Below are 144,179 nucleotides of genomic sequence, written 5' to 3' on the forward strand. Positions count from 1 at the left end.
TTGTTCAAAGAGAAGATATAAAACAAAGTTCTAAGCTAATCGACCTTAGTGTTCTCCTTTTTACAAAGAATCGATAAAGAATCGAATCATTAAACAGAATCAAAAATGGAATCGGAATCGCGAAAATCTTATCAGTACCCATCCCTAGTCTCAGCTGACTCCAAACTTATTAACACATATCACCTGGTTGTAATACTTCGGCAGCCGGAGTGTGAAATGACTGCAAGCAGCCTTCCTTCAGCTTTGAAGCCATGCACAATGGAGATTTGCTGATTCAATCATTTTTATCCAGCCTGCCCAATTTGTAAACATTAGACTTTGAAATGTTTCTTTCATTTTAATTTATGTTCTCTCATGATAAAAACCTGTGGTTGAAATGTACTATTTTTTTCATGAAGGCCAATGTGAAAAGTTACCGCTGGCTCTGCCTGTCTAACTTTAGATAACAAGAAGTTTTCTACAGAGGCGTGAAAACTGCATTCAGTACATCTCCAATTTTATCTTTTAAAGTACACTAGTGTTAATTGGCCAGAAGTTAAGTTAGGCAACATTTGCCTTGTGCTGCTTCAGTCTCCACTGGTGATGCAAACAGCCTGTGCAGCAGCCACATACTTACTGAAACTACAAATTTAAGGACAGCACTCCCATATTTAACTCACAGAGGTACAGAGTCATTAACGTTGTGGTAATTGCAGACAGCTGCAGAAGGGGAGCTTTGAGAATACAAAACAACAGACAACAGCAGAAGAATCTGACTACATCGACGGGAAAGCATTTATCATACAAGGCGGGGGGTGGAGGGTGGGGTTGGAGGGAGTTTTATCTCCAATGCAGCTCCCTTCTTTTCAATTAGATTGTTCCTGCATTTCCATTGGTAAATAATTCACAGGCAGAACCATCAGCAGATGGGCACGGCTGTATAAATGTTTTAGTGTGTGCGTGGGGTGGGCAGTGAGTGATGTTGGAGATGGTTGGTGTGAGTTCCAACGATGGAAATAGTTTTTAGGCGTTTCCTGTGCTTTCAAACATTTCCTGCTCCGCCTGTCTTCCTGTCCGTCTCGCTCGCTCTCTCTCCCTCTGATGGACTAGATGAGGTTCTCTTTCCATGTTGTCCTGAATGTAAATGGAAGAAGTCAGCTCCAATGCATGTCAACTAAAGAGAGCAGAAAAAAGGCACTCACAAACAGTGGGAATGTGGGTCGGACATCTGTAATATGAGAAACAACCTGGAAGACAGAGTATTGCTGTGTGTGTTCGTGTGTGTTTTTTATGTTGTCGCTCATGGCAAGTGCATTTATTTATTCATATTTTGTGTGTCAGAGACGAATTAGTGTACAAGATAATTGGTGAGATAAGTTGGGGAGCTCATTAAATTAATTAAAGTTTTTTGAAGTGTTTAGTTTGTTACTGTGTTAAGCTTCTCTTGGGAGTCTGAAAGCAAAAAAAGAAACAAATGCTTATTTAATTGTTAATTCGTGCATATTCAGAATTTGAATGTGGAGGTTGTTGGCAAAATGAATGTGACATTATGGAGTCATAAAAAAGATAATATGATAATATTTTGTATTTTACATCATGTATGTACTGATGTGATTAGATATCTCTTCATAATAAGGAAGTTGGACAAATAATCAATGATGAGTTTTGGAGAAGTGGTGGGATTAAATAAGTAGCACTTCTTCCCCCTCTTTGTCACATATGTAAACTCAACTAGAAATCTACTTTGCTTTACTTTTCATACCATGTTTTTCTACATGACATCCTGAACTAAATGACAAAAACAAAACAAGTCTTCCATCGTGTCTGTCTTTGTCTGTATGAATCTGGAGGAGTGAAATGTTTGTGCCTAAAGAATTCATACCTTGGGTGAGTAATGTTTATATATATTTTATTCATAGAGTACTTTTCTAGGTACTCAAAGATGCTTCATCTCTGTATATACAATCAACCTCATACAAAGAGCAAATCAATATTTGATGTGACCACCGTTTGTCTTTGAAACAACACCAATTTATCTACAGACACTTGTGCCCATTTTTTAGGTACTTGGTCGGCAGGTAGGTAAAAGGATCTTGGGGTATTTTCCATATTTATTCTTCATTCCTCTAGGTGTCTCCTTTCCCTTCAGTCAATCTTGAGACTGGGTCTCTGCGAAGGCCGTACCATCTATTTTTTGTTTCAAACTAAATTCATGACTCATCAGATGCATCAGGATTGTGATATGGATCTAATCCAAAGCTTTATAAACTCTTGCTTAAAAAGCACAAACATATTCCTTTCTGGGTTACAGTGTCACCAGGCTGTCCAGCTGTCCCTCTCCCCAGTAACATTTCCTGCACCTAATGTGATATCCTGAGGTCCTCTCGGGCCAGATGACATATGTAATCTCTTCAGCATGTTCTTCATATACAGCAGGTTCTCGTCCCAGTTGGACATGCCAGAAAAACCTCAAACTTGAGCTTCACTCTCAGCTGCAAACGGCCCCAGTGCACACTGAAGGTCATTCTCTGATGAAGCCACAGAAGCCCATCGTCTGTAGAGAAATGAGGCAATTTTGAGGTTCCAAAATAAGACACGTTCATGAGCCCCCCTGTCGTGCCTTGAAATTCTGTGCAATAAAACTACAAACTGAGTCAAGGCAACCAGGCGGTTAATGTTGAGAATACAGACCCAGCTCTCAATCTGCTTGTAGGACCAGATGGCACAAACGACCTTAATATTTCCTAGTCCTGCGTCATCTTCCTGAGGGACCTTTTTACATTTGAAAAACACATGTAGACTGATTTTAATAAAGGCACCATGATTTCACCCAGTGGTTTCAACTTCATATTCTGAAGATTTCATATTACTATTTTTGCTGCCATTGTGTTTATTTTCACTAAACGTGGATGACAGGGTGGTCTGCTAAGTTAGCAGCTATTGCTAGCCAGCTCTGGTGATGTGTTATATTCATTAACCGCAGCAAATGAACACACACACCTGATAACTAGCGCTAAATAAAACAGTTGAATTTCAGTCAGCAAACCTGAAGCACAAAGTGTTGTACAATACAGAAGGCTATATCATTTGCCAGATAACTCTAAAAGGCACCAACAACACAAGCATAGCAGACATAGCAGATAAGTGTCGTTCTATGAGTCTAATTAGTGGAGGTGAGGCCTAGCAGAGAATTGGCTCCAGCTCCCTGTGTTGGGATACTGGTGAATCTAAAACATCCTCATTTCAGTTGTTATGAAGGGCAAAGTTATTCACAGAGGAATAAAACCATTTTGTTTTGTACCAGGATTTAAATGTTGGGTTTTTTTTTTTAATGCTGTTGATGATTTTAATATGGAAGTCTGTGGGGAGTGAAGTGCTTTTGGAGCCAGCCTCAAGTAGCCACTAAAGCAACTGTTTGCTCTAGAGATTACTGATTGATGCAGACTGGTCAAACTTGCACGTTCCCTCCAGTAACTTTGCTAGGCCAAAGTGATGGTCCACCGAGCAAGGCTTCCCCTGAGTCTTCAGAGTTTTTCTTCTAAACAACACAGATTGGTTTGCATCATTCACCGCCGGATGATGTTAGTAGTACTTTCTTACTGCTGAACACAGCCTGGGCCAAGACCTTCCATCCCTTTTGGATTTGTCAGATGGTTCAGCTGAACTTCCTTCAGGCTCTAGGGCCAGACTAAAGTCCTTTTCTATAGCCTCTCTGGCTCCAGCACTTTAGCTGCTATTGTTTTCCAACTTTGCTAGCGTAGAGTTTTACCTTCCAGCCTTTAGTTAAGTCATTGACATACTGTCACTTCCTGTACGGACACAGGTTTCCTGAACCAAACACCATTTAGAGGGCGTTACAAATACTATTACTTTTGGCCTTAAAATTGATTCAATATTAAAACTATTGAATTTAAGAAAGAAATGATGACGACAAATAGAAAAGAAGTTTGATTGGAACTTTAAAATCCCCGTTTTTAAGTCACTGTCATGCATTAATGTTAAACATGGGCCTTTTTTTATTATTTTAATGTATATCAAAGACATGTCCCAGAGCAATCTTTAGTATTGATCTGGGCCTTCTTTGCTTTTCTTTTTTTATGATATGTTATTTACTGTATCCTGTGTGCCGACGACCTCTTAACCAGCTGGTGTTCATTCGCTGCATCCCTTGAAGGGAACCAAAAGCTATGATTTTTTTGTAGCAGAACTTTTCTTTTGTCTTCCACCAAAAATATAAAAACTATAAATAAATAAATAAATAAAATCAGGAAGCAGCTTCTGTTTTTAGCCAGAGATGACAAATGTCTCATCTAGTAGATCATTTTAGCTAATGCTAATTAACAGTATTCCCATGAGTAACTTAAAGACATCCAAAAATAAAACTCCCCCCAAAAAGTCCAACCCCCCCAGATTTTGGCATCCGAAAATGGGAGCTTTGTGCTCTCTGTACTCTGCCAAAGATTGTTTACGAGGCAAAAGAAGCATTCATTTGCAGAACTGTATTTTCTCTCTGTGATTCATTGTTTCACATCACTTTCAGGACTCCCAGTTTCTTGGATAAATTCAAGTCAAATGTCTCAGTTTAGATTTTTTTGTTTCTAAGTTTATAAATGCAACAGCTTTAAGACCCACAAACCTGTAGCTTGTGAAAAATAAAGTGTGTTACTTCAGTGGTACATATTTCATCACCATTTAGGTAATTTATCAAACAAGTGTATGTGTAAGCCTGGGAGCGTCATCCCCCAGTCAATGTTTTTTTCTGCAGGCTGTGCAAACTGTTTTATTTCTTATTCTGCAAAAATGCTCTTTCACATGGCGAAAATAGATTAAAATAATACTGATAACTTATCTACAAGTTAAAAACTAATTAAAACGATCACAAGTCAAAGCCCTAGGTTGAAGGAAGACAAAATATCTCCTTTTCAGTGCTGTATTCTTCAGTGAAAGGGGACTATGAGGTGCTGAGAACTGAAACTGTGAAGCCAAGATGGCTGACTGAATGCTGCTCTAGTTATTAGGCCAGAAGGCAGAGCAAGTCAGACGGGGCTTGGCTGTAAACGGGGTCCGATTCACGCATTGACAGGAACAACGTTCACCGACACCATTCTTGTCTGATCAGCTGTAGCTATAGGAACCTCACAAGTAGAAGTTTTCTGAAGTTTGCAAGTGAGCGAGTGGACTATCTAATCCAACAAGTAGTTATCTGCATAGTCATAATATACAGCTTTATCTCATTTAAATGTATCTGTACATTTATTCCTGCAGGATATTTCATTAAATGACTAATACAAATAATGATTTATACTTCCTTGCTTTTCCTTTCCACTACCTCAGATAAATAATTTGCTTTATCGCTTAGTACCGGTAAATATATAGAGAGGCCAGCGATGTTCTTCCTTTTAGTAACCCACAGCTAGCAAAACCTTCATTAAAAATCTTCACTGCTAAACCATCACAAAGAATAAACTGCACAAATACAGCAAAAGTAATTCCATATTCAGTGGACAGGGTGAAGGGTTGAGAGATATACAGAACCCCGAATAACTGAATTCATACTGGATGAATAAACCAAGAAATAAAAGATTGTTCAGTCAATTTACTGCATGAACACTGCATGCATGTTAAAAAAAGAAGAAGAAAAATAAAGAGTGTATTATTTTGATTTGTATTAACTTTGTGCCCGAGCATGATCAATTTTTGCGCTCCGAAGACTGAGTGACACCGGCCCTGTGCTCTAGTTGTTTGAGACAAGGCTATTTGTTTCAGCTGACAGGAGCTCAGGGCAGCAGAGACACGGAGAAAAAAAATAAAGGAAATAGAACAGAAAGTGAGAGGACAGAGAGAGAGAGAGAGAGAGAGATGAGTTCGCTAACGTCAGACACAAAATTCACACATTTGTCGGTAATTCGTGCAACGGGAGGCTGACCGAAAAATTAGAAATCAAATTTCATCAGCTGGCACCTTAAAAATAAATAACAGTGTGCACCAGCAGTGAAGAACTGCTGTTTTCTCCAAACTGAGCACAGGGAGCCCCTCAGACTGGCAGATAGTAAAGTCAGTCTGTGTATTGATGCAGTGTAATTAGAACAGGCAGTTAACAGGCTGCAGTTTGATTAGGCAGAGGTGTAAGATGGAGGCACAAATGGCTGTAATTTTCCAATTCTCCTTGTGAAATCTACATCTTAATGTCTGCTAATAAAAGAATAATACTAAAACAGACTATGAAAAAAAGATTGTGGGCCTTCTTAATTGCGTTGTCATTTATCATTACCTACCATAGCTTTTGGAGAATTAGAAGGGCTTTTAGATTGAATCCTCCGATCATTTATCGTGACAGACGGTCCTTTAAGACAGAGACAATGTGAGTTAGAGTCACACTTTTTTCATGTTAAAAAAACATCAGTCGTGACAGATGCGTCCGTGAGTGTGTTAGTAACTGTCAGTGTGTGCAGATCGAAGGCATTGATCGGAGCTGCTATCTGGCCTCGCTCCACGTCGGCTGCCTGTCAAACAGAGATGGAGGGTAGCTGATACAGTGCTGAATGAATGAGAGTCTAACACAGACAAAGTATACACACACACACACACACGATCATTTGCAGGAACACAAACAGTCATGAACATGAGTACGTCACTCACGCTGTAACACACCTGTCCCTTTAAAATCAGCCTCACTCATTTGTAAATGTCTCCTGCAGAGGACACAGAGAGCGCCGCTGTTTACCTCCAGCATATTTAAATTCACGCGGTACTACATGTGTGTTGCTGCCTATATCTTTGTTCCACGCTGGCCTCATTCTTATCTTGTTGACATCTCATTTTCACCCATCAGTTTGTCCCTCACTGATTGAACGTAGCTGTCTGACGGCCTGACATGCCTCCCAACACCTCACAAAAATTTGTCCTTCACGTGTTCTCCGTGTGACTGCAGCAACCTCGACATTTGAGGTGAGCTGGATTTTTTTTCCTACTGACGTCCTCTCACACTGACATTCACATATAAACTGTCAAAACACACAAACACACACACGCACACTTAAACTCACAAGCCTGCTAAAGCCCTGGGGGTGGTAGGTGAGGTGTCAGCAGTGATCTGATAGCGCTGAGGTGGTCCAAATGCATGATTCCTCTTAACCCTGATCCTCTCACTGCATCCACCTTGAAAATGCTTCCTTGTGTTGTCCCTGTCCCTGTTGTCTCCAGGCCAGGGACTTAAACATGTTGTGTATGCGTGTGTGTGCTTAATTTGTAATTCACAGCTAACATGCATACTTAAAACTTCAACTACAGACTGAACTACAGGACCTTGCTGAAATAAGTTTTAAAAACTTCAATTAATTCTAATTATTATTCTAGCTGAGAAATTATTGCCCAGGTCGGCCAGAGCCTGCAGGCACGGTCTGTTAGGTCTGAAAAATGCTTTGGATGTTAGAGTTGGGAACAGAGAGGTAGCCTGTCAGGTGAACTCTGAGATGTCGCCGCTGCAAGTTTTAATGAAGAGGTAATCATGCGGAAATTACAGATGAGCAATCATTGATTAATAACTACATGTTTTACAAGGAGGTCAGGGATTGGTGAAGCTACAGTGGATCTCTCAGATTAACCGCTTTGATTGGTTCGGTAAAAACCCAGCCGGCCGAGTGTGCAATGACTAGAGTTGGATAAATGGGCTCATAACTTCCCTAAAGTTCCCTTTTTCTCCACCCTCCCCCCATCCCCTTTTCTTCATTTGTATGCAAAGTCCAATCCCTTAGGCTCCCTTTCCTTCTCTTTAATTTTCAGCCATCTTTTTTTAATCAATTTTCTTTTATCTCGGGGAAGTTATTTTAATACTCCTACATCTTATTTCATTCTCAGCAAGACTGTGTGGGGATATCAATTATTCAATGGAGAGGGAGCTGAGGAATATGTTAATATTGATTAAGCTTTCGCCACACCTAAGAAGATTACACCCTCTTATCACTGTGCTAGAGTGCTGCATTAGCCAGGCAAATTATGGGACACTGTGTTAGATATACAGTGATGTAAGAGCATTTGTGTATCTTCCATGTTTGGATCAGAGATTAAAAGCCTATTTAGGTTATATGACGAGCAGTGAAAAGGAGACATGCTCTGCATTCAGAACAATTTCTGCTTTTCTTTGAAGCTTAACCCCTTAATTGCACCAAAGTAATACAACATAAACTCAAAGATTAGCCTTGAGGGCAGGGGAAGTTAAGCACGTTGTACCAGGCTAAATGAGAGAATTACAATCAAGGCGGTCATGTCTGACTCCTAGTTCTGCAGCATGTCGAGAATCTTTTTTTTCAATGTATTGTCTTGTTTTATCTCGACAGTTGTAGCGTTTGTGTCCTAGCAGCTGTTTTATTGCCACGGGCTATGGCAATGGTTTTGGGCAGTGATACCACAGATACTCAGGCATTTGTATCTCATTTCCCCAGAGCCCTGCAGGGCAGCCAGGAGCTGTATATTTGTCAGGGTACAAAGCAGGCAGTCACAGGGCTGAGGGAAAAGGCACTTGAACAGAGGTGGGCGTTAAGGGGACAAGATGTCATTGTTTGTTTCAACAGGTTTTGGAGAAACGCACGACACTGCCGAATGCAGCTTTGGAAGCCAAATAGCTGCTTCTGATTCAGGAATGCATGCCGTAGTATTTTAGAATATGTGCACATATTGTGGCACAGCGCACAGCCACACATGCAACAATCGATGCAAATAAGGTTATAATCGTGCTTTGCATCAACCCCCTCTGCTGAACCCAAACTCCAAATTAATCCCTCTTCATTCTGAACAGATTTCAGCCAGCAGCATTTTATTTATTACTGTGCACACCTCTGTGGACCCTTAGGTTCATAAATACACACACACACCTAAAGCCTAACACTACTGCTGCAGTGCAGTCTTTCCTCCAGCATGTTCATCGGGACTTTAGTCTGCTTATACAGTCAATAAATCTGTGTACAGTGTGCATATTAACGAAAGTTCTGAATAAAGGAGCCCCCGTGTCCTCGCAGTTGCTTGTGTAGATATAGAAAAGCTGTGCTAATTGATAAAAGTTCAGCAGAAATCAAAGGATTGTCACTGAGCCAGTCTGTCGGCCGTGATTCATCAGCTTGCTTGTAGACCTTGTGCTTGTGTTGTTTTGTTGTTGCCCACAGAAGAAGAAACAAGGGAGAAAAGGACAGAGAGGAGATGAGAGGAGAGGAGAAGGACATGAGAGAGACAGATAAGTAAAGATTGAGACAGGAGGAGGGAGAGGGGAGGAGAGTCTCCTGCTCTGCATTAATTCTCTGTTTGCCAGTCAGAGCATGCTCTTTCCTATGAGATTAGACTGATACAATGCATGTGTGTGTGTATAAGCTTGCGCATGTCCGCACGCTCACACTCTTCTTGCTTTGTGCACACCTATGTGTCTCTCCATGTGTGTGTGTGTGTGTGTGTAGTGGTGTGGGTGAATGTGCTTGTGTGAATCCACTCACGCCCTTCCCTGTGAGATTAGGCTAATTTGTCAGTGATGCAGGAGTTCATCCATGATTAATAGGCCAGCATGTTGGAAACAATGTTATTCTGCATTATCTACCTGTGGGACACGTTGTACAGCTGGATGTGTGTTTCAGTGCACGTGTGCGATGCACCATGAATATCGAGCCCCAAATCTTCTTCCAGACGCACTGATGTTGTATGTCTGTTGGTACATCAGTAAACTATGTGTCGATACCACAGTGTGTTGTGTACAGACGTGCATGTGTGTATTATTCATGAGTAAGTCCGTTCAGATATGTGACTCTGACAGACCCGACAAACCTCTTAGAAAATGGCATCAAAGGTTTTCACTGGTGTGCCTTTCCCCTCTGGCCTCAGTGGGTAGTAGGGGTTAAGTGATTTGGAATATATAAGACAGAAGCTCCACTCAATTCTTTTTAGGGATGTGAACACAGTCTTTCAGAGAATAGTTGTCAGGTTCTTAGGTTAGCATATCTTTTCTATATCTCTGCAAGAAAAAACGGGGGAGGCTAGACATGGCCAGTAACAATATTCAGGCAGGCTCTGGCATTTAAATGATGCTCAGCAGGTACTAAGAGGCCCAAAGTATTCCAAAAAATATCCCCCACACCATCAAATCACCACCATCAGCTGGAACAGTTGATACAAGGCAGTATGCATCCATGCTTTTGTTTACACCCAATTCTGACCCTGTCAGCTGAATGTTTCAGCAGGAATCGGGACGTATCAGACCAAGCAACATCCTGTTGTCATAGTGATCTGTTGCTGCTGTCACCCACCTGCTTGAAAGTTTAAAGTGCTGTGCATTCACAGATGCTTTTTTGCATACCTTGGCGGTAAAAAGTTACCATTGTCTTCCTATCAGCTCAGAGCAGTCTAGCCATTCTCTTCTGATCTCTGATCTCTGGCATAAACAGAGAACTTGCTGGATCTGTTCGGACCATTATCTGTAAACCCTAGAGACGGCCGTGTGGGAAAATCCCAACAGATCACCAGTTTGTGAAATACTGAGATCAGCCCATCAGGTAATAACAACAATGCCGTGTTCAGTGACACTTAAGTCACCTTTCTTTGACTTTCTTCCGTGCAGTTTGAACTTCAGCAGGTTGTGCTATATACCTAAATGTACTGAGTGCAAAGCCATGTGATTGGCTGATTAGATTTTTTGTATTAACAAGCAGTTGAACAGGTGTATATTACAAAGTGGCTGGTGAGTTTATTACTTTACCTTACCTGCTGAGAGGTTGAGCTTTGATAAGGAAACAATATTTTTTACATTACATTTTCCAAACTGTAATTTTATTTCAAATGTTTGTTTAAAAGTGCCAGTTTGTTTTTTGTATTTAATATGATTTCATTATTCCCGAGTCGTCACTTCATGAAAGAACAGCTTGTAGTTTTTTTTCCTATAACATGCATTAGTCATACTCATGTTTTATCCTAAATATTGGAATAGTGACTTTTAGATTTGACATCATTGCCTGCTGTCAAAATTATACTGTGGAATTACATTTATGGAGGTTTTATAAAATATAAAGGATTTTCTTTGCGATTCTCATAAAGTAATGAGTGTGATTTTTTTTCACAGTAAAGTCACACCAAAGCTAATTGCAAAGCAGAGTGATTAGGAAAAACTAAAGACTAAGATAAACAGACCTACAGAATTGTCTGTGACAAATTCTGTCCAATTTAATTTCCCATGGCTTTGCATAAGACTTCATAAAGAGGCACTCTTTAAGCGTTTGTGTTCTCCAGGGTGCATGTGTGCGTGTGTGCGAGCACGCATAGGGGTGCGTGTGATGGCAAATGATAGAGACACAAGCAGTAGATGGGATAACTATGGGAAGCAGAGTCTGTGAAGCCAAGGAAAGAGGATCAATACAAAATGTACTTTGTGGAGACTGAGAGCCGAGAAACTCTGCAACCAATTAAATACAAAGATCAGACAGAGAGAGTGAGAGAGAGAGATTGAGAGAGAGTGTGTAATAGTAGAGACCCTCTGATGAAGGTCCATTATTTTCACTATGTACAGTGCATTGATTCAAGCACGCCCACTGTCATCCTGTTACTGCTGTTTGTGTGTGCTGCGTGTACTGAACCTGTCAGGAGCATCAACCTGTAGAAATCCGAGGTCAAATATTGCAGAACACGTCTCTCAATTATTTATGTAGTTTTAATACACTTGCACATTCACTCAGAAAGCGACTGACGAACCGCATCAAGTTTAATGTTCTTGGAGCCTGCTTCACTTAAATGGCATACATCATGATGAAAAAAATGACACGTATAAGCATCCCATGTATATGTTTGCTGTACACATGCCACACGTAATGTGACACCTCTGCCACGGCAAGCCGTCACGTCATCCACGTTTCCCCGAGCAAGGCTTGACTCAAAGCCCTCTGTCACTTTCATCATGAGAGAATATGTATCAAAACGACTAACTTCTCTCTTTTCAACTTCTGCTCCTTTCGGCAGATGCATTCATTTTTCAGAGCCGGCATGAATATTTCAGGGCTGAGTGACAGATCCAGTGAAGAATGAAAAGAGAGACGAAGTAGGGAGGATGGGAAGGGAGGTCCAGGGAGGTACGAGTAATCACATTTGGTTGTGCAGATCTCATAAATGACTTAAGCCCTGCAGATTTCAATCAGACTACCACTACTCTTCATCATCATCATCATCATCATCATTGATTTCTATTTCTGATTGCTCTCTCTCTGCCTTTACCTCTCATCTCTTGTCGGGGAAACTTTACGTAGTATAGTGGGTGTGTTGCTGCAGGACTGCCAAGTACTGTCTGAGCGGTTTGGGACATTTCACCCCACAGCTTCCATACTATCAGCCAGCAGAGATCCACTGTGCAAAACTTTCTGTGACAAATGAAGGCATGTAAAATTGAGCCAATGGGCTGATCTGTATTTCCCGCAGAAATTTATCTGACTGAATGCAGATTATATATTGCTTTAATTTAGTGCTGGGTGGCGGGTTCAAAGAGACTGATAACTAATCAGGACAGATCTGTGAACAAGGCTGACAACATTTTTATTTTCATCAGTGTCAGGAAGCAGGACATGTTCATGTTTCTTTTTTCAGTTTCTTTGCACTCTAATTGATTTATTCCACTGGAGATATACCAGGTCTAACAGGAAACGTATGTTCCCAAGGCAGCCAGGTAGGAAATCTGAGCAGCTGTAATCTATATAGTCGTGCTTTTACAAATACAGTCAAGGAGATAATACCTCCTACTTTCTTGGAAATGGAGGTCTGATTCACAAACACACAACTGATATAAAATTCATTTCCCTGGAAATAGAGGGAATAATCTCTCATCCTTTAATGCTGCAACGAAGGAGGCTGCGTCTGGGGGAAAGAAAATAGAATCGTTTGTTGGCTGTTGTGATGCTTGGGTGAACGTGTAGGTGTGTTTGTGGATGAAATGGTGGGGCTCCAGAGGGTTTTACAGATATTTTGCCCTGGAGATTCTCACACCAGAAGTTGGCTGGACGATTGGTGTATACTTAAATTAAAACACACAAATAATTCTTTGTGTTCATTATGGGGCAATGGTACACTTTATTGGTTGTAAAACACTTAGAGGATTCATTCTTTGGATTTATGCAGACGGTATCTTTCATTAATGGCTGTAAGGAGCCTCAGCCTGCAGAGTGGTTAGTTTACAACTTTGATCCAAGCTAAAATATCTCAACAGATGAACTGCCCAAAAATTCTGCAAAAGCATTTATGGTCCCAGGTGGATGATGTCTACTGACTTTGGCAGTTCTCTATTTTTTTTTTTTTTTTTTTTTACCTACAATTAAAAAGCTATTTCAATTTTGTGTAGCACTTTGGGTTTTTCACCAAATCATTACAAAGCTAATGGCATTTCTGATAGCTTTAACCACACTACTGTGCAAAAGTTTTAAACCATACCTAATTTCTTTATATTTTCTAGGAAAGTGGAAAATAGATTCTGCAATTTATTTAAACATGTGCAAACATACATGGAAATACAGTACATAAGGCAAAAACAAGCTTGGAAGACAATATTTGGTACGAACACCAGACGCCTTAATGCCAGGTTTCACAATGAGCTCACCCGAAACCCTGGCTGATCAGGACCCACACCCAGTTTCACACCTTGGCTCAGGCGATTAGAGGATCATCAGGGGGTCCTTTGTCCCTCTTTGGGGGGTCACTCCCACTAGGTTTAAATCTGGGACTCTCCACCATTTGACCTTAGAACTGAAGAAGCTTCTCGGATGAGAGGTGAAACGTCTTCAACTTAAAGAAGTCCAGACGCTTTTCTTTGCAAGCTCCTTTGACTACGATGACCTGGATGACTGAGAACCTTCACAGACATATGAACACCTTTATTCTTTAGCACAGCCTTTATTTGACAAGATTTCTTATAATTTCATTCCTTGCTTGATTTCTTGGGGTCAGTTAGGGTTTGTCTGTTGTGTTTGAGACCTGCCACATCTGCTTTTTCCTCCACTTGTAAAGTTTTTCAAGGACACACTGCACACCATGCTGAGATATGCTGAGTTTTTGGCTAACAGCTCTTTGGGAATCACCTTGTTGGTGCAAAAATATTATTTTAATCCTGTCAAACCGTGTCATTTTTTTCATACAGTCAGCTAAGGAAATGTGAACAAATAATGTGACTGCTAGAAACAAAGTGGCCAAAGATGCACTTTAAACCTGGTTCTTTGGTTATTCAGTCCCATGAATAAGGTGCTTTTTCATGCTTGATTGATTCATTGTTCAGCATTGAGAGGTTTAACAGACAAAAAATAATTCCTCTAAAAATGCTCAGGTACAAGGACTGGACTGAAAAAGAATGAAATTATAGAAAATGTGTTAAGAAAAACTTTGAGAAACCTCCAGAAATCATGGAAAACTATTATTCAAGAATACTTTTAAAAAATACAAGAAAGTATGTCACCTTGAAAATAAAATATAAAGAAATGAGGGGTGGCTCATGAGTTTTGAACAGTACTTTTGTTTTGTAGTTAGTAGTAGAATACTAACTTACTTATTTTGACCCATAGCACACAACGTGTACATAACAGAAGCAGTTACAATGCATACAAGCTTACTGTAAGATGTACATCACAAAATGTTGGATACTCCAATCGGATTACCATCCACTTATAATTTAGCAACTTGCTACCAAAAAAACCCCAAACTGGATTTGCAATTCAATGTGATCTGACAAGGCAATTTTACAAAGAGCACAAAGCCCGCAGAACACTCCAAAGATCTTATTTTCTCTACAGAAGCGATCTCATGTCCTCAAAGCATCAGAATTATCACTTTCATTCAGTTCTTTGATAGGAATGAAAGATCTGAGTGAAAAACAGCTAACAAATCAAATTAAATATCAGATGAAAGGTCCCGAGTTTGTCATTTCACAGTTCAGTCTTGCTGAGCTTTGAGTACTTCAATTTAGATAAGAAAATATTTTGGTGGGTTTGAGAGATTTTTCATTCCCTTCAATTTAAAAGACTGCTACTTTCACCGTCCACTTTTAATGAGTTTCTTGTCTAATAACTGTAGGAATCTCAGTACTTCTGGTAACAGAGAAAGAGAATCAAAAATGTGAGCTGTTGGCCCTATCCTTTCTTTTTAAACTATCAAATGTGCATGAATAGTTTATCTGTAAAACTTTTTCATAATGCTATTGGATCCCTCATGTCATGTGTCAGGGCATGTAAGAATGCTGCTGTGCAGTGAACGCACTACTAATAAAGGTCGAAGACAGCAGATTGCCTTTGATGTCTTTAGTTGAAGCAACTGTTAAACTGTATGACTCAAGTGCTCAAGTGCTATGAGTGCCTAAAATAACAGTGAAAAATGGGGATGGAAAAAACACTCTTAAAAATAGTTGCACAAAATGTACAGTACCCAAAAGAAATAAGAAAACCAGGTTTATAAATGTATGGACTTATTGTGCAATCAGGTAAAACAAAACAACTTTCAGTGGCAGAACAATTATATATACAGACTGATGCGGTTGAAAGTGGTTTAGCCTCCAATAAACATTCTGCACACATGCCAGGGCTTATGCACCAATAAGCCAAGGCTAAAATTCACTTTTTGTACCTGCCAAAACACACTGTAACTGTCAAATCAGTGTTTATCTCCCTCAAAGGAAAAAAAAAGTATATTCTTCCTAAAACAACAAGCTTAAGATTTCACAGGAAGTCGAGATGGCAAGAAAATATATGCTCAAATACTAATCGATAATAAAATATATGATCGGATACTCATTTACAACACTATTGCCTAGGGATGTGTGGCTAGACATCTAAACATTGCTGCCCTTGCCAGTCAATGCCATAAATACTAATCAGTTTAATGTATTATTCTTACTAATGCCACTCTTACTAGCCTGCTCTGCTTGTTCGCTTCACTCTTGCTCAGACATGTATGTTTAATTGATGACTCTCTGTGTAGGGTTTGGATTATGAACAGTTTTAATAACATTTTAAATTACTACAAAGGTCGAACTATTAGAAATGCAATAGGAACCTGTAACTTATAGGAAAAGGCAGAATGGCAGTAGATCCATTCTGTATGTGGTACCGTGCAAATCATCGTCTGCTGCTTATGTTTCTGTTATTTGCAGTGTTGGGCAAGTAACTAGTAAAACAGTTAAAAAGTTACAATTAGTAATGAGTTACAGTTACTAGTTACTTCTTCAAAAAAGCAAATTAGTAACTGAGTTACAATATTGTAAAGTAACTAATTACTAGGAAAAGTAACTATAGCATTTTCTTGTTAGTAATGGTAATGGCATTGTAATGATAGAAATAGCAATTCGTTAGATTACTGAAAAAAGTAATACCGTTAACGCCATTATTTCCATCGATGGTTATTTTAAATGTTGATCTACCTATAAATCAAAAGTCTAAATAGCCTAATTACTAGATTACTGCGAAATATGATTTAAACTGTGTTTAAAATTACAAGTGTGCACTGTCACTAAAAGTGGAATGGGCTCAACATTCAGCTCTCTAACCCTCACATCAATTTTACTTGTAAACAAAAAATAAATAAAGTGACTAAAAAGCCTAGACAATGATTTACCTCAAAGGAAGGAACAGACACACCTGCCATTTGCAGCCACTACAGCCCTCTGTCAGTCATGGTTCTTGCTAATGTCTGGAAAGACTCCCCTCTCACTGCCATCTGGTGACCATATTTCACCCTCACTTTGTGGTGCGCAATGGTAAAGACATAAGGTAGTAAAAAAAGTACCAATTAAAACTTAAAACCTCTGGTGTCCGTTAAACAATCAGGTGCAGCCCTGATGCTAACACTCCTCCAGTTGACCCATAATTTCACAGAGCACCGTTGCAGACTGAAGAGGTGAGTTCACAACAATAAACAAAACTTTACGAGGAATTTCAAGAAGTCAGAAAAACTCCTATTTTACTAGTAAGTATTAAACATTTGTCTTCCTCCCCTCACCCCAATCAGTCATGGCAGTTGTGCTGGAGGTTTCCTCCTGTTAAAAGGGAGTTTTTCCTTCCCACTTTCGCCAAGCACTTGCTTATAGGGGGTCATTGTTGGAATTTTTCTCAATTTTCTTTGTATTTTTGTAACATTTTCACCTTACAATATAAAGCATCTCGAGGCAACCAGTGTTGTGATTTGGCGCTAATCGAATTACCATGAATCTTACCTTGGCTGGTGCATACATTAACGTTAGCCGTTTAAGTATTAGCAATTATCCACCAGCCACATTAGCCATCTGTGAAGTTATCATTAGGGTAGCTGCTAGCAGCTGCGGCTAATGATAAACCATGACATTAATGTTGGAGCTATGCGGCAAACATTATCAGTCCTGCCAATCTGTAAAAACTGTTGTTCTTAAAGTCAAAGACTGAAGCTGAGAAATGTCTTTGAGCAACGAGCTCACATTGCCAGGTTGATTTGATCTGCAACAAAAACACAGTCACTGAATGTTTAGCACTAGCTGAGACAATCTAAAAACTTTTTTTTCCACTAGCGAAATAAATTGTATACTTACACTTATGTTTTACAACATGTCAGACAGAACATGTGACAACCTTAACAGTAAGTACAGCACAGAAATTTACCAAGAAAACATGGATATAAACTCTCTTTATGGGCAGAAGTGTGTTTGTGCTCAGCTTAGCTCTCCACTTTCCCTCCTTTCTGTACGTTTATGAAGCAGATTCATCATGCTCAGTGATAAGATATTTTCAGCTCCTGTGGACATGTCCCTGTGGCTTTGTCTGACTTCATCCTTGCACCAAAATGTTAAAATTCACATTCTCTGAAACACAGTCAGAGCATAAACACCAGACTTTCTGTGAGTAAACCATTCAAATCAATCATAAATAAAAAGATGCATAGTAATGCCAACTACAACAATCCAACTGCCCTAGGAGTACAGGGTGAAAGAATAAAGTTACGTTGAAACCAAGCACACCATTGTTTTTCTTGTGACATTACCAATAAGTTTGATGTGTCACATGGCCCTCTTCCTATTGAAAAAACAAAAGTAGCATCCAAGATGGCCGACTTCTAAATGGCCACCATGGTCACCGCCCATCTTGAGGAGTTTGCCCCCTCACATATACTAATGTGCCACAAACAGGACTTTAACATCCCCAATCATTCCCATGTTATTACGGTGTATCCACATAAATGGCCCACCCTGTACTTAATTTTAGGATTTTTTAGAAACATTTTATTTTAAAGGCTAATAGCCCAAACTCTGAAATATGTTGGATTATCGGATTCCCTGTATAACATTAAAAGTTAGTTGTCAACAAGAAAGATTTTTGATTTTTGCGCAGCAACACTTTAGTGTAAGGCCTGAAATGGGCTATCTTGTGAATCCTGCAGCTAAAACTAGTAAAAATACCCAAGACTAGACAATTTTAACGAGATTACATAAGTTTCAACCTCTCTTCATCGGCTCCTTAGCCACATCACATGCCTGTAATGACATACAAATTTCTACATGAGCATTCCTGTTCACACCAGTCTGATTTCAAATCTCAAACCTTGATTTCCATCTCACACTCTGTGGGTCCTGTCTATCCCCACAGTTTTCCTACTGCAACCCTTTCTCTGAAATAGCCTCCTCAGATATTTTTGAATCAATTTTATTTATAGCTTAAAACTGACTTTAAAATTGACTTGTTGAATAATAGTCTTTAAATTTAAAATGCCTTTCACTTGAATGGTAATTTGCAGCAGGGACCAAATCAATGTAGATAACACTGATAACAGAGGCAGAGCTGTCAAGAATTAGCAGCGCTGTCTCCATGGTAACTGCTGAGTGAATTCGACAGTGTTTTCACCGACCAAAGACCTGCCTTTGACATCATGCCCTGTGTAGTTAACCCTTGATCTAAGAAACACACAGAGCCACATTCAGATGTATAATCACACACACACCCACACAGGTGCACAGACAGTCCACGCACATCCGCAAAGTGAAAGCTGGGTTGACTGTGAGCCATCATTAAGCCTCTGACATGTAGCACACAACACTCTAGTATCCCCGAAGGCCCAGAGTAAGGTTAACCAGGCTTTTCACACTCAGCTTTCCACTCACACAAAGGGGTAAAAGAAAAGAATAGTGGTGCAAGAACAAATGCTTTGGTGAGTATCAAGAATTGCAAGTGCTTTGGAAAAAGACCTTTTCTGGGTGTTTTTCAACTGAGAAAGAATGAAGATTGTCTCGTTAGCTCAAGCGCCATCATAATGCGCACAGATATGAAAGTGGATTTTACTCACTTTTTGCCTGCTTTGAAATCTCACTGAGGATTTTCTTACTTTTATACATTTAGTGGGTATGCAGGAAAAATCAAGTGTGCACAGCGGGATCTGTTTTGAAGGCTGGCTGTGTGTCTCTGCACATCATCTTCTCTGAAAAGATTTTGTCAGGGAGTGATGAGAGTAAAGTTACCTCCAGTTTTGTTTTGTTTTTGTTCTACCTGAGCACACTGGTTTAAAGGGGGTGTGTATAAGCATATATTAGCATGGGATTTAACTAGCAATTGACAGAAGGGGGAGGGTGTTTTGTGGTAGGTAATACTCCATATTTGTGTTATTTAACTACAGTGGGGCAAAAAAGTATTTAGTCAGCCACTGATTGTGCAAGTTCCCCCACCTAAAATGATGACAGAGGTCAGTAATTTGCACCAGAGGTACACTTCAACTGTGAGAGACAGAATGTGAAAAAAAAATCCATGAATCCACATGGTAGGATTTGTAAAGAATTTATTCGTAAATCAGGGTGGAAAATAAGTATTTGGTCAATAACAAAAATACAACTCAATACTTTGTAACATAACCTTTGTTGGCAATAACAGAGATCAAACGTTTACTATAGGTCTTTACCAGGTTTGCACACACAGTAGCTGGTATTTTGGCCCATTCCTCCATGCAGATCTTCTCGAGAGCAGTGATGTTTTGGGGCTGTCGCCGAGCAACACGGACTTTCAACTCCCGCCACAGATTTTCTATGGGGTTGAGGTCTGGAGACTGGCTAGGCCACTCCAGGACTTTCAAATGCTTCTTACGGAGCCACTCCTTTGTTGCCCGGGCGGTGTGTTTTGGATCATTGTCATGTTGGAAGACCCAGCCTCGTTTCATCTTCAAAGTTCTCACTGATGGAAGGAGGTTTTGGCTCAAAATCTCACGATACATGGCCCCATTCATTCTGTCCTTAACACGGATCAGTCGTCCTGTCCCCTTGGCAGAAAAACAGCCCCATAGCATGATGTTTCCACCCCCATGCTTCACAGTAGGTATGGTGTTCTTGGGATGCAACTCAGTATTCTTCCTCCTCCAAACACGACGAGTTGAGTTTATACCAAAAAGTTCTACTTTGGTTTCATCTGACCACATGACATTCTCCCAATCCTCTGCTGTATCATCCATGTGCTCTCTGGCAAACTTCAGACGGGCCTGGACATGCACTGGCTTCAGCAGCGGAACACGTCTGGCACTGCGGGATTTGATTCCCTGCCGTTGTAGTGTGTTACTGATGGTGATCTTTGTTACTTTGGTCCCAGCTCTCTGCAGGTCATTCACCAGGTCCCCCCGTGTGGTTCTGGGATCTTTGCTCACCGTTCTCATGATCATTTTGACCCCACGGGATGAGATCTTGCGTGGAGCCCCAGATCGAGGGAGATTATCAGTGGTCTTGTATGTCTTCCATTTTCTGATGATTGCTCCCACAGTTGATTTTTTCACACCAAGCTGCTTGCCTATTGTAGATTCACTCTTCCCAGTCTGGTGCAGGTCTACAATACTTTTCCTGGTGTCCTTCGAAAGCTCTTTGGTCTTGGCCATGGCGGAGTTTGGAGTCTGACTGTTTGAGGCTGTGGACAGGTGTCTTTTATACAGATGATGAGTTCAAACAGGTGCCATTCATACAGGTAACGAGTGGGGGACAGAAAAGCTTCTTACAGAAGACGTTACAGGTCTGTGAGAGCCAGAGATTTTCCTTGTTTGAGGTGACCAAATACTTATTTTCCACCCTGATTTACGAATAAATTCTTTACAAATCCTACCATGTGGATTCATGGATTTTTTTTTCACATTCTGTCTCTCACAGTTGAAGTGTACCTCTGGTGCAAATTACTGACCTCTGTCATCATTTTAAGTGGGGGAACTTGCATAATCGGTGGCTGACTAAATACTTTTTTGCCCCACTGTAAGTAATGAAGACCCATTGATTTTACATGTAATGTGATAAATTCTAAGGAGGTTGGTTGTCCTTTTACAATTGTACTGGCTTATCTAGTTGATTACCATGTGTACATGTTCCTCAACATGTTCTCCACTCTGTGTGAGAAGATCTTCACCTACCCATATATTAATCTGAACTAAGCACAGGAGAGAAATACAGTGCTCAGCATAAATGAGTACACCCCCTTTAAAAAGTATGAATTTAATCAGTAGCTCAACGAACAAAACAACAATTTCCAAAATTGTCACCAGGCTAAGTTTTATCGAACACTTGTTTAACTGCATAACATGAAAATAAAGTTAATAATATAACTTGGATCACAAAATTTCAGTTTTACTCAAAATGATTGAAGCAAAAATGAATACACCCTGCAACAAAAACTACTGCATCTAGTATTTTGTATCACCACCATGATTTTCAAGGACAGCACCAAGTCTTCTAGGCATGGAATGCACACGTTGGCAACATATTGCAACATCTATCGTTTTCCATTCTTCAAGAACAACCTCTTTTAGAGCCTGGATGCTGGATGCAGAGTGATGCTCAACTCGTCGCTTCAGAATTGCCCACAGGTGTTCGATTGGGTTCATATCAAGAGACATACTTGGCCGTTCAATCCCCTTCACCCTGTTCTTCTTCAGGAATGCAGCAGTAGCTTTAGATGTGTGTTTTGGATCATTGTCGTATTGGAAAAATTGCACGCCGACCAAGTGCACGGAGTGATGGCAGCATCTTCTCCTTCAGTATAGAGCAGTACATTGTTGAGTTCATGATACCATCAATGAAATGCAGCTCCCCAACACCAGCAGCACTCTTGCAGCCCCACATATGGACACTGCCACTAGTGGTGTGCGGATCGAAATTGAAATATCGATTCTTCCGATACCAGTAATTTATGTTCTAGAATTGATTCTCATATTAAAATATCAATATTTTAGTACTTTGGGGTAAATTTGTAGTTTTTCATTAACAGGAAAACAGTGGATAGAAACTACATCATTCGGATCGTCTAAATTGGAAGGAACTACTTCCTCTTACGCCTTTCATAGTTATATGCGATATATGGCTGTATAAAAGTGCGGCAGCCCCTGGTGTACGCACTCACAACAATGGCTGAGCGCAAATGTGTGGACGCATTTTACCTCCAACAAACAGCCAAGACGCGGTTTGCGATACATGTGTCAAGACAGTGAGGTGTTGTGGCAACAGCACTAACCTCATCAAACACCTCAGAGTAAATCATATCACAGAATATGATGAGCTTATGTTGAGGCAAACTGAAGAGGAGGAGAGGGACAGGCGCTGCTAGGGCGAGACAGACGTCTCTAATGGAGTCCTTTAGTGCTGCAGGCAGGCAACGTGTTCACATAGCGCACAACTTCAGGTTTTTTATTTCTATATGATGAACTCTGCATTATTAAGCAATAAGAACAAGTAGTCTGATGTCCTGTAATCATTATGAAGCTATATTATTATATTATCATTACAATTACATAATACAATTATATATTGTATTATGAAATACAATGAAACATGAAGTTTTTGTACAGAGTATCAGTATCAGATCGATACCACCCTGAATTTTACTTGGTATCGGATCGGAAAGGAAATCAGTGGTATCGCACATCACTAACTGCCACCACCACGTTTCACTGTAGGCACCATGCGTTTCTCGTTGAAATCCTCACCTTTACAACGCCATACAGTTTTGAAACCATTAATTCCAAAAACAGTGATCTTCGTCTCATCACTCCAGAGTATAGAGTCCCAGTAGTCTTCATCTTTTTCAGCATGGGCCCTAGCAAATTCTAGATGTGCTTTTTTGTGCACGGGCTTCAGGAACGGCTTCCTTCGTGGACGATACCCACGCATGCCATTCCTCTGCAGTGTGCGCCATATGGTGTCACGGGAAACGGTCACTCCAGTTTGGCTTTCTACTGCTTTAGCTAACTGCAGTGAACTTGCATGGCAATTTTCTTCAACCCTTCTCATCAGAAGACGCTCCTGTCGAGATCTTAACTTCACAGCCTGGACGTCTCTGTAAGATGGTTGCACTTACATTTTACAGTATTTTGACTGATATGTAAAGCTTTGCTAAGCTTCTTGTAATCCTCACCTTTTTTGTGTAACAAAATGGTGTCCTTTCTCAGATTTTGTCACATTTCTCTTCCACATGGAGCCCTTGCTGGCAGCATGAAATGGGAAGGGCTTTTCTTTGTTAAGCCTGCTGGCCACCTCTTAAATGAATCATTAGACTCACCTCTGGTTGAATGCCTGTTAATTCGAATTTTGTAGTCTTAAGTATGGCTTTTCTCCTAAGACCATAATTAGGGTGTACTCATTTTTGCGACATGGGCTTGAATGAATTTGTTAGGAAAATCACTTTTTTTCTGCAAATTAACAAATCTTGTTTGCAATCAATGGCCCACATTTGTGGGAGTATTTTGTAGTAAAGTATCTCATAGAAAATGTTGATTCTGAAAGGAAACTAAAGGTTTTCTGACATGTAGTGGGGCGTACTCATTTATGCTGAGCACTGTAAGGATAGTATTTGTGTTAAAAATGACAAGCTAGTTTTCTGTAAGGCCAGTAAAAACTTATACTGTGATGAATGACTAAATTTGTATTTTGAACTAAAAAAAGAAAGAAAGAAAGAAAGAACAGGTATGCATTTGAATAATAAAGCAACCACAGACAAATAATCTAAAAAAGTTAACTATAATGAATCCAGAAAGATGATAAATCAAGGCCACAGTCAAGCAAGATTAGAGACCGGTTAGCAACCATCTGACAACCATCAATTGTGAGGAGAAAATGTGTATTCCCAGACCAGTTGGCAACTGGTTGCTTGAGGCGGTTGATCTGAAACTGATTGCTAAAGCTCCATTCACACAGCCTTAGAGACTTGTCACTAACTCTCTAGCAGCTACAAACTGGTAAAAATTAGTTTTCCTTAACAGGTTAACAAATGGTTCCTGGAGGTTGCTGAAGGATATCGTGTAAAATTGATTGCAAGGAGCGTGTTGCATTGCAAACCTCAATTCTTGTGGTTGCCATTAGATTGCTGGGCTCATCCTTCGTGGATAGCACCGACTAGTCTGCAAAGGCAAGAACTGCAACACAAACTGGAAACCAAAACCAGCTGCGCCTTTTGAAATATAATAGCTTCAGCAATAAGGCCCAACCTTTGTTCGAAGGCAAAAATTGTTATGTTTTCTGTTTTTCAAGTTTTACTGTACTGCCACCTGACTAGTAGTCATTGAGTGTGCGAGAAGACAGCTTGAAGGTTCCCAGAGGGATGAAACAAAAGTTTTTTCCTCATTTGGTGTGCATGAATGAATGAGAAAAAGACAGGTCTAACAGTAAAGATTCAAGTTTGGGCATAGTGAGGGTGTCTGAGGTGATTTGTGACAAAGTTATAGAGACAAGGCTGACATGGTTGGAATATGTGCTGAGGAGGGATAGTGGATATACCGGACAGAGGATGCTGAATATGGAGACGAAAAGGAGGAAAAGAAGAAGACCACAGGGAAGTTTCCTGAATGTTGTGAAAGTGGACATGCAGAGGGTTGGTGTGACAGAGGAGGATGCTGGAGATAGGATGAGATGAAGGTTGATGATCTATTGTGGCTACTCCTAAAGGGAACAGCTACAAGAAGAAGAAGAAGAAGAGGTGTTTTGATGATAAGTGTTCAAGTGGGACGAGATCCAGTAGCCATAGAGGCCATAGCGTATGATTCACAAAATTTTTAAGATCATCAATGCTTTCATTGGCCCTTCATCAGCCGTCAATAGGTCCACTGACAACCAGAGACCACTCCTATTAGGATAGAAATGCTGTATGACAGGATAAAGGTGATCACTGATTTACAGTGACTTTCCTTCTAAGGTGCTAAACAGGCGAAATTCCTACAAGCAAAGCGCTTCCCACAGTACAACTGACAACCCCCACAAGCTGTTAATGCTTTGTCCTAAAATTTGCACCTGTCTGTACGATTAAAATTTACTACAACTGGACAAATATTAGTCTGATGACGATGCAGTTGTGACAATACAGGTTTGTTTTTGCTTCGGTTATCTTCTAATTAATAACAAAAAAACAGCGTAGGCACACGACACTGAACAGATTGTGTATCATGGTAATCTGATTTCACTGTTGTCTTCCAGCTGTCACATTGCTCACGTATTGTAAAAAATATGGTTAGAGCCACACTGGAGTTCTGCGTGTTATCCATCATCAACTACAGAGTATTAAATGCAGGTTAAAAGTTTCAGACTTCAGCATCATGAGCAGCTTCTGTCATGCAAGAACTGAGTTACGAGTGGTGCTCTGAATATTTTTGATAAAAATGGCATATGCATGTTTATTTAAGTGCTGTGAATCCACTACTTTAAAGTGGCTAAGAGCCAGTCATACAGATAATGATATTTCATCCTCTCCGTGATGCATCAAATTGCACACTCTGGGAAGCAAAGCCTGTGAGCTCCTCTAAAAGTCAGCCTACCTTCTACCTTTTCTTTTAGTGAAAAAGCCTCCCTCATCTTTCCATATTTCTCACATATTTAGACATGCTGTCAGGGAAAATCTTAGTCAAAGTCCATCTTCATGTCAACGTTATTACGTGTTAGAAGGCTGATGGCCCATTAATAATGTCTCGCTGATTCTGAGCAAGCTGTGGTGGACTCTACTGAATTATACTCTGTGCAAGTGATGTGACAGCGAGTGGCTATTACGAGCTGCCTGCTGTTTTTTGCTGATCAACAGGGAATTCAGCTAGATCTCAGCTTAGCTAAAGAACTGCAGTCAAGCGCCTCAAGTGCCTCCAACTTCTAGCATTTCCCAAGACATCTGGTGGGGTATACTGCTTCTCAGGGGAAGATGAGAAAGACTTCTGCCTCGCTTTGCCCGTCTCATCATTTTTCGTTGGTAATCTGCATTTAGCGAAGAGTCAGGCAGACAGACCATAACACTAGTCAGCTGTTCAGTAGCTGTGTGCAAACCTGTGTGAAAGTGCAAAACCTAACGTGATCATTCCTCCTTTCTTTATTTCAGTTTGGATTACACCCCCCCCCAAAAAAAAACTGAAACTGAAATGGCTTTTTGTACTAACCAAATTTTGCAGTGAGAGAGGGGAAGCCTGATAAACGCTTGGAATAATTACTAAAAGTCAGCACTAAATGTATCTATACTAGCGTACTAGCCTTAAAATACTACATCTGTGAGACCATGCACACACACACACACACACACACACACACACACACACACACACACACACACACACACACACACACACACACACACACACACACACAGATTTTATATAGTGAGCATCCATCACTGGTGGTTTTACTCTCATGAAGGGGGTTAAACCTGGAACTTGCCCACTGAGAAAGCGAGTCTCAGGGGCAAGGTGGTGGAAATATGGGGTAAGAATGTGGGCCATGCATTTTGCCTGTTCAAATGTGTCTGCATCAACAAAGGAACTCCTGAGTATTAGCAGGGCACAGTGATCTCTCAAAAGCTGTGAGTCACAAAAAAAAGAAAAAAAAGTGCAATTAATGTCTGTCAGTCAGCAGCTCTCAGCGTGGCAATAATACCCAACGTAAATGTCATGACCAAACCACGGGGCTGAGCAAACACACACACGCACACACTTATAAAAGGGAGTAAATTCTCTCTGGGTGGGCAATATTCAGCTGACAACTTTATTGCTGAGCAACCTCAGAGGATGAACTTATAATTCTGGAGAAGAGCCAAAAATTCCCATAATGCCTTCTTATTAAAGGTCATAACTCAAAAGCCTCATAAAAGTAATGGACATCGGACGCGCACATATAAACAAACAGAGATCCAGTACATTGTAGATCATTTGGAGTTTTTAAGGATAACTTCAGAAAAGAAAACTCAACACTTTTGGTTTCACATAATGGTTCTTTGACCCACGCTCGACAAACACACAGCTTCTAGTGTTAATCTCAAGTGAGTCATGGTACAGTCGGAGGGATCGCTAAATGCACAAAGAATAAAATGTTAATGTGCTTTGAGAACTTTTTCCCCCAGAGTGCAAACACATCTTTTTAGGCCTGTGTGTGTGTGTCTGTGTGTAAGTGCACGTGTGTTGCAAGTGCGCACACATGCGTAGTTGTTTTGCTCAATCATCAGCATTGTTTCTGCAAGTCATCTGTTGGCCTTAGATAACTCATTCGTTATTAGGCCAGTCTTTTACCATGCCGGTTATCTGCCACAGCTCTGAAAGGATTTTTAAAAAGGTCTGTTTCACCATTAGAGAGATTTATTTAAACTAATGCATCAGGTTCCCTTCTGGAACTGTTAAAACAAGGAAACATCTTAAACTTTAAGGAGCTGAACTCTGCCGACCTGTGAGAATATGTTTAGCTGTTAAGGTAAACAAACTAAATGTCATACTCTGTGAAAATGCTATTTTCATGAAGAGACAGCGCAGCTTAACCACTTTGTTTACTCTTTTAAAAGAGTTTGAAATGAATGTGAATCCACATGGATGAGAAAATAGGTGAATGAATGACTGAAGCTCCTGGTACAATGTAAATGTCAGTGTCATGCTGAACTCTCCCATTGTTCAGAGCCTGGTTATGCACTTCTGAGTCTCAGCTCAGGGTCACGTTTATACTACATTGGAAGGAAGCATTTTTTACTTTATGTGCACCGACTATGTCAGGCCACAGATTCAATAATATGAAATACTTCAACTACATATGAAGCTGCGAGAGAGGTGACAAAACCGCACTCTTCCTTCACCCTGAACACCAGCTGTATGTGGATGCATTGACCTTTGCCGCTTTCCTCCATCTGTTCATTTCAAGAAATGGGCAGCACATAATGCACTCTCCCACTGAAGATATGTGCACACACAAACAGAGACAGACAAAAAAAAATCCTACAAAGTCGTAATTATCCAAGGACCAAATACATTTGCTTTTAAAATAGTCTCAGTTGTTGGACTATCTTCGAAAACATAGTCAAATAAAATATCTCATATTATTTCAGAGTAGTCCTACATCTCTTAGAAAGCTAAAAATATGAAAATGCCCTCATCTGGGACTCTCCTCAGCTCTTTCCGGGACAGTGGCGCGGCTGCCCCTCTGTTGGTCTTCCTTGGTCTCTTGTGTTCTGGGGGCCTCTGGATGTCTGGAGTTTTGATCTCCTCCACACCTGCTTCACGCCCTGGAGGACGGGGCTGTGGCCCCCCCACACCCTCTAGCAGATCATTACATGAAGGAACCTTTTAAAAACAAGCGCGTCCATGCTCACAGGTGTACACACGGGTGATCACACCCACAAACTACACCCTTTTTGGCTCCTACCTCAAAGCACACTGTGTTCTGTTGATCTTATGTGCTGCACAATAATGTTTAATATTTAGTATTTACTGTCATATTCCCATATATCATTGTGATGTTGTTTATTCTATTACTCTTGTTCTCTTCTGCTTGTTTTCTTTTTTCTTTCTCAGCAGGTGATCCAGGTGATTGATATATGCATTTTTTTTCTCTGCCCGTTCTGTTGGTTTTTGTCTTTTGCCCTTCTCCCCCGTCCCTCTTCTCAGCTGTTTCTCTTTCCCTCTTTCTTTCTCCCCTTCTTTCCCCCAGTCAAGTCTGTCCCGTATTCAGTAAGTGAAAATAAAATAAACAATAAAAGGTGAATCAAATGGACCATTACGGCAAGGCTGGGATGGTCAGTTTGGTAAAGTAAATCCGTTGGGCATCTTTCTTTGCCTTTAGACAACAATTCTGATGGCAAAAGAGCCAAACGGGACAGGCCAAAAAAAATAAATAAATAAAAAAAATGAAAATGCTTCTAAGACTTTTGGTCAAAAAGGGATTTTGTCTTTTCAACTTTTCAATTTTATATTGACTTGTTAAGCTAAATGTTACAGTATTTCCCAAAAAGATGACAAACAGAAGTCTTCTTTAATAGAAGATGATCTTTTTTCCATATGGAGGAAACCAGCATGAGTTGCTAACATATTGTGTTGGAAGCTAACATAATGGGCATCTATTGAGATTCATTCCACCCACTGATTGCTCTGTGTTCAGAACAAAAGACACAGAATGTGAGACAAATAAACAGAAACAGAGACTTGCTGAAGGGAAACATCGTTATATAATGTGTAGAACATATGCAGTTCTATACACATCCAGTTGGTTGTAAAGTCATATGTCTTAGGTTTGGATTTAGGATGGGTGTTCTTGTAAATGTAAACTTACTGGTTTCATTGCCCTGGTATATAAATTTTTCTTCTTTTTTTTTTGGTTTTTCCTTTTTTTAATATCTGAGAGAGAAATGCCACCTGAAATACATTTTGCTTTAGCAAGCAGGTTGCAACAAACAGCTCTTGAAGTCACTCCACCCATTCACCAGTGACTGATTTTACAGTGGGACAAACTCCAGCTCCAATGTTTGGAGTGCAGTAGGTGACAAAAACCCTTCTTCTACTCTGAGATCTGCTGCAAGCGTTGAAAGCAGGGCTACTCTGACCAAAATGTCCAGCAAAAGCAGAGTTGGTTCATGTCAGCTGCAGTCAAAGGACCAGAAACTTGCCTGAGAGGCAAACGATTACATTGCCTGGTTATTTGTCACAAGATCCCCACCCCAGAATTTCTAATGATCATGACATAAGCTGTACGATGAAATAACACATTTGCAGGAATGAACTTAATGATATCATCGCCTTTGTTATATGCAGACTTAAATTTGTGCTGGCATGTGCTGATGTCTCCCGAGCACTCCAAACAATCGATGATGTTCTTTATGAACTCAGCTTCTCTCCATGTCACGCTGTTTATGCTTTCCTTATCAATCAAATTTTGCTCCCGGCATGCACCGAGAAGAGGGTGATGAAAGGCAACGAAAGATGAGAGTGCGAAGAGGAGAGGATTATCACCCTTCTGCCCTTAATGCATCTACCTGATTACTTTTTACACCTCAGGAATGAATACATACATCCTCTGTCTATTAATGGCAATCTGGCGAGAGGAAGTCAAAGTACTGTGGCATTATGATGGATCTGAGCAGGATGCAGGCTATTGCACCGATAGGTAAATGAAATCGCAATGTCAGTCTGGCTACGGGAGAAAGAGAACATTTACATATACCAGATGGAAAAATGTGTACATAATAATGATGTTCCAGCACTCTTATGCATAGAAGGCTGGAGTGCAGAGATTTGACCACCCACTGAAGCAAGAGAAGAGACAAGAATGACCTTTTTTATAACAAGAGAAATGGAATGGCTTGGCAGATACTATGTGTGTGCATCTGTGTGTGTTTGTGTGACTGGTTTGTTTTGTGAGTAAGGCCTTTTACCATCAGTTAGCCGCCTGATGCTGACAGTGCTCTGCAGCTGAACCACAGCAGAGCGATCCGGGACCTGCTTTGACATTTTCAACTTGATTCATTAATTCATGGTTGGCAGTCTTGGTGACAAGCGCACTTAAACGAGCTGCACACCCCGGCTGCACATCTACTTGAAATGTATGGTTTATATTTCATGAAGTCATTCACAAAGGATGGAAATGTGAACAGATTCAGTCCACGATATAAAGCTTTACCATAAACTAATGGCTGTAAATATGTTTGCTTTTTTTTTTTTAATCCTTCCTCGAAGGATGTTAGCCATGTAGAAACTGTGCTGGTGAGATCCTCAGACAATCTTTTAAATTTTAAATGAAAAATAAATCCTCCCGCATATGAAAGTGACTGAGACAAGCATGCGCTTCCTGTGCTTGTAATATTCTTGGGGCGGCTGCCTTGGTGTTAAATCCAGATATGTCCCAGGGGCACCTCCTCTAAGCCCCAGAGAGTGAAGCTGGTCGGGTGGTGAGGTCCTTGAGGATAATGCCTAATGATGCTGTGCTTTCAATTGTATTATCTGAATCTTTATGAAGGCAAGAATCATTGTGGGGGATTAACAGATGCATAGATGCTCATCGAAGCTGTTGACATATATGAGTAAAGCTACACTGCATTCCTTTTTCAACCCTGTCTATTTCATATTTATGTAAAAGTAATTAGCTACAGGAAATAAATGTTGTAAATGAAAAGTATCCTTTTCCATGAACAGGATGCTGTCAGCTATCAACAGGAAACTGACGCTACAATTTGCACACACTCACCAAAAGTGTACAACAGCAGATTTGAAAAATCCTGCCTGGTTGGATGACTTTTGGTATTTGTTCTGCAATTTTTTGATGGTAGTTTTCTGGTGGCTGCATCCTGCAGGCGCTCCATGTACTCAAATGACCTCCACAACCACCAGATGTTAATCTAATACAGCACCTTTGGGATGTGGTGGAAGGGAAAATTCTCATCTGTAGCAACTGTGTGATGCTACATGTGAAAATGGACCAGAATCTCTTCTGATTATTTTCAGCATCTCATTGAATCTATGCCATGAAGGCAAACGTGGGTCCAACCTAGCACGGTGTACCGTTATTTATCTTATATTACACAGAAGCGACCTTTTTGCAGGATGTCCAGGAAATTTCCACAAAGAACTAGATGTGATTAAATATGACTTTTCAAATGAAATCAAAAAAAGGGACATGACTTAAAAGGAAGGAACGCTGTAAAGACCAATAAATGTCAATATACGTGTGAAGTCATGCTGGTATGATTTGAAAAATCAGCCAGCTTGTACATTTCAACCACTTTGCAATACAGTAAGCAAAATTACACAAGTTGCGGTTACACTGACCTGAATGCAATAGAGCACCTTTAAGATGTTGTGCCACAGGAGACACCTATATGGATGTAAAGGGGATCTAATCAAGTACTAGAAAGGTGTAACGAATGACTGTATGTATCATTTTAAATTTTTTTATTATTTTATGATTTTTTTCAAGAAAGTATGCTTTATATTTATTTCAAGCAAAAATATTAATGAGAATTATAACAATACTGAACAATACTGTGAAGGAAGTTTCACGAGTAAACCATATGAGACGTGTAGGTCTTATAAGACTAAGGTTAAAAAGCCTTTTAGTGCAATGTTAGGGAAAATATTTCACTATTCAGTCATTTTGTACTGAACAATACTGTATTACAATAGTGTACAATAAGCTAGAAACTCCCAACATAAACATACTAATGTAAAATCATTTCAGGAAAACCACAATATTCTTTATTGAGTTTGAATTTATTGCAAGATTATTTGTATTAGAAAACACCCGTTTCAGCCAGCTGTACCTCATTTAATAAACTGAAGTATAAAATAATCCAATCGTACAACATAAACAGTGTGTTCAAATATCTCTGGGTACTCACTGGTAAATCCATTACTTCATATTCAGTTTTCTTGAGTCTGTCTAAATGAGGCTGCATTATGTGCAGCTCAATACATCGTGTGCATTTATCATTCTGATGTGCTGATATGAGGACACATAAAGCCTCTCTGCTTGCTGTGCAACATGCATGCACACGCCTTTGTGTTGTGGTGCTTTTTTGTGTGTTGTGGTGAGATTTGAATCCAAAAGTGATTGTAAAGACAAGAGTCATAAATCTCTGTCCCTCTGGGTCCGCATCAAGAAGGGATATATAACCACGGGCCATTTCATTATTTGAGTTTTTCTGTGTGTGTATCTGCGTGTGTATTTGTATCCTTTGTACATGTATCGCGTAAGCGCGTAAATATGCATCACGTGCCTGTGTGCTAGCAGAATTAAATATATACAGCTTGGTTTTTAAAACAAGCTCCACAAATGCAATTTTAGCCACAGAAGACGACTCATATGACTTTTGAAACGACAGGCTGTGATTAGAGATGGACCGATCCGATATTATGTATCGGTATCGGTCCGATACTGACCTAAATTACTGGATCGGATATCGGAGAAAAATAAAAAATGTAATCCGATCCATTAAATATCATGAAAGCACCTCACAAAACTTGCAACACGCCGTAACTCACCTCAGAACGTCGGAGCAGTATGCATCACGTGATAGAGCGGCTGTGGCATGCCGGACCTGTCGGTGGTCTGGATAGCATTTGGAGCTTCGCTAGCAACCTGGCATTTCATCTCCGACAAAGTTATCCCCGAGAGAAGTAAAGCAAGTGTGTAAGTCCATCTCTGAATGTTTGTAAAGCATTCCCACGTTAAGCTTAACAAGCGACTGCCTCTCGCTCTCCGGCTGCTACTTCAATCGTGAAACTGCTAATGATCAGCTGATCGGCTTTTCTGTCGTGAGTCTCTCTTGTTTGTTTTTGGTCCACTTTGCGCCAGAAAGAGGAAACCAGCGGCTGAACAACAGCAGCACGTTTAAGCTTGATAAGCTGTTGTTAGAATTTATTGAATATTACTTTCTACACCAGGATCTTTTTCTACGTAGCTGACGGCTGGTAACTGTGCAGGGGCGGATCTAACAAAGTTTAGCCAGGGGGGCCGATAGGGCATTAACTGGGAAAAGGGGGCACAAAGACATACTTTTCTTTCTTATTCTCATTTAAAATGTCGAGCTTTTAATAAATAATTATCTGACACCCAAAGTTTTAATTTGATGTAAAATGAATAGAAGTCAATTACTGTATATAGTGACTATTAAGTCTAATATATATACCCTAGTAAGCTATAGTACTTTTTCCTTTGGGAAGGTACCATCTGTGCAGTCTGCAATTTTGTTGAAGAAAGATGTTGAATCTATTTAATATTTCTTGAAAAATAATTGATTTCTGTGTATTTTTTTTCACACTGCATCAAATTAAGGTTGATTACGTTGATTAAGCATCATGAGGTGGAGCGTGAGGGGTGGTTCCCTATTTTTTATTTATTTATTTTTGTTGTTGCTGGGAGTTGGAACCCTATTAGTTAGGTTGCTTAATATTTACGCTAAGTACTCTTTAAAATACCAGAATAGGGAGGATGGTGTAGGTCTAAGTTTATTAGATTGATCAGTATTGCTGAACTATGAAATATTTTTTTTGTATACAGGTATAACAGAATAGCTTTAGTGTAGTTGTTGTTTTAAACTTGAGTATGAACTTGCAGACTTGCAAAATGCAGCAAGATATTTAAAAAACAGTTTTGTTGATTAAAAAACACTATATCGGATTCATATCGGTATCGGCAGATATCCAAATTTATGATATCGGTATCGGTATCGGACATAAAAAAGTGGTATCGTGCCATCTCTAGCTGTGATCACTATATTAATTAAAGCTGGGTGTGTAAAGAGAGTGGACACCTTCAGGAAGAAAGAGGAAACTTCACAAATGCAGAGATATGGAGAATTAAACTCATCTTCTTGTCAGGTAGAAAGATGTTTACCATCAGTCTAGACACTAATGCATGCCCCCCATTTAGCCTTAATTCTCTTTCACTTGGCTTGCAAACTGACTAAGAGAGTGGGCATGCCGTAGCCAAATGTCACCTTGAATGAATAAAGTAATTAAGCAATGCTCTTGCCATGATTAGCCGATTACCTCACTGGTCATCCGTCATCTGAATTTTACCATCCAGCAGTACATACTCTATAAATACCATAATGGACATGTGCAGGGCTTTCTGAAGTAAAGTGATTACAACACTAATAACAGCTTTCAGCTTTATATAAGACAATATACCTGTGAGTGTCTGAGCACTTGTGTGTGTGTGTGTGGGGGGGGGGCAGGTAGAGGGTGGATCCGGCAGCACTTGTGTCATAGAGTTAAATAGATATACAGAACTTCTTCAGTCTCTTATAGCGCAGATAATTACTAAGAAGAGATGCTGTTGCAAAGCAGAAACAGTTTAGGTCCCCAGATGAATATCCATTATCAGGTCCTGGGTAGAACTCTTTTCTTGCAATATATGCGATAGAACATTTCGTAGTTTTCCTGTGCTGTCACTTCCTTATTGAAATGCTCACCTGGAGACTAAAAAGAGGCTTTTCATCCACTCCCCATCAAAGATTTTATGCAAGTTTATCCAACCATTCACTCTCACATTTCTGGCTACCCTACAGATAGCTGGGATAGGCTCCAGCCTTCCCCTCAACCCTAAATTGGACCAGCGGAAAGAAGTGGATGGTTAGATATTTAGCCAAAATGCAGTATAGTAGTTCAACTCGATTCAAAAAGTACTTGCTGCTTCGTTCACAGCTGCTGACATTTGAGCCATGGTTTACCTGAAAAGAAAACCATTTTAAACAGATATCATGGGGCAGCACAGTGGTGCAGTGGTTAGCATTGTTGCTTCACAGCAAGAAGAACCTCATGGAGTTAATGACGTTAGGTTAATTGGAGACTAATTTGGTGACCCTGATCGTAGCGACCCATGGATCAACTTTGCAGCAACTTTAAGCTAGCTAACCTTACCTATTAGCATTCACCTTTGCACTGACAATGAAGGATTGCTTGTGCTTCACCTTCCAGATGGCAGAATCATTGACCCGTCCAAATCAATAACACATATAACCTCCAATACTTTACTGTACTTTGTGAAAAACTACCTGTGAAAAAATTGGCTGATTTATTGATCTCCTATAATATTTTTTAAAGTCTGATAATTTATAATTTTATAATTACAATTTTGATAAACACACACACACACACACACACACACACACACACACACACACACTAGGGGCAAAGTAATAATTTAATTCTATGCCAGGCCAACCTGTAAACCGCCAAGCTAACTTTGTATGCTAACCCTTTGTGTTGTAACACAAACCAGACTAGTTATACAATTGGCTGCTTTATTAAAAAGTCAAAAGATTCTATTCAATAGATTGAAAACATTCAAATACAAAAAAGGCCACACAGATACTCATTAATTCTCAGAGAACAGATGCTACAACAATTAAAGTACACACGTCTCCCTGTGGTGAGGTCTTTTCTGGTTTTTATTTATACCTTCTCCCTTTCTATTTCATCATTCCTTATACTCTTCCCATTGATTTCACAGTTAATGTATCTCTTAATGTGTACATGGTATATGCAACTTTTTGTGTGGGACATTACAGCAAGCATAACAAATGTTAAATGCATGGATACTGAAAGGTCCATTAACTCCTGCTTGCTACATTATTGCTGGTCAAGTTGACTGTTCACAGCAGGGAAAAACAGCCCTCAGGCCACCAGGAAACGCTTCGGTGGGCGGTCTGCTCCCGGGGAGTTTCACATTTACTGAGTTTTGTAAAAAAAAACACTCTTTTTTTGTTTGTTTTGTTTTGCTTTTTACATTTATTTGTGCCCTGTACATGTATTTTTGTCCACAAAATATTTACTTTTATTTTGTTTTGGTGTACCAAGTTATTTCTTTGGTAGGACTAATTTATATTTGGCTTTTCTTCTCATGCCTGCTCACTTTGAGTAAAACACCAGAATTATGCTAAGCTTTGACTGAAATAAATACATCTAGAACTATTCATATTTTCCTTCACGCTACTCCAAGTCAAGGTCAAAACACCATGTTTTATGTGAAAATGAACATAGATTCAATTGGATTATATTAAAGTTAATGTCTTGGCACTCAACAAGCACCAGTACCATTTAATGTGTTTTCCAGATAGAAAAACATGTCAGAAAAGCTGAACGAATGGTTTTGATGTTGTATGCCAAAAGATAATTGCAGTCACAGAACAAAATAAAGCAGAATTGAACTTTATGGGAGATTTTATTGAAATGTCACTTACATTTTCTAATGTACAACAAACTGACAGGAATGAGAATTTCTGAAACTATATAATTGCATCTAACCACCCAGTTCTAATTTCAATGTGTTTGCCTTCTCCATCTCTAGTTCAAACCAGACCTCAAAGCCACTCGCAGAGTCATTGAGGGAAACTGAGAAATCAAAGCCCTCCCATTTGCTCTTGATATGTTTCATGGCAGCGGGAGAGAGTCATTTTAATAATCTGAGCCTTTATCATTACCGTTCAAGACAGAGGTAAATGAAAACTTCTGAACCTTGGATCACATAATCAGTCGGATGATGGCTGGAAAATAAAATCTGAAAAGCACCATGCTGATAGAGACACAGATAAACAGGCGTGCAGAAATGTTTGCACAAAGACGCACTTCATAAAACCTTATTAAGTGTTCTGTTAGGCTCATGCACAAACCTGGTAGACACACATATTACAGATAATCTTAACTAAAATGATATTAAAAAACCAGACGATAAAACACATAAGGACAATAGTTTATAATCAAAAACTAGAGAGACGCCAACATCACACAAACAAAGGTGACCACGTCCCTGTTCCCTGTGTCCCCAACCAGAGATCTTCCCACATTTACTGTAACTATGACAAAAACAGTGTTTTCTATGATCCATACAAACACATGAAAGCTATAAAGTAATTGTAAAACTCAATGGTCATAACATGACTTCCCTATAAGTTTAAAAGAGCTGCATTGAAAAGATAACACAGTTGGGCACAGTGATTATGTTAGGGTAGCGTGGATGACTAAAATCTTGCTGTAGGCTATGACTTAAGACATTAAGAAGGACTCAGATGGATAACTAAGAAACTGGGTATGCTCAGCATTGTAAAAATAGATAAAAATAGTGGTCTTGGTTTTTTTTTATGCTCTATCTGCAGTTTCTGCTACCTTTGTTTCACCACACTGCTTTGCTCACTGATCGGAGAAGCAGCCTCTGCCTGTTTTTGACACTGAACAGTGGTCTCCAATGTTGATAGACTGCTCAGTAAGACTACCAAGTGTAGCATACTGCAGTATTCAACTTGGTACATTCTGAAACTTTTTGTTTTTCAACAGAAAGCAAATGTCTTACCTCATTTCGATTTTGCAAATCTCCCCTTCTAGGCTGCACAGATGCATCTGCAGGATCTCCTCTACTGTGTAGTAACAACAAGCCTTCACTTTGAATTAAATTTGGGAGAACTAAAGTCAAATTTTCTCTTATGTTGGAATAGTTTGTGTCCACTTATCTACTTATTGAGAAAAGTCAATGTAAATCAATATTAAGCTGTTCTCATTGATCACCCTCACCAGACGTCTTTTCCAGAATCCCTCCTTATATGTGGCACTGGGGTCACTGAATGGTTCAATTAATAAATATGAAAGTGCTGTGAATCACATGCTATGACTTTCACACTTGGCAGATTTTAACTGAAAACATATGGGAGCCTTTTGGACACATCAGGCCGTCTCCACAACCATCTTCAAAAAAACAAATAAAGAAATATTCTACAGGATATAGTGTGCTTTTTAGGTACCATGATACCAGGCAACAGATCAGTTTCTTCACTTGTGTGATTTAAATGAGGCCTTTAACATAAAAAGGTAAACAGTAATACTGGATACTTTCTGCAACCCTCTGATAACTTGTTTTCCACGTGACCATTCCTGCAGCAGGTCTTCTAAATCTCTCTGGTCCACTCGTACCTGTGTGTTCAGAAATAATGGTCTTTCACTAGTCTGACCGCTCTCCTGTCTGAGCTCTCTGTCACAAGTGCAGCAAACCGAAAGCCTGCTTACGACTGCAAAAACAAGTTTAGTCAGCAACAGCAACGGACTTTAACAGTACAACGAGGATCAAAGCATTTAGCAATGAGCACCAACTCTCCAGGGGAGCAGCTGTGTTTCCCTATCAGCAACAATGCGAAGTCAATAGCAGTAGCCACATGCTTCTGAACTGCTTGGTCGAACAGCAGCACCTCGGGACCAACAGTACTGGTAACTGGACAACACTAAACTGGGCAAAGCACAGAAAGTGTGTCTATGGCCAAGTGAAAGACTATTTAATGTTAACCCATTTACTTCAGCTCATATATTTAATTTATGTTAATGTGATCTGTATTGTTTCTCAAACTTTTTCTGGAATGCCCAACTTCAGAAGAGAAAAAAAGCTGCATACTTTACAATTTTTCATCAATTATTAACAACAAAAATGACTCAAAGTTCCGTTTTAGTAAAATAAAGGTCTAGGATAGGGGTGTCAGACAAAAGGCCCCAGGAGCCACAAGCACATTAGCCAAGACCCCAATCTGGCCCATTGGTTGGCTTTGGAAAATGAAATAGATGGCATCAATTTTAGACTTTTACCAGTGTTTTCAAAAGTGGTAACACTTTTCCTCCAGATAAAGACCTCCTCTATGACCACTCATACTCCACCAAAGTAATGAAGTAATTGATAAATAATTAAATGACAAAAGAAGATCCTGGTTTTTAGTACTATAGAGATTTCTGTGTTTTACATTGGGTACACAGTGAAAGTAAAGCAGTACAGTAAAAGGACTGAAACTAAAAGGACAAAAACTGTTTCATAATTACTGTCTGGGAAACAAGTTTCCAGAAATGTTTCTGTAATTTTACACTAATTTCTTATAAATAGAGAGTTGTGTTGATAGATTGCTTCACTTTACAACAGAAGCATTTTGTTTTAATCATTTAGAGAAACTGAGACGTACAGTTGAAATTGCACTTCATTTTCTTATATTAAGATTAAATGTGTTGTTAAACATCGTAACAGTGACAGAAAGGGGTGCCTAACTGGTCCTGACCAATTAACATCAAAGTGGTTTCCGATATAAAATGAGTTTGAAACACCTGGTCTAAATAATAGCATCAACAACTATTGATTACTCTTATCTATTTTGCTTAAAAAAATACCATAATTTTCCTTGCTATTTATTTCATACATCTATCCATCCTCTTTCACCAGAGGTGGCCGGTCTGGTGTCATGGTGTGAGGACAACAACCTCACCCTCACCACTGATAAAACAAAGGAGATGATGGTGGACATAAGGAGAAGAAGAGGCCTCACCAGCTGCTGTTTATCCGAGAGAGTGAAGTGGAGAGGGTGAGCAGCTTTAGGTACCTGGGCGTTCACATCAGTGAGGACCTCACCTGGACACTGAACACCACACAGCTGGTCAAGAAGGCTCAGCAGCAGCTGTATTTCCTGAGGAGGCTGAGGAAATTTGGGATGTCAGCCAAGATCCTCAGCAGCTTCTACAGCTGCACTGTGGAGAGCACACTGACCAGCTGCATCACTGCATGATACGGCAGCACTAGTGCTATGGACCAAATGCCTGCAGAGAGGGGTAAGAACTGTGGAGAAGATCACCAGGACCCTGCTGCCCTCTCTGCAGAGCATCTACCATTGTCCAGAGTCCAGAGCTGCCTCCATCCGTAGAGACCCCACACACCCTCACAGACTGTTCACACTTCTGCCCTCGAGACGAAGGTTTAGAAGTGTGAAGTCCAGGACATCTAGACTCAACAACTCCTTCTTCCCCACTGCTATCAGACTCCTGAACAGCACCTACCTCAACTGCAGTTTGCACATTAGCACAATTTGCACACTAAGTTCATTTTGCACATTAATCCTTTGTACTTCCTTGACAACTGTACTTCCATTGACAACTGTATACCTCTTTTACTATTTTTATCCCTATTTTTACCTTATTTATCTTAACATCGTGTCTTCATTTTATCCTTTATTCTTGTTCCTTCAACCCTACCTAACTTGGCATTTGTGTATGGACAGCAAAGGAAGAATTTCATTGCACAGAGAAATGCTATTTCTTCTGTACACATGACAACAAACACTTCGAATCTTGAATCTTTGAAATGTTTTAATTTTTATTTGATTTTAAGAGGTTGGCAAGAATACAACAGGTCACCTGCTGCACGGCTGTATATCATAGTATTATTGTATATTATCAAATTTACTATTATAAATGATAATTATACAATGAATAAGAATAAAACACATGAAACAATAATTAGCTCCTTCTTTATTCAGCCAGTCTTAACTAGATCTGTCCCTTGTTTTCATTTTATAACTAACTACAAGTGTGCATAGGAAGGAAACTTAATCCACACAGAGAGCCTTTCTATTCAAAGAAAAAAGATCTAGGAGAAAATCCTGGTTTAGACGGTAATAGCCGATATCTTCCTCACAGTAGCAATGCGAGATCTAGATTTGATGTGTAAGGTTACAGGTAACTGCACCTTCTTTTGACATGCGTTAAAAAAAAGGTGGAAAGTTTGATAAGGAAAAGAGCAGACAGTGAGAGTGGAAAGAGGAAAGTTCTTTTCAGGTCAGCTCACGCTTGCCAGAAGGTTCCTGCATTAATTAGACAGAAACGTGTATGTGTGAAAGACAAAAACGAAAAAGGAAGAAAGAGACAGTGTGATACTGCATGTGTGGATATTGTGTGAAATTGTGTATGTGAGCATGCTTAAGTGTGTCGTAATTGGCACGAAGGCAACGCGGAGGGCAGGATGAGGCCCTCTTCTTCTCACATATTCCCCCTCTGCCTGAGCATTGTCATAAATCCAGATAAGGGTTTACTTGACAACAGCAATTGACCTTTTCCTTCATTTAGTCCGCACCACATCACAGCTGAATACTGAAAGAAATGTACAGGCAATCAGATGAAAATACAAAGAAAAGCAAGATAGACAGAAAGATAGTGGAGTACACAGATAGATAAATGACATTTAATCATTAAAACTAACAAGAACTTACTGTTTTAAATGGTTCACTTTATGAACACGTTTTCCTAACAACATTTTAGCTTGAATTGGAGTAATTAAGCCAAATCTGAAGAAAGCCCTGGCTGGCCTGGATGTTCTTCAGATTCCCTCTTTTAATTGGCCTGCTAACATGAAAGCCTTGCCAAGAACACAGGTCCTCTGTTAACATGGTTCGTATTTTTACTCGATACATATACTGTGGCTGTAACACGCCTTCAGAAACTTTAATGTTATAACGGTGGAAGGAAAGTGGAATCAAATTGCTACCCTTACCACCTTCATTCAAATAACAAACCTTAATTTATGTGTACCTATGTGTTGCCCAGATATTTACAAAGGTGAGCATTTTGACATGGGCGACAGCGCCAGTCCTCAACACAAATCTCGCAACCATGTGCTTTCATTTCTTTGAAACACAAAAACAAGCTCCGGCGTTCAGAATGTAATGACTGAAAAAGACATTATAAAACAAAACCACATATAAGATGACAGGAAATGAAATGTATTTCATTATACAACTTTTCATCACAAAGACTCAGTCATTCAGACATAGGTGGCTGTGTTCTTTCTCCCCTGCTCTTCTCCCTGTATACTAACTGCTGCACCTCCACCCACCAGTCTGTCAAGCTAATCAAGTTCGCAGATGACACCACCGTTATTGGGCTCATCTCTGACGGGGATGAGTCTGCCTACAGGAGGGAGGTTGAACGTCTGGTGTCCTGGTGCAGCCACAACAACCTGGTGCTGAATGCCCAGAAGACAGTGGAGATTATTGTGGACTTCAGGAAGCACACAGCTCCACTCCCCCCATCATCCTGACTGACACCCCCATCACCTCTGTGGACTCATTCCGCTTCCTGGGTACCACCATCACCCAGGACCTGAAGTGGGAGCCCACCATCACCTCCGTCATCAAGAAAGCCCAGCAGAGGATGTACTTCCTGAGGCAACTGAAGAAATTCAACCTGCCAACACGGACGATGATGCAATTCTACACTGCAATCATCGAGTCCATCCTCACCTCCTCCATCACCGTGTGGTACGCTGGAGCCACTATCAGGGACAAACAGAGACTGCAGCGTGTTGTGCGCTCTGCTGAGAAGGTGATTGGCTGCAGACTCCCATCTCTGCAGGACCTGTACACCTCCAGGACACTGGGGCGTGCAGCTCGGATCTCAGCTGACCCTTCTCACCCTGGACACAGTCTGTTTGACCTGCTCCCCTCAGGCAGGAGGCTCCGGTCCATTCGCACCAGAACCTCTCGCCATAAGAACAGTTTCTTCCCCTCTGCTGTTGGACACATGAACAATAACCATATGACTGTTCCCACCACTAACACATGACCCTACGCTGTGTTCACTGCATCATTCCATGTTTGGCACTGATCACCACCTGCACTCATGTATATATCATGTATATATCTATCTACTTAGCACTTTTAATTCTTATTCTCATTTTTATTTTCATGTCTATTTAAGCTTAATTTATAACAGTATGTTTGCACTGAAGCACCGCAGCAATTTCCTAATGTTGTAAACCCGCTCAACATTTGGCAATAAAACCCTTTCTGATTCTGATTCTGATTAATAATGTAGTTCTGGAGCATATAATGATGAAATACTGTGATTTGCAATTCATTTACATTTTTATTTGTTATTGACTGCCAGAACTGGAAAAAGCTACATTCATGCACCGTTACAGAAACATTTTCTTCTTTATGTTTTGCTCTATAACATTTTGTATGCCTGCAAAATGCCTGTTAGCACCACAACAGAAGCTTTTATATGCTAGTGGTGCTGCCGGTGTTATTAATATTTTTTAGGATTTCTTGGAAAGGTTCAGAGAGCCATTTCTACTTTATTTGGAAGGTAGAAGAGTGGGGGGGGGGGGGGTGACATGCAGCAATAGCCCCACAAAATTTCTTTTTAATCATCAATATTCATAGTTTGATGATTATTTCACTACGTTGTGTTTATTTATTTATTTGGAGCTCTCCATACAAATGAGAGTGAGGGGAAAACGGAACACGTAGAAAAAATTCCAACACAATACATCAACCAAAAAGATGTTTTTCTTTTAGCTCATCACTCCTGAGCTGACCATGCTACAATAGCAGCAGTTGGAAAATCATGGTAGAGCATTCATGCATCTACCTGCGCCTACTACTATCTACTGCAGCAGGCTCACAGAAAGCACCTGGACAGTGGTCTCTGTTTAAGTCACAAGTATACAACAGTTATAGTAAAGATTACAAGTTTTACCACTTTTTAATTTCACTGCTGCCATTGTGGATCCAAAAGGCAAGGCTTTGTAGGACTTCTCTGACTTCCCAAGTTGAAAAGAGAACTTGAGGGGACTTTCCAGTTGACAATTCTGGCACAGAATTACCTAGTTTCCAGTTTAAGTGGAATAATTTTCAATCAACTCAAAGTTTTTCATTTAACTTCCACTTATCCTATCTTAGGGCGAGAGGTGAGGTACACCCTGGACAGTTCGCCAGTCTGTCTTTGGGAGGAAGCCAGAGCACCCAGGGAGAACCCACACAAACATGGGTGAACATGCAAGCTCCACGCAGAAAGACCCTGGCCTGATGGTGGAATTGAACTCAGGATCTTCTTGCTGTGAGGCAACAGTGCTAACCACCGTGCCACCCCCAAGCTTCCAGCACCTGGTAGTCCCAGGAGATCTCCCATCCAAATACTAACCAAGCCCAACCCTGCTTAGCTTCCGAGATCAGACGCGATTGGGCGTGCTAAGGGTGTAATGGCTATAAGCTAAACCTAATCAATGTTTTTTTTCTTTCCATTGGTTTTTACCTCATTCACACAAACAAAGATTGAATGTGAATTAGTGCAGACAGAGAATGAGAGTAAGTATTGATCTAGTAACAGAGATGGAGTTGCATTAACTCTCACAAGAGCTGACGCAGATATGTATATACAATGGACCACCCTGTGTGTGTGTGTGTGTGTGTGTGTGTGTGTGTGTGTGTGTGTGTGTGTGTGTGTGTGTGTGTGTGTGTGAGAGAGAGAGAGAGAGAGAGAGCAAAAAGGGAGAATGGGAGCGAGAAGCTGGCAGGGAGCATCTGGCACCAGTTTCTCGTCCAGCTTCAAATTAATCAGATTTTATGGCACCTCATTACACTGCCTATCATTGATAATCAAAACCAATGTGATAGGTTCCGCATACATGTGTGCACACATACGATCACACACGTACGCTGTAGTAAAGGCGTATGGAGACGGATTGTGAAATGAAAACACAGAGTTTGAAGAAATTGAACCACCTGTATTCCTCAACGTTTGCAACATCATTAATCTAAGTCATTTATGCGTGTCAGCTTCTCATAAGAAGTGTGTGCGTCCAGTCCCAGACAGTGCTGCCATTACCGAGTCCCATCAGTGCTTGAATGCGTCCCAATATTCCATCCAGATACTGCATAGTAATAATATTCAAAACATGCATTATTCCATCTATCTGCTTTCCCCGAGGATCACCCCTCTCTCTTTCTGACACAAACACACACACACATTTGCATTTGCATCTACCTCATAGCTCTAAATAGGATGGCATTGAAACATTACTTAGAGTTATGGGAAGCACCTGGCCACCGCAGCAGCATGTGAAATGTTATAAGGCCCAAAGGCTGCAGATACCACTCTCTCCCTATATGTGTTACAGTCCTGGACATGTACGCATACTCGTACACGCACACACAAAATAGGACCATTAGCCCTTGCTGCATCACCTCACTAAGCAAAGAGCGGAAACGAATAGCAGGCCATTAGAGTTTCATTACGGGGAGTTGGCTCGAGTTATGGCAGAACAGAGTGAGAAGGGAGGGAAAAAGAGAGACAGACGGAAAGAAAGCCGAGTCATATATAAAGGGAAACATGATGAGAAGACAGGAAGAGGGGGATACTCTGGTTGTGTGCGTATGTGTGTGCATGTGTTTGTGAAACAAGAGAGAAAACAAAGGCAGAGAGATAGGGACGGTGAGGAGCTGCAGAGCTATTTAGTATGGCATTGGGTCTGTGAATATGAGAGTTGTTGTCCATGACCTCCCCTCCTTATTTGCAGAGCAACAGTCAATTCCATTGCCTACGGCTGTTTTAATATGTCCCACCTGTTTACAAAGATACACACACTCAACCAGTGGAAAAACACAACCATATGCAAAAGCATACCTTCAAGAAAGTGGTCTCACTCTCTTGTTTTACCCATCTGTCTCTCCCTCTCACGTGCACAAAGGAACCTATGCATGTCTACACGGCTACAAATTAACACGGTCTCAGTCTTGCTTGCACTGCCGCACTCTCAGACACGCAAACTCTGAGAAAAAACACGTGCGCACGCACACACACCTCCAAGGTTAATAGTAGCTGTCATGGGCAGGGTGAGCAGTAATGGAACACACAAATGCCCCGGGGAGAAAAGCAGCCTGTGGATAGACAGAATGTGGGAATGATGAGGAGAAGGGAGGCTAAGAGGAGGAAGAAAGACTGAAGATGTAAGGGAGAAGAGAGAAGGGAGGTGGAGGGGCAAACCATTCCTGTTAATCAATTACCCCCAGCGCAGATGAGGAGATTATTTATGTCTTCATTAGCACTAAATTATTCACATGCTCCTTCATTTATGTGTGAGCGGCTGCATTCATGTCCTTTTGGGCAGTTGATTGCGGTGGGATGAGTGGGAAAAACCTGCAGTCAGTAAAAGCATGTTGGCAAATTGAACAACAAGCTATTTGCAGTACATCTTTCATCAGCCATGCCTGTTTCTCATTAGTTAACACTTTTAAATCAATATGCCACCCTCTCTCTCACTCCTCTCACGGTGATCTTCACTTAGTCTCACACCTCTATTTTTACATGCCATCACCATCAGTGTCGACTGCTGCATTGAGGCACTAAATGAGTCTGTACATCACAGAATAGAGCTTGGTGAGCAAAGAAAGCCATTTCAGAGTGCCTTAAACAATGCCGATGACAGTGCAATGCATGTACGGCAATAATGCAATCATACAGATCTTTTTTAAGTCAAATTTATTACTGTAATGATGGCATGTTAGAGCTTCACTTTGGTTTAAAGTCTGTTGCAAAACCAAAACAACCTATTACTTTAAATGCAAGGATTGTAGTGTGTCACGTCTGTCAATTTGATTCCTTTTTAGAAAGAAGCTGTTATATTGCTGCAAAATAAAAGAACTGCAGACAGAACAGTTGGGAAATATCCTTAAAAAGGGTTATTTGGTCTACTTACTGGACATAAAGCTCCTCATATTCCCAGCAGTATCTAGCCCTTGCCTCTGATCTCATTTACACCTGTCTGACTGTGAGATATTAGTATCAGTCTTACTTTTCTCTGAATGCACTCTACAACAAAAAGTCAGACCTCACTATTACATACACTGCTGTTAAGGCTGATTTTTAAATGACTGTGTTTTGAAGTTTTTATAAGTGGTTTTCTACTGAAAACTACGTTTCTCAGTTTAAAAAGCTCCCACTGTGCAATATTGTAAATTGGAGTGTTTGTAGGAGAACAAGAAAGACATAAAAAAAAAATGATAAGCTAGTAACAGTTAATGTATATAAGAGACTATGAAAGGGTTATTCTGATATTTTCAGACACTTTCTGTATACAGTATTTTCATGCATATAATTTTAACTCTAGCTGGAGAAAGGTTGACTTGGATATGTGTGTTAACTGTGACAGTCATGGACTGTACGTAAAGATGGACACAACTACCATGCTTCACAAAGTGATTAGTGAAGTCTCGTCTTGAAGCTTCAAGTCGATTTTAGGGCTGTTGGTGTTAAAAATTCAGGATTTTTTTTTTATTTCTGTCAAATTGGTTCTGTGGTTTATTTGGTTGATTGTGTTTTCTTTGAAATTGTTTGCAAATGTGTAAAGGTTTGAGATTTACTTGTTTTGTGAGTGCAGTGCGTTGAATCAGCACTTAAGTCTTTAATATACTGTCTTTAGTAATCTGCAGCAAACTAGATGCACCTCAAGCATGAGTATAAATTAGAGACCCACTGATTGACCAGCCAGGGACCACAATTGGCTGAATTTTAGCATTCTCGGTCTGGACCAGTGGTTGGCCGGTCAGCCTCAAATACATACAATACAATAGCTTTCATGCAAACACTAAATACACTCACTGTTGTGTGACTGTTAGCAGGTTTGTCATTGTGAGTGAGCAAGACACAGTTCGGCAAAAGTTGTGGAAATATTTGCCAACAAACCTAATCACACCCTTAAATCACCTTCATCCAGGTCAATAGGTTATAGAAGCTAGGGTTGCCAACTCCCTGAAAAATAAATAAGGGACACCTCGTGGCCAGGGCTGGGCAACCCAGTTGTCTTCACCCTTCCCAGTGTGGTAGCTCTTTTTTTTGTGTGTGAAATTATTTTTTAACCATTTGACTTGAATTTGATTTAAGCAGATGCATATTCTTTGTGATATGACCATATGGGAAACAAATGATCATTTAGCCATTTATTTTTAGCTCAAAATGACAACATTAACACAGTAAAACAGGTCTCCTTCTTAAACAGAAGCCTGTCATGCTTAACTTTTGAGAATATAAGTAAATCTTTCTTTAAAAGAACTCTGTCCTGCTTAACTTAAAATTATATAAATTAATAGAAAGCAATAGAACAAAAATATTCTTGTAACAGTGCACATTTAGTGCATTTAGTACAATTAGCTTCAGTTGAGGTATTATTTCAGCTTTTCTAATGCTAATCAGCTGCTCCTGTTTGTAAACCCGCTTGTTCCCATGATTACGCATCATAACTCATCATCATTATTCATCTATGTATTACTTTTATGTATTATTCATCTATTTGTTGTAATCATCCATCCTTGCAGTTGTTTATTACACAAAATAAATTATATTATCACACTTCTGGCCACATAGCCCTGATATTCACTGCACATGCCCATATTAACCTTAACCAGAGGGTTTAAAAAACAAACCAGTGTTTACATACCATATCTGCTTCTGCCGTGGCCTGGTGGACAAAAAATTGGTTAAGGGTTCCCCGAGCTTTCACGCCCCTCATGTTCTTCATGTGCCCACCACTAGAAGCATGCCTATGGAAAAAGTGCTCCGGCACACAGTGCAGTGCGCTTTAAAGGTGTTATCGTGCACTTTTCCAGCCAGGTGTTTTCCTTTTCCCATTCCTCCCTGTACTTTTGCAGCCTTTTTTTTTTTTCTCTGAGGGGAACAAACATTGCTGCTCTAATGCTGGGCTCACACTGTGCGATTTGTGGCCCATTTTGAGACGATTTTTGAGTCATGCGACCGATTTGGTGATCGGCCTGATTTTGGCCTTCATCGTGCATCGTGTAGTACACGTGGGGTAACGAGAAGTGATTAACACCTCGAGCAGCTCCCGATCATCAATCGCTCGTGAGCCGCCCACACTGCTCACGCACAAACACGTAAACATCGGTGAAAAAGACGGAGCAGCACGGCTGCGCAGCGTGTGATCTGGACACAAGCGATGGAGGCACAACTTGTAGAACTTTGGAAAGCTCATCCGAGCCTTTTCGATGTGGCATCACAAAATTATCACGACCACAACAACCGTGAAAATAGTTGGATCTACACTGCTGCTCAATCAGAGCTGCCTGATCAATGTTTTTCATTAGCAATTTAGCAAAGTTGATGGTGGTGGTGTGTCTGTGTGAGTGAAAGACAGAGAGGGAGAGCGAGCGACAGAATTTCTGTTATAACCTTAATTTTATGGAGGCACAGTGTGCGCACTCAGGTCGCATCAGAGCATCGGGCCGTATAGTGTGAGACCTGCATCGTGACCTACCAACTTCTAACCCCTGCGAGTCAATCGTGCAGTTTGAAAATCGCACAGTGTCTGCCCAGCTTTAGGTGTACTGTCGTCCGAGACTTGCACCGCAGTGTCGGCGTTTGTTTCCCTGTTGGCCATGCTTGTTGTTGTGGTCATCTGTTGTCTTCCGGTATTTTCTCCGCAAGCAACCTTTCCTCGACCAATGAGATGAGCGGTAATCTGAATTGTCATACTCGAATTGTCATAAGTGTGCTGTCAGCTCATTGGTCACAAAGCAGGAGAGGGGCTGGGAATTATGTTTTCAAACAAAGTGTTAATTCCATTAAAAGTTATAGACTACTTTTGATTCTCACTGTATTACGGGACAAAGTGCGTCCCTTATTAGCTCAATACGGGACGTGTGCTTTTGTTTCGAAATACGGGACGATTCTGTATTTTAAGGGACAGTTGGCAACCCTAATAGAAGCTAACAAGGGCAAAGTTGCTAAAGCTAAAGCTAGCCACAAGCCAGAAGCCTTGGTATAAGCAAAAAATCAAAGCAGTTATGAGGAACATTACGGAGGCGAGTAAAAAATGGTCAGTGTGCTGTTATGTGGTGAAGTTATAAACTAATGTAAGTAGCTGACATTTGTTTTACTGTTTTATTGCAGGTACAGCAACGTACGGTTACATTGTAACCTCGGTTCTCTGAGCCAGAGAGTCTCGATATGATAGAGAGCTTATTTTCATTTAAAAAGTTTACCTCATTCCAGGCGCAGACCACTTCATTTTCAGAGTTTTTTATTGACAGAAGATCCTGTGACTGTAGTTTAGCAGAAACTGTGACGTTTAACAGAAAAAAGAGCTACTTTTGACCTCCATTCTAATTTATTGTCCTTTTTGCCTCTAATTTGTGATGTGACGTTCTGTATCGAGGCTTCGAAGCTTGTGTCGAGTAATTGAGGGAGCGTTTCCGCGATGCGCGTATCGAGGCTTGCTTCATTTATGGGAGGAGCTGAAAATGATGACGTCCGAAGCCTCGCTGCCCGGCTGTACCACATGACTGGTTCATGAAGTGGTTCGAACTTTGCCGCGAGCTATGACAGCGATATAAACCCCTCAGACTTCATTCAAAATGTGGGTGTTTGATGGAGAGTTGTTAGTGAGAGTTTGTAGACAGTTTGGAGGTTAATGAGAGTGAGGAGAGAAAGTCAGGAGAGAATGGAGCCAGCTAAGAAGAGGAGGATGTCCTCCCCTGTGTGGGAACATTTTGATTTCATTCCTCCCAACAAGGTATGTAAATTTCTACAGAAGATGTATTTTCATAATACTGATGGTGCAATAAAACTTATGTTTGTCTGTACTTTTGTACAAGGTGAAGTGTTTGCTATGTGCCAGGGAGCTGGGATATAACAACAACACCTCATCCATGCTTAGGCACTACAGAGCTTTGCATGAGAATAAGGGGAACACCGATTGTGGAGCAAGACCAGGTGAGCCATCAAATGCCATGATAATATAGCATGCAGTAATGTTACTAAATGATATAACAATATTATACAACTGTTATAAGTTACGTGTGTGATATTTATATTTGTGCTTTATCTTTATTGTCTTTCCTCAGGAGAACAATCTCAAATAGATGAAGACCTGGTTACCATGGTGATTGAGGACTCCCAGCCATTTAGCATTGTGGAGGACAAAGGATTTAAAAGATTTGTTAAATCATTAGATCCTAGCTATGTTCTCCCCACTAAAAAGGCCATAAAAGCAGTGAAAATTTAGTTTTTACAGAATAAAATGTGAACGGGCAGGACTGAGCCTCAAAGCCTCAGTGTGTAGCTGTCCATACCTCAACGTTACAAAAGCACAACCACTGTCCACACCCCAACCACACCTCACCTCACAGTAAATGATCATTTCCATTTTAAGCATTTCCAAATAATCATTTTCCATACTGCCAGTATAAATATACACAGTATACTGCATCACTACAATATACATGTTTTACACACTCCTTTTGTTGTTGACATTTACAGGCTGTGTGCAAAAGGCCACACTCTTCAAACTGATGCCAACTAATATTTTTACGTCCAGTAGGTGTCCTACTACAGCAAATGAAGCTTCAAGAAGCTTTGCGCTGGGATGAACCAATTGGATGAAAAGCTTCAGTGCTTCATGAAGCTTCATCTGCCCATCACTACCTCTAATGGTAACAACACAAAATAATGAAGCATTTAATTAGTTGTGAAAATAGCAATCAGAAAAAACGGTTACTGAGGTCGGAGATCAAGCAAGCATTGTTTTTACGCCCTGGTTCATAAGCTGCAAGCTTCAGAGTTTTTAGAAACACTGATTTTATTTTAAATCACTATGTAATCTGAGCTAAAAACTACAGCCAAGAGAGCATGTCGAGAGCCAGCCTCAGGCATGCCTTTATCCACACCTTGTCAGGTGTAGAGAATTAGCAATTAATCCTAATCAGTACCCAAAGACTCTTGCACTGTCACTGCCAGGCCAGTAGGAGTTGCTTAAAAACAGTCATGTTTCCATGGATTTCTATCAGGCAGAGCAGATACCCTCTGAGGGACGTTACAAGTTTAAAGCACTCTGCTCTTTTCATTCCTGGAAGCTATTTATATCTTTCATGTATAGAGTCTATGCAGACAACAAAGCAGGTTTTATTATGCATTACTGCTGATATTCATGCCTCATCTCCATGGCAACAGTAGTGTGGCTCATGGGTAATGTAGTATTGTAATATTAAAATAACAGATGAAACATGATGATCTAGAAGCAAGGCGAAAATAATTAAAACATATTATGAGAACATCATAAAATATCCCTTTCTACGAAAAAGAGCTGAGTGCATGTGGAGTGAGAAAGAAGAAGAAAGACAGACAGAGAGATCAAAACGCGTTGAGGAAAGGCCAGAGCGTAGCTGAAGCAAGAAGCTCTGTCTTCCAGGCATCACAGGTAAATATTTCACTATATCCTGAACATCAGACACCGTGGCTTTGATATGCAAAATAAAAAAGTATGCCTCTCAACCCAAATAAAAAAAAGAAGAGCACTGATTGGAGCAAGCAACAACTGTGCCTAAAATCAGCTGAGATCAAAACTTTTCATCACAAATATTGTACTAGGTTTTTTTTTTTTTTTTTTACTGTATCTCTTCTGCCAGGTTGTGGTATAATAATGACATTCCTTACAATTACATCAAAAGGTGGTCAAAGTCTGCCCAGTACACTGGAGCGTGTGCAGGTTCGTCTTATGCCGACCTTTATTTTATTTGCAAGAGGTCTTACAAAGTGAAACATGCCAACTTCCAGGTATCACACACAGCCAGCAATAACAATAATCACATAGGAAATTTGTGCAGTTAAATATGTTTGTGAAAATAAACACGATATGTGTTAAGTATTGGCCAGGGCTCTCAGGTTAATTGTATAATGTGTTATGGGAAATTTCATGCAAAACACAATGGGACAGTTAAGGAAAAAACAGGCTACACAAGCAGCATTGCTTCTTTATCTTATCACTGGCTACTTCTCACAGATGCCTGCTTGCAGTAAATAATAAAGCTGTTGTAAAATAAGCACAATGTAGCTTTCCTGCTTGCGATAGTACAGCCCATTTTGTCAGCAACCCAAATAGCCTGTAATCTATATCCTGGGCACTTTTATTCGTGCTGTTTTCTTTTTCTGGAGTGTTCTCAGCCTATTGGGGGATGTCTATGAAGTTTACAGTATCTGCAGAACAAACACCTGCCTGCATGTGTCTTACAATAAGTAAACCTATCCAAGTTTAAATGTCCCTAAGGCACAAACTTGGTGCCAGCCAAAAAAATAAAAAATGTGGTTAGCACTCTCAGCAAGAAGGTTCTTGGTTAGAACCTTTCGGTCAGCCGGGGCCTTTCTGTGGGGCATCTGCATGCCGGCCCTGTGCCTGCTCGAGTTTCCTCCCACAGTCCAAACACATGGATGTTGGGTTTATTGGTGCTCGAATCAACAGAATCGACCCCTGTGAAGTAGATAAAGTGCTGTATAAATGTATGTCAAATGTGGCTTGCATGCTAAAGTGCTTTAAGTGGTCAGTAAGGCTGATGCATTTTTCTATATAAATGAAAGTCCATTTCCAATGCTAATTACTTATGGAGTAGTGGTTAACACATTTGCTTTACTTGCAAATGATCACTAGTTTGAGACCACAAGCTCATGTACTGCTATTAAAATAACTGCTTTTAGGTACGGCCACTTCTGTGCTGAGTACCTGTAGCAACAAAAGGAAAACAGGTGAGGCAGATTTTCCATTTTGAACTTTTCTAAATAAAATTCGCAGGACTTGAAAGGCCAGGTGTAGCCTGAAACAGTCTGTCCTATATACGAATATATTTTAGGATTTCAGTCCAAGTGTCTGGTCAGCAGCTGTAATATTTCCCCACATGGATTGTATTACATCCCAAACCTGCTCCGCATCTTTTTGTAAAGTATTACCTCAGTGGAGAGCAAAGGTTATACGTTAACCTCCCTGCACAGGCACACAGACACGTATAAGCAAAATTATTCTTATGCTGTATAACAGCCAGCCTCTTTTGACTGCTCCTCTGTCAAATGAACTCCAACTTCCCTCTGTTGTTGCCAGTTCTGTTTGTAATACTTACTAAGGGAACTGCATAAAAGTAGTTCTGTTAATTTAAAACATCCATTACTATTTTACTAAGTTATCCCAGTAGGACATGAATATTCTCTGGCTGTTTAATTTCCACGAAACAAATCCAGAAATATTTTTGTAATCGAACCACATTTTATTTTATTGTTGGTGCTTGTTTGTTTTTTTTTTGTTTGAGTTGAATTATTAGAAAGCTGAGCTTTCAATGACCCCCCAGGCAACAGCAAAGGTATCCATGGAGTAACCTGAATCAGTGCTCTAAGAGTCTGAACAGATTCCAAAGGATGATTTAAACCAGCACAACTTAGTTGTCTACAAAACATTCAGCCAGCTCTGATCGCACAGTGAAACCCACTCAAACTGCAGTTTTTTGCCCTTTTTTCACTAGTATCAGCATTGGAGTAGTGATGTTGTTCTCCTCTGTAGGAAACTGAATATTAGGAAAAACAGCATGGAAGAGCATTCATGCTTTTTGTTATGGCCCCACTACTCCAGAAGTCATGTACCAATTTCTTGCTTTTCAGAAGATATTTAGTCAGTGAAGTTGGGCAATAAATGGCACGTCATTATTGCTGTATAGGCAGAACACTGACATTTTCATGTAAGAATAGCAAAGTACTATCAAATCCTTTTCTGTGCGTTGTCATGTTTGTGCAAAAAGTGAACCCAAAAAGCAGACTCAGAGAACTCAGACGTTTTGCTGTGTTTTTGAGAAAGACTGATATGTTAATGGTTTGAAGGCAGTTTTCTGGGAAATCCAGTGACACTATAAACTGGGCTTGAGTGGAGCCTTGGAGAGAGTGTTAAGGCAACTGGTGAGTATCAGAGAGTTGTTGGAGAAAGTGTGTGGAGAGGGTGTAGGAAGGTGAGCAGGTAAGCCCTTCCTTTGAAAGACTACAAAGAGCTGGTGGGTAGTGCTGAAGGTTGAACAGGTTTCAGAGGAGGTTCAGAGCTGGTAACACACTGGCAACAATGACCCGGCATAGAACTGTTGCAGTCTCAGACCTGATATACTGCACACAGCTAATACAATGTAATGGAGAAACCCCACCCAAGGGCGGAGCAAGGAAAAGGAACAAACCCAGCAATTCCACCCGAGGGTTCAAAACAAAGAAAAAATTATTAACAAAAGCAAATTCCTAGCCAGACAACTGCCCCGTGACACACATAAGAAGAGAGAAAACTGGCTTGAGCAGGGCAAAAAGATATTTACATTATTTTCACTCCTAAATCATCATCTCAGTCATTTTGCTCACTTGTTTTTTAATGTTAACATAAATCCCAGAGTAACTTGTGAGCTAACAGCAATGTAATCAGTCCTGTTGCATTTAATGGACTTGCACGTGTTACAAAGACACACAGAGTCCCCCACACATTTCTGACAGCAGTAAGTAAACAGACTTAATGGGGAACCAGGGACCTGATCTAAACAGAGGATAAACTGAGGAAGTGTTTGCTTCTGCAGCAGGAGAGCTGCTGGTCTGCACTCATCCTTTTAGCTCACTATACTCTGCAAACCCACAGTGGAACTACACTGCTCTTCCTCCTGCATTGTTACGGGAGAACAGGAGAACTCCATTGGTCGCCTGGGCACAGTGAGGTGACTGCATTAGTCACACACTAAAGAACACTAAATGGAAACAATTTCTAAAGTTATGTGACACCAAGCATTCGCTCTGACTAGGACAGTGTTTGTCAAAAGTCCTTCCGGCGTGCCCATATTCCATTAGATTCAGCAATACTTTATATAAAGCTAATATAGGTACAAAACTAATAGCTTACATACTGGAACAAAACCTCAGGTCAAACCTAAAATAAAACGCACCCAGGTATTGTTACACTGTATGGCTCAGTCAGAGAGTATAGAAATATAAGCCTCAGTGTAAAATAGAAATAACACTGTAATGTACTATTAGGTGCAGACATAACCAGTGGAAGGATTCCTTTGTTTACTAGTATATCAATTTTTGAATATGAAGCGCAAAGCACCATAAGAAATGAAAGGTTTAGGGTGCCTTGCAGAGTAACAGTTTCTCAGGGTTTCACTGGAAGGAGCTGTAGGGTCAGAGGAAGGCCAAGCACACAGATTACTATGCAGTCCTGTTGTGAAGCAGTGGAAGTCTATAGCAAACACAGCTCTTTTTCCACATGGCTGCTCAGCCTGTCAGGCATGCTGGAAAGGATTCTTCTACTTTTCTCTCTTTCGCTGTAGCCAGCTTGAAGACGCACAGCTATCCCAGCCGGAGAGAAAGCACGCTGTTCGCTCAGCCGGAGGTATTCAAAGTCACAGGCAGGGCCCTCCAAGGGGTCTGGGGAATTGTTTAATTTCACGCTTTTTCACTAGCTGGAGGTCAGCACAAAGAGGGAATGAATAAGAACAAGATCTAGGAATTACAGGGTAACTCACTACATGAAACTATCATGATATGTTTCCTACAAAGCAAACACACTTAAATTATCACAAGTTTGCAAATGAGCATAACGTCTAATACAGACTTTGACAATATCATGATATGAGAGACAGTCCTCCGAAGGAAAAAAAACATCATAGTATTTAAAAGTAAAGAAGGAATATTAACATACAGCCAAACAGTCCACAAGAGACTACTCTTTGCTTCCTCACTAACACGCAAAGTCAAACAGTCCTTTGGCGTGACCGCTGTTATTCCTCAACCTTGATCAAGTTGTAGTTTTAGCTCCGCCTTCCCTAAAGAAAAACATTTTTCAGCTTAAAGTGTTTGGTTTGGTGTAAATGTGTGTGTACAGTATGTATCTATATGTATTTAAAGGAGCTGTTTCTGATACACACACTTTTGTCATCTCTAGCTGAAGATGAAATAAATTATTATTCTCACTGGCCACTTTATTAGGTACACATTGCTAATACTGGGTTGGTGACCCTTTCGCCTTCAAAATTGCCTTTATTCTTTGAAGCATTGATACAACAAGATGCTGGCAACATTCCTCAGAGATTTGGGTCCATTTTGGCACAATAGTGTCACACAGTTGCAGCAGATTTGTGTACAGTTTATAGAAGAGTATGTGGATAAAGGGATGGACATGGCCAGCAACAATTCTCAGGAAGGCTGTGATGTTTAAATAAAACTTAGTTGGTATTAAGGGGGCCAAAGCGTGCCAAAACAATATCCCCCACTGAGTGAATTGTAGCCTCAGTTTCCTGTGCGGTCTTCTGCTGCTGTAGCTCATCTGTTTCAATGTTTTAATATGTTGTGCATTCAAAGACTTTTTTAAGCACAGTTGTAATGGTTGTAACGTGTAGTTACTGGAGTTGTTGTTTCCTATCATCTTGTGGCAGTCTGGCAATTCTTCTTCTTCTTTTTTTAACAGCAGGTAAAAATTAGACAATGTCTAATTGCAGTTGCTGCCACGTGATTGGCTGATTAGATATTTGTGTTAATGAGTAGCTGAATAAGTCTGTCTAGTGAGTGTATGTATTTTCAATGGAGCTGATGAATTTCTGTGTTCACCACAGGCTGGCTCTCGATCATTCATTGAGGGTTACACCCACATTTGTATTGGAAACTAAGAGAAAATACCCCACCAGAAACATGTTCTTTCTGCTGCCATTTACCATTTGACAACAGCATGTATGTAACTGTGAGTACTGATATTCTCATTAACATTTTTTGATGCTCAAACCTGTCGCAACATGAACCTTAAAGTCATCTGAACCATAAAATACTATCTTTCTGATGGCCTGCATCTTCCACTCAGCACCTTGGGGTTTCTTTTCTGTACCTTGGCGTCTGCCACTGATTTGTTTATCCGGTAGGTAATTTCCTTCTTTCTCTCCTGATTCCCTCCAGTATTCTAAGGTGTGAACTACTGGAAGCCACCATTGCTAAGTCCTATTCTTCCCTCCCTAATACTGCCATAACCCTACATAACCCTGCAGCTTGACAGAGAGAGCAGGAAATCCTCCCTCTTCTTACCATGGGCTCACAGACTTTCACCCTCCCCTAAACCGGCTCAGACAGAGGTCTTTATTACAGAGGAGTAGTGGGCTCAGAAGAAAGTAATAAAATGATTGAAGAATTTACAAATTACAGCTCTTTGCCCTGTTAACTGTACACTTATTGAGAAGCATATTAGCTATACTAATTAAGTATCTAAAAATCTTTGAAAAAATCAACACAATCTTTGGTATTGATGAGCTTTCATGATATTTTGATGTAATCAATTTCCAGTGATCCTTTTAAGTGTTGTTTATTTATATTCCCATCTGCCAAAAAAGGTGAGTAGAGATGTTTACATAGACCGGACACATTGGATTTGCACCACAGCATATAAAGTGGATGGGGAAGCAACTTTGATGTGGGGCATTTGGCTCAACACTTTGCTGTTTATAAAAAAAGAAAAGGAAAGATGAAGACAGAGGTAGATTTAAAACAAAACAAAACTTAAATAAATATATTAAATATGTAATTTTCCACACACTTGAACAGTTGGAGTCCTCGGTGCAGAGCACAGAATATTCTCAGCACATTTCGTTTGTTTTGCCATTTTCAAATGAGGTCATGCTTTAAAACTAGCTGCACAGGCTGATGAATCATCTGTTTGTAGTTCAAAAGACACGTGAGGGATATTTCCCAAACTCTGACTTGCAGGAGTGTATGTGCTCCTCAGTTATGCTACTGTGATTGTTGCAGATATACTTGCTGCTACTAACTGCATTATTAATATCAGATTCATTGTTACTATAACTTTGTGTTACTAAACACTATGGTTAGTCTTAGAGCTGTAGCTTTGGCATAAAAGTGTGCCACTAAAATTCAGCTGAAGGGGCACAGTGACCTCAGACATGTCTGGTCCCCTGGGGCCATACGTAATGGTGGCTGCTTTGTACACAGGATAAAATACTATTCGGCCTAACAAAAAGAAAAGAAAACTATAGCTCATGCCAGGAGCACCGTTGTTTGTAACTGTGGAAAAGCTGTTAATATCATAAACTAACAGAATGATCATTGAGGCTAGAAGCACTGTAGAAGTTCAACAGGCTTATTGACAAGGTTTTTCAAGGTAAAAACAGTGGTGGGGCATCTGAGTTCGAACAGCAGCACTCAGGCATTGCAGCTTCCCAGAGCACACACACAGAAAAGGGCTCAGAGAAGTCAGACTTCATGGCAGGGTCGACACAGAAAGAAGGGTTATCCCAGCCAAAGAAACCCCCCCCACAGAGAACCCAAACAAGACAGAGGCCAAGAGCACACTTTAGCTGACACAATGATCTGGCAATCATTGAGTGTTTCTTTCAGCCTTCAGTAGTGAGCCTAATCACTGATGAGCAGCAGGTGTGTGCCCAGAGGAAGGTGGAGAGACAGGAGGAGCTACACTGAGGAAGGTAACCACAACCACGCCTACACAAACACACATCCAAGAAGAGAAAAAAGAAGCTGGGCAAACAAAGCAGACAGCCAGGTTAGCACAGTTAAAAAACCAACTGGTCTGAACATATTGCACGTAATACCGTCTAATCTTAGATAGTTTCTACAAAGCCCTTTATAGTGTTTCTGATTCTCATACATATGCAGCAGAGCCGACAAAAACTCTGGAATCATAAACTTGAACATGTTTATTTAAATTTTCTACTTTGCAGCATGTAAACAAATCACATTTGACACAAAATAATTTTTACTAGTTGAACAGTCTGGCTTCATGAAGCATACCTCAAAGCTATTTCAGATGTTTTCACGTATAGGAAGAAATACTGTTTGATTGAGGTTGAAACCTATGGGTGAAAATTGGCACTAACAGGTATAAAGTGTTTCACCAAACCTGCTTGCCAATACTTTGGTCACTTTCAGATTGATGTAGCCACAATAGCGTGCATGAAACATCCCAACTTATCTGGTAACACAAAGTAAAACTTGCACCTTTTGAAAGGTATTGAGTCACAACTTTTACTTTGAAAGGGAATGTTCTTCTGTGCTACTACTTGCAAGTGTTTGCACATAAAATGGCATCCCCAATGCAAACTATGGACAACTGCAGCAATCTGTAGAGACCGAACGAGTTCAACTAGTGACCACCATAGCGACTGCAGGTTCCCAGGGGGACAAAGGCCAATCTCTAGGCCCATGTGACATAAGCCTTGATAATACTTTCCGTGTCTAGAAATCTGCTTGGGTATACACAGGTGACATAAATTTCATCATCAGACAGTAAACCCAACAGTTTACTCATTAAATTAGCATGATGTAAAACTCCCACCCCAGGAAATGCTATAAAGAAAGTAAGGTTAAAATGCCTGGCAGATTATATATGTTAGTATACGGTTTTAACATAGATGACAATTTGATTTATAAAGCACCAATCACAACTACAGTCATCTCAAGGTGATTTAAAGTGTTAAAGTAAAGACCCTGCAATAATAAGCATACTAACATACTAGTGTTTCACAGCGTACCCATGTCTCTGCTATTTTTTTAGGCCAGCAAAAACAAGGTTCAGTTTTTCATAAGACAGCAGATGATTTCTCTCATGACAAATTCCAACAATTTTTCAGAGAGAGGTACACGAATGAGGCAAGAATAGCAAAAAGTGAGAAGCGAGTGAGCTCATGCAATCACTGTTTTTATTGTAGCAGCGCTGGGCGACTTCTCAATTACAGTACAAGTCTCCCAGCCAACACTAACTGCAGACAGCCTGCGCTGGCTGACGATCCAATAGTGCAAAGGTACAATCTGAGGTATTATGACTGATTGCCTCTGCCTAAGAGTCTCACCTAGATGTGGCAATGCCGTTGGTGAGGATAGCCATTGGTGATAGGGCAGGATTGTGGCCAGATGACTGTTTTCCCTTTCCCATCTCACATCCCAAATTTGTAGTGAACCTGGTTTCTCACTTGCAGAAAATCACATTTCTCAGTTTAATTATATTTAAAGCTTAAGAAAATTCTTGTGTTAAAAGTTCAAAGTACGATGTTTCTATTGGCAGTAAGTAAACTGTAATACTTGAAATCTCAATAGCTACCAAAATCATTTGGATTATGATTTTTGCCATAATTAAGCAGCACTATTTTGTCCAACTTCTCTTATGCCTCTGCTGGATTCTTCTGCACGGATGTGATCAGTAGGGAGATAAAAGGTAATCTCAGCAGGCATTCCTGCACATGCACGCACTCGAGTAAGTACACACACGCAACCTCATGCATACACATACACACAAACAGAATCACAGTTTGATGATAATCCTGAATGGATATGAAAGGGCACACCAGCAGTGGTGTGGAAAATAGGTATGGGGGCAGAGAGGGGGACAGTGGAGAATGTTAAAAAAAGAGAGAGACAGAGAAAGAGAGAAAAGTAGGGATAGTGATTGAGTGAGAGGGAGAGGAAGGAACCAGGCTTTATTTAATCTCAGCAGAAGTGTCGATAGAGCAGAAAGTTCAGCAAGCTGGATCGGTGGTTAAGCCTTGAGTTTTACTTCAACTGTTCAGCTCCTCTGGGTGTGTGTGTGTGTGTGTGTGTGTGTGTGTGTGTGTGTGTGTGTGTGTGTGTGTGTGTGTGTGTGTGTGTGTGTTTGAAAAACTGTGAAGACATTAAACATATTGCAAAGAAGCAAGAACAGGGTGCTGCTGGAAGAAATGTATTTAATCCAATCAGAACAAAGGAGTTGTGTAATTTTCTCCTGAGGGTAGTGTGAACACTGGCTTTCTCTGAAAGAGAACAGCCAAGTTTTTTTCAAAGGAAAAGTACAGTGGTGTTTCACAGGATAATGGAGACGTTTTCCCAGCCACTAGATGGGAATTTTCCTTTTTTTAAACTTTTGTTTTATTTTGGGCTCATTTTGAGAATTCAACAAAGCCACGATGATTCTGATGAATAAACCCTGTAGTCCAGTTTTTACAAGACAACTATTGTGAAGAAATTCCAGACAGCATAGGTGGATTGACTACATGAAGCATGAGACAGATTTAAGGCTTGGTTAGTCTTTCCAAAATATAGTTTGGTACAACGATTAGGTCCTTCGCTCAACTGTGAAATATGCTGTTTATCTGTGCTCCGGTCCAAATGACTCTTACATAATTAATTACTTATAGTTTATTTTATGGTTAAAGTAACTTTTTGGCATAAAAAAGCCTCCTACAGTACAATCAATGAGGGAAGATTGACTGCCCTTAACCTAGTGGATCTGGAAGCCAGTGCTGTGTTTGTGTACAGTAATTAATATTTATGCTTGACAGAGCTAACAGACTCTCTGGGTAAAAGGTGGTGGGGGTGCAGTGGTCCCAGGGGGAAATGTTTTTTCTGCCCTACAGCTCGATGGTGAGGCATTTGTTAAGGGAATATTGGTATTCTTGCTAGGCAACATGCAGTTGTGTGGTGACAAGCTGCACATGATAACTATCAACAGATTCTATGTTCAGGTACGAAACGTACTAACAGAGAAACAAATCATTAATCTTTCAAATCGCACAGTTTCAGATGCAACACAAGCTATTTGTCTGACAACTCAAGGTACACGTATCACTTATGACTGGATTCAACTGTGAGACGGGCATTTCTATAAATGATGCTGCCTAAGTGCAGAACTCAGAGGAAGTTTCTTTCAACAGTCCTCTATCTGCTACTGTGAACGAGGCTGAACAACATTTTGTCACGGTTTGTGCTTTTCTACATATTTAAGAAGAAATATTTTACACAGCTGGACACTGTGTTTTTTATATTAAAGTCTATCAAATGCATATGGTCCGTTATGAATAATTACTATAATCTGTCCTCTCCAGACCATAATAGCAGCATGCCTTTGATTTTATTTGCATTGGGGTCCAATTTAAAGTTAATGAAAGCATTTGAAGTGTTTTAAAGAACAGTTGAAATGTATCAATTACTAACTCAGTAGAATCAGAAATGTAATCACTATACAGATGCCACACCTGTCCCCATTGAGACATTCATGGAAAATGAACAATACAGCTCGCATATTACATAATGAAATTAGAGATTAGGAGACACATTTTCTGCCTAATTAGATAAACAAAAATGGGGACGGATAGACAGAAGGATGGCAGCGAGCGTGAAAGGGAAGGTTTACAAGCTGGTAGTGAGACCAGCTCTTATGTATGCTTTGAAGACTGTGGTACAAACAAGAAGGCAGGAGGCAGAGCTGCCACTCCAAAGATTTTCTTTGGGAGTGACCAGGATTCAGAAGAAATATATCAAAGGGACAGCTCAGGTTGAGCGCCCCCAAACTCAAAGGTCTAAGGCACTCAACAAAGTTTGCAACAAACCATATTTCTTTTGTCAGTTGTTATCAAATGTACACTGGTAGCTTTGTTTTATGCATTTTGTTGACATCCTTGGTCTCCTGCAGGAGCTGGCCTAGTGTTCAACTGACTGTGTCAAACAATTCAATATTTCAAGCTTTATGAACTTTGCAAATATGTACAAACAAATGTGACTGACAACGATAGGTCCTTTAAGCAGTAGCAAGCTACCATCTGGTGTGTGTCTTTCTGGTTTCAGGTTGAGCAGAGACTGTGAGGAGGAAACTCAATAATGTGAATCATATTTTCTTTACAGAAAGCTTTTTTTTTTTTTTATGGTGATGCAAACTCAATAGACTGATAAAAAGTACTATTTCTTCCCCCCGTGTCAGCCTGATGACTCCTTGCAACATAAGGTATCATAAGATATGATGTGTTTGGAGTTCTATGGAAGAAAGAATGAATCATAGAAGATGAGTAAAGCTGTTCTTACATTAGTTTTTTCTTGCATGCTTTCCAAGCACTCTCTTTTATCTGATTTTATTGCGGTGAGTTTTAGCAGGACAGTATAGAATGTGAGTCATTATTGGCTGACAGCTAACATATGGCAGTGGCTTGTTTTTGTTTTTTGTTTTTCTTTAAGGGATTGGTACAGAGGGAAACAAGAACTTGTAAGGAGGACCCAGGGGAAATCAGACATAAGTGAACACAAAGTAAATAAATACTTGAAAAGTAGTTGGAAATTCAGCGAGGTGTAATGATTTTAATAGACTGACCTGTGAATGAATGTGGGGATGACATATTAAATCGATAATGTTTTATGGATGAAAAGAACAAAGTCTCTTTTGTTCATTTTAAAGAATTTTTAGTGTTTTGTTTTGCACATAAGCTTTAGGTGCACATTATTAGTGTTACACTACTTCCAAATAATACTACTAATGATTTAAAAAGCAACAGAAAGAGCCAATAAAATTTCAGAAGGGGTGGTTCCACCCCCATGGTGACTTTTTTAGCTCCGCCCCCACTACTATGGTTCATCGTGGTCTGTTAGGATTATTAACTTCTCTCTAATGACTTAGTTACACTAGAGTGAAAATAGGTTGTTGCTCAGTAATTGCACAGGTGGTCTGGAGGGAGGCAACCCGTCTCCAAACAATTGGCAACACATTGCAAACAATGTGAGTCAGTCGGTGTTAATGGGTTCAACTTGTCTGCAATGCATCTCTTTGCAATATTCTGGTTATATAACAGTAAGGTGCATGCTTCAATGGTCCGGTTCTTATATAGCGCTTTTCTTCTCTGAGCACTTTACACATTTTGCTTCATTCACCCATTTTCACTCATTCATACAAGCAGTTTTTTTCTACCTCACACACACGATCCAATGGAGAGCTTCTTGGGGTTAGTATCTTAGCCAAGATTTTTGGCATGCAGATTGGAGGGATCGATCCAACTTCTGCCTGGTAGGTGAGCAGCTCTACCACCTGAGCTACAGCCACCTCTTTCTACGAGCTTCTGGCTGGAATGAGTGTGGAGATTCTCAGTGATCCAGGTCATTGTAGTTGCTCAGTGATGCTGGAACGTAAGTAGTTAATGTGAATTCCAGATTGATTCAATCTTGTTGCTGTTTTATTTCCATATTGACACTACTGACAAATCAAAGTCACTTTAGAGATGGCGATTGACTGTGAGCGGTCACAGACCAGGTTCCCATCTTTGAAACAACTATTATAAAGGCAATGAGATTCCAAGTTTCATTGCATATGGCAATAATTTTGGTTGTGTCGTGGTCTGTAACCACACTCTAAAAAGTGTATTTCAGCAGTAGTTGAAGTTATGTAAAGTTCAGAGTCAGTTTCATTAAGATTTCTGCTTTAGTGGAGCCAGTCTAAATTTGTGGAGTATATCAACTTGTTATTACGTGTTGTTCCCTCAGTACACATGTAACCTGCTATTCTCATTAGAGTCAACCTGCATCAATTAGGTTTCTCCTGACGCAGTGCATCTGATGTCATGACGTCTCCGCCTTCTCCAGAATTTTCTACTTGCGGTTGAGAACAACAATTTGAGAGGCACTTGGCTGCAGGCAGGACCTCGTGAACAATTTGGTCAATAAGGTAACGAAGATATTACTTTTTCCATAGTCCTTGAAGGTAAGTCAAATGTAGAACACATATTTTAATATATTAGATATAAAAATATTCCAACTGTATTGTTAAGTTTGTTAAGTGTTTAGTAAACTGACCTGACCAAACCGCTATCATTCAGCCCTGCTAACATTAGCGAAATGTCAGACCTGTTGGTAGTTTGTGCTTGGACATGTAGGTTAAGTTAGTAGTTTTCCGGCGGTACTCTCTTGTTTTAATATCGTAACGCTAGCTTAAAGTTGTGTATTCATGCAGTGTGTCGGTGTTGGCTTACTGTTAGTTATTCATTAGCATTAGCACATTATAGCGGCAAGCTGGGCCGCGGTTCTCTTCAGACTACGTTACTTCGGGCGCGCGCATTTATACACGAGTGGTTGTTCGCAGTATGCCTGTCGGCGCGAATAGTTCACGCGGTCACGGCCACAGGTGATGTAGGAGGTAAAGTTTAGCTGTGGTGGCTCCAGGAAGCATGCATTTACTGCCGCTTGCATTGCTTTCAATGTACATAACGTTAAGAAGGCGAGGAGAAAGGGTGCGTGCAGCGCTCGTACACGCACGGATCAGCCGTGTGAGAGGGAGATGGTGTGCGGCAGAAAATCAAAATTAGAAATCATAGAAGAAAGTATTACGCTATTGAACACAGAAAATACAGCCATCAGATTTCTTGTAGACCTAGCACACTTCTGGTCTGTGTCTGAATACATATATAAGTACATAGATGCAGATGAACACTGTAAACATGATGAAAGATCGACAGACTAACTCGAACATATCTTTAATCTTTAGGACTTTGGGTAGTGCTTCCTTTCCTTCCTGTCAACCTCTCCAGAGGGGTGTCTGCTGATGGCAGAAAGATTACATCACCTCTGGTTGGAACCCTGGACAGTGCCACAACCTTTGGCTTGGTGTCCAATGTGATGCCCCATCGCCACCTTCTGACCTAACTTCTTCTCAGCTCTGTGACTACTTCAAGAGGGGCATTCCTGTGTGGAGGCGTGCCAGGCAGCTCGTTTTACCTGTGAACTTGCGTACTTTCAGTTTATCAACAACAAAGGTATGCAAGTTCAAAATAGTAATGTCTCATTTAAACTTAATTCAGTTTTACACTGAACAGGAATCGGCTTTATATATAAAACAATTGCCAAAAAAAAAAAAGTACCTATGGGCATTTGGGTTTTGTTTTTAAACTTTTGTTTTGAACTTATCCCTTTAAAATCTATTTAGAGAGGGCTGGCTACATTTGATGAATACATTTTGTGTTTAAATGATTCGCTTTGTGTTGGGCAATGTGGCAAAAAGCTGAGATGAGATCTAGTCTCATATCACCATATTGATATATTGTAATATTGCCCAACTCTCCCTCTGTGTTTTCTCAAATTATTTATATACACCCAGTAAAGCGTGTCTCTTTGTTCCTCCAGTGCTATGCTTCATGTGGAGATGCAAGGACTGTGGGACAACATTAACAAAAAGATCTGAATTGCTCAAACACTACAAACTGATTCATAGGCATTACGGACGAGGCCACTCATATCCATGCACTTATTTAAATTGTGCATGTAGGTTCAAGACTTGGAACGCCCTACTGAGCCATCTATCAAGAAATCACCCTGCCCAACAAGCAGTCTCCAAAGCTGCGTCCACATTCACTTGCCATATTTGTGGCCATAATCAACTCTCCACAGAAAGAGAATATTTTCAACATATCTATCAGCATCTTAAAAATAAGGAGACTGTAACATGTGTGTTCCAAAACTGTGAATATAAAACCAATGTCTATGAGAACTTCAAAAGTCATAAATACAGAAAACACTCTGGTACAGTGAACACATTTAAGCCTGGAATAAGTTCTGTTGATGAATCTTTTGCCAGTGTTGCCAGTGATATTTCAGATGTGGAAATTATAGAGAGTGATGTAAATTTAAATTCTGCTTTTGACAATGGGTATTCTGAAAACTTAGAGAAGGATATTGAGCTTAAAATTGCTTCAGTGCTCCTTAAGTTGGAACACATCTTTCTTGTGTCTAATGCAGCTGTAGATGAGCTTTTGCAGGAGTTAAACTATTTGATTGGTTCTGTTTCTGTGGCGATTACCCAAAAGACTATTAGCCAAGTATTACAAGACAACGGATGCCAATTTGACCAGTCAGTTGTTGAAAAGCTAGCCAGTGTACTCTGTGAGACAAACCCTGTAAAAAAAGCAATTGGAGATAAAGGTCCACTTTCCAGTCCTTGGAGACGAAAAGCATACTATAAGAGCCACTTTAAAGTAGTGGAACCAGTGGAATATATACTTGACCGAAAAAATAACAAGTCATTCCAATATATTTCAATTTTAAAGTCTTTGCAGCATATTCTTGACTGCCAGACAATCTTGGATCAGGCTGTTAATTTGAATACTGTAGATAATCAGCCTCAAAAAACTTCTGTGCACTACAAAACTATCTTCAATGGTGACTTCTTCCATGAAAATGGACTGTTGTCCAAGCAGGAAAGCATTTCATTGATATTATACATTGATGAATTCGAAATATGTAATCCCCTTGGTACATCACGTAGGAAGCATAAAATTTGTGGATTGTACTGGGTTTTGGGTAATTTGCCACCAGGCTGTAATTCTGCTTTAACCTCAATCTATTTGGCTGCTTTAATCAAAAGTAATGATCTGAAGTGCTATGGGTATGAGAAAGTGTTAAAACCTGTAATTAATGATCTTGTAATTTTGGAACAGAGTGGGATATTTCTGTCAAAGTTGGGCAGAACAGTAAAAGGCACTGTTCAGTGTGTTGTTGCCGACAACCTTGGTGCACACAGTATTGCTGGATTCTTTGAAAATTTCTCAGGGACATACGTATGTAGATTTTGCACTGCAGAAACATCAGAGTTCCAGACTATTGAAGTCAGAAGTGAAGTCTTTACTTTAAGAACAAAAGACATTCATGCAGATCATTTACGAATTATCGAGGAAAACAAATGGCCCAGTTATTATGGTGTGAAATCAAAGTGTATTTTGTCAAAGCACCTCTCACATTTTGATGTTACCACTGGGTTTCCACCTGATGTTGTACATGATCTTTTTGAGGGAATTGTTCCTTTTGAACTTGCGCTTTGCCTCAATTTGTTAATCAAAAAAAAGTATTTCACATTATGTACATTGAATGAAGCAATATCATCTTTCAACTTTAAGTGGGCTGACAAAACAAATCGACCTCATCCTGTGGCTCTCAGTTTTGCATCCAAAAAAAGTGTAGGAGGGAATGCACACGAGAACTGGAGTCTTATCAGATTTTTGCCTTTGTTCGTTGGGCAGAGTGTACCCTGTGAGGAGCCTGCTTGGCACATCTTAACAGACTTGAAGGACATTGTTGATCTTGTTGTCAGTCCTGTTCATACTGAGGACTCCATTGCATATCTTGGTTTTAAGATCTCCGAGCACAGAATCAAGTTTCAAGAGGTTTTCCCAGATGTTAATCTTAAACCAAAGCACCACTACTTGGAACATTATCCATACTTGATCCGTAAGTTTGGGCCACTGGTTGCACTATGGACTATGCGATTCGAAGCAAAGCATAGTTTTTTTAAAAGAGTTGCAAGGAACATCAGATGCTTCAAAAATGTACTTCTTTCCCTTTCACAGAGACATCAGTATCAGATTGCATATCATTTGCATGCAATTAGCTTTGCCAAACCCCCACTGGAAGTAACAGATGTTTCCACTGTTCACATTGATGTTCTTAACAAGGACATCTCAAATGCACTGAGACAGAAGTCTCCAGATATGGACAATGTGTGCTTGGCTAAAAGTGTAGCATATAATGGAATAATCTACAAGTGTGGGATGATCTTGATCCACGGCTCACTGGGAGGACTGCCAGAGTTTGGTGAAATCATCCAAATGGTGATACTGCAGGACAAACTAATCTTCATTCTGAAAAAGCTTAGCGGATGGTATATGGAACACTACAGAGCTTATGATCTCAAAACATCACCAAGCAAAGAAGTGGAACTTGTTGAGCCACAAGAACTGCATGATACCTACCCACTGGCAGACTACAATATTAGAGGGATGCGTCTTGTCACCTTGAAAAGATATGTCCATGTTTAAATGGTGAGGCCTCAAAATATGATAAAGTATTTTCTTAAGTGGGAAAACAAAACCCAGACCCATACAATACTAATGTGTTCTCAGAACATATTTATTTTATACTGCAAGCCAAAGTGGTGTGATGATGTCATTGGCAATTCATCAGTTATGTCATTTTTTTTAATGCAGGTCGCTGGATTCCAGTCAGTGAATGCTAATCCTATGCTCTCCCCCCTTCTGCTTCTCTTCTCTTTTTCTTCTTTCCTCTCCTTATTGTCTCCTATATTCTCCTCACCTCCTCTCCTTCTCTCTTCTCTTCAATGTCTCCCATATTCTCGCCATCTCTCTTCTCCTCCCTTCTCCTCTTCGGTTTGCCTTCTCTCCTCGCTGCCTCAGCTGATCTCCACCTCTCCTCTTCATTTTCTCCTCCCCTTTCCTCCTCTCTTTGCCTTCTCTCTTTTCCTCTAGTTTGACATTAAATTCTCCTAATTGGAAATGTCAGTGGTTTACATGTTGATCCTCACTAACTGTGCTTGTGCTTTGTTCTCAGACCACCATGGCTGGTTCAACACCTGCAAGACTGAAGGTGATTTTAGGAGAGAACAACATTGAAAAGCTGACTCTTCCAAATGGCATCCCAGAGTCACTTGAAGACCTTCTCAGCACGATAAAGACTACCTTTGGGTTAAAAGGTAACTTCAGACTGCAATACATGGACCAAGACTTTGGCAACGACTTCTTTAATCTGAATTCTACCACCGAACTTCGGAATTTGGGGACAATCAAAGTGATCCACCAGCAAACAAATCCACCTTTGATCAGTGCCGATCAGTCCACTTCATCTCTGTCTCTTTCATTTGAGTCTGATGACGGTATTTCGGTGGCATCAAATGACACAATTATCCTCTCATCCCCTGAATCTATGTCATCTCGAATACAACAGTGGCCAGAAGACTTTGCAATTCCCCAATTTTCATATGACACAGAGCTACAGCTAGAGAGGGGGAATACTGAGTACCGTGTGAGCCAAAAAATGTTGACTTTAAGCGCCCGAATGCTGTCTGATATCCTGAAAAGAGTTGCAGAAGAAATTTACCGTTACAAGGCCTATCCAGAGGATGCACATTTCTGCGCAGCTGCAGAGGCCCTTATCAAAAAGCACCCATGTTTGAAAGAACCTGGATCATTCAATGGCTGCTACGGTTGGAAACAACGACTGAAGTACAAAATGGCAAACTACAGGACCCAGCTCAAATTACAGGGGTGTCCAGAGCTGTGTGTAAACTCACTGAAATCTAAAGCTACTACAGATGCTTTCCCTGCTAAAAAAGTGAAGAAGCCAAAACGTTCTGAAGCTAACTTTTATCCATCCTTTCCTACTGGTGAGACTCTGGACAGCATGGAAAAAGTGAGACTAGAACTTCTGACAGAGATTGGGATAAGGGACAATGAAAGGGTCATCGCAGACAAAATGGCTAACACGTTTGCCTACAGACGACATGAGGTGGTAAACCAAGAACCAAGCATTCAGGAACTGAAGGACAGATGGCCTGCACTCTTCACACAGAAAGAGGTAAGAATGGAACTGAAGTGATCGAAGTCTGTATGCTTCGGGATTTATTGCAGTTAACTTTCATGAATCGGTCATAACTTGATGTGGTTGAGATTTTATAACACTGAACTTAATGAAAGAATTTACATTTTGAATTCCCATATATGTTATACTTTTTGGGATATAGACATTTTGGCATACAATCAGTTTCAGCATTTTGTTCCATAATACAATATCTACTGTCATTTGTGTTTTGTTTTTAGATAAATACAGAGTTCCAGAGGCTCATGGCTGTTCCTCTTGAGTGGAAGTTCATGGCCCAGTTAGACATGCACTCAAGTCAGCTGATCAAAGTCATACGTGCCAAAGGAGGAGCAACACGCCAAAAGATTGCGAACATCTTGGACACATTGGACCAGGTAAATCTGTACCATCAAACAAGATGCTTCGTAACTAAGAGGGCTGTCAAAATATATCTGAATCCAAAAAAATATATATATATTTAACTGAATCTTTCATAAAGACAATATGGGCAGGCCAATGCTAATCATGGCTTTCATATGCATGAATGTTTTTAGCGACTCCACTGAACTCATCCCCTTTTCTTTCTGTAATGAATCTCTGGGCTTGTGAATTACTGTTTTTAAATAAAGTACATGTAAGTTAAGCAATAAGAGTAAGGATGTCTGTCTTATGAAATTTAGAGTTTAAAATTACTCAACATTTGTTGTTCTAGACTGTGGACATTAATCATCGGAGGGAATGTGTGCTGAAAGCCCTCACCATCTTCCTGGGAGAAGATGCAGATGGCCTGATCAAGGAATACCTTGTAAGTTTCAACAGTTTGTCAGCACATCTTGTCAAAGGGACACAAAAAAGTTAACTGTTAGAACAAACATAACACGTGAACCCTAGTTGGATTGCTGACATGTATTTATTATCATGACCATATTGGACATTATGTAATTCCCAGCAACAACACATTACATATCGGATTGACTTTGTTTTAAGTAAGACGGGCTTACTTGATTATTTAAGTTCAAAGGAATAGTTTGACATGTTGGGAAATCTTATCTTTCTTGCTTACAATTTGATTAGAGTCAGATTGATACACCTCTCTCTGCTGTTTCTGGTGTGTGATGACACCCAGCCAAGAAATAGCCCAGCACATAACACATATTGGTACATCACCCAAACACTTAATCACAGTAAGAAGTGAGGCTAATGATGATTTGTGTTTGTGTCTTGTACCCCTCTGTAGGACTGTGGAGCAGATGATGTTCAGAGGGACCTGGAGGAGGTCACCATGGCAGTGTATGTGATTCGGAAGGAGGGGGAGGGACTGCAGGAGCCACCTGAAGACATTGGCATTGTCATTGAGGGTGTGGAAGTGTTGCATGAACTAACTTCAGTTGCCTCAGCTTGTGCCCTGCTTCTAGGTTTGATCTATGCACTCAACCTAGCTTATCCAAAACCCTTTCGCTTCACTTTTGAAGTGCTCCAAAAAATCTTCATGCAGCTTGATCAGCACAAGATGTCCCCCAAAGTCCAAAATCTGTATATCAAACTTCAAAGCTCCCAGTAATGGCACAGAACAATGACCAACAAATGGCCCTGTGCCATAATGCGAAGGAACAACTGTGTTTGGACATATAGCATGTAAAATATGTAGTCTCTTTTGGATGTTGGGCCTTTTTTATGCTCCAAGAGACCTCAAACCCCAATTTAATGTGCTTTTATGGTATTTTTATTTATTTTTTAATTTTTTTTCAGACATATTTGCCTTCGTTTCAAGGGAAAGGTTGCATTTCAGGTTTGATGTGCTCAGTTATACAACAAACTGTTGTGACATTCTAAAACTCTAGAGGAGTGTTTATATTTTTTCATCCCCATTGGTCAGCTACACTGTTCAGATATTTATTTATTGGCTATAGCTGAAGAGAAGTTTCTGTATACTCTTGGGGCACTTTTTCATAGTTGACACTGTATGTGTTAAGATTGATATTTGTGTAATACTGTGTTGCACTTTACACTTTGTTGACAACTTTGTGGTCCTACTAAGCATTACTTGCATTTTGTGCATATGTGTTTCAAAAAGGACAAATGTGTAATGTATTTGACCAAAAGCTGTGTTGGTTGCCATAAAGGTAATACTTTATTACATTTATACAATAAAGCATTTTAAAAAAAAAACATTGGATTTTGAATTTTTGAAAAATATTTTCAGGCAACTTAAAATTTTGATTTAAGCTTTATTATACAAACTAAAATTTCATTTTAGAGTCACTACAAAAAGTAATTTACACTAAACCACATTATTAGGTTAGCAAAGAGCAATATTTTACTTTTGGGTTATGCAAATTATTGGGTTGGAAAAACTGAAAACTTTAAGTTGAAATGTCTTAATTTTAAGTTGGATTAATGCAAAATGTTTATTTGACAGCAATTAATTTATTAAGTACATGTAACTTAAATCAGTTGTGTTAATTTAATGTATTAACTTAATTTCAAAGAACTTAATTAAATTTGGTGTTACCAATTGAAATAATTCAATTAAGTTGGTTCAACTATTTTCTTTTTTCAGTGCATATTTTTTTTCTAATAAATCACAAATCCATTTTTTCTTGAAAATGACCACATTTAAATTCCATTGAATAATTTCAGTTATTTCACTTCTACTAATAATTCATGTATTTATTTAATGTCTTACATTCAATATTAACAAGATGTCATATCATGCTTTAAGTATATATGTTTTAAAATATATTAGGCAATGTAAAAACTGCTTGTGGATGGATTTTAATGTCATTTCTGTAAAAATAATGAGGGACTTCATCATTCCTCAGGGAAATGGAAGCAATAAGAGTTTCATGCTGCTGCATTTGAAAAGATTCTGATATTTTGTTTACACATTCCAGCCAATGTTTCTCACAGGAGCACAGACTGACCTTTTCTAAACTCCACTATACAAGGTGAGTGTGCGCATGCCCACATGAACAGCTGTGTGTGTGAGTGCATAAATTTAAATATGAGTGGAGTGAAAGTCAGAGACACAAAAAAGCAAAAAACAAAAAACAGAAGCTGAAGTGACAACTTGTCTTAGTGCCTCACAATAGTCTGTATGGATTCGATTGCTATCTGGAACAGAGGATGCTGGAAAAAATATACAGTCAAGGCTGATTTTGACACCACATCAAAACTCCTCTGGGTCCCAATGTCTGAGAGGAAAAACAATGTGAGAGACAAGTTAGTATTATTGGGTTTTAGATGACACCTGAACTCTTATGAGAGTTTCAGAGGTAAATGTAAAAGAGGATAAATGTCCAAAGAATGGCACAAGAGCTCACCAGGATCCACTCTTGTCTGCTTCGAACAGCTGCAGCTCATGTGCTCTCACTGAAATTGGACAAGAATATACAATTTTGAAATTAAGCAATTAATTAAAGGATTGGCCAATTTACCATATCGGTACTCAACAAAAATTTTGATAACTCTTTATTTGTGTGTTTTTCAGAAAAAACACTAAAAACTTCCCTGGTGGGGAAACTACTGAATGGTAAAACTTTTTACAATGTTTGGTATTTAGGCACAGTGGTGGGTCATCTATTGACTGGAAAATCCTCCTGCACTGACATATCTGCTACAAGTTAATAACAGCTGAAAGAAAAAGGTCAGGCTCTGGTTGACACCTGCATTTTGATCTTCACTGAATATCTTTGGTTTATGGTTAGTTGGGGGAAAAAACATTTGAAAACACAACTTTGGACTTAAAGAAGAGTGGATGATAATTTTATTTAATTTTTTGTTTTATAGATGAATAAATGGATTCACTATCAGTTAAATAAAAATAACTGTGAACTGCAGTAGCTGTAAAACCCAATATTGTAAAATCCTCTACAAAAGCATTTTCTCCAAGAAGGGAAAGAAGAGGCAGAGAAAGATAAATAAAGAAGGCAGGAGTGAAACCAGACCAGTGTCGGAGTCTTAGAGGAGTACTTTAGCCATGGGGGAGACGGATATTGACTCAACAAGCTTTTTCTATTTACTCAACTGTCTCTGCCTTTGTCTGCTTCTCCATTGTGTTCCTCTTTGTGTTACCTCTCATATTGCATCATTTTCTACTGTCATTCATCCATCACCAAACCACCAAATCTATCAAATTTCCAGTGAGACTGGTCACTGGCCACCTTCACTGAAAACATTTTTGGTCCAACTTGTGTCACTTAAGGACTCAATTTGTGAATATATAAAAAAATATTTTAAAGATTAAAGTCTAAACTTTCACTTTCAGGTGACTCCCCACACGTTTATATACCACTGCAGCATGTCATTACATTTTTGTCTTTTCTCTCCCAGAGTCTGTATTTTGTCCTGTCTCCCTAAGATCTCTTTTTTTTCTCTTCCTTTCTCCTCTCATTCCCCCAATTAATCACGGCAGATGGCTGGCCCTCCTTGAGTCTGGTTCTGTTGGTGGTTTCTTCCTGTTAAGAGGGAGTTTTTCCTTCCTACCTTCAAAAAGTGCTGCCTCACAGGGGGTCATTTGGTAGCTGCGGTTTGCAGATGATATAAATAAAACTGAATTCATGGTAATCTATTTGTCAAAGTTTTTAGTACTGACACACACAAACACCTACCTTCATGCACAAAAATTCATATAGGCTTACTTCATTTTACGTGCACCATAAACAGCAATAGCAAACACCCATAACACCACCAGCTCCCTTGCTTACTTTCACTCAAAAGAAGCATCAGGCCCTGACACCACCTTTGAAGATGTTTCTAAGCCACTTTTATAATATTCAGCCTCTCACTACCTCTTCATTTTCCACCAGAGTCCTTCATATATACTCTGTATATCTTTCATTAGAACAGCTTGTGTTGCATCATTGAATGACTGCCCTGGTCACTGATTCCTGTTGGTGAAAGTCAAATGCTGCAGAATACAAAAGAGATAACAAATACAGAACATTTCTTTCCTAATTAACAGGCTCCTTAGGGCCCTCTATTGTTTTGTACTGAGTATTAGATACATTGATTCATAAAAAACAGCAATGTTAGAAGGAATAAAACCACATCTCTCTGGGCCCAAAGACTTTTGTAAATAAAACAGCACAGTAACATCTTTAACAACACAGAACCCCACTGATGGCCACCCGGGTAGAACTGAGTCTACCCTGGAGTCATGCCTGTCGAATGCTTGGAGTGATCTGTTTAACAGAGGTAAAAAAAAAAAAAAAAGCCTCTTTTACCCTCTAGACGTACATATAAATATGTTTTTCTAGTTTCAACACAGAATAGTCAGTTTTGATGGAACTAAAGAAATGCACGACTTTTATTCATTCAACTTCCCTCTTGTGTTTTTATTATTTTGTTTTTACTAATTGTATAAATTCTTCAACACACCCTTTATGACAGACACAGGTCAAGCAACTAATTACTACTTATAAACACATTAATAGAATCACATGTGATTACCTGCTCATTAATGCAAATATTTAATCAGCTAATCACATTGTAGCAACTTATTTAGGCCTGTATAGATGTCAAGTCAACCTCCTGAAGTTTAAACTGAGTATCAAAATGGGAAGAAAGGTGATTCCAGTGATTTAAATGTGCCATAGTTAAACTGCTGATCTACTGTGAGTTTTCCACAAAACCATCTCTAGGGTTTCAGAGAAAATACCCAGCGAGCAGAACGTCTCTGGGTGAAAATACATTTTTTATTCAATTGGAGAATGAATATACCAGAGGTGTGGACTCGAGTCACATGACTTGGACTCGAGTCAGACTTGAGTCATTAATTTTATGACTTTAGACTTGACTTGAAAAAATGTTCTAAGACTTGTGACTTGACTTGGACTTTTACACCAATGACTTGGGACTTGAATTGGACTTGAACCGGTTTACTTGAAAAGACTTGATATTTTACCCCAAATATAAAATTTAAAATGCATATTATATAGAGATTGAAAATGTGACGTCATTAACGGGTAGAACCGCAAAGGATTCTGGGAACTCGTGGCAAGCGGTACTAGCGCACGCAGGCTTTCAATTAAAATCAGTTATACAGCGATAAAAAGAAACACAAAAATGTCAAGAAGCTGTTGTATTATTAACTGCAATAGCCGGTCGCATGACAGCCACGGGAAGCCGACGGGTAAAGAGATCGGTTGTTATCGGATTACGTCGTTGAAGAGAAATTGTTCATGTTTCCGAAGTAACAAAGACGCGACGGATGGCCTGGATTGCAGCCATTCAAAGATCAAATATAACGTCCCAGAACCCTCCAGCTCACAGGTTAGTCTGCTCCAAGCATTTACACGAAGGTCAGTGTTTTTTAGTAGTTAATACGTCATTTTCATAACATAATTGGTGATATAGGTTACAAGCAAGAACAGAAATTGTCGCGCTATGCTCCTTTGTTTATTGTGCATAAATAGTGAATTGTCCTGACACAATATTGCGTTTCGCTTCTGTTATTATGGTACATTGACAAAAACATATACTTTTATTCACAGGATAAAAAGTTTTTTTGTATCACTAATTGCCCAGTACGATTACAGCATACAGTATTATTGTCACTGCTACATTTCTGTGATGCTACCAGAAATTATTTCCACTACTAATTAATTACCGTTGAGCTCAAAGGTCCTATTAATAAACGGTTAAGGAATGTGTATTTATGAAGACGATTTGTGAGACTGGTAAACTTATGATACGTACGATGGTCTTTCGTTCTACACGGTGCATTTCAAGGTCCTGTACCCATCCGTCGGTAAACTGTACCTGGGCTTGTTGCAGTGACCTGAAGTTACTAAACTTCATGAGTGTATGCACTCACTCCAAGAACCGTATAATTATAAATATGCATATAAATATGCTACGATGAGATAGCTGACTTCATCTAACTAGCAAATGTTGTCCAGGCTACGTTGGTGATACAGTTTTTTTTAAATGTGTATGATATTTTTGTCATGCGATTTTAAAGCTGGTCCTACAACCGCATCCAAGAATAACATGCAGCTTATCTCAGAACTGTCGGTGAAAATTATTCTTGGAGCTAGGTTTAATTGAGATGCATTTTAAAGAGGTGCAATTTCACAATTTGTGTATATTTTCTAAGTTCACTATTTTGTCATGTGTTGAGAAAAACACAGATTTAAAAATTACATGGTCTAATATTTACATTTAGCATATAACTGCAACATTATTTTTTCGTTTGTTTTTTTTAAAGACTCGAAAGGACTTGAAATTCAAAGTTTCAGACTTGTGACTTGACTCGGACTTTTACACCAGTGACTTGAGACTCGACTCTGACTTGCCTGACATTACTTGAGACTTGACTTGAGACTTGAGGATAAAGACTTGAGACTTACTTGAGACTTGCAAAACAATGACTTGGTCCCACCTCTGGAATATACTTTGAGGAATTTAAATAACTACTTGTTACAACCAAGGTATGCAGAAGACCATCTCTGAATGTTCAACACACCAAACCGTGAAACAGATGGGTTACAGCAGCAGAAGACATGGCTCAAGAGTTGGGAGTTCGCCTTGTAATCGGAAAGTTGCTGGTTCGAGCCCCGGCTTGGACAGTCTCGGTCGTTGTGTCCTTGGGCAAGACACTTCATCCATTGGTGGTCAGAGGGCCCGGTGTCGCCAGTGTTCGGCAGCCTCGCCTCTGTCAGTGCACCTGTACCTGTGGCTGTGGCTACAATGTAGCTGCCATCACCAGTGTGTGAATGGGTGGATGACTGAATGTGTAAAGCGCTTTGGGGTCCTTAGGGACTAGTAAAGCGCTATATAAATACAGGCCATTTACCATTTACACCAAGTGCTACTCCTGTGAGCTAAGAACAGGAAATTAAGGCTACAGTTCACACAGGCTCACCAAAAATGGACAACAAAAACTGAAACATGCTAGCTGTTTTAATGAGTCTACAATTTCTACTGTAACAAGCTGGTGGTGGGGCCAGAAAACAATAAGAAAGCATGGAGCCCTCCTGCCTTTCATCAGTGATTCAGGCAGGTGGTGGTATGTGGGTGATGTTTTCATGTATCACTTCAGGCTCCTTAGTACCAGCTGAGCACATTTAAATGTTACAGCCTACCTGAACCTTCCTTGATGCTGGACAGGTCCATTTCTTTATAACCACTGTGTACCGTCATCTGATGGAATACCATGTCAAGCTTAAACTGTCTTAAACTGATTTTTCGATCATTACGGTGAGTTCAATGTACTCAGACGGCCTCCACTGTCTCCAGATCTCAGTCAAATAGATGTGGTGGAACAGGAGATTGACATGACATGTACAGCTGCAGCAACTTTTAAAAAGGGGTCCAACCCATTAATAGCAAGGTGTACCTAATGAAGTGGCTTGTGAATATGCATTATATCATAACCCTTTTTAGTTTAGTGTAGCCTTTGTTACCCCTACTTCAGATCTTATTTTTCAAACCACAGTTGGATAAAGATGAACATTTGTTTCAGGAGTCTAAAATCTAAAGTTCAAGTGGTTATTAGTACTTGTTACTTTCTTCGCCTCTTAATAAAACAAATATATTCTAAGTTTGTACTTGGTTCAGGCATTTGCCGAAGGCCAAACAAAATAAGCACCTCAAAAAAACCCATGTACCTTTTCGTTCAAAGCAATCAGTGTTCAAACTGCTGCTTTAACCTTCACAATCATGGCCTACACCTTTTCTGCTAAATCATTTAGATGCCCCATTCACTGTACATCTTCTCCTCAGTCGTTATGCCTCCCAGTTGCTGATGTGAATGAGAGTTTTATGTAAACAAACTCCACATGTATACAGGGTGAAATATGGTATAGATTCAAGAGTGAATAAAAAACATACATGGGTAGAAAGAAAGAAACAAAGAAACAAAGAAAGAGAAAAATGGAGCGGATAACAAATATATAGTAATTATAGTTCATTAAAATGCACAGTAGTGCACTGGGAGTGGGTTTGTGCTCAAAAGAACAAGAGTAGAAGTACATTTTCAGATGGTTTTATGGGAGATATTCAAGCACAGCTGAGTGGAGTCCATAACACCAAGAGGTACTTCAAAGACTTTGCACTTGAAGCATGTTTCATAGTTGAATTAAGGCTGGTAAATGCACAGCACAGAGCAGGGAATAGGAAGACTAAATGAATTTCAGAGCAATTCATAAAATTACGGTACCATCTTTACCAAAAAAAAAATGGTTGGAGAAGAATACATAATGAACATGAAATTACAGAGCAATTGCTCTTCAAAGAGCAACTGACTTGACTTCATGCAGTGCTGTGAAAAAGTATTTGCTCCTTCCTGATTCCTTATTTTGTTGCATATTTGTTACACTTACAAGATTTAGATCATCAAACAAGTTTTAATGTTTGAAAAAATGCAGTTTTTAAATGCTGACTTTCATATACTGGAGGGAAAATGTTGTCCAAACCTACCTGTGGCCCTATGTGAAAAACTAATTCCCGGCCTGAGTACTTTCCAACCTGTTGAATCAAGACATCACTTAAACAGAACCTGTCTGACAAAGTGAAGTAGACCAAAAGATATCAGAAATAAATGAATCATGCACTGGTCTAAAGAAACAGCTGAGAAACAAAGTCATTGGCATCTATCAGTCTGAAAGGGTTACAAAAGCTATTTTTAAGATTTTGGGACTCCAGCAATGAGAGCCTTTTACCACAAACGGAAAAAACTTGGAAAAGTGGTGAATCTCACAGGAATGACAAGCCTACCAAAATAAAGTGCACTGATGCTGACTCTTCTAGGAGGTTGCAAAAGAACACAGAACAACATCTAAAGAACTGCAAACCTTATTTGCTTCAGTTAAAGGAAACATACCAGCAAGTCCAGCTCTGAATGGCTCAAAAAATAATGAAATAAAATGAAGGTTTTGAAGTGGCCTAGTCAAGGTATTAAGTCCTAAATGCTTTGGTGTGACCTTAAACAGGGCATTCATGCTCAAAAACCCTTTAATTTGGCTGAATTAATACAATTCTGCAAAGAAGAACAGACCAGATTTTTAATCCACAGTGATGTAACAGACTCATTGATTGTGGTTCTTGCTGCCAAGGGTGGCACAAGCAGTTTTTAGCTTTAGGAGGCAATTTCCAACAGAGCCAGGTAGGCAGTGTTGGGGATTAATGGAGTACATGTACCGCCGTTACGTATTTAAAATACAAAATATGAGTAAATATGTCCGTTACAGTTACCGTTTAAAAGGGTGGTATTCAGAATACAGTTACTTTGCTGAAATAAATGGATTACACGGCGGTATTTTCCTGATTCATATATTAGGCTATGCTCTCTCTATTTTTGGTAATTCCACACCTGAGGAAACCTAAATAAAACACGCATTAAGAGGCTCTAATGCCTGTGTGTCAATCTCGCCGCCCATGTCACCTCTAAATGACAAATGACGTGAAGAAATATTTTTTTAAAAAATTCACAAAAGTGATTTAATGTGAAGGCAATAGGCAGAGTGTTAAAGGCATAGGCCTAAATTATGTAGCCTCATGGGCAGTGTAGTCCGTGCTGCAGGGAGAATGGACTGCCATACACGTTATGTGTCTGAGCGTGAGGGAGGGAGGAAAAGGACAGTCAAAATGTACGAGTTGTCACCGAGCAGAAACGGGAGCTGGAAGCATGTAAATATAATAATAACCACTGCAGCCAAACAGAGTGCCTGACGAGCCCAGCTGTAAGTAAGACTCGACTGTACACTGTGTTCGTGTTTTCCTCTGAAACAATAAGCTCCGTTGGAGCAGCCTTTCAACGCCTCTCGCTGTCTCTCGCTAGCAGAGTTGACCCAGACAGCAAAGTAAAGCTAGTTTTCAGCTACGAGCCCGACACGAACCCGACGTATTAGTCAGAGGTCCCTTTACTACAGTTCGGAGCCGCGGACCTGTTTTATGTACGAGATCGCTGCAAAAAGTGCAGCCTTAATGTCCACCTACTGTTATTAATTTTATATTAAGATTTAAAAAACTAGTTGGTGTGGCAAGTAACCTTCAGTAATAGTAATTAATCACACAGCAATAGTACATTCATGTAGTTGTAAAAAGCATGATAATATATTAAGTAATCCAAAGTATTTGGAATATGTTACACTCATTGAGTAACGTAACGGAATACGTTACAAAATTTTGGGGCATGTAATCTGTAATCTGTAGTAGAATACATTTTAAAAGAAACCTTCCCAGCACTGCTGGTAGGTTTTCCCTAATAAATTAAATTATCATTTAAAAAATGCATTTTCTACTTAGGTTATCTTTGTCTAATATTAGAATTCATTTGATCATCTGAAACGTACGTTTAAGTGTGACAAATATGCAAAACAATAGGAAATCAGGAAGGGCGGAAATATTTTCATGGTATAATACTGAAAAGACATTAAACATTTATGGATATATGCATTCTTTTTTATCTAATGCATGCACATACAATTAGCTAGAAAACCAGTTTACCTCAGGTTCTCTACAAAGCTGGTGAGAGGCAGAAACTGTGTAGAATCTGCAGAAGTAATGAAACATTCTCAAACAAAATGTGAAAATGTGGATTTCTGGGTGCTTCTGTGCTCCTCAGTTGTGGAATTCCCCACCGTCTCAGTTCTCCATCCATCAGCAGGGACCAGCACTATGAATGCAGCACCCCTTAGGGAAGGGCCTCCGACAGCAGGGACAAACACAATACAAAATCTCCCCAGGGGAAATTTCTCAAACACACATGCAGAACACAGTAAAACGGATCCAAATGTGTGTAAACAAATGTTCAAGCACAACCGACACAGCTGTAAACACTGCAGGCTATATGAAAATCATAACGCATATTTATTATGAATGATCAGTAATTTTCTCTCACTATCAGCCTTTTGTTTATTTGATGCATATGGTTAACAGTCTGCAGACATCAGTCAAACACATGACACGTTCTAAATGTAGGGAATATGTGCACTAGAGGTGGGTGGAACAATCCAATGTCAATAGTATCGATACCAACGCCGACGCTGATATTGGTATCAGATCAAGTGAGACAGGATTGATACTACTTGATACTACTTTACTTTACTTTTATGAAAAATGTCTGAATGTTTTTATGCTTACTGTCATGTCTATTTTAATTATGGCCTAAACACATTTAAACAACAGAAGTTGACCCAAAGAGCTTTACATTTTTATGCTAAACCAACATGAAATTCAGGCGTGAAGAGAAGGAGAAAAATCGACCGCATACATTAAACAGTCCTTTTGTAACATGCACTCAATGCATATGTTCCACAAGCACACACACATCCAATCATGATACACGCTCCAACTAATATTGTTTGGATCACTTCCTGGGGCTTTATATTCTCTGCCAAACTAGTCTCTTAAAGATGAATATTAGTTGATTACAATCCATTCGTTACTATCAGGAGCTAGTTCCCACTCTGACAGCTTTTATTGGATCCCTAATAAAGTCTCAGAGGACGAAGGTCCATAATATGCGCTGGGCTTGGCGAGTGTACAGACCATTTCTCTTGACTGTTATTTTACTGGCATCCAATTAGAGAAATTAAGGTGGCACTGCGGGCAACTTATCAGATAGTTACATTGTAAAGTCAACCATGGAGTGATTCCTAATTGTAGTGCAACAGGAAAATTTTCTATTACCTGCATTTCATATTTCACACATAATGTGATATCTACAGCAGTGTTCTGTAGGTGGAAGTTTAAATGTACAATTTCTCAAGCATAGCCAATTAGGTGGAAGGTGACCATGCAGAACACATTTCTCTGATATGACTGCCGCTGTTTTTCGCCTTTTATTAGAAATTGTTAGGATGTGAAATTACAGTTGTACGAACGATTCATCGTCTTTGAGTATGTTTGCATTTTTTTGTGTGCATTTATTTTTCCAGTGCACATGCACACACAAACACATTTCCATGTCAGGCACAAGGATAATAAATATGTTGCTGTTTGAATGTGTTTTATATCTTGAATTTTTTATGAAAATATAATAGTGTACAAGAGCAAATGATTTTAGGCATACACACTGTACAACCCTGACAGCATGGAGCTCATTTGTAACCGATAACATTATTTCCACTTTCTTTTATGACTACTTTATTATATAATTCCAGCCCAGTTTTATGAAGACAAAACAGCCACTGGAGCCATTCACATTGAAGACAAGCAGTACTAATTGCTTTCTACATCCCTTTACCTTACACCCTCGCTGCTTCATGAGAGCAGCGTGCCATGAGAACACATGACTGTCCTTCTCAGTAGTCTTAAGCTCTGAGACCAGAGCTCTGATTTACTGTAATGTATTCATGCCAGCACACTGGCTCCAAAGCAGGAAATTATCATCTTTTAATTTCCCATATTAAATTTCACACATTCAAGCTTGAAGTTAATTAAAAATATTAGACACAAGTGAGCCATCCCACTTGCTTTTGCCAGTGAGGCACTATAGGGGGAAGTCGCTAGGGCTTCCTGACACATTCCCAAACTCACACAGAGTTGATGTGCCGGACCAACTGGCAGCATGCCGGGGTTTCTTTGGACAGGTAATAATTTCAACCCAGGCCGTCATCTAAGATATAGATATAGATTTAACCCTTTAGAGCCGATCGGAGCGGGAACGCTCTGTTATGCGTAACTATTTTTAAATCCCAGTAGCACTGCAACCACGTAAGCTAGCGCAAAATTTTTTTTTGCATATGAAACCGGAGGAGTTGTACTTACATCTGATGCCATCAGCTTGTCCTAGGTCACGGTTTACTTCCACATAAAGCTTTGCAAAAACTGCATAAAAAGCGCTTGCAGGAACAAAAACATAATATTCCAGAAACACGCTTTACCGATCTGATCAGCTGTTCAAAACACTTCCTACGTTGGAATAGACGTCAGCGCGAACTTTTGCATTTCCGCCATTACCTGCCCGAAACTGGAAGTGACGTCATTTTCGCGGAAATGTAGTCTTTTTTGCGATCAGGGCCTCAGGGCCTATACTGCTCTTTTTAAAAGTTATCTTTGACTTTATGACTTTCTGTGTCGTTTCTGGGATTCTTAGGACTCATATTGCACTGCTGGAAATAGTTTATTTTGATGCATATGCTGCTTTTTTGCAAATTTGCAGTATAATATTTATTTTCATTTTTCCTGCAGTGTATAAAAATTGGTGTATTTCAAAAATAAAACTATGAAGACACTCAAAATAAATTTCCTGTGGTGGGAAACTATTTTGTGCAACTTTTTTGTATTTACAGTTTTGAGGGATAAGACTCTTAAATTTCTCTAACTACAAATATATGTTAAAAAATCAAAAACGATTTTCAATTTTTTTTGTAGTTTATTGCACTTTTTTGCAATTTATGTAATTACTATGCACTTAATGAATACATATTATTAAAATCTGGGCTATAATGGTTGTATTGATGTATAGCAACTTGAAATGCTCCCAAAAATGGCTCCACACCATGTAAAAATATAATATAAGCTCTGGCGGACTTGGTTCTATGGTAGGTCTTAAAGGGTTAAGGAGCTAAGCCTCAACAAGCAAGGCCTGAGTGCACTCCCAGGAGAAATATTTCCACAGCCATAAAAAAGCTGTTGCCCAAAAGTTAGAAAAAAAAATAGCAACAGACCTAAAATAAATAAATAATTCGGCTTTGTTGTTGCAGCTACTTCTGTAATGATTGCATGCGCATGGGCATAAACACTTATTCGGTCCAATTTTGATTTTAAGATCAGCAAATGGCAAATTCAGAATTTTGATATGATCAAAAATCAGCCCGTTGCCATTCACACTAACTAAATGTCAGGATCCTGGGTCTCCTGACCCAGCGTTTTTAGTCCTTTGTGATTCTTGTATTTTGTACTCGTGTGATTTATTCTATGGTTTCTAGTTTTGATCCCTTGCCTTTCATGTTTCTCTGTTCTGTGTAAGTCTGTGTTTCTTGGTCAGTGTCTTCGCATGTTTTGAGTTTCTTGTGTTTTCTGTCACTCTGTATTGTGAATTATGTTCTCATGGTTGGTCTTTTGTTTCTCCCTCGAGTCTAGTTTCTTGTGTTCCATGCTTAGTATTTCCCTCTGTGTATGTTGATTCTTAGAGTCCTCTGCTTTATGGTTTGTCTCTGTGTTTCTCAGTTACTCTGTCTCCCCTAGTCAAGCCTGCGTCTGTGCTACTTCCTGTTTTACTTTGAAGGTCTGTGTCTCATGTGAGTGTATCCTACTTTGCTTCCTTGTCCCATCAGTTCTGATTTCTCCCAGCTGTGCCCTCCTTCTGTGTCTCATTCCCCTCGTTACTTCCCAGTGTATTTAAACCCTGTGTTTCTCTGAGTCAGTGTCGTGTTGTCCCTCATGCTGTGTAGCGCTTCCTGTGTCTCCCTGTGTGTTAGTTTGTTATTTCCCAATTTAGGTTAGTTTACGTTGTATACTCGTTTCCCGTGCCAGCAATTAAAGCTGTGGTTTTGAGTTCATCCCTTGTGTCTGAGTCCTGCCTGCCACACAGTGCTTCATGACACTAAAGGCTTTTTTTGCTTTTTTATTTTTACAGTGAGTTAATGGTTTTAAAAACAGAACGCTGTGCATTAACAAAAACATTAGATTTTATAATTGGAGGCTAGTGTGGGCAATGAACCACCGGTACTTTTTCTGTAAATGTGTAAGATTACAGATTTAACTGGTCTGGTGGACCAAAGTGGGCTGTATGTGGCCCACTTATCACAATGTAAAATGGCTTCAACATCCTTTGCCCAGAAGATTCCTCTTGAAGACAAGAACAAGTTATTTTACAGGATGCTAAGGGTTGCCATGATGCTAGAGTTTCAAGTCCTACGATGTCCCAATGATGCCATAACAGGCTGGCGTCATCATATGTGACACTGCTGATATCAATACCATTGCAAATGACCATTAAATCAGATGGTAATTTTTAGTATATAATTTTTTGACAACCCTACTCAGTTGCTGTCTACAGTACCAATAACCCACCGTAGTGTCTTCAGAATTTCTGTATCAAATGATAGAATTTTAGCTACCCTAACTATGAGTTCTAGTGACAATCCTAGGCACATGTGGAATATCCTTATAGTAGGACACAAAGACATTATTCACTTTCTTTGTATTTTTAGGTTGAATAGAGATAAAAGCTACTTTTGGTTCCCTTGTTCCCAAGGGGGTCACCATAGCAGGTAGCTCCACGTTGTTTGATTTGGCAGATTTTTGTGCCCAAAGGGATTTGTGTCTCCTCCTGGGATAAAACTAGGAATCTTTCATTCTTTAGGCAAATGTTTAAACCATTATGACGTTCAAAAGCACTGAAAATACCCTAATATCATTCTGGACTGAATACAGATACACATTAATATTTTCTATGACATGGGCTAAATGTTAAGCTGATGTGAGATGGCACAAGCACTTTTATTAAATCATAGATAATGAAATTAAAATGCAAAGCAAGAGTTTCCTTCCCCATTAAAAAAACAGTGTCGTTCATTAAAAATTAGTTGAAGCCTGCTGTAACTACACCATTCCCTAACTAGCATATCCATGACATCACTGTGTCACACCATCACATCTTTTTGCTTCTCATATCCTCACTAAAGCCCCAATCTCAATAAAGCAGTTCTCATTTACAAATCTTTTGCAATTTCTTATTTATGTACTTTATCTTTTAGCTACGGTATATCTGTTCTTAGTAACTTTGTTCTTGTATTCCCTTTTATTGCTGTATAATTAGTGCCCTTAACCTAGTTTGTTAATAGTCTTTTATTTATTTATTGTATTTTTTTAACCAGACAGTCTGAAAAACTGACTAAACCAGAGATAATTAGGACTGCATAGTCAACCAGCAATGACTCCACATCCCTTTACAAACTGATAAAATCCTGGTATTCCACCAAGGAGGTCGTGTTTTTGGTAGCATCTGTGTGTGCGTGTGTGTGTTGTTATTTCTATAAACACGATATAGCTTAAAAACTTTTGAATAACTCTGAAAAAACTTTGTAGAGGTTTAGAGTGGGGTCATGTTAACAATCCATTAAAAATTGGTTTATATGCACCAAGGTCTTCAAGGCCAACTCCAAGGTTTATGGGATGAAAATTGATAAATAAGCCCTATAACTCATAAACTATGATTCTTACAACTATATTGTGTATTCCCAGCATATAGAAAGAAGCATATAAAGATTTAAAATATCATGTCATTTGACCTCTGAGGTCTCCGTCAAGGTCAACAGAACATCAAAGTGATAATAATGCTATTCACAGCTATTTAAAACAATGTTTCTTACTGCTGTTGTTTCTATTGACGGCATATGGGCATAGTGGGAATGATATATAGGGATTCTAATATACAGGGAGTGCAGAATTATTAGGCAAGTTGTATTTTTGAGGAATAATTTTATTATTGAACAACAACCATGTTCTCAATGAACCTAAAAAACTCATTAATATCAAAGCTGAATGTTTTTGGAAGTAGTTTTTAGTTTTTTAGTTTTAGCTATTTTAGGGGGATATCTGTGTGTGCAGGTGACTATTACTGTGCATAATTATTAGGCAACTTAACAAAAAACAAATATATACCCATTTCAATTATTTGGTTTTACCAGTGAAACCAATATAACATCTCCACATTCACAAATATACATTTCTGACATTCAAAAACAAAACAAAAACAAATCAGCGACCAATATAGCCACCTTTCTTTGCAAGGACACTCAAAAGCCTGCCATCCATGGATTCTGTCAGTGTTTTGATCTGTTCACCATCAACATTGCGTGCAGCAGCAACCACAGCCTCCCAGACACTGTTCAGAGAGGTGTACTGTTTTCCCTCCTTGTAAATCTCACATTTGATGATGGACCACAGGTTCTCAATGGGGTTCAGATCAGGTGAACAAGGAGGCCATGTCATTAGTTCTTCTTCTTTTATACCCTTTCTTGCCAGCCACGCTGTGGAGTACTTGGACGCGTGTGATGGAGCATTGTCCTGCATGAAAATCATGTTTTTCTTGAAGGATGCAGACTTCTTCATGTACCACTGCTTGAAGAAGGTGTCTTCCAGAAACTGGCTGGGAGTTGAGCTTGATTCCATCCTCAACCCGAAAAGGCCCCACAAGCTCATCTTTGATGATACCAGCCCAAACCAGTACTCCACCTCCACCTTGCTGGCGTCTGAGTCGGACTGGAGCTCTCTGCCCTTTACCAATCCAGCCACGGGCCCATCCATCTGGCCCATCAAGACTCACTCTCATTTGATCAGTCCATAAAACCTTACAAAAACCAGTCTTGAGATATTTCTTGGCCCAGTCTTGACGTTTCAGCTTGTGTGTCTTGTTCAGTGGTGGTCGTCTTTCAGCCTTTCTTACCTTGGCCATGTCTCTGAGTATTGCACACCTTGTGCTTTTGGGCACTCCAGTGATGTTGCAGCTCTGAAATATGGCCAAACTGGTGGCAAGTGGCATCTTGGCAGCTGCACGCTTGACTTTTCTCAGTTCATGGGCAGTTATTTGGCGCCTTGGTTTTTCCACACGCTTCTTGCGACCCTGTTGACTATTTTGAATGAAACGCTTGATTGTTCGATGATCACGCTTCAGAAGCTTTGCAATTTTGAGACTGCTGCATCCCTCTGCAAGATATCTCACTATTTTTGACTTTTCTGAGCCTGTCAAGTCCTTCTTTTGACCCATTTTGCCAAAGGAAAGGACGTTGCCTAATAATTATGCACACCTGATATAGGGTGTTGGTGTCATTAGACCACACCCCTTCTCATTACAGAGATGCACATCACCTAATATGCTTAATTGGTAGTAGGCTTTCGAGCCTATACAGCTTGGAGTAAGACAACATGCATGAAGAGGATGATGTGGACAAAATACTCATTTGCCTAATAATTCTGCACTCCCTGTAATGTACCCTTAACCTCTTCATCAAAGTCAAATAAGATCAAACCTTCATAAAATATCTTTCATCTGCTGCCAGGCAATGATACTGGTACATGGAGATTATAGTAACTCATTATAGTTTGCATCCAAATATCATGTCACATTTGACCTTTGACATTTCACATCTGCCTTTCTTTCAAACTGACCTCAAGTGAGCTGCCTTGGCAGAAGTTTGCACTCCCATAGTGCTTCTTGTTATTATTATTTTTATTTATCTGAGAGAACAAAGTTATCTGCCATTAATTTACTGCTTTGAAAATCTTGTTCTACTGGCCAGGTCGTTCTCTCATTGAATTTGTGTGGCAGCTGGCTAGAGTGGCCCTGCAGAACAAAACTACCATCATCAGCTGTAGTTCAAGATGGCGGAGTTAAAGTTCATCTGTCAGAGACTCATTAGGGGAGCAGCTAACTTTATTACTCATTTATGTGTTTCTAACAAAGCACATGCACAGTACAATCAGCACCAAAGACAACGAACTGAAGCATGATAGTCACTGCTGTAAGTGAGAGGGATGTCAGGCATCCAGCCCTAGAAAATCTGCATATCTGGATTCATCCAGGTCACTTAAATTCACAATAAAAAGATGACTGTCTTTTTTTCTAGTTGTGTTTTTTTGGATACATTTACACCTAAGTGTACCTCCATGATTGCCTTTCAGGACCATCACACTAAAAGCTGCATTGTTTTGAACTCCAGTTCAGTACAGCTACATGAGTTCCTCCCGTTTCTCAACATGACACAATGATCATAACCGGTACATCACATTAAGTAATTATCACACTCTGTAGGGGTTAACACATTAGTGTGTAGCCAGTGAGGTGCCTCTAAATTTGAGTCTCTATTTCATGGTATTAACCTGTGGACCTCTGTAAGCTGTAGGTAATGTGCAGCCTCTAGCATGTAATGTGGTCTGTGTGTGTGTGAAGAACCCCACTGACCTCCAGTAACAGCCCTATTAATGGCTTATCTCCAGCAGAGGCAGCAACAATGTCAAACCTCTACTAGCGCACCATTCTATGAATACTTTACATGCACATTAGCAGGTTTGAAACACACGCATACATGTGGGCACACACACACACACACACACACACACACACACGTTTGCTTACTGTTACACACAACACAAAATACACACACACACAAGGCGCATCACAGTATTAACGAAATGAACGCGCCTGAATAATAAAGAATAATGCAGCTAGGAGTTGGTCAAATTCTACACATGTCCTCAAAGTAATAATTTTCTACCAAATACTATTCATTGCATTTCTCTGACTCACTTGATTTAACTGATAAAACATTAAGAAAATTGCTTGTGGTAATTACTGTTATTATGACTCTAAAAAATAGCATTTGCTGGAGATCAGAGCATATTAGTCAATATTATTGTGGCTAAAGATGTGACTATCAAGTTATACTATTGGCTAAGAGCTAATTTCCCAGAAGGGGACCAATAAAAAAATTTATAACACACTTAAAAGTGCGCTGATGGCTGATTATCTGATAAACGAAGATAGAGGAGTGGTATTAAATTTAAACCCTCAACGAGCAAGGTAGATGAGAAAAGTAGTTGCACCATCTTTGGCTTTGAGCATTGCTTGTGCTTGAATCTGACTCTGCTTCATTTGCATAAAGACCTGTACTCTCAAGTGCTCCAGCAGTCTGGCTTCAGGGTAGCTCATTTTAGACCGCACTCCTGGAAGTCACTGATGGACTCTTCTGAGCTGAGCTCAGGCCGACTTCATTCTCCATTCTTTACTAACTGTGGGCTGTTAACCAACAGGTGTACACACGGGTGCTCACACACACAAACTACACCCTTTTTGGCTCCTACCTCAAAGCACACTGTGCGCTGTCGATCTTAAGTGCTGCACAATAATGTTTAATATTTAGTATTTACTGTCATATTCCCATAGATCATCGTGATGATGTTGTTTATTCTATTCCTCTCTTTTTCTTCTGCTTGTTTTCTCTTCTGATCCAGGTGATTGATAGATGTATTTCTTGTCTGCTTATTTTGTTGGTTTTTGTTTTTTGCCCTTTATCCCCGTCCCTCTTCCCGCTGGTTTTCTTTCCCTCTTTCTTTCTCCCCTTTCTTTTCCCCAGTCAAGTCTGTCCCGTATTTAGCAAGTGAAAATAAATTTAAATAAACAAAAGGTGAATCAAATAGACCAATACGGCAAGGCTGGGATGGTCCATTTGGCAAAGTAAATCCGTTGGGCATCTTTCTCCGCCTTTAGACAATAATTCTGATGGCAGAAGAGCCAAACCGACAGGCAAAAAAACAAAAAAAAACAACAACAGGGCATTCTCAAATTTCCCGCACAAAGAATGTTTCAGGGGTATTCCTGCTCAAGGGAAGCTTTCCTATAAGAAAAAGAAATAGAAAAAAACCTTTTTGTTGCCTGAATTTGTAAATGTTTATGCTGTAGATACATTGTGTCTCCTGGACTTATATACCTGTAGCACGTAGTCATGAAAGTAGCCAATTTCCCATTTCCTAATATGATCTTAATTTGATCCAATGTTAATTGTGATGAATATGCTGAAGTGAGAAAATGCAGAAGTGGCCACTATGTCACTATACACTCACTCAACACTACACTTTATTAGGGAACACTTTAACATGTTGAGCCTTGAAGCAGATAGCAGCAGAAGACCACACTGGATGAAACTCATGTAAGATAAGAACAGGAAACTGAGTCTTCAGTTCACACAGGCTCAAGCCTGGTCTGATGAGTTTCGATTTTTGCTGCAGCAGATGGTTGGGTCAAAATTGGGTGTGAACAACTTGAAAGCATGGACCCATCCTGCCTAGGTTCAGCTGTTGGTGGTGTGATGCTGCCCAGGACATTTGTTAGCAGACTTTAAACATGTTAGTACTAAATGAGCATCCTTTAAACATCACAGCCTACTTTTATATTTTTGCTGGCCACGTCTGTCTGTTCATGAATGTACCCATGGCTGCTTCCAGCAGGATAGCGTGCCATGTCCCAAAGCTCGAATAATGTCCAACTGTTTTCTTGTATTTGGCCGTGAGTTCACTGTATCCGAATGGACTCCACAGACACAAAATCTCAATCCAGCAGAGCACCTTTGGGATGGGGTGTAATGGGAGGTTTGCATTATGTGTGTGCATTCAACAAATCTGCAGTAACTGGAAGCTTATATAAAGAATGCTTTTTTGCTCCTTTGTAAAACTTGCTATTGTTCCCTCACCATGACACATCCTTGCTGTTCTTAAGCCTCATATGACCAACATCACAGCCAAAGTGCCATCCTGTCAATTTGCTCTGTACAACATCTATTGATCCATTTCTCACAAAAGCACAGTTCCTTGTCCAAACTCTCGCCATCTCCTTACTAGACAACTATACAGCTCCCCGCTGGCAGAGCTCCCAGCAGTTCTTTGCACTCTACACTGCAAATCACTCAGAATGTTGTTGTTCTAAGTGTTGTAAATGGAAAAGTTTAAATAGTATTGCAAGCAAGCCAACAAGGCAGAAACAAAGCAGAAAAGTCAGATTAAAAGTAAAACTAAAATTAAATAAATATCAAGTAAAAGTATGTACATAGTACAAAAGGAAACAGATTGCATAAATCAGAACAAAATGAGATTGTCATAACATATTCAGCATATTCATAAGCACTGTTGGTCAAGTTACTTGAAAATAGTAATTAGTTACTAATTACTGATTACTTCTCGAAGAAAGTAATCCCTTTACCTTATTGGTTACTTAATTTCAAAAGTAATTAGTTACTAATTACTTAGTTAATTTTAAAAACATGATGTACAACCTGAATACGTAATAAAGCGATAGATCTTTGAGCCCAATTCTATTTTTCTGCAAAATCCATCATATAAAATTGGATCAAATGAAAAAGTTTCTTTTAAAGAATTGTTTTATTAGTTTCAATCTTTTAACATTGCATCACGCAAAAATTTAATTATATGCAGCTGTCTTTGACTTGAAGAGACTTGTTTAACATTTAAACCTATTTTCTGCATATTCCAGCATATAAAATAAAATAGTGTTTACACGCCCTCTTTCAAATAGATGCAAGTAAAACACAGCAAAAAATCCAAAAAATCAAAGATTCAGCGGCGCTAAGTCCTGTTGCTCTTAAATCGATTTTCACCTGTTTACCAGGAGTGGCAGGTGGAGGTTTGCCGGTGCTTAAACTTTGTCCAAAAACCTCTCATGTTCAGCTGTTTGTTTGTTTTTTTGTAAAAAGATAACAATGTTAGCCTTTTCTGCAGCTATGGGGCATATATGGTATCACTCTTGGCTGGAAGCAGTGCTTAAACAATGGAAAAAACACAAACTTTGTCCTAAACCTCTCATGTTTAACTGTTTTCCACTTTTTCTATGGTCATTTTAGCCTTTTTGGCCAGGGTGAAGGGAGTATCTGCCATCAAACAAGAAGACAGCCGCATGTAGCTATGATGATGTTTGCTTGTTCACCTTACCTGCATTAATGTAATAACGTGGTTAGCCTACTCAACGTAAATTACACACGAACATCATTAAGCTACTGACCGAGAGAAGAACGGCTGCTGCTGCCATCATCATCCTCATCATTTCTGCTACACTGGCAGGGCTAGGGGCCAGGACTCTCCTCTTCGGGTTCTTGGGGGATGTTGCAAACTCCGGGTCCGATAACAGGCACCACACCCGCAGTAGATGTGAACGATGTGAGGTCTCGCAGCAAGCTATCAAATACGGCGCATTTCTCGGCTTTTAAAAAAACGCTATGCGTCGCCAGCTGTTTCATTGGATTCGAGGTGTTACCTCCTTTGCACAGTATCACAGTATCAGCTTAAAGCACTTGTTGCTGCTGAGTTTGCATCTTTTGCTGTGAAGTACAGCCAGAATTTGACCGCTTCGCCTTGGGCATTTCTAATCTGTAGCTCTGCTCTAAAAGAACGTACGTACCTGGACCCGCCTACTACGCTCGCAAAGGTAAAATGATTGGCTAGAATCTAAAGTGTGTGACATCTCAGGAAAAATAAAGCACCGAAATGTGCGCTGCTTTTCGGTCTGGTTACTACCGTTTATGTCAGAACCGATACCAGTACCCATCCCTAATGCTCGTATGCCATTGTCATGAGACGCTCTCAAAAAAAAATCGGTTTAGTAACGCAGTTTGCTTATGGGGAGTAACAGTAATCTAATTACTTTTTTGCAATAATAATCCCTTACTTTACTCATTACTTGAAAAAGTAATCAGATTACAGTAACACGTTACTTGTAGTGCATTTTACTGCCCATCTCTCTCTATAAGAGCAAATGAGGTATCCTGATTTCGCTGATGTTTGTGCGTGAGTGTATGGCTAGCTCTAAGTGAGGTGACAAAGAGAACAATGTAATAAGTATTTATTTCATTTTGAGGACTTCATCATATCCACACAGATAAAGGAAGATACAAGCTCTTCTTCTTCATCGCTCACTGCCAAAACAGTAGAAAAAGTTGATGCTGTAGCCAATGACCAGGATTTTTGACTCAACTACAACATGTTGAAAAATGAAGCTACAACCCTCTTTTTCCAAAAAGTTGGGACGCCGTGTAAAATGTAAATAATACAGAATTAAATTCAAATCATTTAAAATATTTAAATCCCACATTTGCTGGCAATAGTACAAAAAAAGACACTGAATGTTGACTACAACCAGTGTCACCGATGGATGAGGTTAGATATGCGGGGTATTTGAACTTTGGTCTTTGCAAACACAAACCTTGCCCAATACTATGGAAAGGTGAGGAGGTAAACCAATCTGGTTAGCAAAATGTTCAAGTTAAGTACAGCATGTCTCATTCTGGGATTCCACTTGAGCTGACAGGAGCCAATACTGCAGGAAAAACTGCAACACATATAAAGAACGCACCCTGTCCAGATTAGCTGAAGTTAAGCTTCAACAGTTGAATTTCATCTTTAAGATTATGTATAAATTGTTCTTGTTTATTTCATTGCATTTTCCTCACTATTTATTTGCTACAGCAAATGTAATTCTTGGATTAAACCTATGTGTGAAATTTGTATGGTGTGCATATGTGCCTGCAAAATGTGTATGTCAGAACTGGTAAGTTGTGTCTTGCTGTCACACTGCAGTAGCCTAAAGGTGACCAACTAAAATATTTTCCATTGTGATTCATCATGTCGTCGGGAACTGGCCTGCTCTGCTTCATCAAAGCACAGAAACAAAGCCGATGTGATACTAACTAAAACATTCGTCAGACAAAGGGTAATGAATAATAGAGAAACAAAACTGAAAGTGCTGCACTGACGCATCATAAAGGCACACTGCAGCACTACTCGTCTTCCAAAGCAGAGCTTGTCAGTAAACACATACATAAAATATTCCAGGTTTTGGTTTCCAGTGAGTTGGATCTATAAAGATGCTCCACCCAACAAGAATAATGAATCAATATATTATTGGATTTTTTTTCTTTTATTATTATTTTCTTACAGCATCTCTGGGTGTCTCACACACACACACCAGATGCACATGCTGTGCTCTGACATTTGGATGAAGCAATAACGTCTTGTTCCTCCACCTGGCATCTGCAAACTCAGTGGGGAGGAGAGGTGTCTCATATCAGTTGTTAAAACTGATCATATGCACGACACACAACATGCATATAGGTGTGAGCATGTGCCCCACACAGGTACCAAGTTCATGGTTGCAGTCGCACAAGTAAATTGACACCTTGTTGCCCACACAGCCTGTTTATGCGGGATAAAGCCAATGTTTTTATCTCACATCTGCTACAGATTTGGAAACGCTCTTGAAGAGAAAGTGAATATTTTTAGAAAGTCAATGTGCTGCATGCTTGTGTTTCCTTCTCCCTGGTGGTTAAATCACATTTGCTCAGCTATACATGTGACGAATGCTCACAGATGCAAAAATACGTGCATTTGTTAAGTGCGCAACCAGGGCAAAAACAAACACAAGTACAGATGCGCACATACACACGTATATGCGCACACACAGCAGCAGACACACATACGCAGCAGGACCCAGCGCAACCTCTCCATCAAGCCACACTAGAGGGACATGTAGCTCTTTAGGCAAGGTCACTCATTCATCATCTAAATCTCTCCCTGAGTCACCACCTTACACACACACACACACACACACACACACACACACACACACACACACACACACACACACACACACACACACACACACACACACACACACAGCCTTTTCCAAGTCACCATGTTGTTACGGATTGTTATCTTCATCAGCTCTAAGGAGCAGGGCAGCCTAGAGAAGCTACTTCATCAATTTATTCCCTGATATATCCTATAGCACTGTCGACTGCTTTTTTCTTTTTTGTTACTAGAGAGTCAGCTGTAAGTCGGGAGTTTGGATGAAAAAAGAGAACAAAAAAGAAGAATACAGCGGCAGCAGCAGAGACCAGTGAGATTTATATTTTGCCCTGAGGACTGTAATATCAATTTAAAGTTCACCACAGCAGTGGCCTGCTTTACTGTGGTGAGGTTCTTCTCGCTGTGCACTCTGTCAGCTCCTTTCAGGTGTCATTTTATGCATCTATACTGTGAATCCAGCTAAATAATTGTGAGTGGTTCTTTTTTTTATAGAAGAAGTAAAACATTTATGTGGCACTACGGGTCACAAATTAAAGCAAAAATGGAATAAATGAGGGGAGAGAAAAAACAAGCTTCCACACAGGTGCACTGCATGATACAATTAAAGCTACTTTCATCTGCTCACTTATTCACAAAGGGTCACCACAGCAGCGAGATCCACATGTCTGAGTTGGCAGATTTTTCAAACATTTTTTTAAGGTCCAGATGCAACCTACAAGGGATTATGTGCTTCCTCCCTGAATCGAACCAGAGATGTTTCGCTTGTAATGCAAATGTGTAAACCACTAGAACAGCGGTCCCCAACCCCCACGCCTCGGACCGGTCCGTGAGTCGTTTGGTACCGGGCCACGAGAGTTGAATGTGAAATGTCTGGTTTTCAGGGTTTTTATCGGTTTTCAGCGTTATTTTGTTATCGTTTTGATCGTTAACTCGGTGTTCCTGGGTCTTTCACGTGTGTTATGAATAAATCTTCTTTTTTCGGTACCGGTACTAGTTTTGTTTTGTTGTATTTATCCGCGACACCTTAAAGGCCGGCCGTGAAAATATTGTCGGGCATAAACCGGTCCGTGGCACAAAAAAGGTTGGGGGCCGCTGCACTAGAATATTGAGCCCCTGCTGCATGTTGCAATTAGTATCAAGCAATGAGTGTCTAGTCATGTTCTGTGATACGTATAAAATGTGACAGATTTTGTATAGCTGATTTTGAATTTGTATCAAAATGGAAAGCGAAATGATCTAAGCTACTGTGAAGTTGATTGGGATTAGATGACAGGAGGTTCGGTAACAAAGACTGTTTCAACAGGAACAGTGAATAAAGGGACATCTGGAGTCAGCATGTCGAGAAATTATGGTTATACAGCACACACTTGATGGCTGTTTCTCGTAAGTTCAAACAGCAAAGTGATTTGTAAGGAAAAACTGAAGTAAACCTCTTACCCAGGTAACTGAGAATGCAAACTGAGGACTTGATCAGAGTGTCAGCAACAACAGACAGGTTATAATTTGGTTGCAGTGGATCAACAACTTGAATACCAAAGGAAGATTTCTATTAATTTCATTGACTTCGAGAAGGCTTTTGACAGCGTCCACCGGCCGACTCTATGGGCTATCCTACGCCACTATGGAGTCCCTCAGCAGTTTGTAGATGCCTTTCGTTGTCTCTACTCCAACTCCCGTTGCTGCGTCCGGACGGATGACGGCGGCACAGATTTCTTCAAGATCAATACTGGTGTCCGACAAGGATGCGTGCTATTCCCTTTCCTCTTCCTGTTGGTAATTGACTTCATCATGCGACGATCAGTTGACCAAGCTGGCATCGGTGTGCCCTGGCACGAAGCGCGTAATCTCACTGACTTGGACTTCGCAGATGACATCGCCCTGCTGGGCTCGACTCAGGAAGACCTCCAATACCTCCCTGCAGAGGGAGGCAACGAAAGTTGGATTAAAAATCAGCGCCAAAAAAACCAAGGTACTCCGAGTTGGCTATGCACGTGCCCGCATTCCTGTCATGATCAACCAACAACGTGCTGAAGAGGTGGAGAATTTTACATATCTTGGCAGCATCATCTCGAATGACGGGGTCTCTGATCGGGATGTCGATGCCAGAGTAGGGAAGGCAGTTGGTGTCCTGCGACGTCTCCAACCTATTTGGAACTCGACCTCCCTGAATGTAAGGGTCAAGATCAGACTACTGAACTCTATCGTCTTCCCTACTGAACTTTACGCTAGTGAAACCTGGCGCTCAACAAGTGCAATTATTCAACACCTGAACGTGCTTCAACAACGTGGCCTGCAGCGAATCCTGAGAATCTCCTACCGGGACCGAATAACAAATGAGGAGGTCCTACGAAGAGCAGGCACCCGCCCATTAGCTGATGTTGTTGCAGAAAGGCGCTTCCGCTTTGCGGGCCATATTTTACGCCTGCCCCCTCATCGCCCAGCTAAGATTGCCATGGCATGACGTCCACGCACTGGCAAGCGAAAGCAAGGCTGACCAAAGACCACATGGCGTTGAACATTCATGGACGATCTGAGAACTGTCAACATTGCCTGGGACGAAGCTGAAGCAGTCGCTGCTGACTGACATCGATGGAGATCACTAGCTGCCCGATGCGCCGCCCGGCGTAGGAGGAACTAAGTGCTAAGTAAGTAAGGATCAACATCTTATTACAAAATACACATTTGTGACCTTAGTCATGCAAAAACTGCAGGTCCTGGTCTACAGAAATGTGATTTGGAAAATAATATCTTGAATGTGTGACCCCTACAAAGAGGGAATAAGGTGGCTCTATTATAGGGATCATTATTCTGACATCGTTTGGGTCTACCCATCCCCTCAGAGGGAAGGGTGAATGCAAATCAATACTGAGTGATCCCCTTAATCCTGCGACGAAGCACTTCGATCCTAATAGGAATCTCTTCCAGGAAGACACTGCCTCCATCCATAGGTCACGAGAGGCCACTGAACAATTTCATGAAAGTAGAAATGATGTGGCCTCTATAGTCAACAGATCTTAACCCAACTGAACACTGTGGGAGATTTTGGTCCATGGTGTTGGACAGCTAAATGAGGGGATATGTGTTCGCAATTTAATCCTTCCAGCAGAGTTCGACAGAGTTTTAGAGTCAATGCACAAGGACTTTGGTAGCAGCATCTTAGTAATGTGCTTTACATGTTTTTTCCTTCAACTTGTCACCCCTTCGTGTACATGTTATATACATGCCATCTTTATTTAGTTTTTGAACCTGAAACAAAGTTCTTCGAGCAAAAACATGTTTTATGACAGCTCTGTAGCATAAACGAGTACTAAATATAACCTCACTGAGTGAATGAATTAAATTACTGTCCTTAATTGAAAATTAATTACAATTCAGTGGAGTTGTATGAGAGTACCATGAAAGGGAGGAAAATGAGATGCAGAATAACAGGGGTTTAGCCATGTCTCCTCCATCGTAATGACAGGATTCATTAAAGCACTCATCCGTGCGTGCGCGTGTGTGTGTGTGTGTGTGTGTGTGTGTGTGTGTGTGTGTGTGTGTGTGTGTGTGTGTGTGTGTGTGTGTGTGTGTGTGTCACACAAATTGACCAGCATTATATTCTATTCAGTCATTTGGCTTCACCTCTTTTTATGTCCCTCAAACAACAGAGGAGGGTAAGCTCGATTTATATTGAGTTTATTTTAATGTTACAATTAACACTAGAACTAATCATTACTGTCACAACAGATAATGCATTATTTATTAAGCATTTTGGATTTTATTGGCCTTTTAATTTAACTACATCAAAAATAGGAAATGTAAGAAAAGACAGAAAAATCCATGTGCTCTTGCTAAGTTTTCAATCAAGTAATCGAGTATCAAAAGTGTTGCCTGAAGAACAGTGTCATTGATTCCCTTTCTGCCAATCATTTGATCAATCATTTCATCTCCAATTTAATCATACTGGAGATGCCTTTTGGGAGCCTGTCCAACACTGTTTCCCTGCAGAAATTCAATACATAATTTTAGGCTCTTCTGTCTATTTAGTAAACATGTAGAATTGAAGAATTTATGTCATACACAGTTTAGTTTCCACAATTACAAGGGATAGTGACTTTTAAGGGACAGTGAACATGTGTATACACTTTTATATCTCTGCTTCCAGAGCAAAATAAAATGTTAAGGCAGTGATTAAGTAAAGATTTGTGTTTGAATCTGGAAGGAATAAAAAGTAAAGTCAAATAAACTTCTGAACATTTAAATAAAGGATAATTAATGAAGACTAATGCAGTGCACCTCTGATTATATCAGACTCATATTTTAATGTTATGTTCAAAGTGCCAGCAACATTAACTTTGATCATAAGGTGGCTGAAGTTGATGTCTGTTTACCCATTGTTGAAGTCACAGGCTGGCTTGGGTCAGAACCACCTCTCTGCAGGCCAAAGATGGAAGGACCCTCTCTCCATAAAGCCGACAGAGAGCAGGTTCAGCAGGGCGCAGCCAGGTGATGTCAGTTTGTCAGACAAACACTGTTCAGCAGGAAGCAGCTGGTTTTTTTTTTTGCTATTTGGCTTTAACTACTCAATAATAAAGAGAGTCTTTAGATACACATTCATCAAAAGTTAAACTTAATTTGATAAAGAAATCTTCATTAATTAAACTTAGCAACAACAAAACTAGAAGAGTGCTTACAAAAAGTATAAATCAAAACTGATTTCTCTAAAACATACACTTAAAAATAGCTGTAGAAATCCATCAAAAGTTTAAAAAAAAATAGACCCTAGAGACCAGTCGGCAACCACCGGGCACTAGCAGACAGCCGTGGTCATGTTTGGTTGGCATGGAAGACGCTGAGTTTTCTGCAAGTACTCACCAACTACTATTTAAGCAGTAGTAAAATCTGAAAAAGTGCAGATTAAGCCAGAAACTGAGAACGTCTGGCTTCAAAGTAAAGGCAAAACTTTACTTTGATGGCAAATGGTCTCCATTTGTGTTGCATTTTTCACAATTTTAATGAAGCTTATGCGCAAGTTCAGTAAAGAAGCTCTACGGTCTCACAGGTGTTGCTGGCTAAATCTAAGCTTCACATCACTCCCACTTTCCCACACTGTCAAGCTTTTTGTGTCATCACTAGGACACACACACTGGTCCTCACAGGTTTGAAGCCTTTTGGAGGCTCAAAATGTGGTTTTAGTGTCAGGGTCATGGTTAGGTTTAGGGTAAAGGCTAGGATTAGGCATTCATTTTTAATGGTTAGGGTAAGGGGCTAGGGAAACCCTTATGTCAATGAAGGTCCACACTAAGATAGCTGAACAGCCTTCTGGGACAAGGGACAAAGTCTTTATCGACCTGGCCAGTGTCCACTTTGTCGGGTTTATGGTCAGCTCTTGAGGTGTAATGTTTGCAAGATGAAGTTTTGGCCTTTCATAGCACCATATAATGGAGTCATAATTAATTATAATTCTGTTATATGTTCACTATAATTACTTCTCAATCCAAGCATATGATCAAGCAAAGATGAACTATGGTGGTAATAGTCTGTTAAGTAAGCTTGCTTAAATATAAATATGAGCCTATACAGAATCTGTTCTTAGCAAATACAAAATGAAGGAACATAAGTAAACAATCAGACAATCAAAATACTTCACAAACAATAATGTTGGTAATGACACTGATGGCACCTTCAATGCATCGTACAGTATTAAGACATAATTTAAACCAGATTTCTTTGGCAGTCGTCTGAAAAATATCCAATCTGTTTTTCCCCCTTTGTGGTTTTGAAATGATTTTATTTATGACGAGTTAATACATAGAACCGAATTAAACCGGAACTGAAATGAAATTTGTTTGCATAACGTCTCTGTACTTAAATAAATTAGTAAAACGCTTTGGCAGTGATGTCCAAAATGCAGAACGTTAAAAGATGTTCATGGATTAGGCAGATCTGTTTAATTGCAAACATGTGAATAAGCTTTAGCTGGTGATGTCTGTAGGAAGGCTCAGACACATTTAATTTGCAAAATAAGATTCTGCAGACTGACAGACAAACCTGTACTAAAGGACCATCAATAGACACTTCGCAGGACATTATAGTTTAACATAATAAAACAATTAGAGGTAAAGTTTGTATTGGAACAATAGAAGGAAAAGGTGAAATGTAGACTAGTTTATGGAATGTGTTGGGGATTCTCACAGATGCACATCATATATGCTGAGTGCTAGCAATAGCCAGCACTCAGCATATATGATTTCCTAATTTCACAGTTTGATTTCATTCAAATGGAAGAGTTGTATACTGTAAAGTGACAGTGCACAGATGAGTGGTTGGTTAAGTACAAAACTCCTTGAAATACTGGGGATGAGAGTAATTGCTACGGTTACTCTGAGCCTGGGTCTGCATTACCGCCCATTCTGCTTTAAAATGGCATCAAGCAAAACAGAGAATCACCTTGACATTCATTAGTCTGTTTTATGCAGTGTGTGTGTGTGTGTGTGTGTGTGTGTGTGTGTGTGTGTGTGTGTGTGTGTGTGTGTGTGTGTGTGTGCCATTTATGGAAATTTTGTTCATTTCTTCCCAGGCATTCAGACTTGAATTGTTCATCCATAAAAAAAATAAAAATAAAAACATAAAAAAAACAGTGTACTGGTGAGGGCATGTTTTATGTAAAATACACTTAGATTCAGATCATAAATTGGACAAGTATTATGTTTCACAGAAATCTGCCACCCGTGTAATGATGCATTCCAGTTGCCTCGGATGTCAGAACTGGGTTGAGCATATTCTAGTGGTAAAGTCAGAAAAAGCGAGGAAAAACAAGTTTTGTGGCATCCCACTAACGCTCACTGAGTTCAGCTGGTGACCCATATGACATAACACTATGGCAGAAATCTGGATTTGATTCGATTCATGCATCACCAGCAATACAGCCCAGTGCTTGTTTTGTTTGTTTTTACACTTTCACAGACAGAGCCTGGTCAATGCTCTGCGTATCACTTATGTTACAGGCCTCGGCTGCTGGGGGAGTTTTTCTTCTTCACTCGCCCTTTTTCACTTTTTCTGTTTATAAACCACTCTGCTTTTAATCATTAGTTATTATTGGTCTCTGGCTCTCTTCCACAGCTTGTCTTGTGTCCTGTCTCCTTCCCCTCAACTCCATCCAACTGTGACGGATGGCTGGCTCTCCCCAAGCCTGGTTCTGCCAGAGGCTTCTTCCTGTTTCAAGGAAGTTTTTACTTCCCTCTGTCACAAAGTGCTTCCTCATTGGGGGTCATCTGATTGTTGGGGTTTTCTCTGCATTACTGTAGGGTCTTTACTTTACAGTATAAACACCTTGAAGCAACTGTTGATGAAACTGTTGGTGAAAATTTTGACTTAAAGTGGAACACACCATAATGCAAGGAAATATGTTTGCTTCTACGTGCTAATGTGTGGATTGCTGGCAAGGGGTGTCTTGCAGTAAGGTGATGGAAACCGAGATGCAGCTTGCACAGTTCACAAAACAGATCTAGAATTCTAACAGACGTCTAGAACAAACCTTACTTTTGGCTCTTCCCTATTTCACAACCAGCCTCAGCCAGTAGCTCCACATGTTGGATTTGGCTGATTTTTATGCTGCAGCAGTTCCCTAATCATTCATTGTACTAAATGTACACTGTAACTACTTATGTCAAATGAAAAGTTATTGTGTTACTTTTACCCACTACTCATGGCTATATTAAGAGAACATTACTGAGTTAGCCTTTGTCGAGACAGAAAGTATGAGTTAAGAATATATTGTGATTCAGCTACAAAGCTTGTATACGACGGCATTTTTCTTTAGCGAAAGATAAAAGCTAGTTACCAGTCACTGTATTATTTCACCAAAGCTCCTGGACTCCTTTTGGGAGGATCAATTCAAAATAACAGGAGATGCCATGCCCTAACATGAAATACTATAAAGAGCGATTTCATCATTTCGCGGAGCTGCCTTGCTGCCTTTCACAGTTCATTATCGTCACTACTATGTCTGATCAAATGTTATAAAATGTGTAAACCGTTGGCCCGATGAGACAGACAGTTTTCAAAGTCACAGACTATCAGGAAAGATCCAAAATAATGTTTAAATATTTATCGATATGTCTATTTAAGTCACCTCCACAGTGTTGTATAGACTTCTCTTGTGCTGCCAAAATAAAGTAATTGGTTGCAGTCTATTTCCTATTCATTGTCTGAATGATCTTTAAACAGTTACAGTTTTTAACAGTTTGTTTTGAACAGGTATTAATAACTTCCCATGCCTAATGAGCAAGAGCAACAAGCGCACATGACAAATCCATAACATATGTTTCTATTTCTCAGCCTGTATTTAGACACATGCTGCTGACTGCAGTACAAACTGTGCCATGTCTCCAGACTGTGACTGTTTTTTTAACATCATACCTTTTTTAAACAGTAGAACTAAGTGCTGTGAATAGCTTTTATTAGCAGGAGTAAGCAGCATGCCAGCTTATTTAGATTTGGAAAACTAACTCAATGACACACAGATTTATAAAAAATATCGAGTTGTAGGTAGTAAGCAACTGGTTTGAGGCCTCCTAGGTGCCTTTTTTAGACAGTTTTCATGCATGAAAATTGTTTTCTTTTTCTTTTTTTAAGGAAACCCTGAGCTGGACCCAGACCTCACCGCATGGATTGTATAACTCATCTGCCTTTAGGGCTCCCAAGGAGGAACTACATGGCTGGAATACCTGCCATCTGGATGGATGGATGGATGGATGGATGGATGGAGAGTAATTGTTAAAGTCTGCTCTTTTTGTGGTGGAGCAAACACCTAAAATGTAAATACAGCATTCTACAAAAAGTGAAATAGCTCTTTGGTCTAATGGTTAGAGCAACTTCTCTCCTATGAAAAGATTTGGCAATTTAAGTGTAAGAAGAAAAAAAAATCAGATGTTCATTGCATACAAACACACACATTGGGGGCAGCAGAGGCAGCAGCAGAAGCAGTAACAAGCTTGTTAGGAAGGCGGGTGACAAATGAGCTAGAGCACATTGTCCTGGCATTAGAGATGAGCAGAGGTGTGAAAATGTCACCACAAATAGCCTCTGGTCATCAAATGTCACCTTTCCACTCTACTTCACCCTCCCTCCCATCAGCCAAATCTGTTTTTGTTTCCCCCCCTTTCTGATCTTCCTCTCCTTCTCTCTCTCTCTCTTTTCCATCTACTCACCTCTTTTCAGCACAGTGCTCTTTCCTCTCTGGCCTCCTCTACTACCCTCTCACCATTCAGCACTGCTTTCCTTTTCATCCCCTCAAAGGGAGGGAGAGGGAGAGAGTGCAGAGAAAAAGAATTAGTTTCCTTAACTCAGCTCCTGTCCTCAGGCTTTCCTTCATCTCTAGCCTTCTCTTATATTCCTCGTATACTGCCTTCTTTCTCAGTTCAGTTCACCTACACATGTATGTTTATCCATATATCTATTTTTCTCAGGGGTTAACTGGGTTATAGCCCAGGGGAATAACAGTTTCATAGGAATTTCACACAGAAAGATCAAGGTGACAACCAATAGCAATGAACAGTTAACCGTGTGTATTGAAGGAAGGCAAGAACAGCCAAGCTATCAGGATTCACCTATGAACTCTATGGATGGAGGGACTGTCAGAGCACACAGGAAACACCTCACAGAGAAAAGAACTTCCATGTGGAAATGAATTATCTTTGAGAGGAATTCTGGGAAAGGCTCGAGTCAAATGGCCACTACCTTACGAGACATCAGATTGGAAGACTGTGTGCTTGTTGTAAAAGGGGAGGAAGGTTGCAAAATAAAATAACTGTCATGGACAGAGTTGGAGTAAAATACAAGAAGCTGTGAAGTACTTCCAAATCAATAAATGAAAGAGCAAAACAAAAGAGAGGTTCCACACATCCGGAAGGAGCTGAAGATGCTCAAAAAGCATTACATCTTCTAAAAGTTGTGTTTCATAAAATTATATGAGCTGGAATGACAGAAGTCTTTTCTGTAGGCACTGAGATTTTGTTCTGGAAAAAATGGCACAAGAACTAAACCAGCCAGCTAATCTGACTTTGCTTCTTTTGGCCACACCTTAGAATTAAATATTTTAGGAGATAATCTTAATTTAAGATATACTTGCTACATTTAAGGGTAGCTAGAAATTTCTTTCTCTTTTTTTTTCAAGAAGCATACAGTCCCTACCTCTTCTCTGTGAATTAATCACGCATTTATCTGCAAACACTAAGAATGTGACCACACCCCACACGCTGTGGGTGAGGTCTGTGGCTCACAGGTCATCTGCCTTGTGAGGTACTTATTACTGAATCTTCATATCTTTCCACTGGGGGGATGAAAAGGGCTGTACTTTGCTGTGATTAGATCACAGGGAAGCTCAGAGGAAATCTAGTTAAGATAGATATGATTAATGATAGCACTGAGACAAACCAGTCTCTGTCACTAGACTGAGAGTCCACATCTACCAACACTTGAAGCGAGGGTGTTACCCCATACTGCGTATATACATCCTGCAGTCATTTTTACACTTATGACAGCACTGGTACCTTGTTTCAAGATAAAAGATTCATCTGATAGACTGAGCAAAGGAGGAAAGTCCATAAAGTAACCATTACGGAACTGTATTTTCTATGTTTTCCTCCAGCAGAGCAGAGCAGAGAGCAGCCAAAGGAGACAGATGGGTGGTAAAAAGCAAAGAGCGAAGAATGAGCGTGTCTTGATGTGAAATGGAGAGAAGAATTGATCGTGAAGTGAAAAAACTTCTAGCAAAATGGAAAGGGAGTGATAATAGGCTCCTAGTTGATAGTCGTAAAGCGATTTGAAACAGTTGTTGGAGAGCACAATGCAGTGTTCCTCTGGTGGAGTGCAGGAGTCTATATGTTTGTCTTCCCTTTAAATAATTCCCTTCATTGGAAAGCCAGTTCATAAGAAATTGGGACACAGTGTAAATAAAGACAGAATGCAATGGTTTTCAAATCTCATTAGCCCTTATTTAATATGGAAATTAAAAATTTACAGTAACATTTTAAAGTAAAATTGTTTTCACGAGAAATATTACCTCATTTTGAAGAAGATGGCGGCAACATCTCTCAAAAAAGTTGGCACTGGGGAAATAAAAGACATTTGGCAACAGGTCAGTAACAAGACGTGATATAAAAAGAGCATTTTAACGAAGCACAGTTCCTCAAGAAGATGGGCAGAGGTTCACCAACCTGCTAAAAAACTGCAGCTACAAATTATAGAATTGCAAAATCACAAAGCCTCTGAATGTCTCATTATCTACACCACATAATATCATCAAACAAGTCTGAAAATCTAGATTGATACTTGATAGCTGTGATCTTTCAGCTCGAAGGCAGCACTGGATCAAAGACATGATTCTGTCATGGAAGCCATCGCGTGAACTGGCAGCTTGAACACCTGGAAAGGCATCAAGGTGTACGCAGGTTCTACACATATGTATGTATTTAACATATGCGCACAATTTGTCTAACATCAGACAAGAATGGGACAATATTCCTCTCCAAAAGGTCCAGCAGCTGGTTTCCTCACTTCCCAGAGACTTTTGTTATTAATGAGTTAATGCTTTTTCTTAAAATGGTACTTTTTCTCAGTTTAGAACTTAGAAAACATGTCAAATATTTTCTAAGTTCTATTGTGAATGAAACATGCGTTTGAGAGATTTGCAAAAGCCGGTAAAGACGATAAATTTTGGGGGGAACTGCGGTTGTGGAATTTTTAAAAGAGTAGCCACTCTGTCTCAGAAAAAAAAAATGCCAGGATTATCAATACACTGATGATTCCTGAGTGGAGTTGGCAGGTAAACTTTCATACAACAGAGGAAAATAAAAGAACACACACAGCACAAGTGTGTGCGTGTTGTTTGCTTGTACCTGTTTAGAGTGTCTTTTGACTCTGTACAGTGTGTCAGTGTTAACACGTTACACGCAGCTATCGAGGGTTATTTGCTTGTATAGTTTCAAACTGACTGATCAGCGAATGATGGACAGAACGGGAGCACACTGACTCTACGGTGTCAGCTATTGATGAAGTGAATCGATCGGGCTGATAGGCGTCTCAGCGAGCTTGTTTATTGGCACATAACCCATTGAGCTCTCTGATAGATGAGGCTGTTTAAGCACTGATTTTATAGAAGGAGGCAGCAGAACACTGACCAGCATCAGTAGGCAAACGCATATATGTGTTTATGTGTTTATCAATTCTTACCAGGGCTCGTCTGCAAACAGCTGCCACTGCCAAATTGTACTCTCACAGAGCTGAAGATAAACGCGCATTTTTCACCTAATCTAATTAAGGAACAGATCTGAAAGGAAAGCCTGAGTCTGAGACTGGAAAGTGAAAGATTAGACAAAAATTTTGCTTTCGTTCTAAACATTTAGAAACAAAAACTGTCACTGTTTTCACTTTATACATCTGTTATATGAGGAGTTTGAGTGAATTAATGTGAATGGAGTGGTGAATGGGTTTGCTTCGTAGTTGTGAAGCAATCGATGGTATTACTTCATTAAAGAAAGTTCTAAGCAAGCTAAACAAGAACAATGACAAAATGTTTAAAAATATATATTTCTAGGCGTAATTGTGACATTAGAAACGTCTGTTTGTTGTATATCTGATTTATGGTTATCTTACCTTTTCTTGTGATCAGCCATTTCCAACTCAAACAGTAGTTCAAATGTGCAAGATGTGCATTTTGTTACCAAATAAAATTAAATCTTATGTAAATTATGTTCAGTTGATTTACTGCGTCTCTTGTCCTGCAAACAGGCTATGTTCACAAAAATGCTGCAGAGTGCAGACAGCTGCAGAATGATTTATTTTCTGTACAAAGTATGTTTGTGTGTACCATAAAGCATATCCATTTAAAAAAGCATTTAAAAGTCTGCCTGCAGACAAACAGTAAAGTTGTTCTTACACATGCACTGCAACCTTGAACGTATCTACACATTACCCAGAGGAACTGAATACGAGGACGAATCAGCCGGACCAAACAGTAGACGGAAGTCCCAGCAAGCAAGCGAGCGTGATGCTGATTTTTCAATCACGTCTTTTGCCTTTTCTTCCTGCAACACCTTAAGAGAACAAACATCCCGGGGAGAAGACGACTGTGAAGGACGATTTTCAGGAGACTAGAGAGATGATCAAGTTTGTGAGCTTTCAGATTTAAAACCTGTATCCCCATGTGATGTCTGTGTTGTGTGCGTATGGTCGGAGGGGGTCCCATTTCACTGCAGGGCAACCTGCATGTGGCGAATAAAGCCTTGATTGATTGATTGATTGATTGATTGATTGATTGATTGATTGATTGATTGATTGATTGATTGATTGATTGAAAAATGGAGAAAAGCCTTGCTCGTTTGTGATCAATCAGTGTTTTGAGGAGTGAGCGCATGTTTGAGATGGATCATCTCCTGATGTTCTGTGTTAGATGTGTGAAAGATGGATGCCAGATGTTGTCACATATTCAGGGAAACTGTCCAAAGTAGAAAATAACAAAAGTAGTTGCATAAGCACAATGTGCGGTGTTTAAATGATCATCCCTCTCTTTCTACATACTTTTACTACACTGCCAACTTTGCTGTACTCTATATACTGTCAACTAAACTCTAAGCCCACCACTTTCATGTATGAGAGTGACTGCATTGGGTAAAGAAGTTTAGACTGCTGGTAGCTAGATGGTGAATAATTCCAGCTTTAGATAAAGTGAATAATTGTGGAAGCAATCAATAAAGAGTGGAGTAGAAGAGCAAAGCAGGATGGGAGATAAGCATAAGCCATTGGCTTATTGACTTGTCAAGTGTCACCATCAACACATAGCTTTGTGAGTCTCTGTGCATGTACGTGTATGTGTGTGAGTTTGTCCGAGCATGTGTGAGTGTATATAATTACTCTATAGTGAGCCTCTGTATCTCTTTGTCCTGGTCTGACAGCTAATTAGTTGTGCTGTCTCAGGAGTAAACTCAATAAGGGGAAAATGAGGGAATCAGTGGATCCACCAATTTTCATATTCAGCTCTTATTGCGAGGGAGGACAGGCCATTACAGTCCAACATTCCCCATCCAGTATATGCTGTGCAGCAAAAATACAAAACTCGTTTATTTATACAGATGTTGGCAAAAAAATAAAAATCAGCAAGGTGGCCGTGTTAGCGCTCCTGGAGATAGCATCACGAATGCTGTAGATAAACATGAATATTCCTGCATCCATACATAGCAGATATCTGAGTTACATAAACTTGTCTAGAGTCTACAAGCTTAGTGACTTGCACTTTATTATGTGGCCCGTGTGCATCGCAGACTGTCATGCTGGCAGCTGCTTTTTGTTGACATTAATGTCAGTACCATCACCATCTCCTGTCAGCCCAGGTGCACAACTGCTAATTGTCTCATTGGTCTAAGTAACGAGACATTTGCCAGACTGGCTTTGCATGGTCTCTTTTTTTACTGAGTCCAAACTCCTGTATGAAAACAAAAACCGAGAAGACAGAAGATGGGAAATTCTATTCAGTTATGAGAGCTAAAAATGTGTTTTCAAAACTTTACTGCTTAGTCATTTCCAATCATGCATCCTTGCTTTTGTCAGTCAGAAAAGACTTGTTTCATATTGAAAAAAAAGCTTACCTTGCTGTAAGCAGGTGATGACTGTAATGATATAGTGATAGCACGGTCTTAAAAAAGGCGACACTCACTAAATTCCATCTAGTAGAATGGAATAGAAAGCAAAACAATTACAGTGAATAAGTTCATTATGCGGTATCACTCACTATAATACCAAGTAACTGTTTGGCGTATTCCATCGCTGCAAAAAGAACTTCTGACATTTATACTTGTATTCAAGACATTTACTCACATTTACATGTCTGCAGATTTTACCTTAAAGAAGATTTTGTAGATTTCTTTATTTTAAAAAACTGTAGTCCAATTCCTAGTCCTGAGGTACTGCAGTATTTAACATTATTAAATGGTGACTGCACACTACATATCCTATAGTATATAATATATATTCCAAAAAAAACAAACAAAAAATGAATAAACGAGAGAATCAAAATGGCAACAAGAATGAAGCAGAAGTTTAACCCTCTCAGGCTCAAATTAAACTTTTTGTTGCTAATGCACAACCAAGTCCCGCAGTGGTACTTCTGAGTAAAAAAACTCATAAAATATGTCTGTGGGGTAATCAGGTTGTTAGTGTTTAACTGTTGCAAATCGGCAACGCCTGCCTCGAGAGGGTTAAATGAGAAAACACTAACTAGTCAAACAGTGTTGATGATAAACAGTTATCAAGAACTACAAGCAATAAAACTCATTTTAATCAAATGGATTCCTTCTCTTTTCTTTAGATGCCGGAAACATAATGTGGCCCTGAAACGTTTTTATTTCCAATTATTTCCTGAATTCAGTTTCTGTGATGCTTTGTAAAAGATATGTTGTGTATGTAAAGTGTATGAAGTTTATGTGTTTGTGTCAGCATGCTGACACCAAATTCCTCATCCTCCCTAGAGCTGATTGCACATTTTATCCACTTTAATCCAACTGGAAATAGTATGGATTACCAAACCTGCAAGACAGAATCTCCAAACTGTGTTTCCCAAAGTTTAGAGGCAATGAGACAACAGGAAATGGTTATGCCTGAGAATGCATACATGTCTGATGGATCATCATAGCCTCAGACACACATACACATATGTGCATTCTCCCTCTCCCGCTTGCTCTCTCTCTTAGCGTGCACACAGGTACACACAGACACACACGGGTACACACAGACACACGCTAAATAGGATAGAAAGAATGAGCTAGGAGAGAGACCTAGGGAAAGATATTAGCTGCATCCCACCACCCCCTACCTGTCTCATCAAATATGATGTGGCCATATAAAGACAGTCTGCAGCAGCAGGACAGGACTGCTGTAGCAAAGACTTTTCACTGGCTGAAGTAATGGATAGGAGAGGGAGGGAGGCAGTAACACAGAAAGAGGGAGAGAGCCAGACAGGCTGTTAGAGCAAGAAAGTGTTAGTGAAACGCTGTGTGCACGAGTGAGAAAGAGGAAAAAGACAAGACTGAGAAAGAGGGGAGGATGCCACGTGGGGACGTAGAAAAAAAAAGGAAGAGTGTAAGAGATGAGCGAGAACAGAGCAGTCTTAATAGCTGAGGGTAAAACCTGCAATCTACCATTCTTTCTGATCTCAGCCATCCTACGAGTCAAGCCAAGAAAGCTTTGAGGTGCTCCATGGATGTTAACCTCTATTCAGCCTCCACCCACAGTCCTCCCCTGCCTCATCCCCCTTTCCCTTCCAACCCACATTAAAGTGAGCACTTCAAACGTGCCGACATCAAGAGCATAATTAACAGCATTTAGGGTTATGTTTGCTTCATTAGGCCATTCAGAATATATGATAACCTTCAGAACAGACAGATGGGGATACAAAAGAACTGATTACAGTTCAAGATATGCATTTTCCTACGAGTATAAATGTGATCTTGCCAATCTCTCTTTTTTTTTTAAACAAAATATATACACAATAGGAAGGTAAGGAGGTAGGTTACTTAACTACTTCTAAAAATAGGAATATGAAGAATGACATTAAACTTTGCTCTTACCTATTTGTAATCTAATAATGACATTCCTAAGGTTGAAACAACTGTTATTGCATTGCAGTTTTGTACAAACAACATCACTGCTAAGAAAATTGGCCACTTCAAAAAGCAAAATAGGTTCAGTTCAAGCTTCGTCTCTCTCACAGAGAGGCGTGTTTCATTGCTGAGTTCCATGTTTCAGGGAAAAAAAATCTTCAGTTCATATTTAAGGATCGCAGTCAGCATCTTACAAGAAGAACTATAAATATTTAATTGATGCGTCACATGATTACTGGATGGGTGGTTACTCGCTTGCTCTACTTAAAAAAAAAAAGAACTTCCTTGCAAAAGTTTCTACAGCAGTGTAAGTGAAGTTTTAAAAGCTCATTACTGTATAATATTTTGTATTAAAAATGTACTGCTAATAGTGATATTAGCCTGTTACATGACATTTTTACTGACATCAAGCGTTAAGACCATACTTGTATTTTACCTAAATTATATTTTTGTTGTTCAGTCAACAAGTTAAAAGGAGATGGGGGGGGGTTCTTACAAATAGAATGACTGATTTATTATTGCTGAAACCTAACATGTTCTTGACCGAAATAAATAAATAAATTGTCCTCAAGAGTTATCAAATCTGATGTCAGTGGCAGGAGTGGTACTTGTCCTGCTCTATCAGCTAACTGTAAGTTCAAGGTCAACGACAGCATGAAATGGTGAACAGCTACAGGCAGAGCCTTCAACTCTCAGATCCCCCATCAGTGGAAGATGAGGCTTAAAACCAAACTTTCTAATAAAGCTTATAGTTATAGCCGAGGGGCAACCTCCTGAGCTGAGTCCATGACCGATGGGTGACGTCACGGTGGCTGTTACATGTCCATTTTTCATACTGTCTATAGTTAGGCCTGGATCAGTTGACCCTGAACCATTACTTAGTGATGCTGCTTTGGGCTCAGGCGGCTGGAGGAGATGCCACGATGTACTGAGCTTTTGTTTTTCCTCCACTCACCTCTCTTAACTCACCAGGTGGTTATATGGCATCCATGGCATTATTGAATTGCCATTCACTGTTGTCTACTCTCGAGTTTCTGTGTTCCTCTTTTTCTCTCTTCTCTTTCCCTCCAGTAGTTTTTGCTTTCCATCATCACCAAATACTTACTCAAATGGGGCAGATTCACCTGATTGTTTGTTTTCTCTTAGTATTGTAAAGTCTTCATCTTACAGTACAAAACACCTTGAGGTAACTGTTGCTGTGAACTAGCACTACCTAAAAAATTCAGCTGACAATGGATGAATGAATAAATGGGGGCGGGTAGGTTTAAATACTTTTCGAACATGTAAATGGTATACAGAGATATTTGGGGCAAGTCACAACTCACTCTTTTTTTTCTGTTTACAATTTATTTTGTTGTCATTGTAGTTATATATTCATGTTCAAAATAAAACAATCGATCAATCAGAAAACCATGAGATGGAGGAGTGGCATTTCCTTTGGCACTGTTTCTAAATTTAAAGATTTAAATTTAAAAATGAAAAAAAAAATGCTAAAACAATTTGTCAAACTTACCCAGGATGCCTTTCCAAGTAAACTCTATGTGTGGAAAGCTGGTAGTATTTGGAGTGACAGCAGCTTAGAAAACTATAGCAAATGTTATACATGGTTTAGGAACAGCTCACAACGACTGACAAACGACCTATTTTGTTGTTAAAGTATAAGAATATATTATACAAATCTGACATATTAGGGCAGACAGAACCAACACAGACAAAATATATATTTTTTAATCTAAAAACAACTGACTTTGTAGTTTATGCCAGTAATGTAACTAATAAGCTAATGAAAACCTACCGGTATATGTTGTGTCACACAGCCACAACACAAAGATGCATTCAGTGTATCTGAGGTTTTACAACTGTGGATTTCCTCTTGCAAAGCTAATATTTATCTTTAGTTGTTTATTGAATTGTTCATTTTATCTACTTTAAAATGCACCCTTGTCGGTGTGCATTGCAGCATATCGTGGAGATTTACTAATGTGGTTAATAGTGAAAATAGCTGTTGGCAGTGTGTTTTGTTCCCCATGCACATGCATGTATAACATTACTCTTGAAAACAACAAACAACGCTGACAAAAAGACCTTGTAGAACTTACAGAGCTTTTAATATCCACATCTGTTTTTAACATATGGACTTGAACATATGGAGCGCACGCAGACGTTCTCTGTTTTTATTAGTAAAACAATGTACAAAATATTAGTTCTATTGACAGTCGAAGTGACAGACAGTGATATATCAGATGAGAATAAATGCTAATAATCCCGGAAATGCTAAAGAAAACATGGGCTGTTGTCTTTTCAATGTGAGCTGGTGTCTGTACCAGAACTGTTTGTGTGGTCGACCAGACGTCACCCTGTCTGTGTGAATTTGTCGCCCAATACGACAGCGCTTAAGTGTCACAGGATGGTCAGTGTTTTAAAGCTCGCACACTCACACACACTCACAAAAAGGCACACATGGATGGTGTAAAAGATGTAAAAGAAGTCGCATCAACACACTGCATGAATACGCAAAGATCATTTCTGACGATGAAACCAAAGAGTGAATCACATAGACTCTCATGTTAAAATGTCTCATGTAACTCATCCACCCAGATAACTGAGTTAGGAACATGGCTGCATTGACTGATGGGCATCCCAACACTGCCTGATTGACATAGGTGTAGCTGATGGACATCCACTGCTTCACATTAAACGTGACCAGTTCACTGTGTTTGCGCTGTCGGAGACTTTTGGGGAATTTTTAACAGATTATCTGATTAACGTGGCTTTCTGTCTGGTACACAATGTTCAGCAAGCCTGTACTTCGTTTTTAGAGAGTCATTCTAGTACACCAAAAACATGTATTGTGTCTTCTTTTGTGTTTCGGAGTTTGGGACAAAGATCTCAAGCCATATCACATAACGTAAGAATAATGTAACAAATTGCCGTCTTTATTCAGTAAATTAGTAAATGGACTGGTACTTATCAGAATCAGAATCAGAATACTTTATTGATCCCTGGGGGAAATTATTTTTTGTTACAGTGCTCCATTATAAACCAACATAAACCAACATTAACTAGACAGACAATACGCTAACTAAGAATAGTAGAATATATACATATATACATAAGTCACTCATTAATAAATAGCTGGAAAAGAAACGTGTAGTTGTAGCAGTAACCAGTGAGTTAAGTAGATGCATTGTACGTTATATAGCATCTTTTCAACACACACATTCAAATAGTACTTTTATATACTTAAGCACATTTATCTAACATTCACATGCACTCACTTCAATGGATGCACGTGGCAACTCGGGGTTCAGTATCTTAGACCAAGAATAACTCGGCATCTGGACAGGAGGAGGTGGGGATTGATCCACTGATTGGTAGACAACCCACCCCACCACGTGAGCCACAGCCACTCCTAAAATATACTGCATTGTTTTTAAAAAGAACTTATGAATGTCCAATATATTACCCTCTTTTAATAACCACCTCAGCACTGCAAATACTATAGTGGGTTATTTATTAAGTTAGTTGAGAGGCATTGGTACTGATGAAAAGCCAGGTTCACGTCTCTGTTTCAGTACTCTGAAGTAGCAGATAATGATACATATTTCCTCAGTAATGGCTTTGACAGCTTCTGGAGGGCTTAGAAAGAAATTTTGTACTCAGATGTCAAAGCAAAGAGGCTTTATTGTTTTATACTATTCCTTGCCCAGAGAATAAATAGTTTATGACTCAGTAATGGTTTGTGGCAACATAAGTCCTTACATCTATTATAGTTAAATCATTCCAGGTATCACACATGCTGACTGCACAAAAGGAGCAGGCAGTAGCTCAATTAGACATAGTACTTAAAATATTCCTCTGCCCACTTCTTATCAGCCCACCTGTCTGCCTGAACTGCTCTCCCGTGTCAGGTCAAGGAAGCTGAGTGAGAAGCTGAAAGCACAGCAGCTGAGCCATGTTGGTGATCTATTATGAGGGAGGTTTAGAACTATACTCACAACCACTGACCCGGCAAGCTAAAGCACCTGTAATATTTTTAATTGACAGGACATGCTACCAAACTTATCATAATTAAAACCTTGCAGTTGAAACATACCTCATTTACCTGAAGCACTGCAAACTAGAATCATGATAGCGAAACTGATATAAAGGGCATGAAAAGAAAAATAAGATAAGGGAAAAAGATCCATTTGGTATATCATATCATATCTGAATTATCTGCACTCCCCAGATTACATCACTGCACTAATCTAACAATTACAAAACCATTCTTTCCTTTTCTGTTAATTTTTATTGTGCTCATGGAAAACTGATAGCAGAGGCTGAAATAAACACTGCTCTTGCTATCTATTAAGGAGCATGTGCTTATTTTATCTATGGTTGACATGCTGTATGCTCAATGTTGGAGGAGTCAACCATAATCGAAATATAGCTACTGCCACTGTGAAATACATGCCAGCAGAGATAATTAAGTTACTATAATCAGCCATAAAGTAACTAGATATGCCAAGTGCTGTGTAAAAACGACCCCAGTGCTGAGTACCATGTCTGCTGTCCCGTTTATGTAACATTACAGGAGTGCTTCTTTATAACTCCCCTAATTACTGCAGAGTTGGTCCAAACAAAGTCTCCAAAAACATGTGAAAGAGGCACAAACAATAGCTGCAGTCTTTAACTCTTGGTTTCAATTCACTTCTTTGTTTTATCATGAGTTCTTACTACTGCTTGCTAGGAGGAAATGATTGTGTGGAGGTAATCGAAAGAAAAAAATCATTGTTGTGAATGGCCGAATATATTTCGAGTGACAACATTCTTGCCTCATAATAAGTCGTATGATAATAATTACAGTATACACAATTACATCACCTGCAAAGCCTGTCAGCATGTTGGCATTCAGACCCATTACTACTCAGCAGTCCCTTCTACATTATTGTATAGGCTGAAGCACAGCCATTTTTTAACTGAGCCTTAGTTTTGATGTAACCTATATAGTTTTCTGACTGCATCTGCACATGCAAACAGAAATTTAAACATCTGGCACAAGTACTCAAATCTTCATTTGTGGTACTTCATGCTTCAGTAGGTGTCTGCATTACCACATTTTGCTATAAGAGCTACAAAATAATCCCAGATATGCTGTCCCAACATAATACTGTAAAGTGATCATTTGCAAGTTGATCCCCAAAATCTTTATTTTGCTACTTTTCTCCTATTGCCACACTTTGCAGTAGTATTTTATGTTGTGATTGAGCGTGACCATAAGTTAGGCAGGGAGCTGTAAATGTATGGCTTTTCCATTAAAGATAAGAGCCACAGAGAGACAGAGGGAACCAGAATAGTGCATGTCCTTGATTTACCGGCATCGATCCCTATCTCCTCTCTAGCCTCTTTCATTTGCCATGGGTAAGAGTGTTTCAGTGTGTGTGTGTGTGTGTGTGTGTGTGTGTTGCACATGTGTGTATAAGTGTATGAGTATATGAGTGTGTTGGGGGAGGCCCTATGGCTATGCAGAGCTCAGGCAGAGATAAGGTTATCAGAACACACCTAACTGATATGATTGGCAAGGTGACAGGAGGCCACTGTGAGCCCTTAGGGGTTGAATTGCCACAAATGTACACACACATAAACACACACACATCGACCGACCTTAAAATAAGTTTAATCTGTTGTTTATCCCCGTCACAAATGGAGGGAATATCTGCATGAAACACCACAGAGATGTCAAACAGCCATCGTAGACTTCAAAAGACACCGCTTATTATTTTCAGCTAGTGAGCTATCGCTTTTGATAACAACAATCCCAAGAGACGAAGACATAGAAGGGGGAAGGATAGCGAAGGAAATAAGGTAAGAAAGGAAAGAGTCGGAGAAAGAAAGAATAAAAACTTAGGTTGACAGAGCAGGGTTGCCGCTGCCTCTGTGATATAGTTAAACCTGAGCGGTGAAAAAGTGTGCAGACAGATAGTGACACAGAGATGGCTCTGTGAAGTAACACTGGGCGGAGAAATACAGGGAAAACGACAAGATGGAGGAAGGGATGTGGAGGGAAAGAGACAGGGAGAAGGTGATAGATAGGCCTTAGATACTTGATAGACTCAAAGACTGATGGGTGCACACTACCAGAGGCGGGCAGGAAAACATACAGCCGGTCGGAGGGTGAGGCACAACAGACAAACACAAAGTTCACTCCCCCACTGAGTTTCCTGCTGAGTTCTTCTCAAGTTGAGATGAAAACACTGTATGGAAGAGAAGAGAAGAGAAGAGAAGAGAAGAGAAGAGAAGAGAAGAGAAGAGAAGAGAAGAGAAGAGAAGAGAAGAGAAGAGAAGAGAAGAGAAGAGAAGAGAAGAGAAGAGAAGAGAAGAGAAGAGACTGATGCTAAGTCAACTGATATCAATTTGTCAGTGATTGCTGAAAAAGCTTCACTATAATTCACTATAATGTTGCACAGTAAAATATGAAATCAAATAAGTACACTTTACTGTTCTTACTACTCTATCTCCACCTTATTTCCTCATCCTTTATTTCCTATCTCAATCTAAATCGTATTTCCACCCCCTTTAACCCAGCCGTGGTCTCTGCTGCTAGTAAAACACATGCCTGATAAATGGCCCCACATATCCATCCCTTCACGTTATCAGCATACAGAGGAAAAATGAGTTGCGCAGGAGTGGGAGGAGAGATGGCACAGAAGGAGAGGAGGAGGGAACTGTAAGGAAATAGAGGTTATGAGTGAACGATGATTGGGAAAATGGACCAGGGGATGGAAGAAGAGGAGAAAAAGTTAAGCAAATGAAGATGGTGAAGAGCAGGAAGGCGAATGAGCGAGGATGAGGACAGGCAGCTGAAAGGATAGTGATGAGATAGATACATAAAGCTAGAGAGGGCAGGGATAAAGTGGAGGGCAATGAGATGAAGGAAAAGAAGGAGAGATAAGTAATGTTAGGGGCAGAAAGAGGGAGGACGGCAAGATGGAGGGAGAGATGGATCGGTCCTACTTGAGTGGACCCCAAGAAACAGATGAATCTGCCTGATGCATGATGGGAGCCATCCAATAAGACAACCAATCACAGGCTTTGGTCTAAATGGGATAACCAATCATGGGGCTTGGCCACTATCATCATTCCCTATTTTAGATAAGCCGTGGCACATTGTGTCGATCTTTTACCCTGCAGCAAGAATCTGTGTGTGTGTGTGTGTGTGTGTGTGTGTGTGTGTGTGTGTGTGTGTGTGTGTGTGTGTGTGTGTGTGTGTGTGTGTGTGTACGTGCGTGCCTGTGGCTGTATTTTAATACCAATACATCATTCTTAGATATCATATATGTGCTATCCCTGGTGTGGCCGTGCATCACTTCTACTGCTGTGTTATTGCCACAGAGAAGCGCTGAACAGGCAAAACATAGTATTGGACTTATGTTTGCACTGTGCTGGATATGTCACGTGCCACGAAGCAAAACACAATATAGTGTTTGATGCACGCAATGCTAAAAACATCAACAACAAAAATAAAAGTCTGTCTTAACAAGCAACTTCATCTAGTCTCAAACTTCCCTCATGTGAAAAAATGTCTGTCACAAGGTTGAGATATTTCTCTTGTAGCAAATTCTGCTGAGTTTAACAAAGTTTTAGAAAACAAGCTTGCTGTCTGGAGTAAGACAGCGGCACTTAAGTTATTTCCAGTTTACTGCACCATGTTCTTTTGGGATGACTCGTTTACTTCTACACTCAAAAAAAATAACTCTTTGAATGAACATAGAAAAATCATGGAAAGAATTTCCATGAAATTAAATTGCTTTATTTTAGCATTATGCAATTCTGTTGTTCCAACTTTATGTACTTGAGTTGGACTAACTGGATGAATTAATAATGAATCGACTGTTTGAGTTCGACTTAATTTAATTGAGTTGATCCAACCCATGCAAATTATGTTAGTGCGACAAAAATGCTTAATCGTAATAGAAATCCATTTATTAATGTGGAAATCCTTCCCATGATTATTTTAAGTTCATTCAAAGAGTTTTTTTTTTTTTTTTTTGGAGTGTTCAACAAAGTCTAGAGTCTGGTTAACATAAAATGTTAATGGATTTATAATAACTTCCACTCCACCAGGGTTGTAGTGAGGCTGGGGCCTGTCTCAGACGTGATGGGTGAGAGTCAGAGTACTGGACAGGTCACCAGTCTGTCACAGAGAGACAGACAAACATTTGCACTCATGTTCACAGATATTTTAGAAACATGACTTTTAACTGTGGCAGGAAACCAGAGTCCCCAGAGAGAACCCACTGCAAACTTGGCCAGATTGCAGATTTGAACCCAAGACCTTTTTGCTGTGAGGCGACAGTGCTAACCACTGTGCCACTGAGCTGTCAGTCTAGACTAAAAAAATAGGGAAGCTATGATTACAAGGCTTGATATAGAATTTCTGTACGTTTTTGTCCTTTACAGGTTAAACCACAATAAATAGCAAAGGCATACGTACAGCGGCGGTCCTAGCCTGTTTGGTGCCCTGGGGGAACACTCCCTCTGGCGAGGGAGGGAGATATATTAAGTATTGTACATTAACATAAAACTGTTGTTGGAACCATACTGAAACACACACACACACACACACACACATATGAAGAGAGAGAGAGTATGCATAGAATGCAAACAGCTACCTACCATTTTGTAAATGTAACAACCACCCAATTTCATTTTTTGAGTGTATAGTGTAATGCCGGGGTGTTATTTTCTTGTAGTGTGTAGTCCTGTGGTCATTAGACTTAAGAAATGGGAGAAACCAGTAGCTCTGGGGAGGCAGAATTGATTAATGTTAGCTAATTAAGCTCAGGATTAGATGTTGTTTATCACACCGCACTTTGGGAGATGCGGTGCACAGGTACCCATGACTTATTATCAAAGACTCAGTTTAGCCAGACATTGTAAGACACCAATACCGGAGCATCAATTGAAGAGGCAGCAGCAGAACACATTTCTTCTTTTGCAGTAGACTGCATGCACAGCAAAACAACACTTTCTCGTCCTGCCTGTCAACCCAGGGAGCAAATACTTGTTGAGTCATGCTGCACACTATTTTCACCATAAGACTGCAATGAATAAAAGACTCCTGGGTTTTTATTCCAAGTCCAAGCTTTCTTTTTGGAAGTTTACTGTAAGTGAATATCTATTTGTTGGTAGCAGAAACCTAAAAAAAATATCTATAAGATCTGTTGAGCCAAAAGACAAAGTAACTGGTCACTTTTCACACACAAAAATGTGATTTTTAAAAGGATTATAGCTTAATTGTCACTTTAGCTCTTGTTGTTTTGTTTTGAATTACTTTATATGATAAAGTAAAGTTTTCCTGCTGTGGCGAAATGGCTAATGTGCTGCAGCTGATCGTGCTGACAGTCCTGCTGCCCAGAGCAAGGAATGCAACTCTAGAGGAGCTACAGAGGAAGTGACGGAGTTTCATTGCTGGAGCTATTTGAGTGAGCATCATGGGAAATGTGAGCTGTTTGGACAATAATATAGGCACAATCAGCCATGGACCATTAACTTCTGCACCACTTCTTAGATAGATAAATAATATTTTTGCCACCTCAAATCACAATACATGTATTCATTTTAGATTTAAGCTCATTATTGCATCATATTTAGATTTTGGTTTATTGAGCCCTTCATTTTTTGTATCTTCTATTTAACTGGCCTCTTCTATTAGTATAATTTCTTGTAACCTTTCGGAGCTATTTTTCCATCCATCCTCTTGATCGTTTATCCATTTCAGGGTCATGACTAAGCTGAACCTGTCCCAGATGTCTACGGTAACAGGCAGATGTGTTGCCAGTCTATCATAGGCCACGTGAGCTATTCTAGCTTAATATTGTATTTTGTGTTTATGTTTATTTCATCGAGTTGGTTTTCATGTTTTTGGTGCTGTAGCACAGTAATTTTTTGAGATGATGTATCTCTTACCTTATTATCTTATCTCGATGGCAAATATGTATGTATCTACGTGTGTGTGGGTGTTTGTGTGTGAGGGGTGCTTGAGAGAGAAAGACATTGTATGATACAGTATTCATGGGAGGTGTGAAGGTCAAAGCATCAGGATGTGCTGTAATTGTGGGAGACGTTTTAATTAAAGCGTTTTGAGAGGGTTTTCAAGGGGTTACAGCCTGTGGGGTGCAGACTGATCCTACTGTCACAGAAACTCACACAGACTGACATGTGTGTGTGTGTGTGTGTGTGTGTGTGTGTGTGTGTGTGTGTGTGTGTGTGTGTGTGTGTGTGTGTGTGTGGTGGGAGTTACTGTGAGTCCATATCTGTGTGGGCTCATGCGTATCAACGTGGGGAGACAGACAGCGTGAGTCCCTTAGCACTGTTGTGACAAGCTTGTTTGAAATCCTCCAAAATAGATTCTTTTCTCTTTTTTTTTGCTTCCCTATCTCCTAATTGCTTTTTTTGCCCATATATTTTTTCCCGCGCTCCCTTCCACCAGGACTTCCTCCCGACTATAAAAAAAGCACACTTTGTTTCCATAAGACATACTGCCTCTCATTTTAAGTCAGGTAAACATTTTGGTGAGGTTTGCTGTGCTATTTATAAGCCAACAGAGAGCCGTGGCGCAGAGCCGTTTTAGAGAGAACCCTGTTTCTTCGACTTGACTGCACAGTGAACTAACACAATAGCTCAGGTTTATTAAAAATATATAGCGATGACATAAATTATTCCGTCCTCATAGGGATGTAATTATTTTGACAGCAAAGAAAAATAGGGTTCCAAGACTGAAACCATCTAGCAGCTCAGTGAGTCTGCACAGGAACATTGCTGGCTATTATGATGGCACTGCCACCAATCCAGCAACTCCTGACCTATTGCTACTATATACTATAAGAATGGCTAAACTGAGTGGCTTAGAGCAGAAACTATAAGGGCGAGTTCAACGAGGGCAAAAAAAAAAATTGTAATCATTATTATTTTAGTCAATATTGGGATCACATTTAACACAATTACTTGCCCTCCACCGCGGGAGGTCTTCAAGGGATCAGGAGGAACCTAAGTGACAGACTTGAAGTCAAAGGAAAACAATGGAGGGCTGGTTGTGAATGAAAATAATTCTGATTGACCGACAAGCTCTAGGGACATTTGGTAGTCAATATCTTCTTGTAGAATGTAATTAGTCAGCTTCTATTCTGCACCAAGTGCAAAAATCACAGTTTCTGTGTCTGTTCACTGTGTAAATGATGTGTGGAAGTCGATGCGGTTACACATTACAGTTCTTGCTCTCGTATGATGACTGCATTCCAGGACTCCGGTTCACTCCAAATGGATCCCTTTTCACACACTGCATTACAGCTCTGCGTTTCTTTGTGTGTGTGCATGAGTCAGTGGATCTGTGGCGCAGCTTTGTTCTTGCTTTTCTATGTGCTGCAGTATTGATTCCTAATGGCCAGAGGCTGGCTGCCTATCGATCCAAGTGCTTCCATGAACATGTTAAGATGACTTATAGTATGTGTGTGCCTGTGTGTTCAAGTGTGCACATAACATTGAAACTGTGAGACTGTACCTGGATGATAGGATGATTGATAGGGAGGGTGGACAGGCTCAATGAAATACCAGCGTAATTTTACCCACATAAAATCATGAAATACTGTGGCCGTGTACAAACAAGCTCAACGGCACACAGGGGAAATAAAAGCTTTGACCATTTAGCCAAAACAGAGTATCTCATTAAGAGTATCAGTCGAAAGCCTGGGAGTGGAGAGCATCCCCACTCCAGATAGTGCTGGACTAAGCACTTAGCTGGACAAATTTCTTTCCACCATATCTTAAGGCAACTGGAATGAATCTAAACAACTGAGCAAGAGGAGAGTGCGCATGTGAGTCTGCACGTGTGTGTGTGTTTGTAAAGTATTCTGGGTTTGCTCTCAAGCTGTAGCGCATACCACAGATAAAGATGAGAGTCATGTTTCACTATTTTAAAAGTAAACTGCCAGAAAATATTGAAGTAAAATCCCATCAGAACAGACTGTACGACAAAAACAGAATCCTCCACAGTAACACAACACAGAGATTTTGCAGGTAAAGAAAACAACTACACTGCGATCAGATCAAAACCGAGGTCCCTCTGTGCCAAAACATAATTTTCATACAGGTGGAGAAGTCAGACTCTTTAGAAATCCGTGTTTGTTTACTGATGCTCGAACACTTATCCTAAGAGGTTTTGTTTCAAATCATCAGGAAACTAATTTGTTTCAGAAAATAAGCATATTGTAAAGCAGTCATATACTGAGAAGATGTTGGGTTGTGCAAAAAATGAAGGGACACACATTTCAAAAACAAGAACATTCCTGTCTATTCCAGGAAACCGAAAGAAACGGGACACACAAATGTCTAAAGAATAAAGTGAAATGAACAGATGTGTGAACCTGTCTCAGAGAGGATTTATTCATTCACAGTGAGAATAATTATGAGTTAAAACACAGGAAGCTGGGAGTATGTAATTGTCTCTAGGAAACAACAATGAGGGACAGGTTTTCCATTTTAAAAAATGATTAATTGGCTGGAGCATCTTCCTTGTAATGATCTCAGTTGCTTGACCTAACTTCACCAGATAGCTCTGAGAAAACAGATGAGTCCAATTTGAAATGCAAACAAGTTTTTTCTAATGCAGGAAAGGTATATGAATTACAAATGAATGGCATTTGTCAGCCTTCTTCTGTAAGTATGTGTGTGTGGGTGTTTGGGGTTTACCCGTGCATCCCTCACGTGGTTTTTACATATTTGAAGAAGTCGTCATGAGAGGGAACATAGAGACACGATCAACTCTCAATATATGACATAATTATAGCAACTGCTCTGTGAGCCTTCTGTGTTTGTGCTAACGTGCATAAATTTAGCTGTGCATGCACGTGCACATGTGGCTGTGCGCATTCATCTCTATGCTATAGGGAAATTATGCTGATTGCCTCAATGAAGAAGGCATAAATCATACCCTCCACTGTAATCATAAGCAGCAGTTTACGTTTACAATAAATCTTCTTATCACAACTGTGCAGATTATCTTACAAATCAGACCGCGACACCTGGTTCACTTCGAGGGGGTCCTCAGATGACTTGTCCAAACCCAAACAGTGATATTTCATACTTTAATAATCATCTTTTCTGGTTGACGTACTGCATGGAGACTACGCGACTCTGGCCGGAGGCCATTTTCTGGTCTGGGGGTTAAAAAAAACAGAATCAATATTAAAGTAAGAGAATTAATGAATGTTTAAGTGGCTCCTTCAGACTCCTATCGATCAGATGGCGTTATCAGTAATGCTGAAACTATCCAAGCTGAACAGTGATCCTCACACTCCCTAGATATTAACACATGGATAACTGACAGACTGAACATCTGTTAAGCGGATGCCAAGACTGAACTGGCGTAGTGTGAGAGTACACCCGTTCCTGTCCAAGGAGCAGAGAAAGTGTAAATTCAGACACAAGTTAATACGTAAAACCAACTGCATGGTTCAAAGCTTATGCTTAACAATAGCTAAGCTGCCAGAAATGGCAACAATGTGCTGTGGGGAAAACATCCGCGCATATGCATCTTCACATACAGTACACAAAAACATCACACACTATAGTGATGTTAAGGTGCTTCATCTGTTTAGAGTCTTATTAATTACGGATCCAGATATGTATTCTTCTGCATGACAACAACATTAACCCTCAGCAAGAGTTATAAAGAGCTGTTATCTCCACGAACAACGAGTCTTTCAACAGATGGTCTGGGATTACATGAAGAGACAGAAGCTACTGAGATGGCTTAAATCCACAGAAGAACTGTGGAAAGTTGTCCATGCTGGCTGCCAAGTACCTTGATAATTCGTGCACAAGTGTGAGACGCAGTGCAGTTTTACAGCAAGGGCTGGTCAACTCCAATACTAATGTGACTGAACTTGGTGTTGATATTTAAGTCCTTTGTAAAAAGTCCAGTAAAACTGCAATGTATTTTGCATATTATGGTTATGCACATAAATACTATTATGTTTGGGTTTTTTTCTTCTCTGCTCACTTTTTGCTATCTCAGTTTACAGTCTACTTTACTCACAAACCATCTTGGGTCTTCTATTGTTTTCCCTCTTCCTCCGCAGAGAGGAAAGGTACCAGATCACGGACAACGTCACAGTAGGGTTATGATGCACACTAGAAGTGTATGTGTGCGTAAGCTCTATAAAAATAAGCCTAGCTTTACTTGGACCGCAGGGAGACGGTAAGCGAGTGAGGCAATTATGAGATCTGACATTTAAACACCCACCCTTGTTTTAGCACTCGCCAATATATATGCAGTTTCCTTTTAGAAGGAAGGATTGACACATTCGCCTGTAAGAGAAAAAACAAAGAAATGGAGTCTTGCGTCTTCCCACACATGCTCTCTGTCTCTGTATGGCACTTGTGCTTTAGAACAATAGATAGTGGTTTCGAGATTGTGTGTGTGTGTGTGTGTGTGTGTGTGTGTGTGTGTGTGTGTGTGTGTGTGTGTGTGTGTGTGTGTGTGTGTGTGTGTGCATACGCATGTGGGGAGCTGTCTGGAGCCCATCCATCTCAGTTTCGCTCCTGATCTGTCTCAACCAAACTCAGATAGCAGGGCTGGCTCAGGTTAGCAACCAAATCCTTGCTTTAGGCAAACAGTACTTTCCATCTAATTAAAGCATCATATTAAGTCTAAAAAATCTCCCAGTGTCTCCATAAATACTAATGTAATTTTATAACGCATGTGTACAATTTGAAGTTATCACTCACCTAATAAAAAGTTTTAGATCCCCAAACCTCAGTAGTTACATGTGCTCGTGTTTCTCTGTCACTGGAAGCAGTCCACTCCGTTTATCCTCTAAGAAATCCAATCATATCAAGAGAAACAAACAACTTAGCTTATCAGCAGGGCTTCCGATTATTAGACTCAAATTGCATTTTACCCCGAGTGACCTCTCTGTGTTTGTTTATCACTTTCATTTCTAAATGCAGGTCTCTCCTTGCCGTTTTTCCCGTTTTTCATTTGCTAATACAGAAATAAGGGAGGAAATAAGGGATGAACAGGTCATGCTGACTGACTGATCATCGCAGTGATAACATGAGTAACGATGGGATCTGAACCTCTTAGACTAATCTAACATTAGTAAAATTGCCCAAAAAAAGTATTTATATGATGTTTAGACCATAATGTTATATCTGCATGAGCCTAACGGAGATAATATGTGTGGAGAGTATTTAAAGTCAGCACTCTGATTGAGCTGGATGAAAAAGAGTTCTAATCCTAATACTTTGCATTTATAAGCAAAGTGCTGTCAATTTACCCCAGGACTTGCACAACAGATGTTTATCTGTGTGTGTTTATTTGTACAGCTCCCTCAGGCTACAACACTCCTCAGCAGTGACCCACAGCACCACCGCCCCCATCCTGGCACAGGACAGTACACACTAACAACACGCTCACACCTCTTGCTGATTGTGTGACACTCGTGCCAATAGCTTCTGACAGCGGTGGGGTATAAATGGCCCTTAAGTCAATTGCTAGGTCATTGTCTTCAGGGGGTGTCAGCTCCATCAAAACTAACTCACTCATATATGCATGGACACACACAGACACGCACACATATGCATAAATATACACAGTATAGACACAGAGAGGCCAGATCAGTCTTTCATAATATTTGAGTTTAGAAAATGTGTTAACGTACAGAACAAGTCTCCATTAATTACAACCTTAAAATGTAAATAAAAATTTTATTCCCAAAAACACATCAAATGTTTGAACTGGGACGTTTGACTATTTCATGAAAAATGTTAGCTTTTTGCTAACTTTGAATTTCAGAATGTTGGGACACTGGCAACAAAGGCTGGAAAAGTAAGTTCTGTCTATCACGATCCTTTGTCTTGTCTTCTCTGGGTCAAAGATCTGATCTTTAGAATGACTGAGTGACTCGGTCACTCAGGCATAGCTGGCGGCCGGCGGAGCTCACGGGCGCGTCACTGCAACTCCCCCTGGCTTCTGCTCCGCGGCTGCTGAGTGAACTCTCATCTGGGACTCTCCTCAGCTCTTACTGGAACAGTGGCGCGGCTGCCCCTCTGTTGGTCTTCCATGGTTTCTTGTGTTCTGGGGGCCTCTGGATGTCTGGAGTTTTGATCTCCTCCATACCTGCTTCACACCCTGGAGGACGGGGCTGTGGCCCCCCCACACTCCCTAGCAGATCGTTACATGGAGAAACCTTTGGAATACAAGCGCGCTGATCCACACAGGTATGCACATGGGTGTTCACTGCTCGTAGACCCAAATTACACCTTTCTTGGCTGCTACTTCGAAGCACATCTGTCCTGCGTGCTGCACAACAACATTGAATATTTAGTATTTACTGCTGTTTACACTTAGCTAGATTAATGCGATGGTGTTGTGTTTAGTATGTTGCTTTGTTTTTTTTGTTTTTTTTTGTCTTTTTTTGCTTGTTTTCTAAAAAAAAAAAAAAAAAAAAAAAAAAAAAAAAAAAAGAATGACTGAAGAAAGGTAAAAAAAATATTCTCTAGTCAGACAAATCAAAATATGAGAATCTTTTCAGAAAAAAATGGACACCACTAGGCTAAATAGGACAGGGACCATCAGCGGTCAATTCAAAAGCCTGTGTGTGTGTGTTGATGGTTACGTTAGTGCCTCTGGAATTGGCAGTTTGCACATCTGTAAAGGCGCGATCAGTGCTGAAAGACATTTTACAGGTTTAAGAGCAACAAATGCTCCTATATTATACTTACCTGATTATTGTAATTCCCTGTTTACCAGCTTGGATAAATCATCTCTTTCTCGCCTCCAAGCTATACAAAACGCAGCAGCCAGACTACTAACTCGCTCTAGCAAGCGAGCTCACATCACTCCTATTTTATGTTCTTTACATTGGCTCCCAATAGATTTTAGAATTCGTTTTAAAATGATTGTTTTAACGTACAGATCACTGAATGGCCCCAGATTATTTATCCAAGCTTCTCACAAAATACACTACTGCTCGCCGTCTCCGCTCACAGACGAAAGGGGGCGGAGCCTTTCAGTCTGTGGCACCAAGGCTGTGGAACAGTCTACCTCTACAACTACGTTTGGTTGACTCTGTGGAATCCTTTAAAAAACAGTTAAAAACTTTACTGTTTAAACAAGCTTTCTGTTGACCAATGCTTTTTACATTCTTATATTTTTAATTTACATTTAAACTCTATATTGTGTATATTGTGCATTTTGCTATTTATCGTACTGTTTATTTTAATCTCTGTGTGCAGCGCTTTGTGACTACCTGTCTATGAAAAGCGCTTAATAAATAAACTTTAAACTTTACTATACAGATGACATCTTTTTGCAAAGGTCTTGAATATTTCAGGAAGACAATCCTAAACTGCATCCTCCATCTATTACAGCAGCATAACGTCATAGTAGAAAAGTTCAGATGCAGAAGTGTCTGCCTGCAGTCCAGTCCTTACATTATTGAAAATAATCATTAAACAAAAAGTACAGCAAAAACGAGCCAGGAGTGTTAAGCAGCAAGAATCCTACAGACAAGAATGGGAATTCAGAGAGGATTCGCCGCAGTGGTAAACATGACCATGTCACTCCCATGAAATTCCAAATGAGCATTTTTTTGTTTTGTTTTGTTTTCTTCCTTTTTGCTCTCAGACTTGACATGTTTTCTACGTTCTATTTGGAATAAAAGAGGCTTTGTGAGATTTGCAGATAATTTCATTCTGTTTCTATTTGTATTTCACACAGCATCCAAACTGTGTAAAGGTTGCTTTTCTATCATCAGCAGCCTGGGTGAGCTTGATGAATGCATCGCTGGTGAACGGAGCTCGATTTAAAGCTCTTCGGTACAACTGTGTCAGAAAACACACCAAATAACCAGGTATTTCTGCAGTGTCATGACAGCTGTGCTGCACAGCTATTTTACTATTCCGATGTAATGCAGACGCACTTCCACCCTCGTGGTGACTGAATTCATTCTGATGAAGTTTCTGTGATATCTTCAATGCTTACAGCGAATTTCCATATTCTCACGCAATTCTCTGTCTTCCTGTCTAATCAAATTAGGATTCCTCTGCTCTGCATCCAATCAGATTACCATCCCTGCTCCCTGTGGTAACATCAGCAGCTTTGACCTGTTCTTCTCCAGTAGGGTGTCTGCTTGGTGGTAGATGAGCCCACAGAAACCATGGTATGCTTCCCTCCCTTTCTGAAAGCACTGACCTGACGGATCTGATCCAGGGAGACTTGACATCTGTGAAAAGCACACCGCTTTGAGTCTGTTTGGTTTCCTCCTGCAGAGGAAAATGAAGCTCATGCAGACACACTGTCAGATTATGTTTTGGAAAACAGGCTATGGATGCAACACTGTTCTGGCTCACTCGTCCTCTTTATGTGTCTTGTTATTTCCTCTGTCTGTCTCTCCCTTTTTTTCATATACACACCACCCACTGTAAGGTCTGTCTATGATGTCTGAGTGCCCTTTCTCTTGAATGACTATACAATACACTGGAGAGCACCCACCAGACACTTGTTCTGTGAGTGTGAGTGGATCACATTTCAACACTGTTTGACCATCAAAGAGGTTCAAGTGTTCAAGCAGATACCTTTTATGCTGTCAGAAAGCTGTGTCGCTCCGCAGTCTGCCAATATGCCACTACAAAGGTAGATGTGAATGTATGTGTGTGTGTGTGTGTGTGTGTGTGTGTGTGTGTGTGTGTGTGTGTGTGTGTGTGTGTGTGTGTGTGTGTGTGTGTGTGTGTGTGTGTGTGTGTGTGTGTGTGTGTGTGCAGATAGGGGATCCATCAGGGGTATTCGAGGCCTGAATCTGCAGCTCCATTAAGAATCCAATGGTCCCACAGAGTTTCACTGATTAGCGGGAGAGAGAGTGCTCGGGGAAGAAAATGGAGGGAGACAGGGGGACTATGGCCAGTAAGGGTTTGTATTTAATGGCTCTTCCCTCCCTACTAAGCCATTTTCCTTTCCTAAAGCTCACTCTATCTTTCGTTTGCCTGCCCATTCTGTCTTAGCTCCTCTTAACATCGTAGCCTTTATACACACATGCGGAAGTACACGTTCAAAGAATTTAAGGTAGGGAAGAAATGCAAAGCGATCTATACTGTACACACACAGCACTGTATATTACCCTCAGCCCATTTTGTTGAATTTTATGGGGGTTACAATAAAGTCCAGTTATTGTGTAACCAGATAGTCCCCCAGCCTTCATCATAAACAAATCTCTCCTTCACCGAGCTGAGGAAAGGTTGAAGGAAGGAAAAGGAGAACTCTGGAGGGGTCAGAGATAATGGGAATGGAAAGGAAGTACTGTGACAGAGTAATGCACAGCAGCTGTAAGAGGATAAGATGAGGATGGAGGTCAGAGACAGGTGAGTGGTGTGTACAGGGAATATTTAGCGGACGGTGACAATGTCACTGATCAATATGACACAAAAGACAGGACAGTCTGAGATACCCATGACAATAGACTCTCAAAACATCTCAGAGAAATGCATTAAAGATGATGCAGCAAAGCTGGGAATTCTTAAATTCAGAAAATCCTTTTCTTTTGTTATGTCTGTCTCAAATGCACACAAATAGTCAAAACACACACACACACACACACACACACACACAAGGTTTGACTATCCCAAAAGGCCTATGCATTACTTATAAATACTGTCTGCTACAGTAATACAATCAGAATAGTTTCCAGCAAAGAGTCTGACTTAGTTTTGCTTTTAGTCTGTGCCCTAAAGCTTGCTGCAAGCTAATACACAGACAACTATTAAAATACAGCTCGCATGATGTGCATCTAAGAAACCCGAGAACTGGTCAAATGTAAAGTTGTTCATTTTTAATCTATTGGAGAGCAGATGTTTTCCTATGTCATGACATACAACCTCTATGTTTTATTGTGTGCATATGCCAGCTCGTGCTGTGTGCAACAACTGTCCCAGTATAGTAACTTTCACAACAGTCAGAATACCATGCAAGCACAGCACTCTGCAAAAGTCTTTTTATTTTTTTATTAATTTTTTTTTTTACCTTTTAAATGTAATCGCTTTACACACGTCATGGTCACAATACAAAATGAAAATGTTGCAATTATACATAAAAAAATAAAGCACAAAGTTCAAAAAGAAAAAAAAGAAACCCCCCTCCCTCCCCACCCGAGGCTCATGTAAAGAGAAACAAAACAAACTAAAAATGTACGTCACACATCTGGAAAATACGTTTTTATATAGTCAATAAATGGTCGCAGAGAATTTCTGCTGTGATGAGAGAACTAAGTTTTTCCAGTGGTAAAAAGAAAAGCACCTCCTTTAAGCAGCCTTATCAGACTTCCAGGGGAATAGAATGAGTCTACGGGCAAGCAATTTAGCAAATGCTATGGCATTTTCCTGAGATTTACTAATTTCGTATTGAGGTGGCATAACTCCAAAAATGCCAATGCGGAAATCAAGCACTAAATTTTGCGCACTGATGTGAGATAATACTTTGAATATATTTCCCCAGTAATTATCCAGGTTAGGACAAGACCACATCATGTGACCCTCATTTGCTGGATTATGTCCACACCTGGGACAGGCAGGATCGGCTTCTGGGAAAAACTTTGAAAGCCTCCCTCTTGTATAATGAAGACGATGAAGAATTTTAACCTGAATTAAACCATGGCGAATGCGAAGGGAGGAGGTATGTATACGATTCAAGCAAGATCTCCACTCATCATCAGATCAATCCACCCCAACGTCTTTTTCCCAATTATTATTAGTTTTTTCCCAAGTAACAGGCCTTAAGCTCTGCATCAGTTTGTGTATGACGGAGATTCACCTTTTGCCAAAAGGATCCATTTCCAAAATGGTATCCACTTGATTTTTAGGAGGTAAGTAGGAGAATGAAGGAAACAATGTTTTTGCAAAACTTCATATTTGCAGGTATCTAAACATATGTGAGGTTGGTATATTGTAATCTCTCATCAAAGCGTCAAAAGTGTTAAAAGTTTCTCCTGAAAGTAAATTGTAAAAAAAACTTCAAACCTTTATTGTGCCAAATTTGGAATGCTTTCTCTGAAACGGATGGCAAAAAAGGGTTAAAAGCAACAGGGAAAAAATGACTAACCTGTTGCAAACAGGAGCACCTTCTGAATTGAAGCCATATTCTAATAGATGTTCCTACAATTGGATTTGTTATTTTCTGTTTTTGATTTCGAGCTACGGATGAGGTTAGGAGGGGAAGTGGATTAGACATCAGTTCCATTTTTACCCAAGCCTCACCCTCGCTGTTCTCATAAACATATTTCCAGTGCAATAATTTGGTGATATTAGCCGCCCAGTAGTAAAAGATAAAATTTGGCAACCCTAGCCCACCAGCCTCTTTTGGTACTTCCAAATATGTTTTTTCCATTCTGGGATTTGAATTTTTCCAAATAAATGTTGCTATTAATCTGTTTAAATCTTTGAAAATTGATTTGGTTATGAAAACAGGAACCATTTGGAAAGCACTCTGGAAAATTCTTGAGCCAGCCCTCATTCCACAATATCTCATTAGAAAAATTGGAAGTAGGTGCAGCAATTTATTCAAACACTTTAAAAATAATTGCAAATGCAGTGTATAAAATAAAAGTTTGTATAAGTCTATTATTTACTTAATTCAGGCTTGACCCTCTTAGGAAATCTTTCTTGTAATTCCTTTAAGTAGTCTTCAGGAATACACACGAGACACGAAGTTCTTCTTTGGATGTTTCTGCCTTTTGTTTCATTCTCTGTCAAGATGATCCCACACTGCTTCAGTAATGTGGACGCCCGGGCTCTGGAAAGGCCAATCCATGACTCATAGTGTTCCTTTATGTGTTTGTCTATCCAGGTATGCTTCTACTGCATTGGCAGTGTGTTCGGGGTCAATGTCAGACTGAAAAAAATCAGTGTGACAAACCACATCAGAAGCTTTCCAACTGGTATTCCATGATGTTTGCTTTCCTTTAATTTTTCTTCATATTTCCACCAATTTTGACCAAATCTCCAATACCACTGTCTAAAATGCAGCCGCATACCATGACAGAGCCTCCACCGTGTTCAGCAAGTACACTTTCTGTTGTACCTCACTCCTGATGACCTCTGTGCATATTGGTGACAATTTAAACCAGAGTTCACATTTAGATTCATCAGCCCATAATGTTATATGAATGTCATATAATGTTGTAGAACCACTGATTTCGATTCTTGTGTAGTTTGTCATACTTTAGCCTTCTCTCTGTTTCCCTTCCTTAAGAACGGCTTCTTGACAGCCTCACTTCCACTGAGACCGTTTTTGATAAGGCTTCAGTGAACAGTAGGATGGATAAAGTGAAGGGCCAGTGTGTCAGGTTTTTCTACTCTTCATCGAATGTAGATATTTTTTAGTCCAGTGGCTTCTATTATCCTCCACTTGTTCCGTTCCTTCAGCTCTTTTATTAAGAAAACCGAGTACAACATGCTGACATCTGCTAAGTTTTCAGTTAATAGCTCTTTGGGAATCACCTTGTACTGACACATGACAAACAATCCACTAATGACACTTAACACGTAAAACCGAAAGCCTAACACACCATCACAGGCATGGTGGGAAATAATCACCATATTTAGAGCCTACATTAATCACACTACAGTGTCAAAGTGCGCCCACTAACAAGCATCTGTCGGTTTAGGAAGGTCTGCAGGTTCTCCTGTGCTGCAAAACACAGAAAGAGTTGTTATGTACATTAAATGATTGGTGGTTGACTTTGAACTTTTCCTTACAGGGTACGCAGCTAGCCCGCCTAGATTTATACTCATAAAAATGTTGAGAATCCATCCTCCAGGAGTTAATAGTGTTTTCAAAGAATTTATTTATCAATAATCTGTCTATTTATGCTTTGCAATATTTATATTCTAAATATTGGTTATACATTTATATTTAAACTTTGACCTCTGTATATATTAAACAGAAACGTGTTTAAAATGTGTTTATTTGCTGAGATCCAGAAGTGCTGATAACATTTTCCCAAAATGTGAACAAAGCCCAATAAATGTACTTCTGCAGGCTAAAAATACTAAGTCATGCTGGGGTTTAAACAGCAGTATTTCCATTCAGTGCTTAATCTGTGTCATCATATCAGCAGATTGTACTGTGAAACAGAAAATGAATGAGCTCCAAAAACCTCATACAAAACTGTATGAATGTCCACATAGTTCTCTCACTTCTCAGAAATCTGTGCAATTATGAAATTAAACTGACTGAATAAAGCTAATGCTACAACTGTTTACCAATTACCTAATGACCTCTCACGATAATGTTAATGCCAAATTGCTTTTACACTTGTGCACATTGAAATCAGTGCATCTTGCTCCAAAGAATGTTTACTTACTGTTTCCACCTATTATACAGTTCTGAAAATAATAGACCAGTCTCCTGGAACACAGCTGGATTCATCAACTGCTTTCTCTATGCTATTGTGTGACTCAGCCAAAGCTGCTGCACAGACAGGTTGACTACAACTGGGTAACAGCTGGCACAGCCAGAAAATAAACATTTAGTTGCTTCATCCCTTTGGGACAGCAATGGCTGATTAAAGTGCTGCTGTGCTAAAATCACCTATAAAAAGAGAAACAGGATGACAGCAATTTGTGTTAACAAAAAGGCTAATTCACTTCCAACCAAAGTTATTTATTATTTATTATTACATGTGATTCATTTAAGTTGCATAATATTCTACAGTACATTTGTTATGTTCAACTTCTAACAGAAAATAAATGACATTCAAACTAAAATTCAACCTCATAACATCTTATTTAGGAGCAAGAAGGACACTTTAAGCTTGACAGATTCTGTTGTTCTGTGATACATATCGATATCAACTCATACGAATAAAATTAATGTCATCACTCAGCCCTGGGACACAGGGGTCTTTCTTTATTCAACATCCATTTGGACATTTCTGCCATGTTCATTTTGTGTCTCACGTTATTTTATTTTTTTTGTTTTTTAAAGGTAAACCTGTGACCATGGCGATTAAATAATTCTGCACCCTGTGAAAGAACTAGAATAATTGACCGCTACTCCAGCCACAATAAATATATTATTTAATATATCTACCAAGACGCTAAAGTTAACCCTCTCAGGCTCAAATTAAACTTTTTGTTGCTAATGCACAACCAAGTCCTGCAGTGGTACTTCTGAGTAAAAGAAACTCATAAAATATGTATGTGGGGTAATCAGGTTGTTAGTTTTTAGTTTGCAAATCGGCAACGCCTGCCTGGAGAGGGTTAAAGTGTTTCTAATCCACCATAAAAAATGTCTAACCCTTCCTTCATCATACACATTATGTTTGCAGCAGGACCATACTCGTGTCCTTTAAAACCTTCGTAAAAAGTGAAATCCCATGTGAATGCCAGTCACACAATTCTAACCTTATCTTCCAAGCACATGAAAACCAGCTTACTTGGGGAACTGTATTCAGTGGGTTTGCAGTAAAACAAACGTCTGTTTCTGGAAAGTCAAACCGTGTTCCCTGTGTGAGATCTTCATGGTGTGTCAATGCTTTAATGTGTTTCAAGTTGATGAAAAAAGAGAAACTTCAGTCCAGACAAGAGGAAGCAGATTAAGTAAGAAAACTAAGTTCTTTATGAAAAGCAAAGATTAAATTTAAATGGGAACTGAGTCGATGCAGGCTTCTCTGTTCTTCTGTAATGGAAATTGATTGCTGTGTCTTTTAGGATGACTCTCACGCTGTACTAAACCACAAATTATCAGAATGAAAACATTATTTGGATTGACTGATAGATTTGCCTGGTGCACTCACCTGTAAAAGAGTCCATCCTTTATCCTCAGACCATTCTTTCGGGTGCAGAAGAGGGCAATTGAATTAGCCCCACCCTCTACGGCCCACAGCGAGTAATATGGGACTGGATTCCATTACACAAACTCTATCTAACCCAGACTGCGGCCTATCTAAAACTCATATCCCTGACAACACTCCATACATCAGCCAGAGGCTAATACACTCTAATAGGCAGGCGGCTCACCCATAGAGATAGGATATGACCTGTCTCTCTTTCTCGCTCGCACTGGCTACCATTTATTTTGTCTTTTGTCACAAACTTACCATCTTCACTTGCACTTCTTGCACAAATTGTCTCTCGTTTTTCTTACGTTTTAGCTCCACGCTTTGTCTCCATTTATTCGGCTTGCTCGCTTCTTATCTCTGCTACTTCAGTTCACTCTCATTTGCTCCTTTTCACCCATTCCTCATTGCTGTCGGGCTATCATTCACTGCATTGCCATTTCCATTGTAGTGTGTAATTGTAAATTATAGCGGACGAGTGATTAGTGAATGTGAGGTGGAGGCTCATCACAAGGAGCTTCTCTCTCATCTGTATGCCCCTTTGTTCCTCTCATATGCATTTACATCATTCAAACAATGTCCTTTTTGCCATTTTTGACCAGATCTAATTAGGGACTGGAATTACATATGATTATTATTATTATTTCTGACACCACATAAAGTCATTCTGTAGCACACAATTTTTTAAATTGTTAGCCAGAAAACATCTTTGGTTAGGTTTGAATTGACATCTTAACCTTTTGTTTTACATAAAATGTGCCTTATCAAAGGTTGAAATTGAACTGTATATTTTTGAAAGTTTAGCAAAGTGTAGCATTTGGATAAAATGACTAAAGTTAATCACTATAGTTAAATCAGCCACACAGTGTCTGAGTGGTCTCTAGCCCTATCTGACAACCACCAGTTATAAGTGTCTTCCTCTAACTGGTTGTGAGTGGTCACTGGAGGTTGCCAGCAGTCACTAACATGTAATTGGTGACAAAGAACTGCAACTAAAATCTCCCTGTGATTGCTTTGGTTGTTAGCAGGTCAATATTTTGCATTGAACACACCAGAACACGCCATCAAACACTCTCAAACTGCTCACCAAACAGTAGTGACCATCCATGCCAATTATGGGTGACTGCAACAATCTACTAGCCACCAAAGCATTTGCAAGGATTGTTTTTTGCACAAGACCGTTTTTTCAACCAGCTTCACCACACAGCTGGCCAGTTTCACCAACTTCATTTGACAGCAACCATTCGTCAGCTGTCAGGGACTACGCTTTTTTTTTTAAAGTGAGACAATGCATCATCCAGAGAAGTGGGTGCAGACACACACCTCAAAAATGAGTTTGCAATATATGAAAAGATGCCTGACCTCAGTGCAGAAGAAGACCCACTCACATGGTGGAGTTTAAATGAGAAAACTTTACCTCACTAAGTATTTGTGTGTCTTGAAGCTCAGCTTGAGAGCGTGCATTTAGTATGTCAAGGCTCATTTGCAGTCCAAGAAGGGTACTCCTCACAGAGTCGCACACTGTCACTCCCATCTCTAACGTCTGCATGTATAAAAACAGTTATTACATTCATTTGATTTTTTTGTTTGTTTTGTGTTTTGTTTCTTTTTCTTCTTTGTTACTTGAAAATGACCCAAACTGCACTATTATCAGACTGAACTTTTCATCACTTTCATTTAAACACAAATCCTTAACTCATACGTAGCTTCTCCCATTCCCAAGATATCTCTTATTCTTCTGTTTCTTCCTAATGTTACTGTACGTGACTTCTTCCTCTCTGTTTCTCTTTTTGCTACATCTCTAAGAACATCAAAGGAATGCGTACCAAGGCTAAGCTCAGCAGTGAAGTGGCTGACCTCGGATGCTCAGTAACAAATCAAACGGACGATGAGCAATTGATAGAAACTGTAGCGATGATGACGATGACAAAGAGGAAGATGAAGAGAGTGGTGGTGGGGGGGGGGGGGGGGGGGGTACACATGTAAAGGCAACAAATAAGCACTCAGTATCTGCAAGTTCACCCAAGGAGTTGATTGTAAAGTGTGACAAACTGCAGTGAAGCCCTACTGTCAGTCGTTTTTCGCATTTAACTTTCAATCAGCATTAAACTCTAAATCGTTCTGTTGATAACGAAGAAAAAATCGGTATAATAATCAATTCCAATATTTGTTTTCTTTGTTTTCTGTGTTTGATTTTTGGGGGGTTTTGGTACTTAGATGGTAGACAGTACAGGTATGTAGCAGTCAGACTGAAAAATAATGAAGAAAATATTAAATAAAAAACAAAAAGACATGCAGGAGTAAATACAGTCAGCTCCCAATGAGCCTGTGTTTGACAAAAAGCCTCTTTCTACTAAAAAGATTATCCACAAGTACTACATGATAAAACAGGAATTTGTGTTCAGTGTCTGGTAAAATGTATTACTGTGAGTTTTATACTTGATTTCTGGTGTAAAAATAAATTATTGTATATGTGCATATAGAGATGTAATGATGAAGGATACACACATTCATTTCAAAGAGTGTAGAGGCCCATCCATCAGCTTATATGTGTATGCGCCACCCCATGTGTGTAACCAGACAACATCTGTTCAGTTACAGGCGAACATGTTGAACTGGAACTACAGAGGCAGAATTTCAAATTTAACATTAACCCAATTTTCCTGTGGGAAAGTTGATCCTGATCGTCATTAGGCCAGGGGTGGGGTACAAACTGCACAGGTCATCAGCCCATCACCAGGCTAAGACCTCCATGCCTGCAGCGAGTTAAGAATCACCCATGCACCCAAGATACATGTCTTTGAACGTGGGACATCCTGGAGGTTTACCTGGAGAAAACTCATGCAGGCACCTACAGAACATGCAAATTCCATATAAAAAGGCCCCACCCAGCTGGTGGATTTAAAGACAGGACCCTCTCACTGGAAGCTAAGCCAAAACAAGAAAACAAACATCTCCTGTTATTATCTCATTTTATTAGTTTCATACATGCACTGGAACATGACCAAAAATCACCTTGATGGCAAACTATCACTCGTCAATCCCTGGGATCATCCTCTGTCAGGATAGCCCTTTTTATGGCTGGAAGTATAGTTCTGCTTCCTAATTTTATCAAAAATACAAACAGGTGGCACAGAGTACTTTTCTGCCTGGAATCCTTGGATTGTTTACTCGAATACGTGCCATCCAACTTGGCACCACAGACCTCTGGCGTCCCAGCAGCACGAGCAGCACTTGTGCAATATTAGACAGGTGATTTAATGTTTTGGCCAACCGATACAGATAGAATAAACATACAGTTACCCTCATTGATTGACTGAAGTGTCTCAGGCAAATTATTACTGTACCAAATAAATTACTTCAAAGGTTTCAGACCCAGCTTTACAGGTCAAGTCAAGGCAGAATACTAATTGTCCAGTGCGAAAAACAGGAAAAGCTTATTCTTTTCTCGATAACCAGCTCAAGACCTTAGCTGAAAATGTCAATTGGCAGTCAGAAATATCTCTGGAGAGACAGCTGACCCTTGAGAAGTCAGAAATATTCAGCAGTTTCAATCTTCAGGGTTCAGAAGTACAGACCAGATCTTTCAATGTCACATGTTAAACACCTGTGCTCTTCGAAGTATCTGCATGGATGAAGCCGACTGACTTGCTCGTCGCAAAAACAGACCGCTACATACTTTAAAACCATCACTCTCAATGGAAAATACACTTACCAGCCAATTTATTAGATACAGTACACCTTAGTGGTACTGGTTTAGCTCATAGTTCATCTCTAGTCACCTCAGGTATTTCATGTATACTAGATGCTTAAAGTCCACACACAAAGCTAACTTAATTATACACTCACCGTCCACTTTGTTACGACTTGCCAGTACTGGGTTGGACGTTCTCTCGCCCTCAGAAGTGCCTTAATTCTTTATAACATTGATTCAACAAGTTGCTTGAAACAGTCCTCAGAGATTTTGGTAAATATTGACGTGATAGTATCACACAGCTGCTGCAGGTTTTAACAGCTGGACAACTATGACATGCATCTCTTGTTCCACCACATTCCAAAGGAGGTTTAGTGGATTAAGATCTAGTGACTGTTGAGACCATTTGAGTGAATTCACTGTTGTGTTCAAGAGATCTTTGAAGCTTAGAAACATGATGTAATATGCTGATAAAAGCAGCCATCAGAGGATGGGTACACTGCGTTCATAAAGGGATAGACATAGTCAGCAACAATACTCGGGTAGGCTGTGGAATAGATCAATGCTTTTATGTTATTTAAGCCAAATTGTGATCTTACCGATGCTCAATGTTGTTTCTATTCCGTTTCTTCCATTGTCAAATTTTGATGAGTCTGAGCAAATTGTAGACTCAGTTTCCTGTTCTTATCTAACATAATTGGAACCTGGTTTGCTGCTGTAGCCCGTTTGCTTCAAGATTTGACTTGTCTTGCGGTCAGAGATATAACATACCATGGTTGTAACATGGTTATTTGATTTAGTGTTGGTTTCCTGTCAGCTTGAAGCAAACTGGCCAAAGCAGTTTATTCTTTCCCCTCTGACCTCTGGGATCAACGAGACATTTTGGATGTTTTTTTTAATTTTTCGTATGGTCCTCTGTAATGTAGAGAAGGCTGTGTGGAAAATTCCCAGCAGATCAGCAGTTTTGGAAATACTCAGAACAGCACATCTGGCGCCAGGAATCTAGACATTCAGAACCGCTTAAATGAACTTTCTTCTTTCTTGACCAGCTCTACACACCTAAAGTCACTGAGTTGCAGTCATGTGATTGGCTGATTAAATATTTATAGCAACATAGCAGTTGATGCATTAATTGCTATATAATATCTCAGCTGCTCATTAACAGTTGAACAGATATAGTTAATGGCGTAGCCTCCAAACGCAATCAAATAACACAAGTATTCTTTTTTAAAGATATTGAGTGACACTACAGCCAGGTATCATATTGTAAGCTATAAAAGCTGCACAGTTTAGATGGTTTATAAATATATGTGTGTTTCTGTAGACAACTGCAACAAAACGCCCAAAAAGATAGGCCCTGCCCACCACACAGTGGTTGTGCTTAATAAGAGAAAGATTTATGGTTTCCAGACAAAAGCTACTTTTATTTGAGGAACATCATTTGAAAGTGGGCAATCTGCAGTTGTTTTCCTTCAGAAAATTTCTCTGTGTAGCAAAAAGGATTGTTGTCAAGAAGGTCACCTATCTTTAAGAGGAGCACCTGTGTTTTGTTTAATGCGTCGACATTTTCAGGTACTTTAGCATGTCGAAAACAGGTGAAAGCAGCTTGTTTTTCCACTCAGTCCTATTCCTCCATGTGAATGTCTGCAGCTCTCAGACTCCAGACCTGCACATTTCTGATCTGAGCTGCCTGACCAATTTGCTTGATGTTTATTGTTCAGTGTT

At 39.8% G+C, this 144,179-nt stretch overlaps 2 protein-coding genes and 1 long non-coding RNA gene across 3 annotated transcripts; 2 read left to right on the top strand and 1 right to left on the bottom strand.

Annotated features, from left to right (window-relative positions):
- Positions 1-802: 802 nt before the first annotated feature.
- Positions 803-85,081, bottom strand: LOC308408032. The gene is made up of 3 exons (XR_013973749.1): positions 84,928-85,081; positions 2,340-2,533; positions 803-1,153 (listed from the first exon to the last, which is right to left on the bottom strand). It is a non-coding gene; the product is annotated as an uncharacterized lncRNA (long non-coding RNA).
- Positions 64,929-70,546, top strand: LOC308407475 (uncharacterized protein; the record flags this gene model as incomplete). Its single annotated transcript, XM_080899123.1, has 4 exons — positions 64,929-64,986; positions 67,957-69,069; positions 69,189-69,659; positions 70,186-70,546. The coding sequence occupies 3 exons, from the start codon at positions 64,929-64,931 to the stop codon at positions 69,227-69,229; spliced, it is 1,212 nt and encodes a 403-aa protein (XP_080755249.1). The 3' UTR covers positions 69,230-69,659; positions 70,186-70,546.
- On the top strand, positions 70,591-73,323 carry LOC308407634 (uncharacterized protein). Its single transcript, XM_080899424.1, has 4 exons — positions 70,591-71,208; positions 71,451-71,606; positions 71,924-72,016; positions 72,449-73,323. Exons 1-4 carry the CDS (start codon positions 70,669-70,671, stop codon positions 72,770-72,772), a joined length of 1,113 nt encoding a protein of 370 aa, XP_080755550.1. The 5' UTR covers positions 70,591-70,668; the 3' UTR covers positions 72,773-73,323.
- Positions 85,082-144,179: the final 59,098 nt, after the last annotated feature.

The sequence above is a fragment of the Rhamphochromis sp. 'chilingali' genome (genome assembly GCF_963969265.1).
Source record: "Rhamphochromis sp. 'chilingali' genome assembly, chromosome: 12".
NCBI lineage: Eukaryota > Metazoa > Chordata > Actinopteri > Cichliformes > Cichlidae > Rhamphochromis > Rhamphochromis sp. 'chilingali'.

Coding starts and splice junctions, on each gene's coding strand:
- LOC308407634 (XM_080899424.1), top strand. CDS start 70,669: ATGTTGACTTTAAGCGCCCGAATGCTGTCTGATATCCTGAAAAGAGTT. Junction 71,209..71,450: donor CACTCTTCACACAGAAAGAG/GTAAGAATGGAA, acceptor TTTTGTTTTTAG/ATAAATACAGAGTTCCAGAG. Junction 72,017..72,448: donor GCCTGATCAAGGAATACCTT/GTAAGTTTCAAC, acceptor ACCCCTCTGTAG/GACTGTGGAGCAGATGATGT.